The sequence below is a fragment of the Acipenser ruthenus genome, chromosome 2 (genome assembly GCF_902713425.1).
Source record: "Acipenser ruthenus chromosome 2, fAciRut3.2 maternal haplotype, whole genome shotgun sequence".
Taxonomy (NCBI): domain Eukaryota; kingdom Metazoa; phylum Chordata; class Actinopteri; order Acipenseriformes; family Acipenseridae; genus Acipenser; species Acipenser ruthenus.
The window spans coordinates 45,914,982-46,059,160 of NC_081190.1; the positions used below are offsets into that span (position 1 = coordinate 45,914,982).

At 40.8% G+C, this 144,179-nt stretch overlaps 1 protein-coding gene across 1 annotated transcript; it reads right to left on the reverse strand.

The window, feature by feature from the left end:
* Positions 1-4,379: 4,379 nt before the first annotated feature.
* Positions 4,380-109,646, reverse strand: LOC117408991 (MAM domain-containing protein 2-like). The gene is made up of 14 exons (XM_034014485.3): positions 109,453-109,646; positions 109,090-109,203; positions 86,777-87,027; positions 86,304-86,388; positions 84,540-84,677; positions 83,909-84,165; positions 83,266-83,359; positions 82,761-82,907; positions 76,742-77,007; positions 76,147-76,243; positions 39,238-39,390; positions 38,570-38,829; positions 37,562-37,646; positions 4,380-6,438 (listed from the first exon to the last, which is right to left on the reverse strand). Exons 1-14 carry the CDS (start codon positions 109,499-109,501, stop codon positions 6,374-6,376), a joined length of 2,061 nt encoding a protein of 686 aa, XP_033870376.2. The 5' UTR covers positions 109,502-109,646; the 3' UTR covers positions 4,380-6,373.
* Between the last annotated feature and the right edge of the window lie 34,533 nt (positions 109,647-144,179).

Here is a 144,179-nt window from a genome sequence, read left to right on the forward strand (position 1 = left end):
TAGTCAGTGAAACAACAATCCCGTTCTGACAAGTGTTGCTATAATTCACTTGACTCGAGTGACCGGGATCTACATACTCGCACTTCAGCCCCTCACCAAGGTCACGCCCCTCATAAAGGTGACTTCTGTCACGGTCACGTGATCTTGGTAACAGAAGTCCCAAGTTGGCTGGTGCCTTCTACTGCCGGGAGGCTGAATTACAGTCCAAACCCTTTTGACTCATCACAAGCACATAACTTAGCTAGTTTCACATGATTGGCAGTATTCGTTGACCACCTCATATTACCTTAAGTAAGATAGTCCAGGATTAGTGGTAATGCGGACTGTAAAACCAGCTGTAAGCATCCAAAGAATAATACTGCATACCACTAAGACCAAATCATTCAGGGTGAAAATTATGATATACAAATTGGTCCCTGTCTTCTTTCTTGATGCTCCTTCATTACCAGGTATGTTAGGAAAAAATGTTAGAGGGAAGAGAAATAGTAAGAGGGAAAGAACCATTATAAACGCAGGAGTATTATAATACTTGTCAAAGCTTTGACCTCATCATAGGGCAGCAGTGTGCAGTCGTGGTTAGGGCTCTGGACTCTTGACCGGAGGGTCGTGGGTTAAATCCCAGGTGTGGGACACTGCTGCTGTACCCTTAAGCAAGGTAATTTAACTAGATTGCTCCAGTAAAAACCCAACTGTATAAATGGGTAATTGTATGTAAAAAATAATGTGATATCTTGTAACAATTGTAAAATAAATAAAAGGGCAAAGCAACCCAAAATGAATCAGTGGTACATTGTTTACAAATCCACAATAAACAAAAGACTACACAATAAAAAGGAAAACATGCTTTATTTTCCCCTAGCATTTTTAATACATTCATCAGAAAAACAGTACATACGTTTCCAATTAAAAAAACCCTTTAAATGGCTGATTTACTACATTTTGTTTACAAGACCTTTAACTGTTTCAACATGCTAAAGTGTTCACTCACCTAATGTATATGAAACATTTTGCCTATTTTCTTTTGTAATAATCTACATAGAAGGAATTGAATATTCCATTCAAGTGCAGATATTGTCAGTTAATGGCAACTTTTTGGTTGTAATTTTTGGGACAGCAGATAATTGAGATCATTTTTGTTTTTTTGTTTTTTGAGAACTTGTGCTTGTACTATCCATAGCCAGCACTGCCAAGACTATGACCCAGTTTTTTCAGGTTTTTAATGGTGCTTCATATATATATTCAAGATGCATACATGTCTTAATCCTAGAAAATGTATTTCTTGGGCTTCCTTAAATGTATACAGAACATAAGCTCAATTTTATCAAAGTTTTGACTCAAAATGTAACTTTAACTTGAGGATTCTGATATCTTCCACGTATAAGTAGTTTGTGATTTTGTCACATTATTGGTGGATTTTCCTTTCACAAATTGCTAACAAGCTTTGATAAAGGGGAGGGGTCATAGTGGTGCCAATTTTATAACAAACTCAATTCCACTAAAGACATGACACACAAAGCAACTTGGAGGCAGCTTTTATTCTAGCAGCTCTTGAAGCCACACATTACATTGTATACAATACAATCCCACCTTGCTTAAAGTTCAAACAACCAAATAAACAGCTTTGATTTTACAAAACAAATCTTGAAAATGTCCTATAAAGTTAATTTCATCAAGAGAGGCCTTTTTACATTATGGTCTTTGAAGTTCAGTTTGAAAATGTAACTGAGCAGAACTGTTAAATATCTTAACAAATTAGTACAAGATACACAAAGCTCTTTTCCTTACAGATTACATTTACAGTAGTACACTGTGCATATTTTAAAGCAAAAACAGATGTTTCCTTAACCACTTTGTACTCAAATTCAGTGTACTTCATTTTCAGTTATGGGCCTCTGTTATACAAAAAGAGAGAAAAACAGAGTAGGAAGTCTATTTAGTTTTATTAAACTGAATCACAATGTAAACGGCAACATTCTCTGAAATTCATAAACAGCATCACATGATGCAAAAACAAACTATATAAAGAAGTCCTGAGTCAGCATCCCACTGAGAAATAAAATAATGAAAAGGATGCTGTGGATTTGCTTTAATATTAAGGATTTGCTTTAATATTATCCCTCAACTAGTGGAAAATGTTATGGAAACCATTACCATAAAAACAAGTGATAAATGTTAATTACACAAAGTTAGCATTCTATGAAATCTAGTAATATATGGTAAGTGCCCCACATTGCAACACTCTTTCAATAAAGTCATTGTCATTTTATAAGGGTAAACACAATTTCATGTTGTTACCATATCTTGCTGTGCTGCCTTTGTTGAAAAAGTAAAATAAATAAATCTACAATATTGCTCAAAGTGAGTGGGAAGCAAGTGACAAAACTATTTGCAAACTGGGGGAACACCATGAAAGGCAAACTAAACAAGCATGTACACTGGAATCCAGCTCCAGCTTAATCGTCAGAACTGCAGAAACTGCAAGCATAGTCAAAGCAATTCATAGTTTTGCATTATGAATGCATTATTTTGTATATTTTGCTTCTCTGGCATACATTTTTCAAAAGAATGCTTTGTTCGGAATCCAGTATGACAAAGTAATGTTTTATGAATTTTTTATTATATATATATATATATATATACACATATATATATATATATATATATATATATATATATATATATATACAGTGCCTTGCTAAAGTATTCGGCCCCCTTGAACTTTGCAACCTTTTGCCACATTTCAGGCTTCAAACATAAAGATATGAAACTGTAATTTTTTGTGAAGAATCAACAACAAGTGGGACACAATCATGAAGTGGAACGAAATTTATTGGATATTTCAAACTTTTTTAACAAATAAAAAACTGAAAAATTGGGCGTGCAAAATTATTCAGCCCCTTTACTTTCAGTGCAGCAAACTCTCTCCAGAAGTTCAGTGAGGATCTCTGAATGATCCAATGTTGACCTAAATGACTAATGATGATAAATAGAATCCACCTGTGTGTAATCAAGTCTCCGTATAAATGCACCTGCACTGTGATAGTCTCAGAGGTCCGTTTAAAGCGCAGAGAGCATCATGAAGAACAAGGAACACACCAGGCAGGTCCGAGATACTGTTGTGGAGAAGTTTAAAGCCGGATTTGGATACAAAAAGATTTCCCAAGCTTTAAACATCCCAAGGAGCACTGTGCAAGCGATAATATTGAAATGGAAGGAGTATCAGACCACTGCAAATCTACCAAGACCTGGCCGTCCCTCTAAACTTTCAGCTCATACAAGGAGAAGACTGATCAGAGATGCAGCCAAGAGGCCCATGATCACTCTGGATGAACTGCAGAGATCTACAGCTGAGGTGGGAGACTCTGTCCATAGGACAACAATCAGTCGTATACTGCACAAATCTGGCCTTTATGGAAGAGTGGCAAGAAGAAAGCCATTTCTTAAAGATATCGATAAAAAGTGTCGTTTACAGTTTGCCACAAGCCACCTGGGAGACACACCAAACATGTGGAAGAAGGTGCTCTGGTCAGATGAAACCAAAATCGAACTTTTTGGCAACAATGCAAAACGTTATGTTTGGTGTAAAAGCAACACAGCTCATCACCCTGAACACACCATCCCCACTGTCAAACATGGTGGTGGCAGCATCATGGTTTGGGCCTGCTTTTCTTCAGCAGGGACAGGGAAGATGGTTAAAATTGATGGGAAGATGGATGGAGCCAAATACAGGACCATTCTGGAAGAAAACCTGATGGAGTCTGCAAAAGACCTGAGACTGGGACGGAGATTTGTCTTCCAACAAGACAATGATCCAAAACATAAAGCAAAATCTACAATGGAATGGTTCACAAATAAACATATCCAGGTGTTAGAATGGCCAAGTCAAAGTCCAGACCTGAATCCAATCGAGAATCTGTGGAAAGAACTGAAAACTGCTGTTCACAAATGCTCTCCATCCAACCTCACTGAGCTCGAGCTGTTTTGCAAGGAGGAATGGGCAAAAATTTCAGTCTCTCGATGTGCAAAACTGATAGAGACATACCCCAAGCGACTTACAGCTATAATCGCAGCAAAAGGTGGCGCTACAAAGTATTAACTTAAGGGGGCTGAATAATTTTGCACGCCCAATTTTTCAGTTTTTTATTTTCTTAAAAAAGTTTGAAATATCCAATAAATTTCGTTCCACTTCATGATTGTGTCCCACTTGTTGTTGATTCTTCACAAAAAATTACAGCTTCATATCTTTATGTTTGAAGCCTGAAATGTGGCAAAAGGTCGCAAAGTTCAAGGGGGCCGAATACTTTCGCAAGGCACTGTATATATATATATATATATATATATATATATATATATATATATATATATATATATACAGACGTGCTCAAATTTGTTGGTACCCCTCCACAAAAAACGAAGAATGCACAATTTTCTCTGAAATAACTTGAAACCGACAAAAGTAATTGGCATCCACAATTGTTTATTCCATATTTAATAGAAATCAGACTTTGCTTTTGATTTTTTATTCAACATAATATTGTAAATAATAAAACAAATGAAAATGGCATGGACAAAAATGATGGGACCGCTAACCTAATATTTTGTTGCACAACGTTTTCTGTAGCTCTCAATGAGACTTCTGCACCTGTTAACAGGTAGTTTGGCCCACTCTTCCTGAGCAAACTGCTCCAGCTGTCTCAGGTTTGATGGGTACCTTCTCCAGACTGCAAGTTTCAGCTCTTTCCATAGATGTTCGATAGGATTCAGATCAGGACTCATAGAAGGCCACTTCAGAATAGTCCAATGTTTTGTTCTTATCCATTCTTGGGTGCTTTTAGCTGTGTGTTTTGGGTCATTATCCTGTTGGAGGACCCATGACCTGCGACTGAGACAGAGCTTTCTGACACTGGGCAGTACGTTTCGCTCCAGAATGCCTTGATAGTCTTGAGATTTCATTGTGACCTGCACAGATTCAAGGCACCCTGTGTCAGGCGCAGCAAAGCAGCCCCAAAACATAACCGAGCCTCCTCCATGTTTCACTGTAGGTATGGTGTTCTTTTCTTTGAAAGCTTCATTTTTTCATCTGTGAACATAGAGCTGATGTGACTTGCCAAAAAGTTCCAGTTTTGACTCATCTGTCCAAAGGACATTCTCCCAGAAGGATTGTGGCTTGTCAATATGCATTTTAGCAAATTCCAGTCTGGCTTTTTTATGTTTTTCTATCAAAAGTGGAGTCCTCCTGGGTCTTCTTCCATGGAGCCCACTTTCGCTCAAAAAGCGACGGATGGTGCGATCAGAAACTGACGTACCTTCACCTTGGAGTTCAGCTTGTATCTCTTTGGCAGTTATCCTTGGTTCTTTTTCTACCATTCGCACTATCCTTCTGTTCAATCTGGGGTCGATTTTCCTCTTGCGGCCGCGCCCAGGGAGGTTGGCTACAGTTCCATGGACCTTAAACTTCTTAATAATATTTACAACTGTTGTCACAGGAACATCAAGCTGCTTGGAGATGGTCTTGTAGCCTTTACCTTTACCATGCTTGTCTATTATTTTCTTTCTGATCTCCTCAGACAACTCTCTCCTTTGCTTTCTCTGGTCCATGTTCAGTGTGGTGCACACAATGATACCAAACAGCACAGTGACTACTTTTCTCCATTTAAATAGGCTGAATGACTGATTACAAGATTGGAGACATGTGTGATACTAATTAAAGAAACTAATTAGTTTGAAATATCACTATAATCCAATTATTTATTATCTTTTCTAAGGGGTACCAACAAATGTGTCCAGGCCATTTTAGAATATCTTTGTAGAATAAGCAATAATTCATCTCTTTTCACAGCTTCTTTGCTTTATTCTATGACATACCAAAGGCATGCAAGTATACATGATAAAATAGCTTTTAATTTCATCACTTTTCAGGAGGAATGAAGCATTATTTCAATGAGCTGTAAGGGTACCAACAAATTTGAGCACGTCTGTATATATTGGAAGAGGGCTTTTTTGTAACTTGTTTGCCAACTCGAGGCTTTGATTGAAAAAATAAAATAAATAAACTAAAGCAGGTAGTGGAACAGTATGTGAAATGTCATTTAATGTCAACCCATTTTTCCCCTTACACCTCCACTCTGTCATCTCAATAATTGCTCAGGTTACAACAACACCTGTAGCTGCAATAAGCTGCTTCCTCTGCTTGCCACAGTGATGTTTCTGATATTGATTATATATATATATGGTTTGAATAACATAAGCAGTCATAATAAAAGTTAAAATAATTACTGATTGTCAGTGCATGTGTTCATCCTATTAGAGTTGTATTGATGTACGTTATCCATTGTTTTTCTCTGGTCCATGACACACCAAGGCTATGTTGTTTTCAGTAATCAATATCGTTGACATTTTCAGCAAATCCAGAGTAAATAATTGATGTTTCTCCCAATTCTGTGAAATAAAAACACAATAAATGATTAATAAATATGCTCTCGGTGTCCCTGTACATACAAAAATGTGCAATATGCATCAACAAAACAATTGTGCGCCGCCCCCTGGGGTTTAGATGTGCTCATAGTACAGGCCTGCCCTTATCACATGGGTTAGATGTGCTCATAGTACAGGCCTGCCCTTATCACATGGGTTAACGATTTACTGATGAGTGCAAACTCTAACTATATCCATTTAGGTTCTTTTAGACCTTAGTGCTGCATTTAATACTGTGGATCATGCCATTTTAATTGATCATCTTAAAAGGGGTTGGTCTGACTAGAACTGTTCTAAACTGGTTTCAGCTGTATCTAGTCTGCATCAGGATTATCTACTTGTGGTGTCCCCCAGTGCTGTATTCTTGGTCCCTGTAGCAGGGCTGGGGCCATGCTCATAAGGAGGGGGCTTCTGTAATTGTATATTGTAAATACAAGTGATTGTGTAAATAAGAACAGGATTGGTTTTAATGGGGAACCTGACACTCTGTGTGTAGCAGCCTGTGAGCGCCTAATCAGCAGGTGTTATTATTATTATTATTATTATTTATTTCTTAGCAGACGCCCTTATCCAGGGCGACTTACAATCGTAAGCAAAAACATTTCAAGCGTTACAATACAAGTAATACAATAAGAGCAAGAAATACAATAACTTTTGTTCAAGTAAAGTACAAGTTTGACAAACCACAATTCAATAATACAGCAGGTAATAGTGATAGTTACATCAGGATATGATTAAATAGTGATAGTTACATCAGGATGTGATTAAATACAAAGTACTACAGGTTAAACACTTGGCAGATTACAGTATTCTGAAGTACAGGATTAAATGCAGTAAAATAGGGGCTGATAAGAGCAAAATAAAGCACATTTACATGAAGGGTGATAGTGACCCAGGATACAAACAGAGGAGTTCTACAGGTGCTCTTTGAAGAGGTGAGTCTTAAGGAGGCGCCGGAATGTGGTCAGGGACTGGGCAGTCCTGACATCTGTAGGAAGGTCATTCCACCACTGCGGAGCAAGGGTGGAGAAGGAGCGGGCTTTGGAGGCAGGGGAGCGTAGCGGTGGTAGAGCGGAGGTGTGCATGGTGCAGCAGAGTGCCAAGAATAAAATGATCCCGATTATACAGATAAGGGCTGCTGTAAGTCATAAGGGTCAGAGCGCTGCTGCTGCCGAAGCATCGGTCCGACTGTGCTGCTGAACGACTGGGTTCAGGAAACAAAAGTTTGTATAGTGTTGTGACAGAAATGATTCTTGGTGGTAAATCTCCCTCCCAACCTCTGAGGGCGCTAAGTAACGAGAACAGAGTACCCTGGACTGCTTGGCCTGACACTTCATTCCTAGGGTTAAAAGGAAGTTGGTCATTTTCAGTACATTAACTCATCAACCCAGAAGGGAAATGATGTGGCAGCCGCGGATTGGAGGAGCGGCTGCAATTGTTTACCAAGGGGTCATGAGTGACAGTATAAGTAGGGGACGAAGCGACGTAATCTGTTCCTTAGTTTTGGTTAGAGAAAAGAACCCGGAAGGATCTGTATTTTGTGTATCTGTATTGTGAGTGTTTGTTTGTTTGTCTCTAACTGTGTCTTGTTATTAGTAGACAGCTAACACGTTCTGGCGCTGTCACCAAAGGCCAGCACAAACCCGGAACAGCACTGTACTTGTATCACAAATAACTGTATTTGCACCACAAGCACTAATTCATGAACTAACGGACTTGTGTATGTGTTTTGTGTTTCGTGTGGGTGTATAATAAACGGGACTATTATTTTGGGACAAACCCGGGGATTACAATTTAAGTAATACACGCCGCTGTATTACTTAGCATCATTTATTTTTTACTGTTTGTTTTGCCGTCAGGCACTAGACATACAAACTCATTAAACAACTTTGCACCTGGATTATAATTGTCTGTTCACTGATCACCTGCACCTGCACACTGTTAACCACTTTGCCACATATGGTGTTAGTAATGGGATCATGGACCGCAACGCACTGGCAGAGCTGCTGGATGCGCTGGATAGCAGACGGGAGGCAGAGGAGAGAAGGAGAGAGGAGCGATTCACCAAGCTCATTGAGAGGGTTGGGCTGGCAATAACGCCACACCCTAAAGCAGCAATGATGGCATCGAAAGCTCGGGCGCTGAAGATGACAGTGGAGGATGACCCAGAGGCATACCTGGTCGCATTTGAGTGGCTGGCTACCACCGTGTCATGGCTGCAGGAGTTCTGGGCGAGCCAGCTGGGTCCCTGCCTGATCGGGGAGGGTCAGATAGCATACCAGGCAGGTACATTGGCTGACCCCTGCCAAGAAGACCAATCTGCAAATGGGGGAGGCAGTGGTGGTCAGTGCTGACACCCAAGCCTGCATACGGAGCCACAACCCCGACACCCTGGAGAAAGCCGTGAAACTGGCCGAGGACTTTGAAGACTCTCTGGTCTCCGCCCGGACAGGGATACTCACGGCTCCCGTCCACCGGATTGTATTGCGTTAAACTGAAAACAGTATCAAAAGGTACAGGATTAAAAAAGTTTATTTAAAATGTAGGGCCTATATAAATATGTATTGCACAAGACTTTATTCTTGCTGATCTGACTTCCCGAACGTGACGGACAGACATGCAGACAAAAGGCATGTTCTGGTGAAGGCCCTAAACGCACCCAAAATCAATTTGACCTGCACTGAATATTATTATGAATATTATTATTATTATTAGAAGAATAATTAATATTCTTAATATCTTAAAATGTAAAAAAATACATTTGGTCTCACATTTTTTATATAACAATAAAATCACTTGTACGTGTTACATAATGCACATAACGGGTGGTTCTTAATCATAAACTTTTTTTTTTTTAAAACTACTCAGTTTAAAAATACAGTGTTTGTGTTATTTTTTTATTTTTTTATTATATTATTCATTTAAAAATATAAAAAGAAAACAAAACAAATCAACGTCAGGTCAGAGCTGGTCAGGGCGCCAAAACGTCCCTTTTGTTAACAATAGCTCAGGAGAATACTTTCAGCTGTCATATCCATACGCCACGAGCTAGAGGATTGCTAAGGTATTATCAGAGCGCATTTATTAAAATATTTGTATACCCTATTACGTAAACTAAGATTTAACAAAAAAAAAAAAATTACGTCGAAATAAAGAAGGAACTACTTTCGACTTCTGATGCACTAGTCACAATCTGCCTACGCCTAATCATGCTGCCTGAAACGTGCCTGGAGGCCATTTTGTAATGTGGAGACGTTGGAAAAAACGCACATTGCTGCACAAAAAACGTGAAAGACAGAAACAGCTCCCCAAGTAAGTCAAAACTGCTCAGGACACATTATTTATTCTTTTCAAATATTTATTTAGCTTTAGGTAACTGAGTGTTTTTTTATTATTATTATTTATCATTATTATTAGTGTTATCATTTTTAGCAGGGCCTAAATAGATGTCATAGATTATAACAAGTGGCCAGAGCAGGTGTGCTTTTTGTTATTTAAAAATATAATTATAATGGGTCTTTACAGTAACGTTACTTGAGGAGATACCTTCGTGGTTTTTCGAGCAGGTGTGTGCGTTGAAATATGTGTGTTAAATACTGTAGTTCTTTCTACATGCATATTGTCTGCCATGTGTTTTTTGGAGGTTTTCGTTTGGATTTTCTTCATTGGGTCTTTACTGTATTTAATTAAGTACTCATCTGGTTTTTCGAGTAGGTGTGTTGAAATTCTTTAAACACATTGTGACAGACAGGGTGGTGTAAGAGATGAGGCCCACTGCAGAGACAGACTGCAGTTCAAACAAAATACTTTTAATAAATAAAAGACACAAAATAAACAGGCACGAGGGCCAAACAAAAGGTTTTTAAACACAAACAATAAACACAAAGTAAAACTTACAAAAATAAGGCTTCCAGGCTGAGCTTTGCCTTCACTGGACTGCAAAATTAACAAAAACAACAGCACACAAAGAAAAACCAGCAAGCAACACAAAAGACACTTGCTTCCTCAACTACCTCTCCCTAATGAGGCCTCCTTTTATGCCAGGTGTCTGGGTGATGATTGATTCAACCCCCAGTCACCTGACACAATAACCCTGGGCAGGGAGGGGAATTTAACCCCATCCCTGCCAATATTTACAAGGACAGAGCCCTGCTCTGCCACACACATGTTTAAACAAATATTTGTCTTGCCATGTGCCAGAGGGATGTGTTAATAGTATAGCAAGAGTCTAAATTTTTTTGTTTGGATTTTCTTTATTTATTCGTTTTTAGCTACAGTAAGTCCGCAATATTTCTTTCCTAGTTATACCTTTTATAAGAATCCAAATTAATGCAAAGCTTTTTTTTTTTTTTGCTGATGCAAAAATCTGAGGAAATGTTCACCTATATGTTGTATTTTGGGTTAAGTGAAAGTATTATACTTTTTTCAAATTGGCTCTGTAAGCAAATATTGCTGATAAGCAGACTGCTGGATCATACATGCATAGACTTGCCTTTTTGACATTTAACCTGTATTTTAGATGCATTGAAAGAACAGTGATGAATTTCATTTTTTAATGTTAATTTAATCTTGTTAAGTATCAAACTCATCTGAGGGCTGAATAATTACATTGTTTTCCACAAGCTAAATTTCTGAGCCTACATTGATTAACACTCCTTCACTTTTTTAAGCAATCGTTTAGATTAGTCTCCTTTGTAGTAATGTAACAGAGCGAACCAGAAATACTTCAGAAACTCACCTCTCTCCATATTGACTAAAGAAAGTGGTGCAAGGCTGTGTTACTTTTAGGATTAACCCTTTATATGCTAACTAACGTATGAGATACGTCCTAATTAATTTTTTTTTTAAATGCAGGATTGTCGTGTTTTGCACGGCATTGAGATTTCAGCACCCTTGCTCTATTTAGTCAGTATGGAGAGAGATGTGTTTTTGAAGTCTTTCTGGTTCGCTCTGTTGCTTACTACAAGGGAAACTAATCTCATGCTCACATTTTCCAAATATATTTATTTTGCAATGGAACAAGCCAAGGCATACACAATTCAAGATGTTTACATGTAAATATTGGAAGGATCCTTTCAGACCTTCAAAACCTATGTAGATCACTGTAGATTTCACAAAAGTGAAGCACATGCACCATTTACATGTGAATTCACTAAGTACAATGCATTCAAAAGTCATGTTTATAGAAATCATAAAGAGCATCCTGCTAACGCAAAGTCAAGTGATGATTTGGGATCCTTTAGGTGCAGTAGTCCTTTATGTGAAAAACAATGCAAAGACTTAAAAGACCTTCTTTCACACCTTCGAACACACATGACCAGGGGTCAAAAAGTGAACTGCCCTTTAGAGGCTGCAAAAAGAGTTTCAAAGTGAAGTCTTCTTTTAGTGCTCATATTTCTATAAATCATAGAAACAGTTCTAAAAAAATATCTGATAGATGTACTTCAGAACCTCTCGATGAGGTGTCTCCGAATGTATTGTGTGAAGACACTCCAGGTCAAAGCATCTTAGAAAGTCAGTTAGGTGAATTCACAGAAAATGTTCAACAACTGTACTTAAAAAATCTGTCTATGTTCTATATTAAATTGCAAGCAAAATATCTGGTACCATCCTCCACAGTTCAGAGGATTGTAGAAGAGATTGAAGATCTGAATACAATGGCACAGATACATTTACAACAGAAATTGGAATTTGCACTGAAAAATGACACATCATTATCAGATTTGGATGTTTCTAAGATTGTGAGCACACTTCCAAAGTTTGATTTATTTACTTCCTCCAATGCATCATCACTAAGAAGTGTACATACATGGAAACAGTTTTACAGAAAGTTCTTTAACTATGTAAAACCAGAGCCAGTCTATCTTGGTACAGATAAAAAACAGAAATCCAAGGTATTTGCAGTACATCCCTTTAAGGAGACTTTACTGTGATTGCTAAAAAATACTGATGTGTGGCAGAAATCTACATGGAAAAGTGCTTCTGAACAACTATCAAGTGAGGTTCTTTATTATTGTTCTTTATTATTATTATTATTATTATTATTATTATTATTATTATTATTATTATTATTATTATTATTATTAATTATTTCTTAGCAGACGCCCTTATCCAGGGTGACTTACAGTCGTAACCATAAATACATTTCAAGTACAAGTAATAATACAATCACAGTACAAGTAATAATACAATTAAGAGCAAATAAATACAATGACTTTGGTTCTAGCAAGTACAAGTATAACAAAATACCATTCAATAACGGAGCAGGTAACAGTGTCAGTGATTAAATACAAAATACTACAGATTAAATAACACTTGACAGATTATAGTGATATGCTGGTTCTTTATATACAGTGCCGTGAAAAAGTATTTGCCCCCTGTCTGATTTTCTGTATTTTTGCATATTTTGACACTGAATATTATCAGATCTTCAACCAAAACCTAATATTAGATAAAAGGGACCCTGAGTGAACAAATAACACAAACATTTGATACATATTTCATTCATTTATTAAAGAAAGTTATGCAACACTGTCACAAAGACGGCCGGAGTGAGTGGCGTCAGACCAGAAACAGGAACACAAACGACAGAGACTTGGAGTTTGGTGGAGCTGAGCGAATGGTTTCGCTCAGCATTTAATAAAACAGCACAGAAAATAAAAGGGTTTAACAGACAAAAACACGGGACACGGCACTACACGCCAAAATAAAAAGACAAACAAAACGGACTACACAGTAAACAGACAGACAAACGAAACACGGTGAGTGAGACAGTTATTCACTTTTATATTTACGTTCTTTCTTATTATTTAATTTCTCCTTCTCCACACTCGTTCTCCACTCACCGAACACCTAACCCTGACTGACTAAAAATGTGCCTATTTATACTGTTGTGCTGGGATTCAATTACTAATTAATTATTCACTTGAATCCCAGCACGTGAATTAATTCTGTGCAACCCCGTGCTCACATATTATATTTTAAATGCACGTGCGTGATGTGCAATCCCGTGCCTAAATACAAATATACACTTTTTAAATACACGTGAAACACAGACCCGTTTATATCCCGTGTACCAATGACTATACACCAACATTTACACACGCACGCATACACACAAATGCACACAGGGACGGGGCACATTGCCACATATACCCCCCCTTGTGCGCAGCACACATGGCCTCAACGGCCACCTCCCCCCTTAAAAACCCAGCAGTCCGGGACAAAGTCTCGGGCTGGGAAGGGAGGCTTCAGTGGGCCCATGGCTGGAAATGCTGTCAGCTCCCCTGCCGGTAGTGGCACGGCTGACAGCATGCTGGTCCCGTCCTGCAGCGAAAAAGCTGCGGGGGCAGGTGGTCCCCCGACCTCCCCCTTCTTCGTAGCCGGCAGCTCCCTCCTGTGGGGCTCCGGCCACAAGAACTCCTGCAGCGAAACTGCTGCTGGGGAAAGTGGTCTCCAGACCTCCTCCCCCTTCTTCGTGGCCGGCAGCTCCCCTTTCTGGGGCTCCGGCCACCGTACTCCCTGCGGAGGTACGGGCAGCAGAGGCAGCTCCTGCTCCTCTGCTCCGGGCGGTGGCGGAGGCAGAGGCAGCTCCAGCTCCTCTGCTCCTGGCGGTGGTGGAGGCAGAGGCAGCTCCAGCTCCTCTGCTCCTGGCGGTGGTGGAACCAGCAGGTATTCACCCTCTGCTGGTGGAGGTGGGACCAGCAGGTATTCACCCTCTGCTGGTGGAGGTGGGAGGGGCAAGCAGTCCTCCCACTGCGGTGGAGGTGGAACCAGCAGGTATTCACCCTCTGCTGGTGGAGGTGGGAGGGGAAAGCAGTCCTCCCACTGCGGTGGAGGTGGCGGAGGTAGAGGCGATGGGGCTGATGCTGGCCACTCAGAGGGAGGCTGTGGCGGTGCTGGCTCCCTCTGCTGTGGCGGCTGGGCATGTGCGCGCCGTGCTGCCTTCAGCAGCATAGCTAGAGGCTGCTGGGGGACACCAGCATCCTGCCCTTCTCCCCCCAAAAAATTTTCAGGGGGTTGAGCCTGTAACTCCTCCCCTTCTGGCTCTTGGGACGGCACCAGCAGGTATTCACCCTCTGCTGGTGGAGGTGGGACCAGCAGGCATTCTCCCTCTGCTGGCAGCTTGGGTCCTACGGCTGTGGAAGCCCCGACTTCCCTCTTTTTGGGCTGTGGACGCACCGACTCCTCCCTTTTGGGCTGTGGACGCACCGACTCCTCCCTTTTGGGCTGTGGACGCACCGACTCCTCCCTTTTGGGCTGTGGACGCACCGACTCCTCCCTTTTGGGCTGTGGACGTTCGGGCTCCCCCCACTCAGGCGTAGGACGTTCGGGCTCCTCCCACTCAGGCGTAGGACGTTCGGGCTCCTCCCACTCAGGCGTAGGACGTTCAGGCTCCTCCCACTCAGGCGTAGGACGTTCGGGCTCCTCCCACTCAGGCGTAGGACGTTCGGGCTCCTCCCGCTTGGGCTGTGGACGCTCAGGCTCCTCCCATTTGGGCTGTGGACGCTCAGGCTCCTCCCGCTCGGGCTGTGGACGCTCAGGCTCCTCCCATTTGGGCTGTGGACGCTCAGGCTCCTCCCATTTGGGCTGTGGACGCTCAGGCTCCTCCCATTTGGGCTGTGGACGCTCAGGCTCCTCCCGCTTGGGCTGTGGACGCTCAGGCTCCTCCCACTTGGGCTGTGGACGCTCAGGCTCCTCCCGCTTGGGCTGTGGACGCTCAGGCTCCTCCCCATAACTGCGGAAGGGACAGTGGGCGAACAGGTGATCCTGGTCGCAGAGGAGGCACCCCGGCGATGGCTTGTTACATCGCCGTGGATGCCTGGCCCTTAGGCGGCACTCCTCCTCCCTGTCCTTCACCTCTTTATCTGTCTCTGCCTCCCGCTTGGGCTGTGGAGGCAAAACCAGCAGGCATTCACCCTCTGCTGGTGGAGATGGGGACAGCAGGTACTCCTCTGCTGGTGGTCCTGCTACCTGGGCTGCTGTTCCGTTTATCGTTGCCTCCAGGTAGCTGAGGACCAACCCCACACCTTCCTCCCAGGTGCTTACGGTCTGTTCCCTCGCATAAGCCTCCCATCGTTCCCTATCCATAAACTCCAGGAACTGGACGACTACTGGGATAGACTGGGCCTCCAGCCCAGCATTTTCCAGCATCCAGTCCCGCACTTTGATCGCGTCTTCTGCCATTTTTCCTTTTTTTTTTTTTTTAAATCCAAGAATGCTGTTCCTGCTCTGGCCTGAGTCCTGGAGGCGCTGTAGATCCCACGCAGGACACCACGTGTCACAAAGACGGCCGGAGTGGGTGGTGTCAGACCAGAAACAGGAACACAAACGACAGAGACTTGGAGTTTGGTGGAGCTGAGCGAATGGTTTCGCTCAGCATTTAATAAAACAGCACAGAAAATAAAAGGGTTTAACAGACAAAAACACGGGACACGGCACTACACGCCAAAATAAAAAGACAAACAAAACGGACTACAGAGTAAACAGACAGACAAACGAAACACGGTGAGTGAGACAGTTATTCACTTTTATATTTACGTTCTTTCTTATTATTTAATTTCTCCTTCTCCACACTCGTTCTCCACTCACCGAACACCTAACCCTGACTGACTAAAAATGTGCCTATTTATACTGTTGTGCTGGGATTCAATTACTAATTAATTATTCACTTGAATCCCAGCACGTGAATTAATTCTGTGCAACCCCGTGCTCACATATTATATTTTAAATGCACGTGCGTGATGTGCAATCCCGTGCCTAAATACAAATATACACTTTTTAAATACACGTGAAACACAGACCCGTTTATATCCCGTGTACCAATGACTATACACCAACATTTACACATGCACGCATACACACAAATGCACACAGGGACGGGGCACATTGCCACAAACACCCAATGCCCCCGTGTGAAAAAAGTAATCGTCCCCTTAGACTCAGTAACTGGTTACACCACCTTTAGCAGCAATAGCTGCAACCAAACGCTTCCTGTAGTTATCGATTAGTCTCTCACAGCGCCGTGGAGGAATTTTGGCCCACTCCTCCATGCAGAACTGCTTCAACTTAGTGACATTTATGGGTTTTCGAGCATGAACTGCTTGTTTCAGGTCCTGCCACAACATCTCAATGGGGTTTAGTTCTGGACTTTGACTAGGCCATTCCAAAACTTTAAATTTCTTGTTCTTCAACCATTCTGATGTAGACTTGCTTGTGTGTTTCGGATCATTGTCTTGCTGCATGACCCAGCTGCGCTTCAGCTTCAGCTCACGGACGGATGGCCTGACATTCTCCTGTAGAATTCTCTGATACAGAGCAGAATTCATGGTTCCTTCAATGATGGCAAGGCATCCAGGACCTGATGCAGCAAAGCATCCCCAAACCATGACACTACCACCACCGTGCTTGAACGTTGGTATGAGGTTTTTACTGTGGAATGCAGTGTTTGGTTTTCGCCAGACATAACGGGGCCCATGTCGGCCAAAAAGTTCCACTTTTGACTCATCTGTCCAAAGAACATTGTTCCAGAACTCTTGAGGATCATCCAGGTGCTTTTTGGCAAACTTGAGGCGAGCATTCATGTTCTTCTTAGTGAGCAATGTTTTCCGCCATGAATCCCATTTTTGCCCAGTGTCTTGCTGATGGTGGAGTCATGAACACTGACCTTAGCCGAGGCGAGAGAGGCCTGCAGATCCCTGGATGTTGTTCTAGGGTTCTTTGTGACTTCCTGGATGATTTTATGCCTTGCTCTTGGAGAGATTTTGGCAGGACAGCCACTCCTGGGAAGATTCACTACTGTCCCAAACTTTCTCCATTTTATTTTATTATTTTATTTCTTAGCAGACGCCCTTATCCAGAGTGACTTACAATTGTTACAAGATATCACATTATTTTTACATACAATTACATTATTTTTTACATACAATTACCCACTTATAGATTTTTTTTTTACTGGAGCAATCTAGGTAAAGTACCTTGCTCAAGGGTACAGCAGCAGTATCCCCCACCTGGGATTGAAACCACGACCCACGACCCTCCGGTCAAGAGTCCAGAGCCCTAACCACTACTCCACACTGCTGCCCTGTGGACAATATGGCTCTTACTGTGGTCAGGTGGAGCCCCAGAGCCTTAGCAACAACTTTTTTCCGGAGGTCTTCAGGATTTTCTTTTGTTCGTGGAAAGATGTGCCTCTAGGAGCTGTGTGCTGACAACTTCACTCTGATGGTAAGGGCCAAAGTTAGTCAGATTTATATTGGGCAGGGCTGGCCCAAATCAGGCCTGGTTGTTAACCAAAGTACTCAAACAGGTGACCCTAATTATCCCTTTAATTGGGTTGAGTTAACTAGGGGGGGCAATAACTTGTTCACACCTGAAGATTGCATGTTTGATTACCTTGCACACCAAACAAATGAAAGAAGCACCAAACTTTGGTGTCATTTTTTCTCTCAGACTCCCTCTATATACTACTACAACCCACAAAAAAATCTGACCATATACAATGTGAAAAATGTGCAAAAATGCAGAAAATCAGACAGGGAGGAAATACTTTTTCGCAGCACTGCACATTAAATGCTCTTTATAAACAATCAGCATCAACTATCGAGCTAATTTTGTTCCAAGATGCCTTGGAGGTTGTGAATCCCTTAGGTCCTGCATAGAAGAAATATAAAATACTGGCTGTTTACTTGACATTTGGTAATTTTAACCTCGCCATCGCTCGAATACTGACAATATGCAGCTAGTGATGTTGTGCAATGAAATAGATTTCAAAAGGTTTGGGCAAGAAAAAGTATCCTCAAAATTAGTTTGTGACCTTTAAGATTTGGAAGTTAATGGTCTGGAAATATCTGCAGGATGTGCATAAAGGGAACATTGTTTTGTGTTGTTGGTGTCAACTTGGGATCTCGCTGTATTGGGGCATTCACTGACAACTTCAGCTGTAGTACATATTTTTTTAGGTATTGCCTTGTCAAGAGGGCAGATGTTTTTAAATGGGATCCCTGTGCTATGGGTCCGTGCACACACCAGATCTGTATCATGCAGCACTTGAAAAGATGCAGGGTACTGATATTGCAGATGTAGAAGGAATCAAATTCAACTTGGTCTTTAATGCTTTGGAGTATTTTCATGTTTCTCAGCCAGGGCTGCCTCCATAGTTAGTTTCATATGATTTGGCTCTGTATCTTAAATACTTTGTAAAGGGGAAAAATGGTTTTCTTACACTCAGCTTAATAGACGTATTGCACAGTTTAATTATCTTGGATCCGATGGAAATACAAAGCCTTGTGAAGTCAATATGAAACGTGACAGGCTTGGTGGACAAGCAGTACAGAACTGGAATCTGTTGAGACTTGTGCCTATTATAATTGGTGACAAAAGACTGGAGTATGATGATCCAGTTTGGCAGCTCACTCTTCAGCTGAAAGACATTGTGGGTTTAGTATGTGCACCAAAAATATCATTGTCACAGGTAGCTTTCCTGGAAGTAATTGTACTGGAATATCTAAAAATAAGGAAGGAGTTATTTCCTGACAAAAGTCTTAAACAAAAACATCACTACTTGAGACATTACTTTAATACTCAAGTTTGGTCCAGTTATTCGATTGTGGACTATGAGATTTGAGAGCAAGCATTCCTACTTCTAGAGATGTGTAAGGCGTTTTCAAAACTTCAAGAACATTTGCCAGAGTCTTGCTGAAAATCATCAGCTCTTTCAAGAGTATCTCAAGATGTCAACATTTTTATTTTGGGTTTATAGCCAGGAGAATGCTTCTGTTTCTGTGATGTTTTAATATATAAAAGTTAATTGTTCAAAAGATATGCCCGCAAAGACAAATCTGTAAAATGTAAAATATACTTCAGTTTTATTTCAGGGTTTTGAGATGACTACATTTATTCCCCTATGGAAATTAATAATCTCTCTCTCTCTCTCTCTCTCTCTCTCTCTCTCTCTCTCTCTCTCTCTCTATATATACATATATATATATATATATATATATATATATATATATATATATCATAACAATAAAAAATAAAATGTTTTATTAATATTTGGGCTGTTTGTTACATTTCTCTGCTGCCTTTGACACTGTCGATCACTCTATTCTACTATTCTCTCTCGCTGACCTGGGGATCTCTGGCACTGCTCTGGCCTGGTTCTCCTCCGACCTCTCCAACCGCACTTACCAGGTAACCTGCCGTGGAGCAACCTCCACACCTCGCCCTCTCTCAACAGGAGTCCCCCAAGGGTCAGTCTTGGGTCCTCTCCTGTTCTCTCTCTACACTCGCTCCCTGGGCCCCCTCATCGTATCCTATGGTTTCTCATACCATTTCTATGCTGATGATGCTCAGATTCTCCTCTCCTTCCCCACCTCTGACTCCACCATCCCCTCCCGTATCTCTACCTGTCTGTCTGCTGTCTCCTCCTGGATGCACTCGCATCACCTCAAACAACCTCTCTAAATCTGATCTCCTTTTCTTTCCCTCCTCCTCCTCCTCCTCTGCTGGCTCTACCTCCTTTACGCTCCCCTGCCTCCAGAGCCCGCTCCTTCTCCACCCTCACCCCGCAGTGATGGAATGACCTTCCTACAGATGTCAGGACTGCTCAGTCCCTAACCACCTTCCGGCGCCTCCTCAAGACTCACCTCTTCAGACAGTACCTGTAGAACTCCTCTTTTTTTCCCCCTAGACACATCACTCTTCCTTAAATGCGCTTTACCTGCTCTTATCTGACCCCTATTTTACTGTATTTAATCCTGTACTTTAGAGAACTGTAATCTGTCAAGTGTTATCTAATCTGTAGTATTTTGTATTTAATTATATCCTGATGTAACTATCACTGACACTTATCTGCTCCGTTATTGAATCGTATTTTGTCATACTTGTACTTGCTAGAACCAAAGTCATTGTATTTATCTTGCTCTTAATTGTATTATTACTTGCGCTGTGATTCTTGAAATGTATTTGTTTATGACTGTAAGTTGCCTTGGATAAGGGCGTCTGCTAAGAAATAAATAATAATAATAATAATTTTAAATGTGAGGTTTTGACTCCCCGTGGTCATTCATCTCCACTGACAGAAAGGTCTTCATTAAGCTCCTCTTCATCATGCAGTACACCAAACAGAAGTGCAGCTTTGAGGGACTGTTCCTTTACCTTTGATGCTAATTGGGCAGAGAAGTTTGAGATACCTTGGCAAAAACTGCCCACTGATGTAATGCACGGCTTGGAGACAGAAGAAAGACTGCAAGCAAAACAACGCTGTGAAATGATATGAAAAGTCATCAGTGAAGTAATGTCATGCTGCAAGATGCCTTTGAAAAAGCACCTTCTACAGATAGCCAGACAAATGGTTAACAAATACCCCAGATCACTGAAGGATGTAATTGAAGGGGCAATTGTTAGAAGTGGGTATGATTCACTGCTAAAGCAGCTGCAGGCAAGAGCAGAAAATATGAAACGTACCAGTCTCTCTGTTAGGAAAAGGCAGAAACCAGTCCAGTGGAAGTGACACGGATGAAGTTCCACCAATAAAAAATGCCTCTGTTCAAGACACTTACGGGTGTGTAAACTGGTGTCCTGATCAGCTGCCACCAGCTCAAACAATGGAAAGCCAAAAGAAACAACAAGAGGAAATGAAGAAGATGTTCACTGAGAGGAATTGGGATTCACAGAGTATATCTCAGAAACTGCTGGCTACTTATTCCCTGAGAAGGGATATCATACAATGCATGCCAACTGAAACCCTTAAGAGAGAATGGCTGTTTCTATTTGAGATGACAGGCATGCTGCTCACTTCAAGGAACTTACAGGGATACATTTGGAAGACACCCTGACAAAGGGAAGAGAGTTCTTGCCTACATGAGAAGTATTGGTAGTGGGAAAAATAAAAAGGTGATTGAAATAAATGTGTTATTGAAAAATGCTGAAAAAGCAGTGAAAAGCAAATTGCCAGAAGTTCCAGGGACAATATTGCTTATGCTTGCATACTTTCATGAAGACGATGGGCTGATTTTCCTTCAGGCCAACGACACTTGTTTAGCAGATAAAATACCTGCATCCAGGCTTCCGGTCTTGCCCGGCATTATTTTTGTGGTGAGTGATTAAAATGCTGCATTATCTTAGTTGTGTCCTATACATGAGCTTCTCAGAAATAATATCACAATGAGCAGTTTCTGAAATGTCATTCATTTATCTGATTCATCATATGCAAATTTAAAGCCTTTTCAATTTTCAGATATTTTAAAAACAGATTTACTTAAAAGAAAATAAATCTTCAGAATGTTCAACAGTATTTGTTGTTACTATAGTATATCATAAGCATATGTGCTGTTCAAAAACAGTTTTCTTTAACTGATAAACATGACCAATTATATACATTCTTATTCTTATAATTTCAGGAGAATCTCTGTTGACAGCGACGCACTTCATGCTGAGCATTGACGAGACTATTGTGAAGGAAAACATTGCTACATTCCAGGAAGTTTCCGCTATGATGTTTGCATCCTACTACATCTTAAACATTCAGTACCCTGTAGAACTGGGATCAACACTGGAATTCATACAGAGGCAAGCTGCAAAACAATTTCAGTATTTGATATGCATTTTGTATTTTGTTGGCATTTTCATTGTAACAAGAGATTTTATACTGCTAACACGAACACGATTTCTTGAAAGCATATGAGGATAAAAAGTGAACTTCTAGAAACCAAAAATATCAGTTTTGATCAGAAATAATTTGTGCATAAATATAAGGTTTGCCCTTTGTGTATATTGTCCATCTTTTAATTATTAATAATTTACAGTTTTCGTGAATAGTTAATATTACAGGAAGGACAAAACTGTAGCTTAACCTTCAGTAATCAGACTTTTTTAATTCTTTCAGGTGCTTTGTAAACATAAATCTGGACAGAGGAACAAAGGCTGAACGACTGAAGTCAAAGAAGCAGTATGCTGTCAACCCAAGAGTACTCAGCTTGATTTCTGCAACTGCAGACTTTGAGTGGAGAAGCCCATATTACTGTACTTATGTGGCTTTCAGTAGTATTGGCAATCTATATCTAAGACAAAGTTATGCACTAATTTGTTTAAACTAAAGTATTGGAAATAATGAAACTGAGGAAAAAGTGGGTATATAATGCAAATTATACACAATTAATTAATATATTTTGTGTAAAAATGAAATGTTACTGGGGGATTCCGAGTGGCTCATCCGGTAAAGGCTCTCTGCGTGGAGTGCAGGATGCGCCCTATAGCTTGAAGGTCGCTAGTTCGAGTCCAGGCTATTCCACTGCCGACCGTGGACGGGACTTCCCAGGTGGTGGCGTACAATTGGCTGAGTGCCGCCCAGGTGGGGGAGGGCTTAGGTCGGCCAGGGTGTCCTCGGCTCACAGCGTACCAGCGACCCCTGTGGCTGGCCGGGTGCTTGCGGGCCTGTAAGCTGTCCAGAGCTGCATGGCCCTACGACACTGTAGCTCTGGGTTGGCTGCAGAGCGAAAACAAGTGGTCGGCTGACGGTACACGTTTCAGAGGACAGCGTGCGCTCGTCTTCGCCTCTCCCGAGTCAGCCTAAGCCCTAAATACAATTGGGCATTTCAAATTGGGAGAAAATACGGGGTAAAATGAATTGGTGACTAATACATTTTAAAAATAAATTTTACTAAAACAGTATTATGTTTAAATGGTAGAATGGGATTGGTTGTCAAGCAACCAATCAAAAAGTGCCACACTAGCTCAAGGCCTATATACGTATAGGCAGTGATACCATTTCAGAGTTTTAAGTGTGTGGTGAACAACCTGACAAGCAATCACAGTGTAACACGTCAAAATAATACTGTATTGGATATCATTTTATTTTTACACTAAATATATTACTAAAGCAATGTTTGGTTTGTTTTCTTTTTTTGTGTGCATATGTTTCATGATTTAGCTGTGGTAGAATGCTGTAGATTCCTGAAACGTCAGAGGGTTGTAAAAGCCTATGGGAAGTCATGTGCAGAGCTGATTTGTCACCTGCTATTGCAGCCGCATTGGAGTTTTCATTATTTAAGATTTAAGCCTGGATCAAATCAAAACTTTGATCCACCCGCAAATCGCAAATTACAAACCCAGTATTGATGGTTCTGGGGTAGAAGAAATAACCCTCTGACAAGCAAAAAAGTCGCCATCAAGTCTGTAGTTTGTGATTAGCAGGTTTTTCAAAGTTTTGATTTGATCCAAGCCTTTAATTTTAGTTAAGTTTTCGTAATTTACTATTTTCAATTGAAGTAGGTCAACAGTTAATTTCTGTCAGTGTTCAGGGTGATTTGTATTGTAAGTCTGTTTTTGGTTATATATAGTTTGCAGACTTTGTTCTTTGGCAGTCAAGGCATGCAAACACAGAGGAAGCAGGGCACTCCTCTGGATCAGGACGGGGTTGTTTCAATAGACTGTGCTGGGGAGTGGAGAGCAACAGACAGAGAGAGAGCACCATTCTTCCACAGCCCTGCCAACTTCCATCAGGTTATGTGGAGCAGGATGTAGTACAATTGGGGATTGCTTCATTTATATGTATTTATTTTTTACCACCCGTTTATAACCTGCCTGTCAATATAAAGCTTATAAAACACTTGGTCAATTGTTTTAATCTGTATTTAAATTGTCTGGGTATAGTTGTTTGGTTTATTTTTTACATTTAAATATATTGTCCCTGAATGGTTGATTTCTGAAAGGATGACTTTTTAAAGATCTTTGAAATAGTGGTACATCATGTAGTCCCCTGATACACATGACCAAATGTCTGATTTATTTTATGAGTAAAAGAAGGCTCTTAAGTGAGTTTTTTTTCTCTAAAATAAAGAATTTTGGTTAAACAATGTTCAGTGAGTTCAGTGAGTGTTAGTAATGTTGTATATGTATATGTGTGTGTGCATATATATATATATATATATATATATATATATATATATATATATATATATATATATATATATATATATATATATAATGCTGCTCGGTCATTATCCGAAAGTTGTTAATAAGCGAAAAGCTACATAGATATTGGATAGGATTGGTTCCTGTAAAATGCTAATAACCAAAAGCTGTCTATCAGGGTTGCTAAGAAGTGGCATCTACTGTATTGTGTGTATATATAATAAAGAATTTCACTGTATATCTAGGGGGTAAAGTGTTTTTCTTTATGAGTTTAAAGCATTGAACTCCAGACATTACCAGTAATTTAAAAAACAAAAACTGTTATTTTATGTGGATAGACCATTTATTTTAAAGTATGTCTAATTACAGTAAAAAAAAACACACACACACGAAATACATAATATAACTGTAATTTTATGGAGATTAACCATTATTTTAAAGTATTTATTTGTACAGTGACAGTAAAAAAAACCACTAAAAATACATTTCAAAATATTTATTTTATGTGGATTAAACATTAATGTAAAAGTATTTCTTTGTGGAATGATGGTGAAAAGCCCTTGAAATACATAATAAAACAATTATTTTAATGGGATTACCCATTATTTAAAAGTATTTATTTGTAGAATGACAGTAGAAAACACTAAAAATACAGACTAGCACAGTTATTGTATGGTAAATCCCAGTAAAATTTGAATGTGAATTGCTGTAAATTTAACAGAAGAGACCATAAATTAGTTTACGGTTCTAAACCTAATTTTACTGTAAAATAACAATGACATTTTTTACAGTGTGGATGCGTGCTGTAGTGCTCGTGGTGGGTGATACAAGTTTATGCGTGACAAAAGCATAGGCGTCGTGTTTGTATAATATTCAGTGATGCCCAGCAAGGTCGGAGTCCCGCCCCCTATACTTGCAGTCCAATAAAAAAATAAAATAAATAATGTATGGATGGATTGGAAACAGTAAAACGTTTAACAGTTTCTCTATATTGCATAAAACCACTGCCGTAAAAAAAAACTTATTGTGGCTGTATTTAACTATCTATTATATATTATTGCTTTCGTATGACATACTGAGTACATTGTCCTATAAAATGGTATATTAGAGGATAAATGTTATGTATTGACTGAGATGGACGCCGCCATACACTTGAAAAGCAACAACTTTATTCCGGAAATGACACGCTGAACTTGCAACTCGCACACAGGCAAAACTACGGCAACCTTTTAGTGCCAAATTACTAGAACACATGTTCTAAGTAGGCGTCTACTAATTAACATAGCTATCTCGATACAATACATTATCCCCCATATATATATATATATATATACACTGCAACAAGAATATAATATTAGCACTCAATAACACTGGCGCTAAGACATGTATAACATTAACAAAAACATGGAAATGTCCATCTCAATCAGGACAATTACTCTTCAGTCCACATTTCCGTCTTTAGGCTGGATCATAACGGTGAGGTGGTTTAATCACTCTGTGAGAGCGACACAACACAGTCAGGTCATTGGAACAATTGTCCGTCACACTGGGTACAGAGCTGTCCGGAACACTGGCCAGGGACGAGTTGGACTTTACCCCGGCATTCCTTTCTGCAGGTGCATCGTCATCTGAAGTAGCAGGTGCATCCAAGTTGGATGTGCAAGCAGAAACTCGAGGTCTCAGCTGATCCCCATGTCTGTGGTATGTGTTTGCACTGTCCCGGGCTTTGATTTTATAAGACACTGGTTGAGTTTGCTCACATACATTTCCTGGAATCCATCTTGGACCGTCTCCTGTGGTGTTTCTCAGGTACATAATGTCATCCACTTCAAAAGATCTGTCCATGGTGTTTTGGTCATGGTAAAACTTTTGCATGTATTGCTTCTTGCGTACTGCCGACGCTGTGTTAGGCTTAATGAAGTCATGCCTGGTACGAACATGCCTTTTCAAGAACAAATCCGCAGGAGATTGCTCTGTGGTGCAATTAGGAGTGGTGCGATACTGCAACAAGAACAATGAAATCCTGTCTTCTATATCTAGAGGAGTAGCTTTAAGTTTTTTCATGCCTGACTTGAAAGTTTGAACAAATCGCTCAGCAAGCCCGTTCGAAGCAGGGTGTCCTGGTGCACTGGAAGAATGTAGAATCCCATTCTGTTTTACAAACTGTTGGAATTCAAGTGACGTGAACTGGGTACCGTTGTCTGTCACAATCTGTTCAGGCAGTCCATAAGATGCAAACAACCTCCGAAGTCTGGCTATGGTAGCTTGAGAAGTTATTGCTGACATTCTGAACACGCTTCCAGCATTCACCAGGGAATTCCCACGGATGCAATGATACTTGGAGTGGTGCCTTCTGTTCAACTTGACACGTTTCACACTCTTTACAGATTCGCTCCACGTCTTCAATGTTTGGCCACCACACATATTTACGTGCGAGTGCCTTCAGCTTCACAATCCATGGATGACCTGTGTGTAACTCAGTTAACACTGATCTCTGTAGTTTCCTGGGCACAATGACTCTTGTCCCCAACAAAATACAGCCTCTCTCAGCAGAGAGCTCAAGTTTTCGTTTGAAAAAAGCTTTGAAGTCTTCTTCCATGTGGTTAGGCCATCCTTCCATCACGAACTGATGAACTTTAGAAAGCGGCCGGTCAGAACGTGTTGCACGACCAATTTGGTCAGCATTTAGTGGTACTTCCAGGAAATGCTTGTGTAGGATTGCATTAATGTGGTCTGAAATGGCTTCAGTGCCTGCATCACAAATCTCTGGTAAAGGAACACGTGACAGCCCATCAGCATTACTGTGACTGTCAGATGAGCGATATTCAATGCTGTAGTCATAAGTTGACAGAATAATGGCCCACTGCTGAATGCGAGCTGCGGCCATTGTTGGAAGGCTCTTGTGTTCTCCGAACAAGGTAAGCAAAGGCTTGTGATCCGTGATCCTGTCGTCCCCACAGATACTGGTGGAATTTTTTAATCCGAAAACCAGAGCCAAGGCTTCTTTTTCAATTTGAGCATAATTATTTTCTGCTGGAGCTCAAGTCTGTGAAGCATAAGCAATTGGACGGTCTTCACCAGAAGGCATGGTGTGTTGAATTACTGCTCCGATGCCATATGCTGATGCATCACAAGCTAAAGTCAGTGGCAGGCTCGAATCATAATGAACCAGGATCTGGTCACATGTCAACAGTTCTTTGCATTTGTTAAAAGCCTCTTTCTCAGCCTTTTTCCACTGCCAGGCAGTCTTCTCTTTCAGCAATTTGTAGAAAGGAGCCAACACGGTGCTTTGGTTAGTAATTTACCAGGCCTAGGAATGCCCGAAGACATTAGTTGGTGCTGGTGCATTTTTAATGGCTAGCACTTTTTCCACAGATGGATTAATTCCCTTGCTGTCCAGCACATAGCCAAGATATTCAATCTGGCTCTTTCCAAAATCGCATTTGGACTTCTTCACCTGGAGTCCACTCTGCTGGAAATGCTGAAGCACCCCTTGCAGATTTGCTAGATGCTCTTCTTCAGTTCGTCCAGTAACCAGGAGGTCATCTAGGTAAAACACTGTTTCAGTGTTTGCTGCTTGGTTCACAGTAAGCTTGTAGTCCCCACACAAGCGAATTGACTTGTCCTTCTTTACCACAGGTACCACTGGTGCTGCCCAGTAACTGTGCTTTACTGGTGTAATAATGTTTTCCTTCTCTAATCTGTCAAGTTCCTTGTCTACTTCTGCTTTCATTGCAAACGGCAGTGGGCGGCTTTTGCAGAATTTTGGTGGAACACCAGTATAGTTGCCTTCATGCCACGCTGTGTGCCTAAGTCATCTTTAAACAAGTCAGGATATAATTCCAGTACTTCCTCGATGGTCTTTGGCTCATTCATTGTCCATTGACTCACCTGTTTAATCTGTTTCCAATTTAAGGTAAGTTTTTGCAGCCAGTTCCTTCCACACAACGCTGGGCCCGCCCCCTCTACTACTACTAAAGGAAGGTGATCTTCCTGCTCTTCATAGCACACTGCAGTGGTGAACTGTCCCAATACTGGCATTGATTCATCCATATATGTCTTCAGTCTGACATTTGCTTTCTCAAGGGGCACATGTGTAAACACAGCTTCATACAGGTCCTGTGATATTATGGAGACTGCAGCACCAGTATCTATTTCCATCTCTACCTCTCTCTCTGCCATGCTGAAAATAGCTTTAAATGCATGCTTATCCCCAGCACATGACAGAGAAAACATCGGAAGGTCACCCACTTCAGCCTAATCATACTTGGTGTGTTTACTTGGTCGCTGCTTTCCTGTATTCCGCGGTTGTTTCTTTGATCGGCACGCCTTTTTAATGTGTCCGATCTTGCCGCAATTGTGACATTTCGCATTCTTAAAATAGCAATCATGCGGGCTGTGACCCTTACTGTCAAAACGATGGCAGCGTCCCGCTCTGGTCTGGAATGAGGGTTTGGCTTTCACTTTGTGAACTGCTCCCGTGGCGTGTCTATCTTGTGTGTCTTTCGCTGCTGTTTCCATGCTCAAAGTGATCTCAAACGCCTTTGCAAAAGTTAACTTGTCCTCTAACAACAATCTCCGCTTCATCCAAGGTTGCCCCAAACTCACAATTTACTGAACACTGTTTTAACTCTGCTGCATACTGAGCCACTGATTCACTCGCTTTCTGATTGCAGTGTTGAAAACAAAAACGCTCGGCAATAAGCAGCGGCTTTGGCTCGAAATGCTTTTGAAGGACTGTAACAATTGAAATTCTCATTGAAAGTTTATCTTTCGGTTTCAGTGGCTGAACTAAATTTCTCAACAACCCATATGTAGAAGCCCCTATTATGCTGAGTAAAGTAGCTACTTGCTTCTCGTGACACGTTGAACTCGCAGCTCGTACAGATGCTAAACTACGGCAACCTTTTAGTGCCAAATTACTAGAACACATATTCTAAGTAGGCGTTTACTAATTAACATAGCTATCTTGATACACTACAATAAACAACAAAGATCTACTGAATACAGTAACAACCAAGTGCTGATGGATCCATAACCCACAAAAGCAAATACTTCCTAAAATTACATTTTAAAAAAAGTAGCTCCTACTATTGTGATGTTCTAATTGTTTCCAGGTAAACTGACAAAGTTCTCTGTGTTGCTGCTCTGGCCACCCAAACACTGCGTTTAACTTTAAATGATTAAACCAGCATTTCATTTCAAGAGCAAGGAGTGTAAACAATACCTCAAAGTCGTTTTAAAGCAACAACACAGACAGAAACAAAATAAATGATATGGTACATAATAGGGCTGTCAGTTAGGCCTCAAAATAGCAATTGATTAATTGGGCACACATGTAAATATCGATGATTGTACAGCCACATACATTTTCGCTCCACCCCTCTCCCCGCGACATTATTATTTAATATCATTGCAATTAAGTAAAAGCTTGAGCACAACAATTGAATGCAAGTGGATATTACGCCTTGGTAGCGTCAGGAGAAAAACAAAAACAAAACCACAACATTCGCAACAAGCCTAACAAGTTTAATATACTACAAGGGTGTTTACTAATATATATATTTAGCAATCTATATAAACTCGTGTCTAGTTTATAAGGATTACATTCTAAAGTACTGTAATCTAAATCAACTAGATACGAGTTTATAAAAAAACGTCTTTTTTTATTCAGTGAGCTGCAGCATCACGCACTGCATCTTGTTAATACTGTACCACCTAATCTTCACTATCTGTGAAACACACAATGCGGAAATCCCAGCCTAAAACATCATCATCATCATCATCATCATCATCATCATAATAATAATAACTAGAGTTGCTAGCAACTATAAAGGCTTCCAAGCACTTATCGTGAAATTTAAGGGCATTGGTTGTTCAAGATGAAACGTTATCATCACAACTGTACTAATTGTGTCCTCTACATCCTTGTCAAATTTTGTGCGTTTTGGTGCAGCCGATAAGAAGTTATAGGCAGTTTTATAGCCAGTTGAGTATGTTGATGATGTCATGCATCATGTTTGACCTTTAGGAGAGGTCAGAGGTCACGAGCGATGACATTTTTTCATAGACTGCATATGACTTCCTATATGTCTGCAATAATAACTATGGCCCTATCGCCATTCTGTGAGGAGTTAAAATTTCAACGTAAATTCCAATATGGCCGCCACGCTGTGTGAGCAATCTGTTTCAATCTTCAGCAGTTATTACTTTGCAATGGTCTGTGCAATTGTGGTGACATTGAAGAGCATAAGTGCAATGGTATTCTTGTTATGGTTTGCAAAAGTTTTTTTTACAATTATCAATATGACAGCCAAACCATGTGACCAAAATGTGTCATTTTCATATCACCAGTACTTCACGTGAGTCTCTATGATCATATAAAGTTTCATGACTGTAGTGTATTGCACGTTGGATTCATGCACGAATGTATGAAAATAGAGCCGTCATGATGGCTGCCACACCATGTGACCAAAGGACGCCAAATTGACCATGGCACAACATCCCATAGTCCTCTACATCCGTGTCAAATTTCGTGCGTTTTGGTGTAGCCGATAAGAAGTTATAGGCAGTTTTATAGCCAGTTGCGTATGTTGATGATGTCATGCATCACGTTTGACCTTTAGGAGAGGTCAGAGGTCGCGGGCGATGATATTTTTTCATAGAGCACAAATGACTTCCTATACGTGTTCCATTATAACTATGACCCTGTGTGGCAATGTGCCCCGCCCCTGTGTGCATTTGTGTGTTATATGTTGTATGTTGCGTGCGTGTGTTAATGTTGGTGTATAGTCATTGGTACACGGGATATAAACGGGTCTGTGTTTCACGTGTGATTTAAAAAGGTAGATTTGTATTTAGGCACGAGGAGGGCACAAATCACTTCACGTGCTGGTTAAATGTAATATGTGAGCACGGGGTTGCACAGAATTAATTCACGTGCTGGGATTCAAGTGAATAATTAATTAGTAATTGAATCCCAGCACAACAGTATATATAGAGACACGTAGCATTCACTCAGGGTTGGGTGTTCGAGAGTGGAGAACGGGTGAGAGAGAAGGAGAAATAAAAGTTTAAAATAACAATTGCTACAGCGTGCTGGAAGTGCCAGCACGGTACTTGTTTAACGTTCGTCCACTTGTTTTGTATGTTAGTGCGTTTTGTTTACCTGTTTATTTTGGCTCCAGTGCCGTGTCCTGTGTTTTTGTCTGTTCCAACCTTTTTTTTTCTGTTCTGTTATTGAATGCTGAGCGCGGTCACGCGGTCATGTAAATTCCAATATGGCCGCCAAACCATGTGACCAAAATGTGTCATTTTCATATCACCAGTACTTCACGTGAGTCTCTATGGTCATATAAAAAGTTTCATAACTGTAGTATATTGCACCTTAGATTTATGCACGAATGTATGAAAATAGAGCCGTTGTGAAACGGTTATTTGTGCGCCGCGGCCATGTTTTGTAACGAAAAAGTGTGGATTTTACAAACGGTAGAAAGGACCTGGTCATGAACATGCATACCAATTTAGGTGTCGATTGACTTTGCGGTTTAAGACAAGAAGATTGTTGAATATTTGGCGCCAATCCAGCGTAGCGGGCAAAGTAATTGTTCAATCAACCTCGATTGAACATATGTTTTTTATAGGCCATTGCTGCACTATCTGCTGCCATCGTCATAGTTCCACCTTAAGTTGTTTTTAACGCCAAGAGTTTTGAAAAATTCCCCAAATTTCCACGAGATCCAATATGGCGGTCGAACCATGTGACTTTTTCATTTGGGACACCAGTTTGGTTGTCCAGCCATAGGCATCTTCTTACGTATGCGTTTTCATAACTCTGCGATGTTGTTTCGGGAATAATAATAATAATAATAATAATAATAATAATAATAATAATAATAATAATTACAAATATATTGATTTACTTACCACAACATGCACACCCGATGTAGGTCAAGCTAATCGTTACTCCAAAATTGTGTTTAACATCCCTGATCGTTTATTAGGCTTCCAAGCCAAAGGGACTATGGGATGTTGTGCCGTGGTCAATATGCGGCCTTTGGTCACATGGTGTGGCAGCCATCTTAGATTTAATGACAATTTCGGGGAATTTTCAAAAGTATTCTCATATTTGTGCCAAAATTTACACAGTTAGCACAGTTGTGATGATAACGTTTCATCTATAATAACCAATGCGCTTAAATTTCACGATAACTGCTTGGAAGCCTTTATAGTTGCTAGCAACTCTAGTTTATTTATGTATTTATTTGATTAACGTTATTGAATATTGTCAAATATTCATTATATACCAATTCATTATGAAACTCCAAAGAAGCGCAAACTATATACAGTAAGTTTGATTTTCAATGTGTACAATTTATTTACAGGCTGTTTGCCATGAATACAAAGCCTGTCACCCTGCTCTGGATTCAAGGCGGTGTTCTGACAATCTGAGCTACCCGTTCAGGATGAGCTACCCGGTAGCTCAGATTGTCAGACTAGTCTGAAAAACTGCGCTGCCCCTCAAAATGAGCTACCATGACTGAAAAATATTACATAGCTATAATAATGAGCTACCCTCTGCTTTAAAACACACACAGCATTTTTAACCCTTTATACCCAACCAACAGATACTATAAATCAGGTGATGCTTTGCGATGCGTCTGTGAGTTAAAGACCGTGGATCAGAGGGGGTGTACTATCTCATGGGGTGCACTTTTTCATGCTACACTGGTTTTGGATCACCCATACATGCTTTCCTATCTGTAGTTAATAGCAATATTGACTGTATTTGATACCTGTACAAAGTTATAAGTTAATATATTATAACTTACCAAAAATGCTAGTATTGAAGAGGGAGGAAGTAAAAAAAAAAATCATGGCGCATGCACGCTTTGTGTAGGTAGCTCATCCTGAGTGGCAGCTCAATTTGTCAGAACAGCGGCCCGCTTTTTATTTTGTTTTTGTTTGTTTACATCGAATACACAGAGGGACGTACTTACAAAGCATTTTCAAATCTGATTCGCTGGTAGGATGGGACCAGCAAATCAGATGCTAGTTAACACGAGCAGTAAAAGAAGAGCACGCCCACTGCTTGTCTTGCACAAATACTGGGTGCGTTCACAGAGATCATTCTGTGTAGATTCTGTGCCAATGTTCCCATCAAAATGTATGTAAAATATAAGCAAACATTGGTGGAGCGGGGCTCACATTCCTGAATATATTCGTGGAGCATGGGCACCACAAGCCCATATAACTCGCCGCCTATGGACAAAAGTGTAGTGCTGTTCCGGGTTTTGTGCTGGTCCTTGGCGACAGCTCTGGAATGTGTTAACCATCTAATAATAACAAACAATTAAAGACAAACAAACAAAACACTCACAATACGTTTTATCACTGGGTCTCTCACGGGTCCTTTCAGGTTCAAATCACAAACCAAAGCGAAGGAACAGATTGCGTCTCTCCGTCCCCTTTTATGCCGTCACATATGACCCCTTGGTAAACAAGTGCAGCTGCCCCTTCAATCTGCAACTGCCACATCGTTTCCCTTCCGGGTCGATGAGTTAATGCACCAGAGTTCCGCTCCATTTCTAGCTTCCCTTGAACCCTGGGAAAGAACTGTCAGGCCAGCCTGTCCAAGGTACTCTGTTCTCACTGCTTAGCACCCTCACAGGTCGGGCGGGAGATTTACTACAAAGAATCATTGTATTTCTGTCACAGGCATACTTTCTGTTTAAACCTACATGTGCTTTCAGATACTGTGGTATGAAAGGCGCTATATAAATAAATACATTGAAATTGAAAATTAATTTTAAAAAGTTTAAATCAAGTGTAATACATTGACCTCCTGATTGACATCACTTAATACAATAAAATCTCACAAAAAGAGGTCTTCTAGACAGAAGAGTTGGATTTAGAGTGCCAAATGATTTTATCCATGTTTTCTCACCACAATTTACAATATCCAATTGTGTTCCCTCACCGCAGCACCTCCCTACAACAGCGAGGCAGAACTGAAGGTCAGTGTGTGTTCTCCAATCCCCCCACCAAGCCATTCGCCTCTTTACGCTCAAGAGCATGATAAAGGCTCAATGGGTTCAGTAGGGGACACTGAGCCTTGGTGAATTGACTCAGTCCCTGCCAATTTTGCCTCTCTTCAACTCAATATTGCATTGAACAAATACCATAGCTTCTTTCAACTTAAATGTACTGTGCTCTGAATAATAGTATGACATTACTAAACAAAGAGCAATGTCTTCCACAACATGTTGGCCGCAGAGATTTAATAGCTTGGCTCCCAAGCAGTCAGGGTTCTCATATTCTCACAGAGTGAGGTGGTCTTGCTTAATCAGCAACAGCTGGCATTGTTCTGCAGCACGACTCATAAACAGCTGCATTCAAGTCTGCTGTTAAAAGTATTTTCATGCTGTAAAATGACAGATCATCTTTCTATATTGGTCTGTTAAATCAGTCCAAAGTCTTGGAGCTTTTTTTAGGTACAGGTAAAAGCTGAATGTGTTGAACAGGTCAGAATCCTTTTATTGTGACAGCACAATGGAAAGAAGGAAGTTGCAGACAAATGTAATGGCACCCTATACTTAATATAAGATCATTTAAGAAAACACTTTAAATAAAGCATTAAATGAACATTAGCCACTAAATTAGTATGATAAAGACAAACATACATCATTTCTAGTAGTTTAACAAACAATCTTCATGTAAAAAAAAAAAAAGTAATTTCAAACCGTTGTTTATGACAAAAGTATTGGCACCCTTACATTAAAAGTCTGTAAAATGTTTTACAACTAATTTAAATATATTAATGATTGAAAACCTATTACACAGTAATTCATTTGCATTATAAAAGTCAATACCTAGAAAAGTGGTAATTCTCCATTGAAGAAAAAACGTTGGCAACAAAGAAGATGATGGTTAAGACAAAGGAGTTGGATTCACGTTTGAAAAAGGAAATGGCTACAGAACAGTATCGAAGAAATATGGAATACCAAAATCCACAATCAGAGCAATAATCAAGAAATACCACAAAAATTCAACTGAAAAACTTGAAAGAAATCCAAAGAAAATTATTCATCCAGCAGGTAGGAGAATCTTCCGGTCAGCTAAAAAAAATCCAGGATTAACAGCCAAGGACTTAAAGAAATATTTAGAGGCATCAGGTATAGCTGTACAAAGGCACGTGAACACAGAAGAGTTGTGTGCACGTAGACCACACTGAAAACCACTTTTAAAGACAATTCATAAAACATACCAAGAGTCTAAAGCATTCAACAACATTCTCTGGTCTGATGAGACTCAAATATAACTTTCCCCAAAAAAGGGACCATAGTATGTTTGGAGATAAAAAAAAAAAAAAATGGGGAAAGCCCTCAAAGAAGAAAACATATGGAGGTGATTTTATCATGATATGGGATGTTTTAGCAATTCAGGGACTGGAGACATTCATGTGATTAAAGATTGAATGAATGCCGCTATGTATTAAAACATTCCACAAAGTACAAAGATACCATCTCCTATTAGGCTGATTGGCAACTTCTAATACGGCTGTGACAGGGTGATGTGAAGTGCGGCCTCCCGACAGGGAAGACCAATGAGACCAATCTCTGTACACTTATCGAGATGGAGCTGACAATATGTTTAAAGTCAGGTTGCGGCGGCCATCTTGATAAGGGCAGCAACACAGGTGCTCTGGGTTTTCTCCTGATCAAGTCCATGGCTAAGCAATTAACCAATTAGTTAATGAATGGCTGAGAATGGAGGTGGAGCCTGGAGTATATAAGGAGCTGTGAAAGCTGTAGAGGTTAGTCGTGTACAGAAAAGCCAGGTAGCAAAATGAGGCCCCAGAGACGCTGTCTTTTGAACTTGATAAAAATATCAGTTTTTCTCCTGTGATCAAGAGGACTGAAAGAACTAGGGAGACGCAATGTACTTTCAAAACACCAAAACACATCTCAATAATGCAAAATTCAGTATGACACCATACTTAATACTTTTAGAGGTGTCGTGAGTCAGCATTCATATGCAGCAGCTGAAGATTCAATTACTTCTGGACTGGCTGGAAAATGAACAACCCCGAAGTCTGTGCGAAGTGAAGTATAGAAATATTTTGGTTTTGAGGTGGCTGATAATGGTAGTAAAAGAATATAGCAAGACCTGTTTTTTCTCCATGGATATTGTGAAGCAAAGCACCACTAAGTTAAAGTAAGTTATTGCTTTTCATATGTAAATATCTGTGAAAGTCTATATATGTTTCATATTGCAAGTGTGTTATTATATTTGTGTTTTGATAGACTTCGATATTATCTATATTGAAATACGTGCACAATATCAATATACAATTTTCATACTGTTGCCCGTCCCTACAAAGAACACACCGGCCAGGAGACGGATGGGAGTTAGTGGAGAACGAAACAGTGAATGGCTTCAAGGACTGAGGAAGAAAACTTGCACAGCTGTCAGCTCGTTTTGGTAAAAAACTACCTTTTTGTTTTGTGGTTTTGCACCGTTTGATTTATTTGTGTTTTAAATTCACTCTCCAGGAGGAGAGTAAATTCGTATAAATAAATAAAACGTCCATGAGTGAAACAATACCTGGACTGTTGTTTTCTCTGTCTCTCAGCATCTCCACCCCTGTGCCACTTACAACGACATTGACCCAAAACATAGCCTACAGCTAAGTCAACTGGAGTTCTTGAAGAAAACAAAGATAAGTTCTGGAATGGCCTTCATAATCACTAGATCTCAATTCAATAGAAATGCTTTGGACTGATCTGAAAAAAGATGTAGCCAGGCATTGTGTATCAAATCTGTCTGAGCTGAAGGAAATATGTAAGACAGAATGGACCCAGATTTCACCAACAAGATGTAACATACTGGTTAAGAATGATCATAAACGTCTGAAAGCTGTAATAAAAGCAAAAGGAGGACACAAAAAACACTAAAGCAGGGGTGCCAATACTTTTGTCACAAACAAAATACTTCAAATGAAATGTTTGTTTTTTGACTATTTGTTCAATTAATTGTGTATTTTGCTTTTTGTTATATTAAAATGTGTTTAAAGCTTACTAAATGCTTATCCTTAATCTTTACCTTGAATTGTGGTATAATAAGCATAGGTAAGTAGAATCTCTTCATAAAATAAGTATTCAAAAATGATTACCTTTACATGGTCCTTTTTTAAATAAAACGTCATCTATCGCAATATCACTTCTTATTGAGTTTCCACGGACACCTTCAAAGACAATCTGCAGCAGAAGTGACAAAAAGGATAACCATGTGATGCTCTATCATTATTTATTCTTTCTTTCTAAAACAAAAACATCCAAAGACATGAAACTCTTCTCACTCACTAACCCATGACATCAACTTTAGATAATGTGCATCTTAAGTATTGAAAGATCCCTGGCAGAATAATTTGAACACCATACTTTGAATTTTTTTATGTGTGTGTTTTTTGTGGCTGATGCAACAGTACAGGGCTAGAAAATGACAATTTGCACTGCTTAGTATTAGTTGCTGCTCTGCCATCGTCTTTCCGAGCCCATCAATGTATATCTTTGGTCAGATGTCCCGGAGAACATCCTTCAACTTGGTGGTCTACTGCGACAGAATTGCCTGTTAAGATGATTCCATAAGTGTTTTTTGGGAGTATTCCAGCTTGGCTGTGAGACAGGTTTGTCGGCAGGAGATCCTGACCGCATTTCTCCTTCTATTGATGAACACATACCCAGTCTGCCATCACACAAAAGTGCTGATACATTAAAGTCACAGAATAGCTAAAACAACTTGTATAGTCTCCATCAAACCCTTAAATAAATAGTATTGGATAGATCATCTGAACAGGCAGAAAGTTCAAGTATCTTCAGGTCCAAAAGGACAGTGATAAAGATTCAGGTTCAACCCAATATTAACCAGTGTGTAAGTTGCTATTTTCTAGCTCTGCACCTGCAGGCTAAATAAAAATATGCATTTGAACAAAGGAATACATTGCAAATGTAGCATATTTAAGTTATTTTAAATCAATACAAATCAATACGAAGCATTTCTGCCACTCGTGATCCCCGATTACACAACACTAATTTCCTTTGATAAAGATATTTTAAAAACAATTACGTCTTGAGTACAGAAAGAGATCTTAACTTGCTGATACCTATTCTAGGTTACTGACCTGATGGTTCCTATCACATTCGTACTCCACCAAGCCTTTGAGCCAAGAGATACTCTGCTCTCCTCTGCGTCTCCAGAGCAACACCTCGTCTCTCTGTCCTTCTTTCTTTAAATAGATGCTCAGCAGGCCAGTCCCAGAACCATACATGTTATAGTAAAACACCAGGCACTGCTGATGCAAGAAGCCTCGTAGCTTATTCGAGAGTAAGCGAGCATTATGTCCAGAGATCATAGGGGAAGCCTCAATGTACATGTAGTACCCTAAAATTGGTAAAAAAAATAAATAAATAAATCTGCATTAGGTGATGAATTAACAGCTCATTACCTTTAATGGCAAAGCAATGGCACCAATAGTAATGCAACGATTCTGTACTTGAGGAAATGGGTACAGTAGTGTTATATTTTGACATGTCAATGGTATTACAATGGTTCAACATATACACATACCATGAGACTAGAACAGTACCAGTTTGCCACCATATTAGACGGTGCACAATATTTGTTCCAAATCCATTGTGTTGGGATTTCTGGTAATGTTGTGGTTTGGTAATGGTTCTGGTTCGGTCTGGTAATAATATACCAATAATAGTATTTTTTAAACTTTTTGAGGTATAGTTGCAATTACTTCAGTTATTCTTAAAATAAGGTAATCTGTAAAGATTGACTCACCTACCCCTGTTGTATGATCTCCTTTGGGTCCGGTATAGGATGTTGGGGTCTGACCTCTTTTTCGTATCCAGTTACTATCGTCTTTCTCATCCTGTGTGTAGCCACAGATATCCACTTCAAAGTCACATTCACCGGGAGGGCAGGGAAACCCATCTGTAAAAGGATAAGATAACCTGTGATACAAAGTTATGAAACAGCCCTGTTCTTCATCTCTGTAGAATGGTTTTTCCGTGTCATCTTCTGCTTCAAAGGATATTTGATTCTCGAAGACTTAGTACAAAGTAATATTACTAAATATATCTTCTAAATTTGATGAACGTGTATGTCATTGTGACAGGATAGCCAGGTGTCTAAGGTGGCCAGCAGGTAAGAAGGAGACTCAGAGCTGAACAATTGAAAAAATGTACTTTTCAAATGGAAAATAAACAAAAAACACAAAATAGAAAGGTTAAACAAAACAAGTCATGAACACAAAATGAAACAGAAAATCCCTCACCTAAGTCTGGCTGTATCACGGTGAGTTTCTTAAATATATACAGAGCAGCGTTTCTCTCTCTCTCTCTCTCTCTCTCTCTCTCTCTCTCTGGATTTTGGGATTGTGGGAGGGGCCTGTGAGCAAGGAGCAGTGAACTGTGCGAGTGGTGAGCTGTATCAGTAACTTTAAAATAGTAATATAATAAATATATAAATAAATAAATTTTTTCTGTATAAGTTTGTTTTAATATCTGCAAACTTTTTAGTCAGCTTGTGCATTCTGGGATGAGCTCCCACTCGGGTGGAACAGAGGGGCTGACTCTGAGACATGGATTCAGGTGTATACCTGACCCCAATGTCTCCTTGGAAGATGTGTTGTTGGTGGTGGGAAAGTCAGTCAGGTTTGGAAATATTAAATCTGCCTCACGAATGAACAAAGCAATAGTTGTTTTCCTTCTACTCGGAGAAAGGATCCTTGAGGAGGTCCAGAAGCATTTAAACTAGAAAGGAAGGGGGGAGAAAACAAAAAAACCAGAAGGGAGACCACATCAAAACAAGGGCAACAACTCAGGTAAGACAACTATTAAATGTATTTATCTTAATGCTAGAAGTCTCAGAAACAAAATGTTAGAACTTGAAGCTACTGCACTAACAAGTAACTACGATGTGATAGATGTTACAGAAACTTGGTTGTCTGAGAGTGATGGAGACGAATATAATATTAGTGGGTACACACTGTATAGGAAAGACAGGCAGGACAGAAGAGGCGGAGGGGTAGTGCTATACATAAGAAATAGTCTTGAAGCCCAGGTGTTAAATGCAGAATCAATATGGGTCAGAATAATGGACAAAAATTTAAAGGGCATAATAATAGGAGCATGCTATAGACTGCCAAATTCAGACGCTGAGCAAAATAATCTGTTATACAATGACATTCGAAATGCGTGTAGAAAAGGAGAAGCCATACTAATGGGGGATTTCAACTTCCCCTGTATAAAATGGGAGAACCCGGTGGGGAGCACGACGGACAAAATTGAAATGGTGGAAATGACAAATGACTGCTTCCTAATGCAATTTGTCAAGGCACCGACTAGAGGGGAGGCATGCCTTGATTTAGTCTTTTCAAATAATGAAGACAGAATAACTAAAACAGAGGTCAGAGAGCCATTGGCAAACTCAGACCACAACATGGTCTCATTTGAGGTATTTTTAAAAACCCCAAAAGTAATGACTAAAGCTAAGGTTTACAATTAATTAAATGTTCTGATTTAGCTAGTTTTACCATGCTCAGTACTGAATGATGGTTTACTGTGCTGGTAACTCCTTGTCACATTCTAAAAAATGCCAGAACATTACTACAGTACAGCCAAGAGATGTGTGGCAGGCGGGAGCATTTTCATTCGGAGCACATCCCTCTCTGCCATTTTAGGTCCATATCTGACAGCTAAATTAAGTCTGAGGTATCTGGAGATGCCAGCCTCATTGAGGAGTAAAGTTCGAAACAGTTCATTTCAGTTTAGAGTGTCAAAGTGAATATTCTTCAGTGTTTAAAAGGAGTTCCTGTGGTAGCCTTGGACAAAAACAGGAGGGAGGCAGGGATACAATAGAACTTGAAGCTACCGACAAGGCATGCCTTCATTTAGTCTTTTCAAATAATGAAGACAGAATAACTAAAACAGAGGTCAGAAAAGCAAACTATGAAGGTATGAAACAGAGACTAACAGAAGTAGATGGGAGTAAAATAGAGAAAACATCCACAGAAAAAGGATGGCTGTTTTTTAAAAATGTAGTACTAGAGGCGCAAAACAATTACATCCCAAAAGTAGACAAATCTAAATCTAAAACAAAATGGCCAAAATGGTTTAATAGATCAATTTAAAAAAATATTCAGCGAAAAAAGACACTTTACGGAGCATTTAAAAGGGACCAAAAACAAAGTACACAGAAAGAGTACTTGGAACTGGAAACACAAGTCAAAAAGGAAGTTAGAAAGGCCAAGAGAGAGATAGAAATCAATAATGCTAAGGGGGCTAAAATCAATTCCAAAATGTTTTTCCAGTATTATAACAGCAAGAGAACATTCAAAGAGGAGGTTAAATATCTAAGAGACACAAATGGCAAAATCATAGATGAAGAAAAAAAAATAGCAAATATATTAAATGATTACTTTTAACAGGATTTTACAAAGGAGGACACGGACAACATGCCCCACATGTCGACCTGTTCCTATCCAATTTTAAATAACTTTAGCATAACAGAGGCAGAAGTGTTAAAGGGACTAGGAGCTCTTAAAATAAACAAATCCCCTGGGCCGGATGAGATCCTCCCAATAGTACTCAAAGACATGAAAGAAGTTATTTACAAACCGCTAACCAAGATCATGCAACAGTCTCTTGACACAGGGGTTGTACCGACAGACTGGAAAATAGCAAACGTAATACCGATCCACAAAAAGGGAGACAAAACCGAACCAGGTAACTACAGACCAATAAGCCTGACTTCTATTATATGTAAACTTATGGAAACTATAATAAGATCCAAAATGGAAAATTACCTATATGGTAACAATATCCTGGGAGACAGTCAGCATGGTTTTAGGAAAGGGAGATTGTGTCCAACTAACCTGCTTGACTTTTTTGAGGATGCAACATTGACAATGGATAATTGCAAAGCATACAACATGGTTTATTTAGATTTCCAGAAAGCTTTTGACAAAGTCCCGCATAAAAGATTAATTCTCAAACTGAACGCAGTAGGGATTCAAGGAAATGCATGCACATGGATTAGGGAGTGATTAACATGTAGAAAACAGAAAGTACTGATTAGAGGAGAAACCTCAAAATGGAGCGAGGTAACCAGTGGTGTACCACAGGGATCAGTATTTGGTCCTCTGCTATTCCTAATCTACATTAATGATTTAGATTCTGGTATAGTAAGCAAACTTGTTAAATTTGCAGACGACACAAAAATAGGAGGAGTGGCAAACACTGTTGCAGCAGCAAAGGTCATTCAAAATGATCTAGACAGCATTCAGAACTGGGCAGACACATGGCAAATGAAATTTAATAGAGAAAAGTGGAAAGTATTGCATGCAGGCAATACAAATGTGCATTATAAATATCATATGGGAGATACTGAAATTGAAGAAGGGAACTATGAAAAAGACCTAGGAGTTTGTGTTGACTCAGAAATGTCTTCATCTAGACAATGTGGGGAAGCTATAAAAAAGGCCAACAAGATGCTTGGATATATTGAGAAGTGTTGAATTTAAATCAAGGGAAGTAATGTTAAAACTTTACAACGCATTAGTAAGACCTCACCTAGAATATTGTGTTCAGTTCTGGTCACCTCGTTACAAAAAGAATATTGCTGCTCTAGAAAGAGTGCAAAGAAGAGCAACCAGAATTATCCCGGGTTTAAAAGGCATGTCATATGCAGACAGGCTAAAAGAATTGAATCTATTCAGTCTTGAACAAAGAAGACTACACGGCGATCTGATTCAAACATTCAAAATCCTAAAAAGTATAGACAATGTCGACCCAGGGGACTTTTTTGACCTGAAAAAAGAAACAAGGACCAGGGGTCACAAATGGAGATTAGATAAGGGGCATTCAGAACAGAAAATAGGAGGCACTTTTTTACACAGAGAATTGTGAGGGTCTGGAACCAACTCCCCAATAATGTTGTTGAAGCTGACAACCTGGGATCATTCAAGAAGCTGCTTGATGAGATTCTGGGATCAATAAGCTACTAACAACCAAACGAGCAAGATGGGCTGAATGGCCTCCTCTCGTTTGTAAACTTTCTTATGTTCTTATGTTCTTATGAGTCAAGAAAACCTGGTCAATACAATTGTGGAAGAACGGTTCGTTATAAATGGTTCATTAATTTCAGTCATGCCCCTATCTACACCTTTGACTAAAGTTATTCTTTCCCGTTTATTGATAATGCTGTAGTTGAAAGAGAGCTCTCTCGATAAAGCAAAATAATGTCACCTTTTAAACAAATTCCACTCGGTTGCAAGGCACCAGAAATTAAACATGTAATGTCTTTCAGAAGGAAGGTTGTTGTGCTTTTGAATGACCCTGATCTTGTTTTAAAAGTTGCATGGCATTTTAACATTGAAGGCGGGGAGGGGGGGGGGGGGGGGTGACTGTGTTTTAAGCCATGGCTCAAATGTCAATGCAGGGATGGCTGTTTTATTTTCCCCAGGTTTTAAGTTAGAAATCTTAGCAATAGACAAAATTGTTCAAGGAAGACTCTTAAAAGTATTGGTAAAATATGGTGGCTTTTTAATTCATTTTATAAATATTTATGCTTCTAATGTTGGGGGAGAGTGAATTTTATTTTTTAAAAAGCTGAGTCAGGTGCTGGGGCAATGTGACACTGGTCATGTCCTCATACTGGGAGGGGAATTTAACTGCAGTAGGAATTTTAACAATGATATAAAGCACAAGGAGCCCAATCCCCAATCTGTATTAAACACTTTTGACCCGGTTGACATCTGAAGGAATTTCCATGCCAGCAGCAAACAATACACATGGATTAAAGTCAATCAAAATCAGCTGTCAGTGGCATGGTTGGATTGGTTTTACACACCAAAGCATCATAAATAAGTTCATTAGATGCAGTATCTCACCCAACTCTATTTCCAATCATCACTTTGTATCTGCTACTATCTCTTTACCCACCAAAACACATTCAAAATCATACTGGCACTTTAACATAATACTACTGGAAGACAAACAATTCACCGATTATTTTAAATTATTTTGGGAGAATTGGAGAAAAGAAAAAAAGAATTATGCCAGTTTGAGACAGTGGTGGAATATAGTGGGGGACAGGGGGTGATGCCGGGACACCAGAATCACCATCAAGCCCTCTTAAGGTGTTGTTGGCTAGTCGAGGAAACACAGAGGATGGAAGGTTCCCACTTGAATACCCCAGAGATGTACCCTACTTAGTTTAATCCAGACGGTTGTCATGCAGATGCGCTGGGAGACCGCACTGTATTTGATCCCCAGAGCCAGCATCGCAGCCGTTATGTGTGCTGATGCGCTGGGGAGGCAAAATAAGCTGATCCCTGGAGCCAGCATTCCAAGGCGCTGGCAAATCGGATCAGTGGTGCATAAGGATCAATGCTTGTTTATTAGACGGCTAACACGTACCGAGAGCCGTCGCTTAAGTCCAGCACCAACCCGGACAACACTTCACAACTGTACATGAATAAATTGTATTTCACAACTTGCACATTAGCACTCACTCTGGACTTGTGACTTTGTGTGTGTTATACTTTTATTATTATTTCGGGACTGTAAATCCTTCGTTTGGAACAGTGCAATATACATTGCTGTGTATTGCCTGGGATTATTCTTTGCACATCACCTCTGCACCTGCGCTCTGCAAACCACTTTGCCACACATGGTCAAACATTTTGAACCTCAGTTGACTCAGATACAGGTTGACCTGACTGAGGTTGAGGTTGAGGATTGATCTGAGGCCGCCATCCCGCTTGGGCACCTACAAGTACCTGGAGTAGAACACTTCCATCAAGTGGAGGGGTTGTACCATGCAAATAGCTCGCTTTTGTAGCAGAGCTGTCACCTCCCAAGACAGTACTGCAGTGTCTCGTGGGTCTGTGACTAATGTAGTAGTGCCCTGAAAGGGAGGGGGACCGTGTTTGAATTGGAGAGAATAGCTGGTCTGTACAGTAGAAAGCACCCAGATGTCCGTGGTGCACTGACTCCAATACTCCAGGTGGTTCCCTGAAAAGGAAATCTGGGCCTGTGGCAGCAAGGCCCTAGGGCTTAGCCTGATTGTGGCTTAGCCTGAGGTCTTTGCCTCTGCGGCTAGCGGCGGAATTTGTTAAAGCTGCCACGGTGCACAGCCGCGGGCCGATTATGAAAACCCCCTCTGGCTGTAGCAGCAGTCTTTGAGGCTGCTGGGGCCTTGGGCGCCAGTTTGCAACTGGTTTGTGCACCTGAGGTGGCCACTTGGGAAGCAGATGCATCAGTTCCTTTGTGGACTCCCATGCACGGTGAGAGCACTGCAGCATCTCATCCACCGCAGGTCTAAAGGTAAGCCCCGGAGTAATGGGGGCATCTAACAGCGGTGCTTTATCCCCATCACACACTAGTGACTGGGAAAGCCAAAGCTGTCTTCTTGCAGCTACCAAAGCAGCAAGATTCCTGCTCACAGCCTGTCCGTTCAGTTTGGAGATATGGAGCTGGTTTTTATTCACCAAGCGCAGCTTCTCTAGCTGCTGTGGTGAGGGTCTGAGACTCTCAGAGACAGCCTTCAATAAACAGGTCTGGTAGGCTACTAATATACTATTATAGTTACCCAGGTAGCGTCCTTGGTCAAGAGTGCTAGTTTAGGCGCCTGCACCAGTGAGGCAATTGCAGCATCTACAGGAGGAAAGATAGCCAAACCCAGTTTTTCTGCATCATGCAGGCTGTATAATGAGCTCATCAACCGGGAAACAGCCAGAGCTGTAGCAGGGTGATCCCATCATGATCGGACTTCCAAATGTCCCATCCAGAGGTCAGGGCACTTGCAATTTTGCAATGGCCCTTTTAATTAATGACAACAGCTCGGCCGACAGGAATACATTAACTGGTAATGGATGTCAGATTCTACCTCAGATTCTAGAGGGGAACTCTGGGCCGCTAGCGTCATCAGAGGCGGCAATGGACAGCATATCCTCATGGTGCCAGTCTGTACTTAAAGTCCTGTGTCGTTCTAAGGGAACAGGGAGGGCAGGTGGAGCAGTGTGCTCATGCAGCAGCTCAGCAAGCACTGTGCCCTGATGGGAAACAGCTGCCCAGAGTTTCTCCATTTGCTCGGAGTCAGCCGATCTCTTAGAATGGTGACTCTTCTTCTTCCGCAGAAGGAGAAGGGTGTGTAGAGATAAAATGAAGAAGACCGTAAGAACGGCTTCTTAAATGGGCTTTTGCCTAAGGCACCTTTCCTATTCTCCCCTGGCACAGAGCCATCTGGGCAGGATGCAGCCACATCTTTAGCAGGCGATGAGGGACAGCCCTGCCCAAGAGGAATGTACATCTCTTCAGAGCTGAGAGACACACGCTTTTCTAGCATGCACTTAGAAAACGTCACACAAAACTTGCAGAAGCTGCGGTCTTGCATGCTGTGGCCCCAGGCAGGAAGAGCACCTGCCGTGCTTATCCTCCACTGGGAGACTGGCCTTGCATATGTCACAGGAACCTGGCATGATGCAAAAGCAACACAATGAAAACTTGTTGCCTCAGTCTACCCAATCACCACTGCACAATAATGTACCAGTGCAGTACTGCCACAGGCTGCTCAGTAGCAACACCACTGTACATAATGTAAAAGGGCGGAAGCAGTGTACAGTAAACTGAACCAGTAAAAACTAAACAGCCTCGGTGCTGCGGTACCCTTGGTACGGTACACGCGCGGTGACTTACAACTGGTTGGTGCGGTATCCTTGGCACGGCACCCTTGGTACGGTACACATTCGGTGACTTGCACCGGGTCAGTATGGTACCCTTGGTACACCTTCGGTACAGTACACGTGCGGTTATTTGCACCAAGCCCAGCAGCTGTGTGGTTTTACACACACAAGAGAAAAATCTCACAGTAAAACAGTAATCATAATATTATAATTCAAACAATAATAAACCTGTACACAAAACTAAGTTTTATTTTAACTCGTCAACACAGACCTGCTGAGCCTAGCAGCTGTGCTCATTTTACTGTCAGGGTTTTCCCCGGGAATTCTGTACAGCCGGACGGTAGAACATTATAGCCAGGAGCACTTTTAACGGAAAATAAACTTGCCTTACCTTAAATATATAATACGACAAAGAATTTGAATAATGTGTTGTCTTTCATTGACTATATCTGGTTGCTCTTTTATATGTTCTTCATTTTCTTCTTTATTACTGTTTTTTATTATGGTAAATTACCAGGCTTTTTTAGGCGCTCTGCGATTTGACTGGGGAAAGATAACATAGGTTTATTGGAGTTCACAAAAAAAAAACTTAACCTTTTCACTTCCTTCTTAGCTTAATTGTTGAGCTTATTGCTTCATTTAAATAGTTTTCTTTACGTTATTTTTCGGGCCATTTTGTTAATGCATGTCTATTTTTGTTTTTCGCTGTTCTACATTTTTTGAGTGCAACTGTTCATTTTAACCATTTTTTTTCACAACAGTACTCGCACACGTTTGGTCACCATCATAACTGTTGTATAAAACCGGAGTGTAATAATCCAGCAACTCTGCACTTAAGCATTTGTATATCAGCTGTATTTTTGCTTTGAAAATAATCGGTTATTTTTTTAGTCATTTTAACGTTTCAGCCTCTTGAAGTGCTTAACACAGAAAACCCGCCCCTTCAACTGTCTGATTGGTTTAATGTTGTGTCAAGATGTAACACAGCTGTCATGTGGTTCCAAGATTTTTTTTTTTCACTCAGCAATGCACAAGTGATCTCGTCTGCTAGAAGTGCAATCAATCCTTATTGTTAAAGGCACAGTAGCATCTGCAAGACGGGGTTTTTTCAGCCGGGTGGGGAGAACTCTGTCTGTGCAGACAGGAAAACACACAAAAGAAAACATTTTCTCACAAGAAACAGTAATAAACCATTACAGTTCAGAACATAATAATATAGGGTTGGGACAATAATCGAAAATATCGATAATCACAATATTTTTTGCAGCAATAATTTTATCACGTTGATAAATTATTATCGGTAATCATAATTAGCATTCGTGACCCAATTAAGCACAGAGCGGCTCTGCATTGAGCAGTAAGCAGCACTGAACTGTCTGCATGAGGCGTAAAACATGATCTGTGTGTGCACTGCGTACATTGGAAAGTTAAGCACTGATTTTAAACAATATGCTTAAGATTTTAAATTTATGTCATGGTTTCATTTTGATAATAAGTTGTACACTGGTAAAGCATGAAATATTGTTGTTTATAAAATTAAAAAAAAAAAAAAAAAACGTTGGCTCACTGTAAAATTACTGTAGAAAAGTAACAGTTAAGTGACTTGCTCAGGGTCACACAGTGAGTCAGTCAGTGGCAGAGGTGGGATTTGAACTGGTGACCATCTGGTTACAAGCCCTGGACTTTAACCACTGGACCACACTGCCTTTTTTGTCAGTTTTGTTGCCCAGCAGGCAGCTTTTCGCAGAATGCAAAAAAATGAAATATTTCAGTAAAAAAGTGGTTGTGAAAGTTATCTAACAGTTACTTTTAATGAACTTCATTCCTGACTTGTCTGTACTCATATAATAGCCACACACACACACATTGCTGTTACACTACCCACACAAAATCATGATACAAAAATATCTGTTTAAGACTATTTTCAAGCACTGTCTTAACCGTCGAAATTGCAACCAAGGTCATTGCAATAAGGGATCTGTTGGTCGGTATACCGTTTTTTCAGTTTACCGCAGTTAGGTACATTACAGTATTGATACCGTTCCTGTTATGCTACACTGCAAGTATGGTAATTACGGCTGACAATGGTTAATGCTATGTTGGTGTTCCTATGAACAACGTGAAGGAAAAGACAATTTTCATATTAACACCGTTTTAAATTTTCAATGTCATGTACAAAACATGTCTCTACCGCTCAGCTTTCTCACCTTGCCTTACACTTGCATTCTGTACTATTTGCTTCAAAGGAAAACACATTAACACTTTTATTGTACTTGAAACTGTGCTTTATTTTCTAATGTTTACATTCTAAATTATTTTTTTATTTTTTTATTACTACAGACTACAGGGGTTGCTGGTGCGCGGTGAGCCGAGGACACCCTGGCCAACCTACCCCTCCCTCCCTCAATTGGCCGAGCACCGCCCCCTGGAAGCTCCGGTCCTCTGTCGGCAAAGGAATAGCCTGGATTCGAACTCGCGACATCAAGACTATAGGGAACATCCTGCACTCCACCTGGAGCACCTTTACTGGATGCGCCACTCAGGAGCCACATTCTAAACTTTTTAAGGAAACAATAAACCCAGCAGGTTTCGTACTATATAATTTTTTCTCTATCACGTGATCTTCTGGATCCCAGCCTATTGGGTAGTGTAGTGGTCCCATTGTAACTGCCCTTTTCGTGAAGAGCATAACCAACCATAAATGAGTTGCAACAACCTCCGTCCTGATGAACCTTTATCAAAGTTCAACAAAAAAAATAACTACATTTCCAGAGGGTACAGTAACTGAATTGGTTTTCTCAACATCGTTTTTGAAGACAGACGCAAAGAACAGGAACTAATGCATCTGTCTCATCCGCAGAACAATTCTTCGGAGTTTCCACATCTGTTTTGGCAATTTCTCTTCGATGATCAGCACTAAATCACCCACCTTCATTTGTGTTGTTTGCTCTGTCTGGGTGCTGTGGTGAGCTGACTGCAGTTCCTGTAAGTATTCCTTTCACCATCTGTTCTAGAAACTATTCATCAGTCCCTGTCAATATTTCCATCTTTTGGTTATTTGCTCTTGTTTGACACTTGTGTTTTCTGACTGTGAGTATGTCTGTGGTGGCAATGATGTAAGTCTTTGTCCTATGAGAAAGTTGGCTGGCGTCAGCACTTGTGGCTCTTCGCTATCGTTATGAAAAAAAGTTTTTTGTGCAATAGTTTCTGCATTTTCTGACACATCTGTTTCTAAACAATGTTGTGGCCACTCGTCTTCTAGTAAAGCCAACCACAACGGACCTTTCAATCATAATATATTTTCCTTCAAATTGGCGATTCCTTGCCCTCTCGTAGGGATCTCCGCTGGATTTTCCTTTCCGCTACAATGCGTCCAGTTTTCAGGCTCTGTCAGGCTCTGTATTTCCATTGCTCTGTTTGCTACGAACAGCTTCCATTGTTTTGCATTGTTTATTATCCAGTGTAGAGTGATCATTGACTCTGTCCACATGAGGAGTTGTGTTTTCTCCATTTGCAGCTGTGTAATCAAGTAATGTCCCAGCCTCGTTCCGATCAAAGCACCTAGTAATTCAAGCCTTGGCAGCGTCTTCAGTGACGCTTCTCTTGTCTTAGATGCAACTAAACTAGTAGCAAATTTTCCTTCTGCGTCTTCACTGTATGCAATGGCACAGTACGCCTTTTCACTTGCATCACTGAAAACATACAACTGTCTTATTTTACTACCTCCAGCCCTTACTCCTCTGGACGAAGATGTCAGTAACATCATTACAGAATTGCTCTCTCTTGGCCTGAAGTTTTAAAAGTCTCTCCTTTTCAATGGAAATCAGCGCCAAGGATGAGAGTCACCCATGATTGGTCCAATTCCGAGCGTGTGTTTTGATCTGTTTAATTCAAATACAAACTTCAGAGTGAGTCTCTTCATACTGTTTCAAGTGGTGTCTGATCGTTACTGCTAACGGAACAAACTCGATGATGCTCCGAATAGAACCCTGGTCATTCTCATTATGTGCAGATCTGCTTCTTCGTTCTGTTTGGGAACCTCATTCATCCAGAGAAATCTCACTGCATCTCTATCTCTCTCTGCAAGTGAATTTTGTAGGAATGTTTTCGTTATGTCAGCCATAAATGCAACCTTGTGCCGCCAGAATTTGATTAGGATACTTAGCAGATCTGTGTTTAAGTTGGGAACGGTTAGTAAGGAATCATTTAACGAAGGGCTCCTTTCTTCATGTGACGATACATCAAATACTACCCTCAGTTTAGTGGTAGTTTCGTCTTCTCTGACGACTGCATGGTGTGGTAAATAATAAATTATGTTATGTGCGTTCTTGTTTGTATGGCTTGTTGTTGCTACTTCTTCTACTATACCTTGTTCGATATATTCCTGGATGATGTCATTATATCGGTGGTAAAGCATTATGTCTGTTCTGAATCTTTTCATCAGCTGATCGAATCGCTTCTTTGCTATGCTTTAACTGGATGGTAGCTCCGGCTGTTCATTTCGCCATGGTAATCGTGGCATATCTGCCACTGTATTTTACCGATTGTTCAAATGCTTGCAAGGCATCATCATCTGCCTTTGATTTCGCGTCTCGGTCTGAAGTGATTGCTAGGGATTATAGTTCCCAGAATGAACGTAATTGTTCTGAAATCACGCTGATATGCATTATTCCAACATCTGTAGCGCTGGGCACAATGTTTAAAACAGACACTGGACCTTGAATCAACCATCCAAAAATGCTCTCAAGTGCTACAAGAGTGCCCTCTAGCTGTTCTATTCTGCCTGACACAATTTCTCAGTAATAATCTCCTTCTATTAAAAGTCCTAGCTCCGAGTTTGCTGTATCTCCTACTGGCGTGTCAGCTAGTTGTAATCCTTCAGCTTCCAATTCTCTTTGCAATCCTTCACCAGCCACCTTCATCAATGCCGTGCACACTTGTGGCATCTCCAAAGCTTCTAATGTACTGATCGTTCCGGGTGGTTTTGAGTCAAACCTTTACTGTTTTATATCTGGTTCTCCTTGGCGCGTCTATCCCGAATGTATGTAAATTAAGCGTTTCTTCTCCTACAATCGGCAGCTTCAGTGACTGGGAAATACCTTCATGAATGAAACTTCGCTGGCTGCCTCCCTCTAATAAACATCAAACTAATTGTCGGTTTTCTGACCCTTCCACCCAAGCTGTTGTTGTCTGTAGCAATACTGATTTTTGCTTCGTGCTGCTTGGTGACACGGATGAAATAACAGTGTAGTTTGAGGTTTCTTGCGAATCGGCAGACTGTCTCGTAGTGTCTTTTCCCACATACATTGCCTTGCATAAGTATTCACCCCTTGGACTTTTCCACATTTTGCAGTGTTACAACTTGGAATTAAAATGGATTAAATTAGGATTTTTTATCACTGATCTAGACAAAATAGTCCATGTCGAAGTGGGGAAAAAAATCTACATATTTTTCAAAATTATTTACAAATAAAAAACTGAAACGTCTTGATTGCATAAGTATTCACCCCCTTTGCTGTGACACCCCTAAATAAGCTCTGGTGCAACCAATTGCCTTCAGAAGTCACATAATTAGTTGAATGGAGTCCACCTGTGTGCAATTAAAGTGTCACATGATCTCAGATTAAATACAACTGTTTCTGGAAGGCCCCAGAGTTTGTTAGAGAGCATATCTAAACAAACAGCATCATGAAGACCAAGGAGCTATCAAAACAAGTCCGGGATAAAGCTCTGGAGAAGCACCAATCAGGGTTGGGTTATAAAAAAATATCCCAAACTTTGAACATACCCCAGAGCACCGTTAAATCCATTATTAAAAAATGGAAAGAATATGGCACAATCGCGACTCTGCCTAGAGAAGGCCGTCCACCAAAACTCAGTGACCAGGTAAGGAGGGCATTAGTCAGAGAAGCAGCCAAGAGGCCAATGGTGACTGAAGGAGCTGGAGAGATCCACAGCTGAGATGGGAGAAACCGTCCATGGGACAACTATAACCCGGATGCTCCACAAAGCTGGGCTTTATGGAAGAGTGACGAGAAGAAAGCTATTGCTGAAAAAAACCCATATCAAATCCTGTTTGGATTTTGCCAAAAGGCATGTGGGAGACACAGCAAACATGTGGAAAAAGGTTCTCTGGTCTGATGAGATCAAAATTGAACTTTTTCGCCTCAGCACAAAATGCTATGTGTGGTGCAAATCCAACACTGCTCATCACCCTGAGAACACCATCCCCACGGTGAAGCATGGTGGTGGCAGCATCATGTTATGGGGATGCTTTTCATCGGCAGGGACTGGGAAACTAGTCAGGATTGAGGGCAAGATGGATGGAGCCAAATACAGGGAAATTCTAGAGGAAAACCTGTTTCAGTCTGCAAGAGACCTGGGACTGGGGCGGAGGTTCACCTTGCAGCAATGACCCTAAACACACAGCCAAAGCTACACTGGAGTGGTTTAAAAACAAGAACCTGAATGTCTTAGAATGGCCCAGTTAAAGCCCAGACCTCATTCCGATTGAGAATCTGTGGCAAGACTTGAAAATTGCTGTTCACCAATGGTCCCCCATCCAACTTGACAGAGCTTGAGCAATTTTGCCAAGAAGAATGGGCAAAAACTGCATGATCCAGATGTGAAAAGCTGGTAGAGACTTACCCAAAAAGACTCACAGCTGTAATTGCTGCCAAAGGTGCTTCTACCAAGTATTGACTCGGGGGTGAATACTTATGCAACCAACAAATGTCTTTTTTTTTGTTTAATTAACTTTTGTGTCACAATAAAAAATATTTTGCACCTTCAAAGTGTTAAGTATGTTGTGTAAATCAAATGGTAAAAAATCCCAATTAAATCCATTTTAATCCCAGGTTGTAACACTAAAAAATGTGGAAAAGTCCAAGAGGGGTGAATACTTATGCAAGGCACTGTACTTCACATGCTACTCCTTTCGTTCTACAGAATTTCAATTTGTCTTCATCCCAAACACACAAAGCATCTACAATGTCGGCAGCAACTGTTGGGAGATGTTGCATGCTTGCCTTTTAACAAATGACAGCACTCTGTTTTACTAAGGAAGTGAGTACCACTATTTTTAGGCTTTTATAGTGCTCTGAAATATTAAGTGTATTTAATGTTTAAACAGGTCCGTGAAATGTCCATGAAATCCTAATTATGATCCTAATCTTAATTGGATGACTTGACCATGGGCATGTGATTGAATCCATTTTTTCCCCACTGCGTTCGGTACTTGCAGTGACAGGCTCGTCAACAACACCAGCAATCATGTCACTTCAGCAGTAAAACCGGACGCACAGGCGCACGCACCAAGAAAAACACATGATGCATACTGCATCATATGACTGCAGGTTAACGTGATCGGATAGCCACATAGATGCAATGCAAACAACTCACTCAACAACACACCCTAAACCAGTAGAGTATGCTGATGCACCGCAAGACAGTACAGCAGCCACATATACAAAATTTCCTAACGAGAAAATAAATAATTCACATTTTACCCCTGGGTTTTCAACGTTTACTTTAAAAATCGGGACAAATGGTATCCCGACAAAGCCCCTAATATGAGGATGATCCCGATTTTATCGGAACGTCTAGTCACCCTAGGTGGTGGGAATACAAAGGGTCTTGTGCAGGGCTACTTGTTTTAAAACATTTTCAGTATTTTAAGTTACTTGTAATAAAATATAATGGAAAAGTAAAGTTATGAATCTGGTCAAAACGAGTCATTTATGCATGTACACGTACACGTACAATATGTACACTTGCATGACAAGTTTCATTCATGATTTTTCCTGGCAAGCAAGTGTTGTCAGCACTTGGCTGTGATTGGTTAATCCACGGACAGTACTGCGCGGCAGCCAGAAAAAAATCGCTCTGGATTCGATTTGAGCGGTACCGCTCAGCGTCACCGCGGGACTAGAGGTATTGTGCCGCGCTGATCTGTCCAACACCATATTAAAGCAATGGCAGCGATACAGGGGGCAAAATGCCTCACGTGCTGCACCACACCGTGCCTGTCTGTCCTGGGCTTAAGGTAGCCATTTTATAATCCAACTCCTCCTTTGATGCTGTCCCGTGTTCCTATATGTAAAATATCCAGTAGGTGGTGCTATACTCCTTTTTAGGTATAAGGTTAAGACACAACACCCACACACAATAAAGTATTAATTAACCATTTTATTCCACTGATTGGTGTTAGGTACTGTGAAAGGGTGGCTTTGCAGGAATGATGTCGGACCAGAAACAGACATCAAAACAAACAGGTAATGGCAGGGCAAAACTGAAACACTACGACATTCAGCTCTCAGCTCTTTTATTAAATACTAAACAACAGATTTTAAACAAAACACTTACAAAACAAAAGGGCAAGTTAGCCAAACAAATGAACAAACAAACAATAAAGATAACAAACAAGTAGTCGTGCTGGTTTGAAGCCACACGAATAGCAATTGTTTACTTTCTAAATTACCTCCTAACACCTCACTCGTTCTCCACTCTCGAACACTCTTCCTCGAACAAGCAAAGCTGTCTGCTTTTATATTCTGGCTGAGGGGTTAACTAGCCAGTAATTATATTATTACCCCTCAGCCATAGTCTGCACGAGTTTAGTAAGGATGCGTGACTGTCAGCTAGTTAAATAATCAGTAGCTGATCAGTCACGCATCCTCACGAGGTTTTTAAAATATAAACAATACAAAATAACCTGGCGGACAGCGCCTTGCTCATCCTTGCCAGACAATAAATAACACGGCTTTTCATCATCATATATATTTACAGAAATCATAATACAAATAATATTTATAATAATAAACAGCACACATAAATATTTATATACCTAGGGGTGAGACACTCCGCCACAGGTACCAAATGCTATTTGAATGCTGCATTAAGCACTATTGCCATTATTTTGAGATATGCGCATGTGTCAGTGGTTCATTGCATTTTGTCTGTGTGATTACTTATGCTATTATTAATGTATTTTTAAAATGTGAACTTTCGGTATTACAAATGAGATGTACTTTTAAAACATCAAAACACATCTCAAAATAATAGTTAAAGTAAGCTATTGCTTTTCATATGTAAATATCTGTTAATGTCTGTATATGTATATATGTTTGATATTGCAATTGTGTTATTATATTTTTCTGTGTTTTCCAAGACTTAAATATTATCGATATCGAAATATGTGCACAATATCGATATACCATTTTCATATCATTGCCCACCCCTCAGGGGTGTCATTTGGGGGGGGGGGGGGTTGGGGCAACAGGGGCAGTTCACCAGGGGGGGCCCCAAATGGCAGTTTCTGTGAAAAGTTAAAAGGCTTAAAGGAAAGTGTTCATGGTTCAGGACACAGAAAGTGCAGCGACTAGCCTGACAATGTAACGCTGTTGAATGAAACACTCACTTTTTTTCTTGCCAAAAGCTGCAATGCTACTATTTTTTTTAATTGTTCTGCCTAAAAAAATGCCATAGCAACAGCCTCTCCCAAGTTATTGCAATAATTTGCATTTGTTGAAATTCAAAATTAATGATAGCAGCTGTTGTGTGTGTTGCGTTACAAAAAGCAAAAGAGAAAAGTACGTTTCACTAATAATTCTGTTCAAGTGTCTATGATGTGTTTTGGGAACTTGTCAGTAAAAGTGCTTAACTTATAAGATCTATCACATCACAGCAACTAAGCAAATAGCAAAATAATTAGCCAGGGTCGGCATCAGCACCCTGACAACCCAGGCACGCGCCCGGGGCCCGACGCAAGAGGTGAGCCCACACACATACAGAAATTAAATTGGAAATATGAGTAAATGTACTATTTCTGTGCCAGCTGTAGCATCAGATTGGGTCATAATAGCATTCTGTGTATGAAATTAACTGAAATGAAATATACAGAGGGGGGTCCATTCTCTGTGTCTACTTGGCTTCTTGTCACAAATTCCCCTACTGACAAAGAATGCTTTTAAAAAGAGTTGCAAACTAAAATACTGCACAAGTGGTCTACCTTAATAAATCCTGTGGAGCTGGTGGTGTCTTTCAAAATGTAAAACCAGACGGTTTTGAATGCCTTGACACCCCACCTCGGAAAGAGAACAGCCAAAGGGAAAACACTCCACGTGGACTCGGGCCCCGCCCCAAATAAACAAACTATCCAATCAGCGTGACTTTCAATTGGGAGCTCCCGAGACGAAACCCAAGGCTCTTGACACACAAACAAGTCTCTGAACTTTGACAATCTGAAGACCCAGCCTGCGGCCGGCTTGAACAGAGATACCATTTTCGGAAAATCTGATACGAGATAACTACTGTAGTGTTTGCCTTGGTGTGGGAGTCCGCTGCGTAAGACGTCTACAGACATAAAAGTACTTGTAATCAAATCTCTAACTTAACCCCGATTGATCACCAGATAATGAGTTGGATGAACATTTGAAGTCGACAGAGATTGAATTATATTCAGTCTTGTATTAGCTAGCAGTGCCAGAATCTGCACATTTTGTGGAGTATTTTCTGTTTCAGTGGAATACCTAAATAGTTAATGACTCTTGTTTTTGCAAAGACATTTCTTTAGTCCCCAAGTAAGGAGACACAAAAGCAAAGAAGGCAGACCCCGGCACCTGGACTTTCTCTGCCAACAGGAAAGCCTTTAAGCACCTGTTTTGTTTAAGACATGGATCAGCTGGAGGACGAGTGAAAGTCTGTTAAATATTCAACACGTAGTGTTTTATCCTCTTATGAACTTGAGAATAAGCCAACCATAAAGTAAAATTAACATTTTGTTTGAGGTAGAATGTAAGAAAAGTATTATTGCTTTCAATTCATGCTTTGAGTTAATGAACACTACAGTAATTGTTTGTTGTATGTGATTTATACAAAGTGGCAATTATCATTCTGAGTTTAAAGCTAGAATCCAAATTTAGCTGTCTTGATAATAGATAATTCTCGATAGTTTGCCTGGACGCAAAGAGCATCTTTATCTCGCAAGAGTGAGAATTGCCTTCTGAACCAAAACTATACATATGAGACTGATTTAACGATGCTTGGATTATAAATATTAACCAAAGTAAATATCTGTATTACTAACAATGCCCCTGTTAAGATTAACCTTCATCTTAAATAGCTGTCAGGAATGCAGTTATAACCTTAAGGGAATCTCCCATAGATTGTTGTTGTTTATATTTTCTTTTCTGTACTGTTTAGTTTAGTTAATTCTGCCTTTCTGTATTACTTTAGTTTTGTTGTTGCACCTTATAATTTTTCCTTTATTTAGTTTTATTTCCTTTATATTCACTAGAAGCATTGTCCAGTCTGATTATTTCAATATTTGTGGGTCCTACAAGACTTTGAATTCAAATATATGATTACAACTTAAACTACTCCAAACACAAATATACTTTGCACACTACACAACTATCCTACTCAAGCAGCCTTTAGGACTAGAAATGTTTCATTTTCAAAACTAAACTGTATGCGTGCAGCGCAGTGAAACTTTTCAGATCTCCCCTTTTTTCTTTTCTCTTTTCCTGCTGTTCTCTTAGTCACGCCTCTTCTCACTCCCTATTTGCCGTCCGTTCTCCCCAGGGCTTTATAAAGCCTAAAGCTATTGACTGATCTCAACACATATTATACAAATGTGCCAATTAAAGACATCCTATAATTGGCACGTTTACTTTCCAACAATCAAGACAAGCGTTTTGTCAAGCCTCATTATCATAATGTCTATTATTATCATAACGCCGGAATGCCTATGTGACAGAAATACAAAGATTCTTGGTAAGCAGCGAGAACAGAGTTCCTTGGACAAGCTGGTCTGACAGTTCTTTCCCAAGGGTTCAAAGGAAGTCGGCCAGCTAGAAAGGGGGTGAAACTCCGTTGCAAGAATGCATTGACCCGGAAGGGAAACGACGTGGCAGCCGCAGATTGGAGAGGCGGTTGCACTCGTTTACCAAGGGGTCATGTGTGACGGCATAAAAGGGGGCGGAGAATCGCAATCTGTTCCTTCGTGTTGGAAGAGAAGGACTGTGAAAGACCCCAGAGAACGTAGCAGTTTCGTGAGTGTTTTGTTTGGTTTGTTCTGTCTGTTAGTAATTGTCTTGTTTGTGAATCACCAGACGGCTAACACGTTTCCAGAGCTGTCGCCTTGGGCCAGCACAAAGCCGGAACAACAGGACTGGTGACCGTGTTTGTATTATTGTGGGGCGGATATTATTGTTTATTATTTGGGACTGCAATCCTAGTTGTTATTTACCCCGTGCAGTACACATTGGTGTGTATTGCCAGAGGATTATTGTTTGTTCGCCAGACCTGGAAAAAAAATAAAAATCCTTTCCAAACCGGATTATAATCTCTGTCTGTTTCATTCACGCACTGCATCACTCCTGCACCTGTTTCCACTCAGCCACAGCCTATTATAATTATACGATTTTAAACCATGAAAAATGAAACCTGACGAACCTCTGGAACCTCCAAATAAAAATAAACTCAAATCTGTATGTCAAAAACGGAAGGAAAAGACAAAAAAAACTGCTGTAAGTACACTGTCAAATTTTCTATGTAAATTAAAAAAAAAAATTACTTCTTTTAATTGTGTACTATGTAAGCTACAGTAAAAAAGAAAATGCGCTAAAATCATGTAGTTTAAATTCAAAATTGTACAGTAATGTGTAAAATGCAGCAGCATGACTTATTGTGTGTTACTGGTATGCTAAAGTAAAAAGAAAGTGCGCTACAGATATTCATTTGATTTGCGTATAGGCCTACTGTACAAATTTATTAAATTAAACAAACAAACAAACAAAAAAAACCATTAAATCAGACAACTCATGTCTCCATACATGTCTGGTTTAGCAAGATACTACTGATTTTAATTTGGGGGGGGGGGGGGAGGGCCCAATGGAGGTCCATTGCCCTGGGCCCACAAAAACCCGCCACCGGCCCTAGTAATAGCCAGTGCCATTTTAACTCATTAAGAAGTTACTGAGTCAAAGAGGGGAACGAAATGCTAAACTCACACCAGCGGTAGTTTGTATTCTCTTTTTGAGCTGGTACAGCTCTAAAAGGATACTTGCTATTACTTATACTTACATACAGTACACCCTCGCTATAACGCCCTTCATTATAACAAACCTTTGGCTTTAACGAACCTGGCCCTTGGACCCCAAATAAACAAATATAAAAACATTAATTTAAACACACACTGCCAACATCCCCATCTGTACGCACAGGATGCCACCTCTGCAGTTTTGTCTTAATAAATACACACTGTGTAACTACGCCTCTGACACGAAAATCATTTTATGTTGCAACAAAGCTGGAAACTATATTGATCGTTTGGAAAAAAGAGTAACACGGGCATACCTCTGTCGTGAATATAGGTTGTCAAAAAGCACTTTTCTGGCTTGATTAAAGAAAGAACAACAACAACAACTCAAGGCTCTGATAAACTTTTCATGTCAAACTTTTCATGTCGGGTTGATTTGAAATAAAAGCTTCAATTCAGGATTTTTGCTTTTTGTACTGCATTTTAATTATTTAACAAATAGGATAAAGGCAGAATACTGCATACATGAGACAGACAGGTACATGTAATTCTACTTTTATTCACAATCTCATCTCATTAACTTACTCCGACAGTGTATCGTTCATTTTGATTATCCTTTTGCTATAACGAACCCCTCGATATAACGAACAAAAGGCTTGGACCCCAGCAGGTTCGTTATAGCAATGGTGTACTGTATTACTAAAAATCATCAAGGAAGTTTTACATTTGATTAAAACCTATGTGTTTTAAATTTGATTAAAACCTATTTACGAACTTCCAATCCTCGTCTGAGTGATCTGCTTGTAATGGCAACTGCAAATCACTGGCTAAATATAGATTTTTATGTCCTGGTTGATATCTTCGCAAAAGTGAAGCCTAGACGATATCCACTGCTTCACTAGGTTTATTTATGCAATGCCCACCCCCCATTTTGTGAAGTGACGCCCCTGATATATATATATATATATATATATATATATATATATATATATATATATATATATATATATATATATATACAGTGCCTTGCGAAAGTATTCGGCCCCCTTGAACTTTGCGACATTTTGCCACATTTCAGGCTTCAAACATAAAGATATGAAACTGTAATTTTTTGTGAAGAATCAACAACAAGTGGGACACAATCATGAAGTGGAACGAAATTTATTGGATATTTCAAACTTTTTTAACAAATAAAAAACTGAAAAATTGGGCGTGCAAAATTATTCAGCCCCTTTACTTTCAGTGCAGCAAACTCTCTCCAGAAGTTCAGTGAGGATCTCTGAATGATCCAATGTTGACCTAAATGACTAATGATGATAAATAGAATCCACCTGTGTGTAATCAAGTCTCCGTATAAATGCACCTGCACTGTGATAGTCTCAGAGGTCTGTTTAAAGCGCAGAGAGCATCATGAAGAACAAGGAACACACCAGGCAGGTCCGAGATACTGTTGTGGAGAAGTTTAAAGCCGGATTTGGATACAAAAAGATTTCCCAAGCTTTAAACATCCCAAGGAGCACTGTGCAAGCGATAATATTGAAATGGAAGGAGTATCAGACCACTGCAAATCTACCAAGACCTGGCCGTCCCTCTAAACTTTCAGCTCATACAAGGAGAAGACTGATCAGAGATGCAGCCAAGAGGCCCATGATCACTCTGGATGAACTGCAGAGATCTACAGCTGAGGTGGGAGACTCTGTCCATAGGACAACAATCAGTCGTATACTGCACAAATCTGGCCTTTATGGAAGAGTGGCAAGAAGAAAGCCATTTCTTAAAGATATCCATAAAAAGTGTTGTTTACAGTTTGCCACAAGCCACCTGGGAGACACACCAAACATGTGGAAGAAGGTGCTCTGGTCAGATGAAACCAAAATCGAACTTTTTGGCAACAATGCAAAACGTTATGTTTGGCGTAAAAGCAACACAGCTCATCACCCTGAACACACCATCCCCACTGTCAAACATGGTGGTGGCAGCATCATGGTTTGGGCCTGCTTTTCTTCAGCAGGGACAGGGAAGATGGTTAAAATTGATGGGAAGATGGATGGAGCCAAATACAGGACCATTCTGGAAGAAAACCTGATGGAGTCTGCAAAAGACCTGAGACTGGGACGGAGATTTGTCTTCCAACAAGACAATGATCCAAAACATAAAGCAAAATCTACAATGGAATGGTTCACAAATAAACATATCCAGGTGTTAGAATGGCCAAGTCAAAGTCCAGACCTGAATCCAATCGAGAATCTGTGGAAAGAACTGAAAACTGCTGTTCACAAATGCTCTCCATCCAACCTCACTGAGCTCGAGCTGTTTTGCAAGGAGGAATGGGCAAAAATGTCAGTCTCTCGATGTGCAAAACTGATAGAGACATACCCCAAGCGACTTACAGCTGTAATCGCAGCAAAAGGTGGCGCTACAAAGTATTAACTTAAGGGGGCTGAATAATTTTGCACGCCCAATTTTTCAGTTTTTTATTTGTTAAAAAAGTTTGAAATATCCAATAAATTTCGTTCCACTTCATGATTGTGTCCCACTTGTTGTTGATTCTTCACAAAAAATTACAGTTTCATATCTTTATGTTTGAAGCCTGAAATGTGGCAAAAGGTCGCAAAGTTCAAGGGGGCCGAATACTTTCGCAAGGCACTGTATATACACTACCAGTCAAAAGATTTAGAACACCCCCATTTTTCAAGTTTTTATTGAAATCTAAGCAGTTCAAGTCCAGTGAATAACCTGAAATGGTACAAAGGTAAGCGGTAAACTGGCAGAGGTTAAAAAAAAAAGTTTAGGTTACCAAAAACTGAAAAATAATGTACATTTCAGAGTTATACAAAAAGGCCTTTTTCAGGGAACAAGTAATGGGTTAACAACTTACAGCTGTTCTGCAGCAATGGAAGTAAATTAAGCCTTGAAAGTTGATGCTAACAATTCCTACAGGTGTCCCAACTTTTGTTGATTACTTACAAACCTCTGTCTGTATAAAAGCAGTGTTGGAACAGACTGTGTTACTACACCTTCTTAAGCATTATTTGGACAGTATTGTACTGCAGGAAGTAGTATATTGCTCTCATAATGGCGAGAAAAAGGCAATTAACAAAGGAAGACAGACAGACCATTATAACCCTTAAAAGTGTAGGTCTTTCCTTTAGAGAAATTGCAAAGAAAGCCAAGGTGTCAGTGAGTACAGTTTCCTACACCATCAAAAGGCACTTGGAAACTGGAGGAAACTCTGACAGGAAGAGGTCTGGCAGACCCAAAGCCACAACAGAATCAGAAGACAAGTTTCTGAGAGTCAACAGCTTGCGTGATAGGCGGCTCACAGGACAACATCTTCAAGCACAGCTTAACACTGGTCGAAGTAAGCAAGTCTCAGTTTCAACTGTGAAGAGAAGACTTCGAGCTGCAGGTTTGACAGGTCAAGTGGCAGTAAGAAAGCCATTGCTAAGATGGCAAAATAAGAAAAAGAGGCTTGCCTGGGCCATGAAGCACCGCCAGTGGACTACTGAAGACTGGAAGAAGGTCTTATGGACCGATGAATCAAAATTTGAAATCTTCAGTTCATCACGCAGTGTTTTTGTACGCCATCGAGTAGGCGAAAGGATGGTTCCTCGGTGTGTGACACCAACTGTCAAACATGGAGGAGGAAGCGTGATGGTCTGGTGCTCTTTTGCTGGATCCAGAGTCGGCGACTTGCACAGAGTGAGTGGCACCCTGAACCAAAACTGCTACCACAGCATTTTGCAGTGCCATGCAATACCCTCTGGTATACGCCTAGTTGGTCAGGGGTTCATCCTACAGCAAGATAATGACCCAAAACATACCTCCAGGCTATGTCAGAACTACCTTAGATGAAAAGAACAAGACGGTAGGTTTCAAATCATGGAATGGCAGGCACAGTCTCCAGACTTAAACCCCATCGAGCTGGTTTGGGATGAACTGGACAGAAGGGTGAAAGAAAAGCAACCTACAAGTGCAACACATTTGTGGGAACTTCTGCAACAGTGTTGGGAAGAACTTTCCGAACAATATTTGATTTCCATTGTAGAAAGAATGCCATGAGTGTGTTCGGCTGTTATATCTGCAAAAGGTGGCTACTTTGATGAGTCCAAAATTTAGATTAAATTTTGTTAAACAAAACGATTCCATGATTTCTTTTTTATCTCCAATTGTTTATTTGTTCTATGTTTTAATTTCAGAGTACATTGAGACATTAAACTGCGTAAATTTCAATAAAAACTGGAAAAATGGAGGTGTTCTAAAACTTTTGACCGGTAGTGTGTGTGTATATATATATATATATATATATATATATATATATATATATATATATATATATATAATATATATATTACAATAAATAGATGTCTACAATTATTTATTTCAACAGTTGTTTTGCAAAACTCCAATCTTCATCTTCAAACATGAAATGGAATTGACTTGGGAAGAGTGCTCCTGTCAAGGAAGTCATGTGCAGAGATCTGTGATTTTAGTGGAACTGAAATGAAGAAAAAAAATAGTAAAACATATAATAGGGAAAGACCTTAAATTTAGTGTGCTTGTTGACGAATGTACAACAGTTAGTCATCAATCAGTGTTAATTGTATGTGTTAGATGTGCATTTAATGAGAAACCAGCTACAGTATTTTTTGATTTGGTAGACTTAGAAAACACTATTTCCAATGTAATTACACAAGAGCTTCTAAAATGTCTCCTTCACTATTTTCCTGATGAGTTCTTAAAAAGGAGCTGAATATCTTTACTACCGACAGAGCATCCACAATGATAGACTCTGTCTCTGGAGTTGCAACACAACTAAGAAGAGCAGAATTGTACCCAGATCTTGTGGTGTGGCACTGCTGTAATCTCATAGAGTAGAATTGCATTTCTGGGCAGAAGACTTGGCAATCATCTTCTTGACAATTGGCAGAGTTCTTGGCATCCAGTGATCACACTGTCAAAGCTGTTTGGCTTCTTTATCCTGCCTTGCATGCTCACTTCAATGCAGCTACAGCAGACCAAAGCGGAGACAGCAAAGAAAATACCAAATACAGAGGTCTTCTTGAGCGACTGACTGCAACAGCATTTGTAAAAAAAACTTAGGATTGATGAGAGATGCCTTAAGTGATTTGGCTGAACTGTCACAAACTCCAGGATGACTCCATCACGCTCCCTGAGGCTCAGACAGCGTCACAAGATCAAAGTTTTTGAAGCACGGGGCAGTGGAAGAGAAGCAGAATTCACAAGATTCACTTCTGAAGCAGTAAAGAAATTGGAATTTCAGGGTGTTTTAAAATTAGTAATCTCACTAAAGAGCAGACTAATGACAACATCACTTCATCATCTCATGTTTCATCAACGCCACTTGGAAAAGTTTCTAAATATGAGAAGCTGCTTGCAGCTTGCAAGACTGTATACCCCCGATACTGGCCAGATGACCAGGGCAGCAGTGTGGAGTAGTGGTTAGGGCTCTGGACTCTTGACCAGAGGGTTGTGGGTTCAATCCCCAGGTGGGGGACACTGCTGCTGTACCCTTGAGCAAGGTACTTTACCTAGATTGCTCCAGTAAAAACCCAACTGTATAAATGGGTAATTGTATGTAAAAATAATGTGATATCTGTATAATGTGAAATCTTGTAACAATTGTAAGTCGCCCTGGATAAGGGCGTCTGCTAAGAAATAAATAATAATAATAATAATAATAATAATAATGACCTTGACATTCTGTACGGTGAAAGTGAGGTGATCTCACTATGCAGGAGATTTTATCTTCCAGAAAAACAGTTTGATGGAGGATTTAGAGAGTACATGGACAATGGAGGAAAGAAGGTCCCAGCAGACATGATAGGGCTCATCAAAACACTAGAGACTGTAGCAGTTTCCACAGCTGAGTGTGAGAGAGGCTTCAGCTCAATGAATAACATTCTCATACCAATTAGGAACTCTCTTAATATCCCAAGAGTGAGTCATCTTCTCTTCCTGATTCGTAATGGTCCACAATTAACTCAGTTTCAGCCACTGAGTTATGTCAGAGCTTGGTTGTTACAGGGAAAAAGGAATGCAGAACACAAAGCATGCAAGGAGAGGAAGCATAAAGAGGAACTCGACACCAAGGGTATATGGTCTCTCCTTTAATGCGACAGACAGGACAATTTGAACTGACTGGCAAGTGTACAGTTCTATAACACACACTGCCTGGCACCTTGTTACATTTGTTTTAATTATTAATTTATATGTTTTAAATGTTAAAAAGAACAACTTGGGATTCAATTCACGCCTTCAAACGAGACTGCAATCTGAAAATGGTATTTTAGACTGCCTTGTTTAACAAGTGAAAAATGTTAAGCAATTTGATCAGCTGTATTTGTATAAAGAAAACTATGATTTTTTTTCTGTAATATTTCTATATTAAAGTAGAAATTTTAAACAAAATTATTATTTAAAATTTTTCTTAACTGACATATTTACTACGTTGCCTTTAAACTTTTCATTGCTTTGTACTAAAGGGACATTATAAAGTAGCTCTGAATCTTCTCTTATAGCACTTCACAAACCTTAAATTAGGGTGTCTCGACCTCTAGCATTTTCACTTCACTTGCCAATAAATATCCACCTAGGGTTCCCCTAGTGATTTTTTCCCAATTCCAACACTGACTATATCCATTAAAATGTTAATATATCAAATTTACTACACTGTTAGCATTTTGAATGTTCACACTCATGAACAAAAACTAATAAATTATATTACTATAAAAGTGTAATGAATATAAAAAAAGTTTTTTGCCCGCCCCTTATTATTAGCCAAGGATCTGGGGACGGTTAATGGTTGTTTTTTCACTGAACTGCTCTATATTCCAGTACAGGGAGAACAGGGGAACAACGTGAGGTTTCTCTTGTCTTTCTAACTCAAACAGACCTTACTTTAAAGTAAGACCTTACTTTACGCCAGTGAATTAACTACAAAACAGTGGATGCCAAATAGCAGTTCAAGTTAAACGTTGTTTTGTTCCCGAAATATAGTACATAAAGTTGACATGCATTTCAGAGGTCACTTTTACGCAGAATTCTGTGTTACATACCCAGGACATTTTAATAAAATAACAGCAGTGCATTTCTAAAACACAGATGTAAAAGACAACAGATCCCCTTTTCATCCCTATCTAATCATTTTGTTTATTTTACGATGTAACTGATTTAGCTATCTCTGATCACAAGGCTGTGCTTTTCGAAACACAGCTGCCTGGTCACCGTGTGAACTCTAAATGATATGTGACCTAAACGATCTGTTGATCCAGTCCATTTTACACAGGCTGTTTTAGGTTCATTGTTTTACTTGTATTGTATTATTTGTATTGTAACACTTGAAATGTATTTGATTACGATTGTAAGTCACCCTGGATAAGGGCGTCTGCTAAGAAATAAATAATAATAATAATAATTGTTAAAAGACACTAGTTGTTTAACTCTGGATGATTTGCTGAATAACTATAATTCAATATTGTCCGACATTCTAAATGTTTTAGCTCCTGTTAAAACACGCTTGGTATCGTTTGTGCGTTCTTCTCCTTGGTTTACCGCTGAGTTGCATTCCATGAAGGCAGCAGGCAGACGTTTAGAACATAAATGGAGAGAAACTGGACTTGTAGTTCATTTTCAGATCTGGAAGGGACATCACGTTAGCATACAGAGATGCCCTTTCACTTGAAAAATCTAAGTACTATTCCACACTGATTGAAAATAATCACTCTAATTCTCGTTACCTTTTTTTGTGTAGTAAACAAGTTGCTTTACTCCAGTCTAATTTGCTTCCTTATTTTGAACCATCTTCTGAACACTGCAAAATGTTTTTGCAGTTTTTTCAGAGTAAGGTTACCAATATAAGATATACAATTTCTAGCTCTCCAACTGCTGCTCCTTCACAAATAACTGCCCCTGCCTTTATGGGAGCTCAAATGGTGAGTTTCAGGGAGGTTTTATTATGGAAGTCACTAAATGCGTTTTGGATATATGACAAGTATTGATGCAACTGAACCTATTATAACAAAAATTATAAATTATTCTCTCCGAAATGGAGTGGTTCCTGCACTCTTAAAACAAGCAGTACTTGTTGAATAACTATAGGCCTATTTCCAATCTGCCTTTTCTGTCCAAGATCTTAGAGTGTGTGGTGGTTTCTCATCTGCAGGAACATTTGGTTTTAAATAATGTCTTGGAGCCATTTCAGTCCGACTTCCGCCAACATCATAGTACAGAAACTGCGCTTATTGGAGTGGTAAATGACCTGTTAATGGCTACTGACTCTGGTTGCTTATCCATTCTTGTTTTGTTGGATCTCAGTGCAGCTTTTGATCCAGCTGACCACATTATTTTACTTAAAAGGTTAGAGGAAACTGTTGGTATTTCTGGAATCGCCTTGGACTGGTGTAGATCATATCTTTTAAACAGATGTCACTCTTTCACTTGGTACTTTTGTTTCTGATCCTGAGGTCATTGTTTCAGGTGTTCCACAGGGTTCTGTCTTGGGTCCCTTACTTTTTAACATGCTAATATGCTTCCTTTAGGCCAGGTCATTCAACACCATTGTGTCAAATATCATTTTTATGCAGATGACACACAAATTTATATTTATTTAACAAACTCTGATACAGCAGTTTCTGTCTTTTCACATTGTATTGCTGATATAAAATGTTGGATGCATTAAATTCTGATAAAACAGGAGCTTTTTTGTTATAATCTGGGAAACAATTGAGTAAAGTCCCCACACTGTTTTTTGATGGAATTACTATTAAAGCTAGTTTTACTATTAGAAATGTGGGTGTTGTTTTGGACCCTTCTCTAACCTTTGAAGCTCATGTGCGCAGTGTTACTAAGACTGCTTTTTTCCACCTTCGTAATATCGCTCGTCTGCGTCCTTTTTTGCCACTAGTTGATGCCTAGATTAGATTACTGTAACACATTGTTGTGTGGCCTTCCAAATAGTACTCTAAGAAGGCTCCAATATGTTCAAAATGCTGCTGCTCGTGTTCTAACTAGATCAGAATCCCATGACCACATGACACCTGTTCTCTCTAAACTCCATTGGCTGCCTATAAAGTTTAGAATAGATTTTAAAATTGCTCTTTTAACTTATAAAGCCTTACATGGCGTGGCACCTGCATACGCCCCCTCCCGAAATGTACGTTCTTCAGAGGCTGGTTTGTTGGTTGTTCTGAAATCTATGCTGCACACTCAAGGGGATAGGACTTGCAGTGTCTATGCTCCCAAACTTTGGAATTCCCTCCCAAATATTGTAAGACATTCAGACACTTTAGTAATTTTTAAAACTCGTCTTAAGACGTGTGTTTTTTTTTTCCTCTGTGAAGTGCCCTGTGATACTTGTTATGAAGGGCGCTATATAAATGAAATGTTGTTGTTGTTGAAGTAGTTTTATGCAATGCAACGTGTAAAAATGGTTCCACTGCTCCCTGCATCCTCTTTTTTTGGGGGGGGGGGTTTTAAAAAAAAAAGCAGAGGTCTCAGTATCCCATGTAGCACTGCGCACGTCCCTGGTATTAGAGGAACTCAGTAGTCTGTATCAGAGCATCTTACCTGTTGACGCTCAGCCAAAACACATGGTCAAAAATCATGGTTTTAAGTCCATGGATGAGGCCTGCAGGGTTTTTATTGAGAACTATTCGGACATCTTTCCTGCTTTCGCTGTCAGAACAGAGTGCAGACCAGCAAACTAGGGTGACCATACGTCCCCGTTTTCCGGGAACAGTCCCTGGATTAGGTATTGTATCCCCGGCCAAACATTGCCCCCGGAACGGTCCCCGGTTCACGAAACTCATCCCCAAATAAACTTACTTTTAATTTCTTGCAGCTTAATATGTTTCTAATGCCTAACTGCATTAGAGAGAAATATCCACAATGTTTCTATTATTAATACGATTAGCTAGCCCAAATAACAGATGGTACTAGGCTGCAGCACTATTTTAGTTGCCATAGCTACAACTCTGACTGAATGGCATATGACGTAGCATACACGCAAGACTCGAGAAGCGGTGTGAAAATTGCGTCAAAAAAGAGTAAATGCTGCTTCAACAACCAGCTTCAAAAGGATTTCCCATATTTACGACCAACCAGGAAAGAAACGGCTGTATTATGTTCAGTATGCCAGGCAGTGTTTTCCATTTCAAGTGGAGGCAGGACATCTATAAAAGAACACAAAGGTACCGCTAAACAAAAAGCTGCTTTTACAGCACCGTCTAGTTTAAGTTCAGTTACCGATTTTTTTCGTAATGTTGAGCCAACACAGAGTGAGTATGACCTTGCTTTGCAAAAAGGAATATATGCATACCATACCGTTAGACATAATCACAGTTTCAGCTCAAAGGACTGTACTTCCAATTTAAATAAGAAATTCAGCAACCCAAAATTCTCGTGTGTTCGGACAAAGTGTGAAGCAATATTACAAATATATTTGCTCCATGGGCAAACGATGAACTAATTGATGACCTGAAAGATGTTGAATATGTGTCCCTGTCTGTTGATGCATCGAATCACGGACATGTAAAATTGCTTCCTGTCTTGGTTCGTTATTTCAAGGCTTATGACGGCAGTTCGTGTGTGCAAACTAAACTTGTGGATTTCGTCAAACTTAAAGGAGAGACGTCAGAGCTTATTGCAGCTGAGATCATAAATGTTATGAATAAGTATGGAATCAAAAATAAGGTTGCGGCACTCTCAGCAGATAACACAATCATAAACTTTGCAGGCTGACGCAGACATGGAAGGGAAAACTTGCACACCAAAGTAAAGACGAGCTTGAAAAGGGAAGTGATAGGCCTTGGGTGTCCTGCTCACATTGCTCACACGTGCAAAACTGTGCCCAAAATGCAAAGGATGTAATCCCGGTGGACGTTGAGAACATTCTGATTAAGATTTTTGGATATTTTCATATATTCACTGTTTGTGTGGAAAGACTAAAAAGTTTTTGTGAGTACGTGGGACAAATACCAAAATATACAGTAATGTTAGATGGTTGTCGATGTTACTTGCTTTAGAGAGGATCCTTCAACTTTATGAGTCATTTTTCTTGTCAGAAGAAAGGTGCCCAGTAGGTCTTTGCAAAATATTTGAAGATCCATGCACCAAACTCTGGCTTGCTTTCATCCATGCAAACATGACACTTTTTCATGACACAATAAAATCACTTGAGGGAGATGATCGCTGTGCAGTAGAGTCAGTCGATATCTTAAACAATCTCGAAAAGAAGCTGGTTACATGGTATGTAAAAGTCTTTGTTCCTGTTTTAGTGAGAAGACTACTCAGAAACCTAGAAGAAGTAGGGTTTGTGACACGTCAGTGCTATCTTAATGTGTCAAGATTTTTCTTCGATACAGTCATACAATACATACACGCATGGGGAAAGCATACAGATGATCTGAGAGATGTCTGCTTTTAAAGAAAGTTCCATTAAGATCCGAGATTGAAACAGCAGTCGAGTTACTGCCGAAGAAATGTCCGAATGTGACAATTAACGAGGATGTACTATTTGATGAAGTAACTCTGTTAAATGAGTTTGTGACAGGGAAACTGTGCGAATGGATTGACACAACTACAACGATCATAATATGTGGAAGATGGGATGAAGTACTGAAGCATTTCAGGGAATCCTCAATTCCACACGGAAATATAAAGCAACTGGTGTAGAACTGATCTTGTGCCTGCCTGGCAGCAATGCTTCAGTTGAGAGGGTGTTTTCTGTCATGAATGACCTGTGGACAGCAGAAAAATCCAAATACAAGGTTGAAACTGTGAAAGCCATTGTCACTGTCAAGACAAACTTCACTTTGCCCTGTCTCGAGTTCTTCAACAAATGAGCAAGAACATTAACATTCTGAAACAAATACACTCATCAGAGAAATACAACTTTTTTATATAAAAAGCTTTTGTATACAAACTGTATAACATGGGCAGCAGTGTGGAGTAGTGGTTAGGGCTCTGGACTCTTGACCAGAGGGTCGTGGGTTCAATCCCAGGTGGGGGACACTGCTGCTGTACCCTTGAGCAAGGTATTTTACCTAGATTGCTCCAGTAAAAACCCAACTGTATAAGTGGGTAATTGTATGTGAAAATAAGGTAATATCTTGATACAATTGTAAGTCGCCCTGGATAAGGGCGTCTGCAACTCCACTACTCCGCTCACTCCACTGGCTCCCGATCACCGCTCGCATCCAGTTCAAGACTCTTGTACTAGCCTACAGATGCCTTGACCAGACTGCACCCAGCTACCTCCAGACCCTCATCTCTCCCTACACCCCCACTCGACCTCTCCGCTCCGCCTGCACTAGAAGACTAGCTCTACCTCCGCTACGCTCCCCTGGCTCCAGAGCCCGCTCCTTCTCCACCCTTGCTCCGCAGTGGTGGAATGACCTTCCCACAGATGTCAGGACTGCCCAGTCCCTGACCACATTCCGGTGCCACCTTAAGACTCACCTCTTCTGACAGCACCTGTAGAACTTCTCTGTTTTTCCCCTGGGACACTTATCACCCTTCCTTAAATGCGCTTTATTTGCTCTAATCTGCCCCCTATTTTACTGCATTTAATCCTGTACTTCAGAGTACTGTAATCTGCCAAGTGTTTAATCTGTAGTATTTTGCATTTAATCATATCCTGATGTAACTATCACTGACACTGTTATCTGCTGTATTATTGAATTGTATTTTGTCACACTTGTACTTGCTTGAACCAAAGTCATTGTATTTATCTTGCTCTTAATTGTATTATTACTTGTACTGTGATACTTGAAATGTATTTGCTTACGATTGTAAGTCGTCCTGGATAAGGGCGTCTGCTAAGAAATAAATAATAATAATAATAATAATAATAATAATAATAATAATAATAATAATAATAATAGTATAAAACCATTTTGTAGTTTGTAGTTTTATAATGCGCCAGTATGTGGAGAATGTTATTTTATGCTGTTATTGCATGTATATCCACAGATATTATCGTTGACTGCATAGCTGATGATGGTTGATGGGGGGGTTAATCCGAGGCAGATTCCATTAGCAGAAGCAACAAAGTCGTCATGCCGGTTATTGCTTGTTTTGTTGCACTTATCCATTTTGTATGTAACCCTGGGCCTACAGTAGTAACTTTTTAGTTTTGGCTTGAAGGCAGCAGGGCAGTAGGCTCTGTTATTGCCTGTTATGTGGAGTTTGTGGAGTTTTTGAAACATTTTGCAATTATTGTGCATAGTTTGTGTTTGTTTCTGTAGGTTGTTTTGTATTTGTAGATTATAACTGTTGAAATATAAATTGCTCGCTACACCGCAACTTACATTTCAGTGTTGGCTACTGTACATGTATATATGACTCATTTTGATCAGATCCATAACTTTATATTTCCTTTATATTTTATTACAAGTAACTTAAAATATTGTTCAGAAAATTAAACCAACTTGAAATACATTATACGCTCAATGCAAACAACACTACTCTCTGGCAACGCACAATATGAAAAGTAAAATAATGTACTGTATATAACAGCCAGCATAAACTAAGTTATTGTACGTTATTTTTATAAATTTTATTACAAGTAACTTATTACAATTAACCCAAAATAATGTACAAGTTCTGAAAAATAAAACAACTTGAAATATGTTATGCACTCAAAACAAACAACTCTTTTCTCTGGCAATGCACAACATAAAAAGTAATATAATGTAAAATAATGTACAGTATATAACAGCTGGTATAAACTAAGTTATTGTAATACAGTACAGTAACAGGTGTGCACAGTACCTTACTATAGATCGTGTGAGAACAACAGAGCAAAAAAAAAATTTGAAGGAAGTATGCACAGTATTTGGCTGATTGAGCTGATAAACAACTGTAAAAAAAGGTCATAAGACTGACAACCATTTGCCTCCATGAAGGCTCATAATGTGTTGAGGCTCGAGAGTTTTACAGATTTACTGTGTCTTTCTTGTTGACTTTTCCTGCTTTCATGCCACTGCTATGCGCTCCACGTCACTGCTATTTCTGAAACACTCAAACATTCTTTTTTTTTTGCTTCTTTCTTTTTTTTTTTAAATACTCAAACATTGTTTGCATTATGCAATTATCTGAATTAAAATGCAATGTACAATGGACTTTGGGACTGCGCAGCTTTATGCAATTAAGCGAATTATGCATTTAGCCAATATGCATTTAACCGCGCCATACAATCATAGAAAATTATGCACTAAAAAACAGTTCCATATACACCTATATATTCCCTTCGATGACACAGAGAGGTTGGCTGAGGGTGTGTCGTGTGGCTCTCTCTCTGTGGTCTGGAGGCGGGTCGGGGGGTGGGGGGGAGAGTCGAACAATAAAAATGACTTTCTGCTATTACTTCGGTCTTGCCCATGTAGGATACAATTCAGTGGGGGCCCTGTTCGGAAACCTGGAGTAAAAACAAAGGAACGCCAGTGTCTGGAGCGAGATAAAGGGGCAAGCAAGCACGGCTAAGGAAGACGGCCGCAACAAAACTATTTACGGATCGCGTACCCAGGAACCCGAAACGCTGGACCAGGCGGTCGAGTTGGTGGTAAGATACAGAGCCGCAGAACCAATGGCCACCAGGCTGCCAGGAACACCCGGTACTCTAGCATCACCCCAGCGAGTTTCCCAAGGGAGGGCGAAGGGACTGGAGGAAGGGAACCAGGTATTTGGACAGGCGTGGCAGCGGGAGCTCCTGGCCCAGGAGCCGGGCTACCCTCGGGCTGCTGCGGTGTTGGACCAGGATCTTGTGCGGCCACCCTACCGTCGAGCCCCATGGATGGCTTGAGTGTTCAGATGCTCTGGGACGGCTCTTTGACCAAGCAGCTGTGGTTAATGGTCGAGTGGTTGCGCCCAGACGTACCACCACGTACCCTCGCATTGAAATTGATCAGGATCTCTTGTTTCGGGTTGATAAATTACCCCAGACTGGGGAAGTGCGTCACCAGTTGCTCATTCCTAAATCTTTTAGGGAGGATTTATTGCAGTTGGCTCACGCTATTCCCGTCTGGTCATTTGGGACGGGACAAAACCAAAGTGAGGCTTGTGACACGGTTCTTTTAGCTGGGGCTGGATGGTGATGTGCGGTGTTTTTTGCTTACACTGCAGGGAATGCCAAAAAGCCAGCCCTAGAGCCGCCCCATGAATCCCACTGGTGCTGTTGCCACTAGTGGAAGCTCTGTTTGAGCATATTGGGGTGGATATAGTAGGACCGCTAGAGAGGGGTGCGACGGGATACATGCACCTATTGGTCATTCTGGATTACGCTACGCATTATCCAGAGGCCACCCAACTCCGCTCTGTGTCTGCTAGATCTGTCACCAGCAAGCTAGTGAAGGTTTCTCCTGGGTAGGTATCCCCAAAGAAATGCTGACCGACCAAGGTACCAACTCATCAGTTGCGTCTTAAGTTAAAATACTTGTCAAGGGGAAAATGTTGTAGGTGCAATGCTATTTGTTAAAAACGCGATTTACAGAGACTACAGTGTGCGAACTGTGCATCAGCTGCAGAGTCACTTACAACAACGTCTCACCCGAAAGACGGAGAACAAGGAGGTTACATGGCTTGCCAGGATTTGAATCAGGGACCTCCCTGGTTACAAGCCCTTTCCTTTAACCATAGCTTTATATACATAGCTTCAAGGTCCATCTCTAGGTCAAAAATGATGTACATTCTAGTAGCCCTTTAACCTCTGAACTACTATCCACCCAATGCCCATATTGTATCACATTTTGTGCATTAAATTCCTTCCTTATCATTGTATCATACTTTCATATTACAGTACTTGCTTTAAAGTTGCATTTATGAGCTTGCATATCTTATTGAGCCTAGCTTCGTCTTGCATTTGTATTATTCATTTTATTGGCATCCTGAATTAGAAGCTGAATTAAAAATGTAAGTTCAAACAAGGATTCTTTCATACCAGCATATATCCGGCAGTCCCCAAGACTCACTGTGATATCATCCAGTGCTACCAATCCACAGTCCCAGAAATGTGTACAAATGCTGACAAAAACAACCTAAAAAAGAGCCAAAACTTAAAGTTATTGTACAGTAAGCATAATTATTGAGACAGAAGGTACCTTTCCTGGCAATGTATGTGTTAAGCCTGTTTTTTTTTTCTTTTGTCATATTTAATGCAAAATATTGTAAAGAAAGTAAGAAGTTAAAATGTTAGTTATCCATAATGTTTGCCTTGTTTTGAAACGTTTTTCATTATTTATCTCTGAATAATATCTGCACACTTTCAAAGGGCACTTGTGGAATTCAGCTTTGGTCAATCTATTGCACCTCTACATGCAATGTGAGCATTATAGATACATCTGAATCATAACTAAACTTGGTTACAATGTATAAAATAATAAATGTTTTGGAGATTTTATTGTAGAAATGGTTCAGAAATGGTTCAGCTCCCCTCTATACACAATGAATGTGTCCTCAAACTTTCCTCATTTCGAAACCTCAGTCCAATAGACTTCAGCACAAAACAGTGTTACACTGTTACTGTAGGGTGTTACCTTTGTGGGCATGGGTTTTTGGTAACTGATTTCAACCTGAATCCAGGAGCCCGTTGGACTTTCAGAGACTGTCCAGACCTTCTCTTGGGCCACATTGTTCTCATCATAGATATAAACAGCCAGCGTGTTGTCTGTTTTAATGAACCCATGTAGGGCATAGTAAAATCTCAGACAGTACTTCAGTGTCCCTGGCAGGTAAGGACCATACAGGCGCCCAACGTAGCCTGGCCTGGATATAAGCCTGGTGTTAGCCAACAAGAATGAACCTGCAAAACATCAGAACAATTCAAATTATTCATACAGCATGTTTGTACAGTTAATCTGTACAGAAAAAAATAACTTTAACGGGTTTATTTTGCTTATGGATCTACATATGCAAATATGCATTTTTTAATTCATTTGGTTTGAACTTTATTAGTAATATTCAGATTTTTTTTTTTTAATGAAATGGTCTATACATACTACTCAACTTTTGCTACTGATCAAGATTTTCAACTAAGAGAAGTTTCATACTGTGCCATTTATTGAAAGGCTAAGTTTGTTAACATACAGTTGAACCTGTGAAAAATTACTCATTACAAGAAGGTGGTTCACAAAGTATTTAATTAGAGTCAATAATTTTTCATGAGTCATGTTAAAAATTGCACTTGCTGAAGAAGGACAAATTGTCCAAAGCATTTTTTATGGATCAATGAATAAAACTGAAATTGCATGTAAATTAAAGTAACGGTAAATGTTAAAGGGTACCTGTAGTGGTAGAGCATATAGAATCATTTCAGTAGAAAACATGTGGCTGTATAACTTTTGACACAATTTAAAGTCCCTGCTCGACCAGTTCACGGTATATAGGCAGTAAAACAACATTAAGCTTCTATGCATTGGATCTCTCATGTGGCGCACAGGATATGACTTTGGGTCGTTGATTTCTCTATTTCAGAACACTGCTAGTCTATTATTATGGATGAAAAAATTCAAATAGAAGGGTACTTATATGAACCGTTGAGGTCTGACTTTGTCAGGCAGCGATAGTGAATATTCAGACGAGGATAACCAGCCTAATCTGAGAAAACTGAACCAAGAAGGCTCCAAATACCATGCACATTTAAAGTAAAATCACACTAGATGTGTACTTCAAGGTACATAGCCTACACAGAACAAAGCACTCTGTATTGTAACTGGTCGTGACAGATTTATTATTATTATTATTATTATTATTATTATTATTATCATTAGTAGCCATTTACAGCCCTATATATTCTATAAGAACTCCCAGAGTTTAGAGCCTTTATGTAGGCTAGGGAGAGAGAAACAGGTAGTTTCAACCTAAAAATATAGTAATTGTAATCGGTAAAAAAATGACAAAAACCACTTGTTTCAGTACAACAGATACTAACGCGCAATAATATCACTCCAGCCAGAGTAAACTTGGTTGCTTTTCTGCAGGAGAATCCACCTCTAACCAACACATCATCAGCAAGCACATAAAGGCTCTGTGTGTTATTCTCTCATGTCGCTTCTTTTGTTTCGGCCTCCTCCACCCCAGCCACCACCTCGCAGCGTGCCTTGTCCTTCTCTTTTTTCTATAATTCACAAGTGTTCTACTTTTTCAAGATTTTGTAAACAGCTACAACTGACAATAAATAAAGTACATCTTGTAATACTAGTATCTCTGGCTTCTGGTGACCAGTATTGCCCTTCGGTCTCATCATTTATCTTGCCCACTTTGATGTAGCAGTGTGGAGTAGTAGGGCTCTGGACTCTTGACAAGAGGGTCGTGGGTTCAATCCCAGGTGGGGACACTGCTGCTGTACCCTTGAGCAAGGTACTTTACCTAGATTGCTCCAGTAAAAACCCAACTGTATTAATGGATAATATATAAAAATAATGTGATAGTATGTAAAAATAATGTGATATCTTGTAACAATTGTCGTCCTGGATAAGGGTGTCTGCTAATAATGTAGTTTATCCCTTTGTTTATTCCTTTATTGTTAATGAGTTATATACAATGACCTAATTTTTGATGATTTTGTCGTGCTAAACCAGAGGTGGGCAAACTACAGCCTGCGGGCGAAATCCGGCCCGTGAGAGCTTTTCATCCGACCCGCGAGCTTCCTTGTGTTTTAACAATAAAAGTACTAGATTACTATAAATAGTACAAATATAAAAATCCATTAAATCAATCCATGTTATTGATTGACTTGGGTTAGAAATAACTAATTTACTAGGCTAATTCACGACCGACACAGACAGAGATTGCATTGCCAAAACAAAGCGCTTTGCAACGTCTCACGTGGGTCGCAGTATGTGTATGACGTTTATTCATCTTTGCTAGAGTGCGTGCAAGCTTGCGAAACAGTCGTTTGAATTGCAGCAGCTAGGTGTTTGTTTTTATGCTTTGTGAAGAAAAATGAGCACTTCAAAGAAAAGAAAAGTGGACAGTGAGTGTCGAGTTTTCAAAAAAGAGTGGACTGAGAAATATTTTTTCACAGACGTCGACTCGAAGGCTGCCTGATTTGTCAAGAGAGCATCGCTGTATTCAAGGAGTACAATTTGAATCACCATTTTACAGCGAAACATCCTAATTATGGCAGCAACTTAACAACAGAAGAAAAGTCAAGAAAAGCTCAGAAACTCACTTCTAATTTAAAATCTCAGCAAAACATTTTTGTGCGACAAGCTGCAGTTCAGGAAGCCACTACGAAGGCAAGTTATGTTTTGCCATTCAAGATAGCTAAATAAAACAAGCCGTTTGCTGAAGGGGTGTTTTTGAAACAAAGCATGGTCGATGTTGCTGGCATGGTGTGTCCTGAATACAAAAATAAGTTTGAGAACATTAGTTTGTCACGAAGAACTGTTGCTCGCCGTATTGAAGTAATTGATGAAGACTTGGCCTCTGAGTTGAACAGGAAAGCACATTGCTTCACGCTGTTTTCGTTAGCTCTCAATGATAGTACTGACATAAAGGACACAGCGCAGCTCTTGATTTTTGTGAGAGGAATTAACAACAAATTTGAAATCACAGAGGAATTTGTATCTATGGAATCAATGAACGTCTGAAGCTCCCCTGGAGTAAACTCGCAAACGTGACCACAGATGGATCGCTAAATTTAACTTGGAAAAACGTAGGACTTTTAAAAAGAATTGAGGACAAAGTAAAAGATGCAGACTCTGAGAAAGAATTTTTCTGCACTGTATCATACATCAGGAGGCACTCTGCAAAAATGTTCTGGACATAGATCATGTTGTTCGCACAGCAGTGAAAATAGAGAACTACATTAGAGCAAGGGGGCTTAATCATCGGCAATTCATTTCCCTTCTTGAGGACACTGATGCTGAACACCAGGACTTACTTTATCATACGAATGTCCACTGGCTCAGTTTAGGAAAGGTGTTGCAGCGAGTGTGGGAGCTTAGAGATGAAATTAGCATTTACTTGGAAATGCAGGAGAAAGAAAACGATTTTCCTGAATTAAGGAATTCAAACTGGGTGTGCGACCTCGCTTTTGGTGTGGATATCATGGCACATTTAAATGAACTTAATGTGAAGCTGCAGGGCAAGGATGTGTTTGTTCATGAATTGTATTCCAATGTGAAAGCTTTCAAAGTCAAGCTCATTTTGTTTTCAAAACAAATGAAGAGCAAACTGTTCGCTCACTTTCCAACACTTAAACGTTTGGAAGTGTCGTCGGAGCAGACAGACAGGTACAGCAACATTCTGAGTGACCTGCATGGAGAATTTTCTCGTCGATTCTCTGACTTTGAGAAGATCGAGAAGACACTGGAGCTGGTGTCATGTCCACTTTCATTTGACTACGAGAAAGAACCAGAAGAATTACAACTGGAGCTCATCGAACTCCAGTGCGACTCCACTGTGAAGGAAAAGTACCATTCACAAACACTGGACAAGTTTCATGCCTCTTTGAATGAAACAAAGTTCCTAAATATCCGCAACGTAGCCCAGAAAATTATCGTGTTGTTCGCCTCCACCTATGTGTGCGAACAAACATTTTCACTACTGAATTTCAACAAATCTTGCTACAGATCCCAGTTAACTGACCAGCATCTCAGCTCTGTTTTGCGGATTTCAACAACAAGGACAGCACCGGACTTTGATGCTATCGTAAAGAAGGGCGACCAACTGCATTGTTCACATTAACAGCAAAGAGAGTGAAAAAAAGGGGGTATGTTTTGTTTCCTTTTTTCTTGTAATGCATTTTTATGATGATATATCTATAATAATAATAAAGTTGTATGTTTCCCCCAACATCTACCTTTATTTTAATACCTGTTCTTCAGAGTTAAATCAATTAACAACAACATTGCTTTGTGGTTTACTTTTAAGCTAAAATGGTTTGAATATGTTTGGTCATTGCCACAGTTTAATAAAGAAACACTGATGGTTCAAAAAAGCTCATTATAGCAATAAACAGGAAAACTACCAAACGTATGTAGTGTAGTACACTGAGAATTGTGAGCGATGCACATAATTTGTGTTCAGACAGGGGCAACATAATTGAGCACGTAAAATCAAAAGACAAATCAATGATGCAATTTTATGATGATTTTACCACAAAATTGTTTTGTGTCTGTTTGAACATGATTGGTTCGTTTGTTAAGTATACATTTATATGGCCCGCCATACAATTTCCATACCCTGATGTGGCCCGTTTGCCCACCCCTGTGCTAAACGATGATGCCAGCCTTTGCTGTGTGACATTTCTTCTTGTTGTGGCCAAATATTGTTGGCATCGCATCAGGTTTTAGCCTCATACCCCAGATGCTCTGCCTGCATGTTCCTTTCATAGCATTCAAGTTCAAACGGTCCTCACACACAAAATAATTTCAGCCGAATGGAAAGGTTTTCAGTTTATGCCTGTAACAGGGGAGATCTGAACTGACTATGTGGCACATGCGTATTACTGCAGGTAGAGGGCAGCAGTCTCATGGGATCCGCCTGTCAGTCATGGCGATGACACGGAGAGGTGGGGAAGAGGGTGTGTGTGCTTTCCCTCTCTCTGAGTGGCTGAGAGGCGGGCCTTGGGGGGGATTGCTCGGCCCTTAAGAACTGCGCTTGGTTGTGCACTCGGGTGGCCGTATTTGGGAACACACAGTGACACTGACAGAAGATGTCAGTTTTAAAACAAAACGAGGCAAACCTGGCTGGAGAAAACAGCCGGCCTTAAAATAATTTAAAGAGAAAATAAATAACAGAAATCATCACGTACCCGAGGGGACGTGTTTAGTTGTACGGGGAACTCCGGCCATCCCATTGTATATGGTAACTGACCGTAGGACGGAGGCCCGTTCTGACCGGCTTAGCGGCAGTGGGGGCACTGCGTAAGCAGCACTTTTGTTTGTAGTTTTATTACTGTGTTTTATTTTCCCTTTTTCTTTCGCCTTTGGTGTTCATTATTATTTACGAGCACTTGCTCTGCCTATGTACCTGTATTGGTAAACACCGTGGTTCTGGTTACTGTTGTCAGTATCCAGTCCACGGACAACAGGGCCATCTACTAATCAAAATAAATCAGTGCGCCTGAGCGGCGTTACAAATAAAGTACTGTCTCCTTGTGTCAGTGAATTGCCCACCATCCTTCCACAATGCCTCATTCCCAAATGATGTAGTCATTTTTTTTTTTTTTGCTTGATTTCACTTTCTGAATTAATAGGCTTTGACACACAAAATAACTTTTTTCGTCTTATTTTTATGCTTATTATTCAAGCACCCGAAAGCTCTTGGTTTTCACCGCTGTATCCCATAAACCAATGGTCGCAACTTTTGGCCTATCAGGGAAATCAACGACTTGACGTCACATTGCTGCCTGAAAGGCTTTTCAATATGTCAGCTCCCTCAAGTGTTACTTGCCCCAGAAAGTGGACAAAGAAATTGAAAACATTGCTAAACGTGCGACTTGTTGACCAAATCAGTGAAGCAAAAAGCATTTATTGGATATGCAGAGCACAAAGGGCTTTGTTATTTTGGGGTTAAGGTATTGGGATGCCTATACTCTTTGCTCACCTGATCCTGTTGTATGATCTCCTACTCTGTAAACATTAGGCTTCACTGAAACCCTGTTCCACACAGACCCTTCTGTTTGCTCCTGATAGTATCGACAAAAATCTTCTTCAAAATCACAGTTTGCCACAGACGGATCAAAGAAAGGTTCTGTGGAAAACAATAAAACTGGTGGTATACTTTGAAGCATATGTCAAATCTATATAATACATATTTTTTTATTTAAATTCAAAATAAATGTGTATGACAGCCTGGTACACAAAAAAATCTAATTTGCTTGACATCCTTTTGAAAAAAAAAGCTTTCAATATTACAGTTTTCTATGTTGGTGGATATTTATATAACATTGGCTTCATCTGCTTTTTAATGTTGTCAAACACATTTCTAACATTTGAACACTTTTTACGCCCAAACAAAACAACTTGTGTACTCAAAATCTAAACTACAAAGCAAAATTAAACACACTTTTTGATACACACTCATTATTATGACACAAGATTCCTCCCACCTGTCTCAGTACTGCAGAATTCTGGGGAGAATGAAATGTCATCAATCGCAACATAGCCTCCCTTAGCACTGTTGAAAGCAACTTCAAAGACAACCTTGAAAGGCAAATAAAGAAGTGACACTGCAGGTACCTGTCCTTACATCTAGGATAAAGTACAGTAGATGGAACTATGCAGCAGTTGTCTAGGATTAATGTGCCTTGGGAAACCAAATGCTATTTCCAATCTTGCAATCTTTATCTCTGGGACTATTACTGTACATGACCTAAAGAGACAGCTGCAGTACTCATTCATTTTTCAAACAAATACGCTTTGTAAGTAAACACAACTCTAACCATAGTTATGTTCAGTGTTCCCCATTTATAACACTGTAGTACTGGTAGTGTAATTATAGGGCAAATGGGAGCCATGACCATAACCCATTAAACCCGTGCTGCAGTTATTTAAATCCAGCACGCATTTCATTATGATATCTTGGTTTGGATTGGTCAATTTGGATTAGTAAAAGTGTACTGTATTAACAATATTGCCATACAGTACGGTTAACAAATATGTCCCTTAAATTGTCACCAACTGATATTTGTTTTCATTCTTTTAAATAAATGATAACTGTTGTCCTCAATTCCCACAAGTTCCTAAACCTACCGCCAAAGGATGAGGGGCTTTTATATCCACTTTTACTAACTTCCAGATAAACTTTGCATATATGTCAGGTTTCCAGATTTCCTCGTAATGGCCCATTCTGTCTCTGGTAAACACTGAGAAAACGTTGCCTTTTGCTTGGTCACGCTGGTAGTAGAATGACAGACATCCTGATATCATAGTTGTTGTCATTGGAGATGTGAGCTGAGCTACCTCCTGAAAGTGTTTGGCATAGACAGGATCCACATACATGTAGTGACCTTGGAAAAGAAAAACAACAATAGCTCATGGAATGTAGCCAGACATTACAAAACAAAATATACTTTAAATTTCTAAACTCCAGTTTGGCAGTTGCCACTTTAACCATACAAGAAATTTGAAGCATTTGTGACCAAGGGTGGGGCAACCTTTTATTTCATGGTAACAGTTGAGCTCCCGATCATAATCACTTATCACAATATATAACTGAGATAGGATGAAGACCCTTCACCTGCACAATGTACATATGAATGTGTGTAAAGTGCAATAAGCAGTTTCATAATTGATTCAGAATAAAGTCACTGCTAGAAAATAAATACTTCTCACTCATTACTTAGTATTAATACCATGCCTGTGAAATGCATAGAGTCCATACCTCGCTCATTGTTCATTGTGTGATCATCAGGGAGATTTGACTGGCCACCTCGGATAGTACTTCCACCTACGTACCAGTTTACATTGGGATTCCAGTAATTCATATATCCACATAGATGATGCTCTTCAAAGTTACACTCTGCAAAGGGCACAGTTTATGAATAATAAGTGTTATTACTTTGAGGTCAGAAGAAAACAAAATGTACACACTACCAATAACATCACATAGCGAGTAGATAAGTGAGAGAGCCATTGATTGGACAGATTAATAACAACTGACTAACATTTTATAAATACAGGCTAACTTTACTATAACGAATCCTTCTTATAACGAACACCCGTTTTTAACGATCCCAACATCAAGAAACGTTTTTTTTCAATGCAAATTAGCCCTATTAGAACGATCACGTACAGGATCGACCCGGATACAACAATCTCAGTACTAATTCAAAGATAGCGCTAATTCAAAGATGACCTATTGTAGTATGAATCATGCATGATGAATGCAATCGTTGCCTGTCCGTCATCTTCACACAAACTGCAACCAGGCACCAGGCGTGAGGAGCAATCCACGCTGGAGGGACATGTAATTACTGTATTCAGCATGTAAATGTACATTCTTTCATTTTTCATTTCTTTACTGTTTTCTTTTAAACATACCTGTAGCAGGGCGATTGCCCTGCACATGAGAAATTAGTGTTGGTGTAATTTATATGTGGAAACGGGTTTGTTTTGTGTGCTTTTTGGAGTTGTTATGTTTGATCAAATGATTGTTTACTGACGGGCGCTCGATTGAGACTTGCTGCCTGTCTTCTGTATGTGTCCTCTGTGCGTTACCATCGATGGTAGCGTCACATGACCCGTTTGTTTACTTTCTGTTTTGTGTTTAATAAAATCCTGCGCGCCTGTGCCGGTGTTTCAACTCCAACTCCGATGTCTCTCTGTCTTGCAATGCGGTTACCCACACATGTGACACGAGTACCTTGTAACAATACCGTTAAATGTTGATCAATGTAAAGGAATCTTCGTAAAAGTACTATATATTGAAGTTCAACTCAAATTTGCCGTTTTGTCATTATTCTGATACAGAAAAATGCCAAACCCTATTATAGTGAACACCCTGATATAACGAACATTTCTCCAGGTCCCATGGGGGTTCGTTATAGTGAAGTTAGCCTTAGTTACAAAGACTCCCATGAGTCTTTAGATGTAGAGGTTTGTGGTTGTTTCTTATCCTGAAAGAAATACATTTTGCAAGTAGATCCAGTTGGGACCAAACCATGATCAGATTAGAATGTTATTGTTTGGAATACTGGGCAAAATCTGTACTATTCTAAAAATGCCTTTTCTAGGCTTTCTTTTATGTTTTTACTTATATTTCTTCAAAAATGAAAAATAACACTTTGAGGGAAAATTCAAAGAGAACTGTGAATATTTTTGGTAACTTTAATCATAGATCCTTACACTAAAATGCAATTTGTAGTACTTTTTGTGAAAGGAAAATAAACCTTTTAATGTTACAAAACTATGACCCTTCTGAGCAGTTTGTTGCATGTTTTGTAACAGTTTTATTTTACTTTCACAAGAAATGGTGCAAATTGCAGACAGGCGTAAACACCCACAATAAACCGTCTTTGCACTGTGTTATTATAATATTTGTAACAGACTACTAAAGTGTATTACTGTATCCCTGAAAGTTAATGAATACAGTGCAGACAGAAGAAACCTTCAAATCTATTTTTTATCCATATGAAAGCCAGCTTACCTACACAGTATCCTGGGACAACGTGTATTTCAAAGATTGCAACACTTTGGTCTGGTTTTTGCCCAGGTGAAGCCACAAAAATAATCTAATAAAGTAAAAGCAATAAATCACTGAAACAGTTATCAAGGTACTCAAGCACAGTACAAGTTAAACTTAAAGTCCCCTTGCTTTTTCAAGGCTGGCCCGTACAGAAGATCCATATATTTGTAACATATGGAAATATACAGTATATTATTTATGTCCATATATTTTTTACATTAAATATACATTATTTACATTATATAATAAAACATATATGTAATATTTAATACAAACTATATATATCATTATATATAAAGCTACACTGAATAATACTTTACTATAGCTGGTCAGCCGGAGCTTGCAATATAGCTTACAAATGCTTTGACTTTTCACAAGGAAGACCCTGTGTAGTTGTGTTTGTAGCAACCTTCTGTTTCTCTTCCCATCAGTACCTTGTATCTGTTAGTTGTGTTTCTCAGGTCTACACTTGCAATGAGCCAGTTGTCCGAGGGATCCTGGGCTGACCACAAACGGTAGTCGAAGCTCTCTCCCTCTGGCCTGACATACATTTGTAAAGAACCAGAGCCAGTAATCTGATACACCAGCCTGATGCAGCTCCACTCCAGCAGCTCCAGGTCAGGACTAATCAGCACAGCTTTCTGACCTGCTCCTCCAAAGGCTGAATCAGCAGTAATGTAACGCCCTGCAAACAAGAGACAAAACTGACATCAAACAGCTATCACTATTGTTTTTTTTTGTAACCAACTGTAACAGGGGGGGATCTGGACTGACTATCTGACACATGCGTGGGACTGCAGGTAGAGGGCAGCAGTCTCGTAGGGTCCGCCTGTCGGTCATGGCGATGACACAGAGAGGTGGGGAAGAGGGTGTGTGTGCTTTCCCATTCTCTGAGTGGCTGAGAGGCGGGCCTTGGGAGATTGCTCGGCCCATAAGAACTGTGCTTGGTTGTGCATTCAGGTGGCCGTGTTTGGGAACACACAGTGACACTGACAGAAGACGTCAGTTTTCAAACAAGAGCGAGGCAAGCCTGGCTGGGGAAAACAGCCTGCCTTAAAATAATTTAAGGAGAAAAAAATAAAAGAAATAATCATGTAACCAGGGAGCAGAATGAATCCCCAGCAGTTCACCAGCTTAATGGATCTCCTGAGGGAAACCCTTACTACCGTGGTGCAGGGGAGTGCAAGAACTGCGAGGCCAGACCCATGGCTACAGCCCACGAAAATGACGGCAGTGGATTGGCCAGAAGCATACCTGGAGGTATTTGAGGTGATGGCGATCTCTGCCGGGTGGGCCCGAGAGCAATGGGCTAGCAGTGGGCTAGCTGACGGGGGGAGGCGGAGGCAAGGACCCTGGATCCGGCGGCAATGTTGGAGTACCCCACGCTGAAAGCTGCCATCCTCAACCACGTGGGTGCGACTCCAGAGGGCTACCGCCACAAATTCAGGGAGGAGAGCTTCTCGGCGGAGGAACACCCCAGGGCCATTGTGCATCGCTTGCAGGATTATGCCCGGGGATGTTTGAACCCAGGAGCTACCACCACTGCCAGGCTGCTGGACCTTGTCGTGATTGAGCGGTACCTGCAGTGCTTGGCTCCTGGATGTGGCAATCCAACTGGCAGCAGAACCAACACCCGCTAAGCTGCCTGGGAACCGTGCTACTCCATCATCACCCCCTCTACTGGCCCCAGGGAGGGTGAAGTGACTGGGGGGAGGGACAGCCAGGTCTTTGGACAGAGTGTGGCGGTGGGAGCTCCCGGCCTGAGATCTGGGGCGGAGTCGGGTCACCCACGGGCTGCTGCGGTGTTGGACCGGAGTCTCGCGCAGTCACCCTACTGTCATGCCCCTTTGATGGCTCCTGTGTTTTCACCTCCAGCTGAAGCTTCTTGGCGAGAAACCAGTTCACTGATGTGTGGAAAAAGCTGGGAGGTGAACCACATCGACTGGGTTTGCCCCGCTATGGGATGTGACCTCATCTGACCAGGTAAGACTGTTCCATTACATCAGACACTCCAGCAGACAGGTTTTGTGATTCCTGTGTCAGTGGATGATACACAAACCCAGGCTCTCTTAGATTCAGGGTGTAGTCAGTCCCTGATACAAGAGAGCTTAATCTCACCGGGGCATAAACAAATAACGGGACAGGTGCATATAAAATGTATTCATAGGGATGTGCGCACTTATCCCAAAATGTATGTGAATCTGAAAATTGGCCAGCAGGTGACGCGAGTGCAATTGGGTTTGTGTCCTCGATTGCTGGTGCCTGTGGTTCTGGGACGGGACTGCGAGCAGTTTAAGGATTGGTTGGCTGCTGTGACGGCCCCGTCTTCCTTATTGGCTAAGAAAGAGGAAGTAATTGGCGAGATCTTTCCCTTTCATGACCCGGACTGCTATTGCCATAGATTTAGACCCTGCAAAACTAAACGGGAACACCGGGCCGCTAAGAATGAGGGCTGGCAATGGAGGGAGTCCGAGAGGTTTCAGGTGGGGGCGGTTGGTGAAGAGTCTGGAGGGGAGGCCGTAGAGTCAGCGCAGGGGTCTGGCTCGGCTGCCTCCGCTCAGGATTGACCTGATCCCGAGTTGGAAGCCATGGGAGCTGATTTATTAGCTCGTTCCTGTGACTTCCGACTCGAGCAAGGGCGTGACGACATGCTGAGCAGGCTCTTTGACCAAGCATCTGTGGTTAATGGTCGGGTGGTCGAAAAATTGCCCCAAACCGGGGAAGTGCATCACCAGTTGTTCAATCCTCAGCCCTTTAAGGAGGATCTGTTGTAGCTTGCTCACACTATTCCCCTGTCCTGTCATTTGGGAAGGGACAAGACTAAAGCGAGGCTCGTGACAGGGTTCTATTGGCTGGGGCTGGATGGTGATGTCAGGCATTTTTTAGAACGATGTGGGGAATGTCAGATAGCCCTAGAGCCGTCCCCCGAGCACCACTGGTGCCATTGACCCTAGTGGAAACTCCTTTGAGCGTATTGAAATAGATATAGTGGGACCGCTAGAAAGGAGTGCAGTAGGATACACACACCTATTGGTCATTTTGGATTATGCTACGTGTTATTCCCCTCCGATCTGCGTCTGCTAAATCTGTTGGCAACGAGCTTGTGAAGGTTTTCTCCCGGGTGGGGATCCCCAAGGAAATTCTGACCGACCAAGGCACCAACTTTATGTTCCGGCTAGTCCGCGGAACATGTAAACTTTTGGGGATTAAGACCATTAAGACCTTGGTTTTTCACCCCCACCCCTGATGGTCTTGTGGAGCGTTTTAATAAGACCCTCAAAAACATGTTGCGCAGATTTATTAACAGTGATGTGCACTACTGGGACCAGCTGATTCCTCCCCTTCTCTTTGCTATCAGAGAGGTACCTCAGGCTTCTATGGGGTTTTCACCATTTGAGCTGCTGTGTGTGCTCGATCTGGTCAGAGAGATGTGGGAGGAGCAGCAGGACAATTCGACTAATGCTGTCCGGTATGTGTTGGACCTGCGCAAACGTCTTGAGTCTGTGGGAAAATGGGCGCATGACAATTTGCAACAGGCTCAGCACAGACAGGAGACCCAATATAACAGGGGGGCCCATTTGCGCACGTTTCAGCCAGGGGATAAGGTGCTTCTATTGTTACCCAGTTTTGAGTCCAAACTTCTGGCGAAGTGGCAAGGACCGTTTGAGGTTACACGCCGGGTTGGGACGGTGGATTATGAGATCTGCCAGCCAGAACAATGGAGAGAAAAGCACATTTTTATCATGTAAGTCTGTTGAAAACCTGGTTACAGCAGGAGGCTTTGTTAGTGGTGCAAGCAGATTACGTCACAGACCTGGGACCTGATCTTTCTGTTTTGGCGAAAAAGGGGTCGGTACAGATTGCAGATAATCTGACACCAATACAGAAATGTCAGGCTCGGACACTGGTGGCAGAGTTTCCTGACGTGTTTTTTCCCACCATCATATTGAGATTGAGCCGGCGGCGCCAGTTCGTCAGAGGCCGTACCGCATACCTGAGCACAAAAGGCAGGTAATTAAGGCGGAGATTGAAGAGATGCTCAGACTGGGTGTAATAGAGGAGTCCCAAAGTGACTGGAACAGTCTGATTGTTTTAGTAGATAAGCCGGATGGGTCAACTTAATTTTGCATTGATTTCAGGCGAGTTAATGAAAAATCGAAGTTTGACGCTTATCCCATGCCCCGGGTAGATGAGTTGCTGGAGCGTCTTGGCACGACTCATTTTCTGACGACACTGGATTTAACGAAGGGGTATTGGCTGATACCCCTGACCCCAGAAACCAGAGAGAGGACTACATTTTCGACTTCCTTTGGGTTGTACCAATTTAGGACCATGCCCTTTGGGTTGCACGAAGCACCAGCCACTTTCCAGCGGATGATGGATCGCATTTTGCAGCCCCATCAGCAGTACATAGATGACGTGGTTATCCACAGTGAGGACTGGCCGAGTCATCTGTGTAAAGTAGCGGCGGTGCTGGAATCCTTGCGGGAGGCTGGGCTCACTGCTAACCCAAATAAATGTGCCATTGGGAAGAGTGAGTCGGAGTATTTGGGGTATCGAGTAGGGGGTGGCCAGATCAGATCGCTGATTGCTAAGGTGAAAGCCTTGGCTGACTGGCCGGTCCCTACGACCAAAACCCAGGTGCGCTCTTTCTTGGGACTAGCGGGCTATTATAGGAAGTTCATCCCTATTGTTCTTGTAAAGATTTTTATTAGGCCTCCTAGCCAAAAGCTGGGAAAGCCTATTGTTTTTGTTAGGATTATTATTATTATTATTATTATTATTATGCTTCCAGGCCCATAGGGCTGGGACGCCTATTATTATTGCTGGGATTATTCTTATTCTTATTTTTCTTTCTGCCAGAGTTGCTCGAAAACTCACCAGATTCGGTAGGTTGGTTGAAGCTTTTGGGAAGATGGAAAATACTAAAGAACTTATGTCGCAGGTCACCTGGTTTGGCCGCCATATTGGATTGAAAAGTTGAAAGTTGGTATAGTTGTTGAGAGATAGTCCAAGATTAACTAGTGTTCGTAAGAAGCTGATAGGTTGTGTGGCATGGCGGCCATGCTGCATGACGTCAAAATCGCATGGTACAGACGTCATAATCACAAACTACAAAGATCTTCTTCTGATTCATACAGGTCCTTCTGGGTTCAATTCTTTTAACCAACACGAAGGACCAGATTACGTCGCTTCGTCCCCTATTTATACCGTCACTTATGACCCCTTGGTAAATGATTGCAGCCGCTCCTCCAATCTGCAGCTGCCACATAATTTCCCTTCCAGGTCAATGAGTTAATGTACCGAAGCTCCGTCCCTTTTCTAAATGACCGACCTCCTTTTAACCCTCGGAACGAAGTGTCAGGCCAAGCAGTCCAGAGTACTCTGTTCCCGTTACTTAGCGCCCTCACAGGTCGGGAAGAAGATTTACCACCAAGAATCATTGTCTTTCTTTCACAGGAACACATATAGTAACCCAGGTATCCTCTCCTAAAGGTCAAATGTAACACGTGGTGTCATCGTGGGATTAATATTACATACTTTAAATGCACGTGAAGTGATTTGTGCCATCCTCGTGCCTAAATACAAATCTACATTTTTAAATCACACGTGAAACACAGACCCGTTTATATCCCGTGTACCAATGACTATACACCAACATTAACACACGCAACATACAACACATAACACACAAATGCACACAGGGGCGGGGCACATTGCCACAATGCACTATTTGCTAAAGCATTTGGTACTGGTACTGGCATTCTGCACTATTACCTAAAGTGTTTAGTACTGGTACTGGTACTGGCATTTTGCACTGTTTACTTAAAATGTTGGTACTGGTACTGTTACTGGCATTCTGCACTATTTGCTAAAGTATTTGGTACTGGTACTGTTACTGGTACTGGTCCTGCATATCAACTCTAGTTTTGTTTTTTTTCCCGCCAAAACTTGCTTGAAAACTCACCAGATGAGGTAGGTTGGTTGATGCTTATGGGAAGATGGAAAATTCTAATGAACATATGTCATAAGTCACATGGTTTGGCCGCCATTTTGGATTGAAAAAAACATTTTGGCTAAAAAACACTTATTGCAGAGTGCTAAAAGTGTGTATAGTTGTTGAGGGATAATGCAAGATTAGCTGGTGTTTGTAAGAAGCTGATATGTTGTGTGGTATGGTGGAAGATGTCAAAATCGCACGGTACAGGCGTCATAATCACCGACTACAAAGATCTTCTTCTCCCAAACCGCTAGTCTGATTGAAACAAACCCAATGGCACATATGATCGTAGTGTGGTTGTCTTTAAAGGGTGTTAAAGGGAAGTTGCTACAATAAATAAAACATGGCAGCCACGTTGGATGACATCATCAACATACAAAACCGGCTTAAACCGGCTTTAAAAGTAATTTTATTCACAGTAAAACAGGTTTAAAAGGCATTGCATACCAAAAGGACACTCAGTACTGCATCTTCAACCCTGCCCCACTCCTTGTTCCGTGTATTTATCACATATCTCTTCATAGTAGTGCATACTGATAAATCATCTCCTGATCACTCCTTATAGAGTGCAGATAGGGTTATGGTTACTATGGAACACATATAGCAGACCTGCTAACCTCTATGCATTTTGCGTATCCGCGACGCATTTTGAGTTGGTAATACGCGGGTACGCTTTTATCAGAGATGATACGCAATAATACATAATCCATATTTCGCTCATCGTCTATGATGTTGCCTGTAGTTAGAGAAAGTGTTGCATCTAACGTCAGGGCCGACTTTAGGGCAAGGCAAGCAAGATAGATTAACCAATCAGGTTTTGAGTTTAGTTACATGATAGAATAACCAATCAGCTTTTGAGTTTAGTTGACGATCCAACCTCCGTTAAAAAAAAAAAAAAAAGTTATCGTGGGTTGACTGACAGAAATTCCTACCACCCAGTTTCTTTGTATAATCACTGCCATTCTACTGTAGCCTATCAGGCTTTGTTGAGCTGACTCGCTTGTGTTTCAACTGCCAGTTTCGGACACACTGGAGGGAGTGTGAAGTACTGTGACTTGTGAGGAAATTATTTATTTCAAACTGGCTACGGTACCTTTGTTTTTTAATTAATGCATTAGTTACGCATTCTTTTTGTCTGGGGAAAAAAATCCACTTGCATTTAAAAAAAAAAAAGTGCTTGGTTTAGATAACTGCATCGCATGAAAAGAAAATAGAGCTGAATGAGGATTTTATGAGAATGCGAGGGATCAAGTACAAACGTTTATTATAATAATATAGTACAATATTTAAGTTTAATATTCTGTTTTTGGCTCGTTGTCCCGTTTTTCACAAACGCCTGTGTTACCATACAGGGATGTCATTAAAATTTGATTTTATAAAAATGAGCACAGCATTACATTGTTAGTGTGGGTTAAGGTACGTAAGGCTTCTGTTTACTTTGCAAGTAGCGTACAATTACATTGTAGATAAATGCCGTTTCATTGTGCTTTAAACAAGTCATAAACGGCTGGTTTGTGATTTTATATTGAAGTTCAGTAAGGTCATTAATGTAGCATTATGGATTTTGTTAACGGTAAAATATTTTGTTATGTAAGGACTGGGAATCACCTACCCGCATAAGTGTAATCCCGTTTTAACTGTATAGATAAATATTTATGAAAAAAAACGGCCATACATGTAAGCGTGTTAAAGTGGGAATTAATACTACGACTATAATAATAACATAATATCAGAACTACCAGTATATGCTTACTGATATATTAACCTTTTATGAAGCGCTCACTACAAACGAATGGGTCCAGTCTTTTTTCGTTTTTTTTTATTCTCTTTTAATCGCAGAAATCCATTTTACCCTCCTGTCTGGATCAGCAGGAATCCTGTAGAAGGAAACTTTATATTTCTGTCCAGAACAAAAGAATCGGGCATTACTATAATGTTACCACGCTATGCATTTTGGTCATCTTCCCCAGTAATGCTGACTGTGAAAGAGTGTTCAGCTTGGTGACCAAAAACAAAACCCAACACAGAGCCAGCCTGAGCACAGATATTCTGTTCACTGGTAACACACAAAGTCATGATGTCGGCGAAGCAGCAAGTGTGTCACTCACAAACCTTTAGTGACACCTTGCTCAGGAAAGCCAAGTCAGCCACCTATGAAGCTAAACATTCAAGATCTGAAAGTGCAGTTTGAACTGTTGGATTCCTTTCTGTTCCAAACAACTCACTTTGTGGATAGCTATTACATTTGGTGCTGACTCAGTGACTACGTACAAGTTTTTTTTTCCTTTTTTGAAAGTGCTTTGTTTCTCTGTTTTAGAAGCTTACACATTTCAATTTGTTATGTTTTTACAGTAAATAAAATACAAACTTTTCTGTACTTGAAATAATTTTCAGTTGGTATAAATTAAAAAGGTTTAATCTATACTAAGGTAAACGCAATTAAATTTAAACTAGTCTCATTATTTTTTTTTACTGAAAAATTCATACTCAAAACTCACCAGAGTGTAGCATTTAGCTGTTTTATACCCTAAAACAATTAGAACATAAGAACATAAGAAAGTTTACAAACGAGAGGAGGCCATTCAGCCCATCTTGCTCGTTTCGTTGTTAGTAGCTTATTGATCCCAGAATCTCATCAAGCAGCTTCTTGAATGATCCCAGGTTGTCAGCTTCAACAACATTATTGGGGAGTTGGTTCCAGACCCTCACAATTCTCTGTGTAAAAAAGTGCCTCCTATTTTATTATTATTATTATTTGTTTATTTAGCAGACGCCTTTATCCAAGGCGACTTACAGAGACCAGGGTGTGTGAACTATGCATCAGCTGCAGAGTCACTTACAACTACGTCTCACCCGAAAGACGGAGCACAAGGAGGTTAAGTGACTTGCTCAGGGTCACACAATGAGTCAGTGGCTGAGGTGGGATTTGAACCGGGGACCTCCTGGTTACAAGCCCTTTTCTTTAACCACTGGACCACACAGCCTCCTATATTTTGTGTTCTAAAGCCCCTTTATCTAATCTCCATTTGTGACCCCTGGTCCTTGTTTCTTTTTTCAGGTCAAAAAAGTCCCCTGGGTCGACATTGTCTATACCTTTTAGGATTTTGAATGTTTGACTCGGATCACTGTGTAGTGTTCTTTGTTCAAGACTGAATAGATTTAATTATTTTAGCCTGTCTGCATACGACATGCCTTTTAAACCCGGGATAATTCTGGTTGCTCTTCTTTGCACTCTTTCTAGAGCAGCAATATCCTTTTTGTAACGAGGTGACCAGAACTGAACACAATATTCTAGGTGAGGTCTTACTAATGCATTGTAGAGTTTTAACATTACTTCCCTTGATTTAAATTCAACACTTCTCACAATATATCCAAGCAATTTGTTGGCCTTTTTTATAGCTTCCCCACATTGTCTAGATGAAGACATTTCTGAGTCAACATAAACTCCTAGGTCTTTTTCATAGATTCCTTCTTCAATTTCAGTATCTCCCATATGATATTTATAATGCACATTTTTATTGCCTGCATGCAATACTTTACACTTTTCTCTATTAAATTTCATTTGCCATGTGTCTGCCCAGTTCTGAATGCTGTCTAGATCATTTTTGAATGACCTTTGCTACCGCAACAGTGTTTGCCACTCCTACTATTTTTGTGTCGTCTGCAAATTTAAGAAGTTTGCTTACTATACCAGAATCTAAATCATTAATGTAGATTAGGAATAGCAGAGGACCTAATACTGATCCCTGTGGTACACCACTGGTTACCTCGCTCCATTTTGAGGTTTCTCTTCTAATCAGTACTTTCTGTTTTCTACATGTTAACCACTCCCTAATCCATGTGCATGCATTTCATTGAATCCCTACTGCGTTCAGTTTGAGAATTAATCTTTTATGCAGGACTTTGTCAAAAGCTTTCTAGAAATGTAAATAAACCATGTCGTATGCTTTGCAATTATCCATTGTCGATGTTGCATCCTCAAAAAAATCAAGCATGTTAGTTAGACATGATCTCCCTTTCCTAAAACCATGCTGACGGTCTCCCAGGATATTGTTCCCATATAGGTAATTTTCCATTTTGGATCTTATTATAGTTTCCATAAGTTTACATGTAATAGAAGTCAGGCTTATTGGTCTGTAGTTATCTGGTTCGGTTTTGTCTCCCTTTTTGTAGATCGGTATTACGTTTGCAATTTTCCAGTCTGTCGGTACAACCCCTGTGTCAAGAGACTGTTGCATGATCTTGGTTAGCAGTTTGTAATTAACTTCTCTCATTTCTTACCTCCCGAGATGTCCGCTACTCAAGTGCTACTCAAAAAAAAAATGTCAAGTTTGGCAGGTCTGATATAGTAACCCATGTATGATCTATCATAAATGCACTATGTGCTAAACGTTTTGGTACTGGTACTGGTACTGATACTGGCATTCAGCCCTATTTGCTAAAGTGTTTGGTACTGGTACTGGAAGCCGTAAAGAAGCTGGCAACTCTAGTTATTATTATTATTATTATTATTATTATTATTATTATTATTATTATTATTATTATTATTATTCCTCCCCAAAGTTGCTCAAAAACTCATGAAAATTGGTAGTTTGGTAGATGCCTATGGGACAGTGAACCAGGAACAAAAACAAATGTCATAGGTCAAATAGTTTGGCAGCCATATTGGATTTTGCAGAGATTGTTAAAACATCTACGTATTGAAAATAACTTATTTCAGAGTTCTGAAACTTGCTATACATGTTGAGGGATTGTGACAGAGATCGAATGATTCTTGGTGTTAGATCGCCCTCTCGACCTGTGAGGGCACTGTGTAAAAGGAACAGAGTACCCTTAACTAAATAGCACGACAATTTATTCCTTAGGGTAGGTGGAAGTCGGTCATTTAGGAAAGGGGCGGAGCTACGGTATCCAAACTCAATGACCCAGATGGTAAACGGCATAGCGTCTGAGGATTGGAGGAGCGGGTGCGCTACTAAAGATCCGGAGCTGTCGTTATACAGCCAGCATCAAACCCGAACAACAACACTTTCCCTTTGTTCACAGAGAACTGTCTTTGCACCACGAGCACTAATATCACTCACTGTTAACTGTGTTTGTGTTTCATGTGGGTGTAATAGAACTTGGACTTTTTGTTATTGGTTTCGGGTCAAACCCGAGGATTAGAAACAAAGTGATACACGCCATTGTATCACTTCAATCATTTCATTATTTACAGGTGTTCACCATAAGGCTCTGGACATTGTATAATAAATCAATAAATACCCTTGCACCTGGAAATCATTGTCTGTCTGTATTTTGTATCCGCTCTGCACTGCAAACACCACTTTGCCATATGGATAGTGTAAGTCTGCGAGAGCGGGGGCGGAAGATGACTCAACGTTGGACAACACGGTTAACGACTTAGGAACGGAAACTGATATGAGTATGTAGAGTACTTCACAAAAGACTAGTTCAAGATCTGCAGTTAACAAAGACATGGAACTCCAGGTTTGTGTCTGCGGCTGGAGCAAGGCGACAACGGTCAGTGGTTTGAAGATTCATCAGGGGAGAATGAAATGCTTGAGGGAGAAGGGACAAGGGCCTCGCATTGATCAGTACTTCTTACGAAGTCAGTCAAGTCAGTCGAATGAAATCCAGCGACAGGAAGCAAACCACAGTTCGCAGGATATCAGCACCCCTGTCATAGATGATCCTTGTGAACCCGGTCAGACAAACCAGCATAAGAGAGAAAAGAACCTCAACGGGCACAAGCCTGGAGTTAAATGGCAAAGAGCTTGTGAGAAAACTGCATGGGACACAGTAAACACAGATCTCTGTGTTGCATTGGAAAGATTAAGTGGAACAGTTGAAAAGAAGCTGGATAAATTTGGCGACATCATCTACGCATATGGAAGTGAGAGGTTTGGAGTTGAAAAAAGGAAGGAAAAAGTACAAACTATTCCTGGAAAGTCTAGACGGCAGCAGGAGATTGAACGCTTAGTTAGAGAAAGGAGACAGCTGAGGAACCAATGGAGAAGAGCAGAACAAAGTCAGAAGGAGGGACTCAATCTCTTACAAAGGGTCATAAAAGATAAGCTTGCAACATTGCGCAGAGCTGAGCGCCTACAGAAACGCTACAAAAAGAAGGAGCGTGCGAGAGCTAACTTTTATAAAGACCCATTCAAATTTGTAAAGAAGTTATTCACCAGTGAGAAGAATGGCACACTAAAAGCATCTAAGGTTGAGCTGGAGAGATATTTGGAGGAAACACATACAGATTCAAAAAGGCAGGAGCCTATGTCAATTCCGTCAGACATCCCACCTATCAATCCACCAGAATACCAAATGGAGGACTGTGCACCTAAGTGGAAAGAAATAGAGCAAGCTGTGAAAAAAGCAAGGGCTTCATCATCTCCAGGGCCTAATGGAGTTCCGTACAGAGTGTACAAGAGTGCTTCAGGAGTTCTACGAATTCTGTGGAAATTGATGAAAGTGGCATGGGAAAAACAGGTTGTACCAAGAGCATGGCGCCGAGCAGGTGGAGTCTTTATACCTAAAGAAAAAGATTCTACAAGCATCAGTCAGTTTCATCCCATTTCCCTATTAAACGTAGAAGGCAAGATTTTCTTCAGCATTATTGCTCAGAGATTGTCAGCTTACCTATTAAAGAACTGCTTCATTGACACTTCAATACAAAAAGCGGGCATTCCAGGTTTCCCCAGGTTGCTTAGAACACATCAATGTGATCTGGCAACAAATTCAATCAGCTAAAAAGGAGAGGAAGGAGCTCCATGTGACATTCCTGGATTTGGCTAATGCATATGGTTCAGTGCCACATGAACATGGCAGCAGTGTGGAGTAGTGGTTAGGGCTCTGGACTCTTGACCGGAGGGTTGTGGGTTCAATCCCAGGTGGGGACACTGCTGCTGTACCCTTGAGCAAGGTACTTTACCTAGATTGCTCCAGTAAAAACCCAACTGTATAAATGGGGAATTGTATGTAAAAATAATGTGATATCTGTATAATGTGAAATAATGTATAATGTGATATCTTGTAACAATTGTAAGTCGCCCTGGATAAGGGCGTCTGCTAAGAAATAAATAATAATAATAATAATAATAATAACTACTTTGGGCAGCATTTGATTTTTTCAGTGTACCAATGACAATAACAAATTTAGTGAAAGCCTATTTTGGAGATTTGCAATTCAGTTTTTCAACTTCAGAATTCAGCACTAAATGGCAATGCCTAGAGGTTGGAATAATGGCAGGATGTACCATTTCTCCACTGGCTTTTACCATGGCAATGGAAGTAATTATTAGGGCATCAAAATGGGTAGTAGGAGGAGAGCGCTTGGCTTCTGGAATGCGACTACCACCAATTCGAGCATACATGGATGACATGACAACCATGACTACAACAGTAGCCTGCACTAATCGATTATTGGGCAAATTAACCAATAACATTGAATGGGCACGAATGCAATTCAAGCCCACTAAATCAAGGAGCATCTCTATAAGTAAAGGCAAAGTAGTAGATAAAACATTCTTCATTAATGGTGAGGCAATACCAACAGTGTCTGAGAAGCCAGTGAAGAGTCTTGGGAGATGGTACGACGGGGATCTAAAGGACACAGTTCGTGTGGGAGAAGTTAGACAACAAGCAGTGGAAGGGTTGAAGAGCATAGACAGCTGCGCTCTACCAGGTAAACTAAAACTCTGGTGCTTTCAGTTTGGTCTACTGCCGAGGTTGCTGTGGCCACTGACTGTGTACGAGGTTTCTTTGACAACAGTAGAGAAGCTGGAAGCTTTAATCAGTTCATACATCAGGAAATGGTTGGGAGTTCCACGCTGCCTCAGCAGAGTGGGACTTTATGGTAAAGGAATACTGCAGCTACCAGTCTCTGCTCTAACCGAGGAGTTTAAGTGCGCCAAGGTCAGACTGGAAATGACATTAGTAGAGTCACGCGATAAATGCGTAAGGGAGGCAGCACCTGTGTTGAAAACTGGAAGAAAGTGGGCGGCAAAGAAAGCTGTGGAAGATGCAAAGGCTGCCCTTCGAATTGGTGATATCATGGGGCAAGTTCAGCATGGAAGAGGGGGTCTTGGTTTCAGTTCAGCTCCTCCTACATGGCACAAGGCAGCCCCAGCTCAAAGGAGGAAGCTGGTAGTCAACGAGGTGCAAAAGCAGGAGGAGAGGATGAGGTGTATAAAGGCCATTTCCCAGGCCAAGCAGGGAGAATGGATGAGATGGGAGAGTGTGGAACAACGCAAGATTGGCTGGCAAGACCTATGGTCAATGGAACAGAGCAGGATCAGTTTCCTCATCAGGTCAATATATGATGTTCTCCCATCACCACAGAACCTTAATCTATGGGTAGGAGAAGATCTGTGGTGTCCTTTGTGTTCATCGCCAGCTACATTAAGACACATTTTGATAGGATGTAAGGTGGGTCTTAGCAGAGGACGGTTCACTTGGCGTCATGATCATGTGTTGTGATGTCTGGCTTTAGCATTGGAAGACAAACGCAGCATGACCAACATGTTGACACCAATTCCAGCAATATATGACACACAAAGAACAACATTCCTCCGTCCAGGGGAGCAACCACCAAGAAATGGTATTAAAACCAAAACTCATCTAAGACAACTGGAAGCTGCTAGAGACTAGAAAATGCTGGCAAGATGTTGGACAATGGCTTATTTTCCCACCAGAGATTGCCACCACTAACCTTCGACCTGATATTGTCTTGTGGTCTGGATCAGCACGCCTTGTTCACCGGTTAACAGTTAACAGTGCCATGGAAGGATGCTGTGGATGAGGCGTATGAAAGGAAGAAACTTCGGCACGCTCAACTATCTGCTGAAGCGGAACAGTGAGGATGGAGAGTCCAGGTTTACCCAGTGGAGGTGGGTTGTCGAAGATTCGCGGCACACTCCACAACCCAGTTTCTCAGAGACATCGAATTCAGTTGTCAAGAGTTGCGTCGCATAGTGAAGAACTTATCTGAAGCAGCAGAGAGGAGCAGCAACTGGCTGTGGTTGAGATGGAAAGATGCTGGCTGGGGATCTCAAGCACAATAGAAAGAAAGAAACGCTGATGTACAGGTAAGTAAGCTGGGCTGAGTTGAGTGGGGGACGGAGGGGGGTGATGCTGGGACGCCAGAATCACCGTCGAGCCCTCTTGAGGTGTCGTGGGCTAGTCGCCGAAACACTGAGGATGGAAGGTGCCCACTTGAAAACCCCAGAGATGTACCCTACTTAGCTCAATCCAGACGGTTGTCATGCACTGTGGTTGATCCCCGGAGTCAGCATCGCAGCCGTTGTGTGTGCTGATGCGCCAGGGAGGCAAAATAAGCTGATCCGTGGAGCCAGCATTACACTTCAGCCATTAACACCAGACAGAAGGATATCTACATCATCATATGGAAGGAAACGTAAATGGATGGAGACACATATGGATCACATTAGTTTACTGTAAAGCTACGTCTTAGTTGGTGCTTATCTTGGCGAGAGCCGAGTTCAAATCAGCATGAAGTTTTAACGTCTACTCTCGTGTAATGGAAATCATAAGAAGCTGATTGGTTCTGTGGTTTGACGGCCATGTTGCATAACGTCATAAAAATACTGTACAAACCATATTATGATTAACAAACAAATCTTCTTCTTGGAAACCACTTGTCCGATTGAACTCTCTGGTGCTAGACTTTCAAAACAGATTAGCACCAATATATATATGTGTGTCTGCTGGTTTTTCCATGAACTAGATGCGTTACATTGGGAGGTCGAAGCTTCTCTTTGTGTGCTCCATCTCTTTGGAACTCACTGCCACTATTTGTGAGAAGCAGAATTGGAAATTGAAGTTCTATACCAGGAGTTAAATTCAATTCAGGAGTTTAAGGTGTTTACACAAATTCATCTATATTGTGTATTTGTACATTCATGTTTAAACTAAAGCATTGCAAACTGTTGAATAAATATAACCATAGCACATTTAGTAATTCTTCACAGTCGACACTATATATCTCACAATAAGAGGATGCCCTGATGTATGTTAGTATAATTAAGAACATACAGTGTTTCACAAGCATAGGATAATGTGCAGTGGGGGTGGGGGTAATTAAAAACAATAAAGTGTATTGTTTTGCTTGTATTGATGAATCCCTGTTCATTTATATATAGAGAAGTACTAATAAAGGAATACACATTTTTCTTTTGAACTGCAGGGCTAAGAGAGTAACTATTGGCATGTTGCTATAGGAAATGAATTGGGTTCAAGGTGGGTCAGATTACAGGCATTCCAGAAGGAGGACCTCATAGAATGGCTGCTCGACCTCTCAGTTATTAGGCGGGGGCAGCCAGCTGAGTAGCAATGGTGGGTGGGTGGGGGGTTAGAGAAAACTGGGAACAAGTGAAAATTAGGTCTTACAAGTATTGTGGTCATTGTGAGTAGTAAAAAGGAAAACAGCAAGCCAATATCAGCCCAATTATCAACTGAGCCTAACTTTGAATCAATTCAAACATCACATTTTTAATGCATTGTATGTTCAATAATTCTTTAAAGGACTGGCAAGGTTAGGCAACTATATTTGGAAGAATGTGAAGCATAGTTCCCCATTTATGTGACACAATCAAAACATTTTACCTACAACCAATTGCTTCAAAGTAAAAAAAAGAACAAATTGCCTCAATGTTGCCTCGCATTTCATGAAAATATGTTTCGAGCAATATGCTGTAGGTACTTGAATAAATGTACAGTTGTGGTATATTTTTTGCAAGAGTGTATATTGTTAAACATAAATTGACCCCTGTTTGAAGGTAAGCCTGTACAAATCCTGAATTGTACTGTGGTTATTGCCACTTCGGGCATTAAAAAATGTCACAAAAGATTCCTTTGGGTTGGTGATGATACCTGCCCTCTCGGGCTAAAATGCATGGCAATGCTTCACAATGTCCTAACATTGCCCTAGGTAGGTAGGGGGATACTATGGCCTGGGAAGTATTCAGAGTATGATTGTAGCCAATGTGTCAAGCTTAATGAGACAACTGTAAACAATACAGACAGCACATAAAGTTATTAAGAACAGAAAATGACTGAAAAGCAATCCCTTAATGCACAGTTCAACAGTTTTTAAAATGTAAGCCAACTGTGGTGTTACTACAGAAACCAAACAAAAAATAGTACCTCAACCCTAGGAATGTTTTTTTTTTTTTTTAGTAGATGGATAGGCTATAAAAAGCATACTGTGTTAAATAAACAAGGTCATCATAAAAGGTAAGATACAGTGGTCAGTGTACCATTGGCACGTAAAAACAGCTGTTTACTCTGAAGTGAGGTTTAATATTAACAGCAGTTTAAAAATATTTCATAATTAACTGTTACTCTTTGGTTTAACTCCAATTTTTTTTTTTTTTTGGAAGGTTGTCTGAAACTGTACTGTTTTTGGACTCATGCCTTCTAGTTCACTCCAGATTACAAAGAATCTAGTCTGCCAAAACTTGAGTGTCAGATGAATACAGATGTAATTCTTTATAATTATAATCTACCAATAACCTCCAACACTGCAATCCTGGACCAGGGCTCCAAACACTTAACAATCATAATTATTAAATGCATCAGTGCAAGGATATGTTATCTCAAGTTATCTTGTATTATTAAGTACAGTGAAATGCCAACCCTGGATGACAGACAACACGTGTACTGTGTTGTGTGCTTCTGAGACATGAACCAATAATAATCCACAATGAAAAGTTTTAAATATCCATAAAAAAATTTTGGATTCTGTAGTCAAACATGGGGTTTCCATGCGGGGCTATTTACACGTGAAATAGCGATGGGCGTGCACGTTTGGGAGAATTATTCGTGTAAATCTGGTTTGTGACCGGAAAAAACGGCCAAAGAGAGGTATTGGGTAAATCTCATTTACTCATGTAAATGACAAAAAAGGGGAAAATCCACACCCAGTTTCACATGGAAACCCGCATTTCACGAGTAAATGTGAATGAGCATGTTTATCCTTGTGACATCACTATAAATATTACAAGGGAGCAGGCCATTTGTTACTTTGGATTCCAAGACGGCAGGAAGTAAGTGGCTGATGGGCGGTTTTATGGTTAGCAGTGGTGTAGTTCACCTTAATGATAATGTGGGAGGCTTTTTTTATTATTATTTTTTTTGTTGTGTCTGGCCTGTCATGTTGTATATCACTTGCGGGTTTACAGTTCTGTATAAAACCACTTACCATGAACTGCATTATATGCCCTTGTTATAGTATTAAAGCAGCTGTTTGAGAATGCCCTTGCTGTAAAAACTATGCTAAAGTTAACCCTTTGCAGTCCATTTATTAAGTGCGTGTCAGGCGCGTCAGGTTCAATTTATTTTCACACGCGCAGTTAATTTTAGACGCACTGTTTAAAAGTTTTTTTTTTCACAGTCAAATGGGTTTAAAAGGCCCTGCATATCAACAAAGCACTCACTAGGCATCTCCAGCCCCGCCCCACCCTTTCGTTCGCTATTGCTTTCACATATGCTAAGAAATAAATAATAATATGCACTCGTATTACCTCAAACTCAACTCTCTAAATCTGACCTCCTTTTCTTTCCCTTCTCCTCCCCCTCCTCTGATCTCTCTATCTCTGTTCCTCTGGAATCTACCACACTCTCTCCCTCTTCCTCCGCTAAGAACCTCGGAGTCACCCTGGACTCCTGCCTCTCTTACTCCCAGCACATCTCCACTCTGGCACGCACTTACCGATTCTTCCTGAGCAACATACGAAGAATCCGACCCTTCCTCACCAACTACGCCACCCAGCTCCTGGTCCAGGCCTTGGTGCTCTCCCGCCTAGACTACTGCAACTCCCTCCTGGCTGGCCTCCCTGCATCTGCCACCCGTCCGCTCCAGCTCATCCAGAACTCCGCTGCCCGCCTGGTGTTCTCTCTGCCTCGCTTCTCCCACGCAACTCCACTACTCCGCTCACTCCACTGGCTACCGATCACCGCTCGCATCCAGTTCAAGACTCTTGTACTAACCTACAGATGCCTTGACCAGACTGCACCCAGCTACCTCCAGACCCTCATCTCTCCCTACACCCCCACTCGACCTCTCCGCTCCGCCTGCACTAGAAGACTGGCTCTACCTCCTCTACGCTCCCCTGCCTCCAGAGCCCGCTCCTTCTCCACCCTCACTCCGCAGTGGTGGACCTTCCTACAGATGTCAGGACTGCCCAGTCCCTGACCACATTCCGGCGCCTCCTTAAGACTCACCTCTTCAGACAGCACCTGTAGAACTCCTCTGTTTTTCCCCTGGGACACTATCACCCTTCCTTAAATCCGCTTTATTTGCTCTTATCTGCCCCCTATTTTACTGCATTTAATCCTGTACTTCAGAGTACTGTAATCTGCCAAGTGTTTAATCTCTAGTATTTTGTATTTAATCATATCGTGATGTAACTATCACTGTCACTGTTATCTGCTGTATTATTGAATTGTATTTTGTCACACTTGTACTTACTTGAACCAAAGTCATTGTATTTATCTTGCTCTTATTGTATTACTTGTACTGTAACACTTGAAATGTATTTGCTTACGATTGTAAATCGCCCTGGATAAGGGCGTCTGCTAAGAAATAAATAATAATAATAATAATAATAATAATAATAGTCGTACATACCGATCAATCATCTCCTGATCACTGGTTTTATCAACAAACTCCTCAATAATGCAATCCAAGTCATTATTTTATTACTATAACATCTCAAAAAAGCTCTGCAAATGTCTGTGATAGTCTCTGTGCGCTGATACAGTATCAGACAGCTTGTTTCCTTATGACCGCCCATATGGGATGCCAGGGGCAGGTATGACTATTCATGAGATACACCTTTTTATTTATTAATTTTTTTTTTTCGGCTTGTCTCGGCTCCTGTCGCTCCCTCTCAGCCATTGAATGGTTTTCTCGGCTTTTTCCAGAGAAAAAACGACTAGAAACCCGTTTTTTGCGTTTTTTTGATGTTGTCGGACAGGGTCCGACAATGGACCGGATAGGAATAATTGCAATGTTGGACCAGGTCCGACAATGGACCGCAAAGGGTTAAACATGAAGAGCAAGTGAGATGCTTACTAAATGTCTGTAACTGGATTCCCTTGCTTTTGATCCCAGCTATGTCCAAAGACAACGCGTGTTCGCCCCACTCAAAATCACTGGAGCGAGGAGGGAAGCCCGGGCATTAATAACTATAGTTAGTGACTTGGATGTGTTAAGCCAGCTCTATCGCCTGAAACAGCGTAACAAGCATGTGTACTAACAAGTGGTTGATGCCCTCTCAGAAAGAGGAATAGAGCGCACAGTCCCACAAGCTAGGGACAAATTAAAAAAATTGAAACAGTCCTACCTACAGGAACAAGCAAGGAGGTCCCGTTCAGGAAAAACAGGACGGTCCCGCAGAGCAATTCTTTTTGTAAATACAGCGATGAACAGTGGTTTTATGCACCCCAAACTACTGTGTACTCAGTTGAGGATGTCAGCCTAGACAAAGCAATCGCCACTCTTTTTTTCCACTGGCACAGGAGGCCGTACGTAATTCCTTTTTGGCTGCATATCTTCCTTTACCAGCTCCACTATAATGCTGAATGTTGCCCTGGTGACGTGAAAGGACTCTATCCACTGCAGATCTGAAAGAGTGATGCAGCACAACCTCTTCCCACCAGCAAGATGGACGAGTATGTGTCCAAATCGTCCTTTTGCTAGCCATTGGCATTAGATAACAAGATATAAGGATTTGCTGGTAGAGGATGGAAAACACCCACTGTTCTCAATCCAGACAGCCTTGGGAGCATATACGTGGAAGATGTCTGGCCCAGAGCTTTAGAATCCTACGTCTTCGCCGGTTTTCAGACAGGGTGATCTACAATACCTGTGTTGGTCAGTTTTATTTTATACCTCTCAGTTAATTTTAAATAAATGAGTTGTAAGATAAATTAGTTGAAACTGATTCAATACTAATGACATGCCACCCTGCCAATGACATTTAAAAAACAATTTGGGCAAGTAAAACACATTATTAACCAACCAGGCATGAGGTATTTTGCTTTATTACAGCAGCTTAGATTCACTTGTGTACCAGTTCCCTGCACATGGAAACCACTAGTAATTTCACTAGTAATCTTCAAAAACAGCACTACTTTAGGCATAGCTAATTTACAGATCAACCCCCACCTTTCCCCTTCATTTGCATGACGTCGGGTGAAAAGCCCGGTTTACTCAAGTAAAATAAACTGAGCAAATGGAAACCCAAAAAAGCATTTTACACAAGACATTTTTCTCGTGCAAATGTCTCGAGCTAAAAAAAAACAACACACATGGAAACTCCACCAAAGACTGAGGGCACTCCACTAAATAGCTATCATTTCTAAAGGAAAGCTTTGTTGTTAAAAAAGTAAAAATTGCATGGTTAGTAAGACTTCCCTTTTACATTGTGTAGCACATTACATTTGCTGTATGAGTTTCTAAACAGCCATGAAAGGACAAGCACAATGCACAAGTACAATCATTTATATAATACAGTGCTCCCTCGTTAAAAGGCAGCCCTACCCTGATGAATGAATGGGGCAGCAGTGTGGAGTAGTGGTTAGGGCTCTGGACTCCTGACCGGCGGGTTGTGGGTTCAATCCTAGGTGGGAGACGCTGCTGCTGTACCCTTGAGCAAGGTACTTTACCTAGATTGCTCCAATAAAAACCCAACTGTATAAATGGGTAATTGTATGTAAAAAAAAAAATAATGTAATTGTATGTAAAAATAATGTGATATCTTGTAACAATTGTAAGTCGCCCTGGATAAGGGCGTCTGCTAAGAAATAAATAATAATAATAATATTGAATCAGAGTTTGGGTTGGCTTCCTTTTGACCCATAATGACATTCTATTAACAGTGGTGAAACTATGGCTACTGACTACTTTTACCTTAGCACTGTATATTTAAAATAGTTGTTATCTTATAAGACCAAATTGAAAATATCAGCTCTACAGAAGTTTCCAGCAAAAAACAATTTTTGTATTCTTGTCAATGTAATTGATGCGTGCATATGTGGATCTCATATAAACATTGGGGCAAGATTTCAAGGGCAGGGGGTGGGGGCATTTAAACCTTTAGATAAAACTACCTGTGAGTAATGTAAACAAACTGCACATAATGCAAAACACGTACTTGCACCAACAGCTTCAAATGTGTAAGTGGTCATCATTGTATGGATAATGCACTGCAGCTTTAAGCCATAAAAAAAGAGACAAATTCCATTATTCACTACTGACTGCATTTACAAAACATGGCTGCTGCTGCTAAAAAAAGAACTTCAAAGAGATCTATGACATGTGGAAAATATAAGCCAGGAAATTATAAGATATATATTTTAGAGTAAAAGGAAGGAATTTTGTACAGGACATGATGTTGAACTCTTAAAAGGCTTCTTTTCATTGGCTCAGTATGTTTGTGGAAATGGGAGAAAGCACTTAAATAAAACAGCAATTCATTATTGACATTGGTGCACCCTGTGTATGTGGCAGAGACTTATGTCAGTTTCAGACTACAATACCTAGTGCAGCAACAGAGAAATGACCACAGAGCCTAAACAAACCAAAAAAATTATGAACGTGAAATCTCAGTTTTTCCGCATTAAAATTCACATCCTGTAAAAGCTAAAACAAAACAGCCTTTCAAAATGTAAAAATTGAAAACACTAAAACTGCAATTTTGTTACTAAACACATTCCTACCTTCTTTATTAAGAACCCATTTCAAGTATTCAGGATCTGAATTATATCCACAAGTGTCTTGTTCAAATCTGCATGATCCTTGAAGCAGCTGCTGTGCCCTGACTGACTGCAGATCTGGAGAAAAGACCAGAGAAAATTGAAGTGTTAACACAAAAACACATACTGTATGAAGCACAGCAGAAAATGCTTCCCAAGCCATAGTGTTTGTGTAATTTTATTTCCAAACTTTTTATAAAAGAGCAAACATATTAATTTCCCCCTGTAGCTGCTATGCATTTTATTTATTTGCTAGAACAAATTAGAAATGTTCCATACAGTACTAAGACTAACCATAGAGTTTCCATATATAGAATGGAAACTTACCATGTAAAACAAACAAATATAAAAGAAGCTGAACTATAAAAGAAAGCATTGCTGAACTGTCCAAAAATAGTGAAGGCAATGTTTAAATCCAGTGAGTTGTTCTTTGCAGCATCAAACGTGGAATAAATAACACAAAACATGCACACTGTCCTAGCAAGTTTGCTGCTGATTGATATTCTGGACCGGAGCTGAAGAACAAGTTATTGCATTGACATGGTTTAATCTCAGCTGTTGGGCTAGTCAGTTCCAAGGGGGAGGGAAGATCTTGTAATACATTCCAGATTTCCAAGGATACACCTCCATAGACAGTATAAATTTATCAGCCTGTAAGTTTTTTTTTTATTCACTTTTGGAGGGGAAAAGACATCCACTTAAAAACAACCACACATTAACATAAATTACACAGACTTTTGAGCTGTGGTTGACCTAAATATTTACTGTATTACTTTGTATTACCGCCTCCTTTGAATAAGTGCTGCCCTTGAATAAGCACCACACTCGGATATCAGATTTGTAGTAGACGCCGCCCTCAAATAAACGACGCTCTCAATAATGAAACATGGAAATTATTTTCCCTGTCTGATCTGTAGGCGCAGCAGCTTTCAGTTTAAAAGCTAAGTTGTAGGACTTCTTCACCATCCTGATTAAGTTGTATCTGCAGAAATAAACTTCAATATATTCCTCCCTCAAATACCGCAAAAACTGCAATAAAAAATGGCACCTTTCGAAAACCGTAGTACTTCTAATTACCGCCATCCTTGAATAAGTGCCACAGCTGTTTTTAGCAATTTAAAATAAACGCTGCAGTGTTAATTCAAAGTAATATTATTATTATTATTTGTTTATTAGACTTACAGAGACTAGGGTGTGTGAACTATGTATCAGCTGCAGAGTCACTTACAATTACGTCTCACCCGAAAGACAGAGCACAAGGAGGTTAAGTGACTTGCTCAGGATCACACAATGAGTTAGTGGCTGAGGTGGGATTTGAACCAGGGACTGCCTGGTTACAAGCTTGTTTCTTTAACCACTGGACCACACAGCCTCTTGCTTTCCATTGTTTTTCTAGAAAACAAATCAGCACATTACTTGTCTGTATGTGTAATTGCCAATATTTATATATAACCACCCAGGTCTGTTATGGAATGGGACTACTCATCAGAAGGGATATACAGTATCCCCTTCCTGGCCAAGATAAGAGAGATCTTATAAAATACTGCAGAATGTTAATAGGAGACTTGCTGTTCCCTTTTTTCATTACAAACAGAACATATAAACACAGGGGGTTTGCAAGATAAATTAAACCAAGTGGGTCTTATTTACAAAACAAAAGTTCATGAGACCTTTTCTTTAACTCTTTTAGATGGTTATTAGTTGACCCTAATTTTTCAAAGGACTGAGAATGTTTTTAAAATGTTTTTAACAACAAACGTCCTTAAAAAATAATTTCTTATAAAAAATTCCTTAATGTTTTGTGAACGTGGCCCAGTGTTACAAAATAAATTAGCCTACATTCCTTTTTAGTTTGTTTGTTTTTTTTAATAACAAAACTGTAAAGCTTTATTTGAATTGGACAATATGTAGCATTTACAAACTACAGGTTGTGGACAAAAAAATGGAAACACCAATGTAAAGTCACTTAATAGGGCATTGGGGCACTATGGTATCCCGCTCTGTGGAGTTCTCGACGGACCATTTTTGATGAAACTGGCTGCTCGCGCCCCAGCTTGAAATTTGCAGTCAGTTGATCTGCATTTGCTCGCCTGTTTCGCCTTGCACTTTGAATTAATGCACGGATATCACGATCCTGGAGTATGCGCTTCCGCCCACTGTTGCCCTTTGCTGATGATGTCTTTCCCTTGAAGTTCCATGCCGACATCACCTTAGACACCGTTGCTCGTGAAACATCAGCAAGTTGAGCTGTCTTGGTCACTGAAGCTCCTGCCAAACGCGCCCCAACAATCACCCCTCTTTCAAAGTCACTGAGGTCTCCTCTTGCAGCCATGCTGGCCATAATTATAGGCAACCAGGCCTGTCCAGCATTTTTATACATGACGCTAAGCATGCTGGAATGTTATTTGCTTAATTAACGCATGAGCCACACCTGTGTGGAAGCCCTTGCTTTCAATATACTTGGTGTCCCTCATTTACCCAGGTGTTTCCATTTTTTTGTCCACACCTGTATGTGCATAATCCGTAATAATCACTTGGAGAACTGACATAACATGCATGTAAGGATGCACAACATGTTGTCATGCCATTTGTTACAAACCAGTCTACTTTAACAAAACAGCCAATTGTAACTGGAAATTCAGCATTTCAAGAGCATGTCATTATTATTATTATTATTATTCATTTCCTAACAGTGGAGTGAGCGGAGCAGTGGAGTTGCATGGGAGAAGCGAGGCAGAGAGAACACCAGGCGAGCAGCGGAGTTCTGGATGAGCTGGAGCGGACGGGTGGCGGACGCAGGGAGGCCAGCCAGGAGGGAGTTGCAGTAGTCTAGGCGGGAGAGTACCAGGGCCTGGACCAGGAGCTGGGTGGTGTAGTTGGTGAGGAAGGGTCGGATTCTTCGTATGTTGCTCAGGAAGAATCGGCAAGTGCGTGCCAGAGTGGAGATGTGCTGGGAATAAGAGAGGCAGGGGTCCAGGGTGACTCCGACGTTCTTAGCTGAGGAGGGAGAGAGTGTGGTAGATGGAGAGATCAGAGGAGGGGGAGGAGGGATAGAACAGGAGGTCAGATTTAGAGAGGTTGAGTTTGAGGTGATATGAGTGCATCCAGGAGGAGATAGCAGACAGACAGGTAGAGATACAGGAAGGGATGGTGGAGACAGGAAGGGATGGTGGAGACAGTGGTGGGGAAGGAGAGGAAAATCTGAGCATCATCAGCATAGAAATGGTATGAGAAACCATAGGATGTGATGAGGGGGCCCAGGGAGCGGGTGTAGAGAGAGAACAGGAGAGGACCCAAGACTGACCCTTGGGGGACTCCTGTTGAGAAAGGGCGAGGTGTGGAGGTTGCACCACGCCAGGTTACCTGGTAAGTGCGGTTAGAGAGGTAAGAGGAGAACCAGGCCAGAGCAGTGCCAGAGATTCCCAGGTCAACGAGAGAGGATAGTAGAATAGAGTGATCGACAGTGTCAAAGGCAGCAGAGAGGTCGAGGAGAATTAGGACAGAGGAGAGAGAGGCAGCTCGGGCAGACTTTAGTGAGTTAGTGACAGACAGGAGGGCGGTTACAGTGGAGTGAGCAGAGCAGAAGCCAGATTGGAGAGGGTCGAGCAGAGAGTGGTTGGACAGGAAAGCAGAGAGCTGGCGGTGTACAGCCCGCTCGAGGGTTTTGGAGAGGAAGGGTAGGAGGTAGACAGGACAGTAGCTCTGGAGGGAGGTGGGGTTGAGGGTAGGTTTTTTGTGGAGGGGAGTGATGGAGGCTTGTTTGAAGGCAGAGGGAAAGAGACCAGAAAGGAGAGAGGTGTTGAGAAGGGAAGAGATGAAGGGAAGTAGAGCAGGAGCAGCAGCTTGAAAGATGTGAGTGGGGAGGGGGTCCAGGGCACACGTGGTGGGTTTGTGACCCTGGAGCAGGGAGGAGAGGTCAGAGTCTGAGAGGGGAGAGAAGGTGGAGAAGGAGGGTGAGTTAGTAGGGGATGCAGTGGGTGTAGGGGTTGGAGCAGGAGGGAGTGCAGGGGAGGGAGTGGTGTTAAAGAGTTTGAGTTTGTCATGACTCGTAGCCAATAATCATTCTGCTGTAATTACTGAGATATTTTATTATAGAATTTTGTAGCATTATAGTAAGAAGAAAAAATGAATACTGCATGTTATGTCAGTTTTCAAAGTGATTATAAAGGATTATGCATAGCCGTTATGTAGCTTTTATGAAGATTATAATTATACGTAGGGCTTCCTGTTTTCGGCATTTAAAAAAAAAATCAGCATGCACTTATTTTCAGGACCATGAAACAAGTAAAATTTAGTTAAAACAAACTTCCTACCCATGTTCCACAATACAAACTGGTAAAAATCTGTATACACAAACAACTTGAACAGTAATGTAATATTAACAGTACTAACATCAATAAAACAAAACACGTATTATTCGCAGCATGTGACAGTAGTAGAAGTCATTTATTCACCTGAAACTAAAGCTAGGCCAAATGAAGAATCATGGAAAACAAATGCAGACTGCACCGCCAGTTTGTCAGTGCCCTGAAATGAACTTTGTACATCCAACTTAAAAAAAGAAACGTCCAACTCAAAAACATCAAAACTCATTTTTTACCAACACAGTTTTAAAATGAATAAAGTCTGCTTTGATTGTAGTAAATGCAGACATATTTTTCCAAGCTGGCAGCAGACATTGAGGATTAAGGAGTGTGTGTGTGTGTGTGTGTGTGTGTGTGTGTGTGTGTGTGTGTGTGTGTGTGCATGTGTGTGTAACAACAACAAAACAAACACAAACTGACACGGGAAGACTTCTCTCGATCACATTCTTTCTCAGCAGGGGATGTTGGGAAAAACAATTCGCCAGGTATTTTTACTGAAAACCAGAACCCCTAACCCCTAAATACTGTATGGTCTTCAATTCAAATGAAGCATTTACAATAATTTGTTGATGTGTGTTGATACAATACATTGTGTAATGAACCCCTATGTGAAACTGTACTGTGCCTACAGTTATTCAGTAGTTAAAACCACTCCCCATTTGCGAGTGTATCTCCTCCCCAGCATTGACCGAGCAAGAGACAGGGAAGGGGCAAAATTGTAAGGGTTTGGCAGAGGCATAGGCGTAATTTACACATTGCAAGGGTACTAAAATGTCGCAATTGCAAGGGTACTAAGACGACCACCAACCAATACTTTTGGGATATACCTGCCACAGGTCAGGTATTTACTGAGCATTTTATGTCAGAGCTGCCGATAGGCCCCTCCGGGGAGTGGTGTCCTCGGTCCCGCCTCCCGTGGGAACAAACAGTCACTCCACGGAGCTCACTTCCTCTTTTGCATCGAACCCACGGAAGCGACCGATGCGACCTCGCAAGGTTTGGTGGTCGTCTTCTCTTTCAGGGAACCAGGGTTACATCCATAACCTAATGTTCCCTTTCAATTCGAAGACGACCACCAACCAATACCTTTGGAAAAAGTATACCAAAGCGAGGGAGCGTGAGTGGAGACAGCAGATGAGGGACGTCGAACTACAGCAAAGCTAGAGTTTGTGGTGCAAGCGTGCAACCTCAAGGACACTTGTGCCTTAAGTCGGTAGAACCTGGTAAAAGTATGCGGAGTAGCCCAACTAGCTGTTGTACATACAGTGCCTTGCGAAAGTATTCGGCCCCCTTGAACTTTGCGACCTTTTGCCACATTTCAGGCTTCAAACATAAAGATATGAAACTGTAATTTTTTGTGAAGAATCAACAACAAGTGGGACACAATCATGAAGTGGAACTAAATTTATTGGATATTTCAAACTTTTTTAACAAATAAAAAACTGAAAAATTGGGCGTGCAAAATTATTCAGCCCCTTTACTTTCAGTGCAGCAAACTCTCTCCAGAAGTTCAGTGAGGATCTCTGAATGATCCAATGTTGACCTAAATGACTAATGATGATAAATAGAATCCACCTGTGTGTAATCAAGTCTCCGTATAAATGCACCTGCACTGTGATAGTCTCAGAGGTCCGTTTAAAGCGCAGAGAGCATCATGAAGAACAAGGAACACACCAGGCAGGTCCGAGATACTGTTGTGGAGAAGTTTAAAGCCGGATTTGGATACAAAAAGATTTCCCAAGCTTTAAACATCCCAAGGAGCACTGTGCAAGCGATAATATTGAAATGGAAGGAGTATCAGACCACTGCAAATCTACCAAGACCTGGCCGTCCCTCTAAACTTTCAGCTCATACAAGGAGAAGACTGATCAGAGATGCAGCCAAGAGGCCCATGATCACTCTGGATGAACTGCAGAGATCTACAGCTGAGGTGGGAGACTCTGTCCATAGGACAACAATCAGTCGTATACTGCACAAATCTGGCCTTTATGGAAGAGTGGCAAGAAGAAAGCCATTTCTTAAAGATATCCATAAAAAGTGTCGTTTACAGTTTGCCACAAGCCACCTGGGAGACACACCAAACATGTGGAAGAAGGTGCTCTGGTCAGATGAAACCAAAATCGAACTTTTTGGCAACAATGCAAAACGTTATGTTTGGCGTAAAAGCAACACAGCTCATCACCCTGAACACACCATCCCCACTGTCAAACATGGTGGTGGCAGCATCATGGTTTGGGCCTGCTTTTCTTCAGCAGGGACAGGGAAGATGGTTAAAATTGATGGGAAGATGGATGGAGCCAAATACAGGACCATTCTGGAAGAAAACCTGATGGAGTCTGCAAAAGACCTGAGACTGGGACGGAGATTTGTCTTCCAACAAGACAATGATCCAAAACATAAAGCAAAATCAACAATGGAATGGTTCACAAATAAACATATCCAGGTGTTAGAATGACCTAGTCAAAGTCCAGACCTGAATCCAATCGAGAATCTGTGGAAAGAACTGAGAACTGCTGTTCACAAATGCTCTCCATCCAACCTCACTGAGCTCGAGCTGTTTTGCAAGGAGGAATGGGCAAAAATTTCAGTCTCTCGATGTGCAAAACTGATAGAGACATACCCCAAGCGACTTACAGCTGTAATCGCTGCAAAAGGTGGCGCTACAAAGTATTAACTTAAGGGGGCTGAATAATTTTGCACGCCCAATTTTTCAGTTTTTTATTTGTTAAAAAAGTTTGAAATATCCAATAAATTTCGTTCCACTTCATGATTGTGTCCCACTTGTTGTTGATTCTTCACAAAAAATTACAGTTTCATATCTTTATGTTTGAAGCCTGAAATGTGGCAAAAGGTCGCAAAGTTCAAGGGGGCCGAATACTTTCGCAAGGCACTGTATATCAGTCAATGAGTCGAAACTGTGTATAGCAGCATATAGCAGTCGAAACTGTGTCCACAATCCAGTGAGACAGCCACTGCTTCGAGAGGGCTTGACCCAGGGTACTTACATCATGACAGACGAAGAGCTGGTCAGCCTGACGCAGAACTCTCGTTCTGTTAACATAACATCTCAATGCCCGAACCGGGCAGAGTGAGTTTAGTCTCCAATCCTCCTTCGAACAGAGGGGGATGGAAAGCCTCTAGTTCCACTGACTGATTTAAGTGGAAAGCCATAACCACCTTCGTGTCAGAATTCTGAGAGTTCAGATTTTATACGTACTCTTTTTATTTGCTCTGCACACACTCTTAAACTCAGGGGAGACGTTTAGGAGGACAGAGATGTTAACAACTCCTAGTGGTTCATGTTCGTGCACTTGACCCGCAACATGTCCAGATGACTTTTAACAATCAAGAAATTCACACAGACTCATGTATTTGAAGTTTTACGAATCAGAGTATAATTTGTACTCATTCGGTTTATTAACTGCTAAATATTGGATTGAGTAGTTAGAGTCTACGTCGAATCCCAGCTGACAGACAATCTGGGCAGTCCAGTGTCTTAACAGATATTAGCATTAACACTTCAATACAATTATATGTATTTGCAAGGCCCGCGGGCCAGCCAAGAACACATCGCCTAAAGCACCCACTGCTATATCTCAGCACATTCAACAGAATACTCTCGTAATTCTAAAACATAGTGTAAATCCCTTATAGCAATGCATACATGTGAGATAAAAAATAATTGAATAAATGCTTACCCTTCAATACAAAGAAGTGCACTGTAAACAAAAGAACAGAACTGTCTTCAAGAAGCAGATGAAACTGAGTTCGATCAGCTTAAATGTGTAAGTCTGCAGAAAATGGACCACTTTACCCTGCCAATGTGAGAGGTATGATTGTGGTACTCCATTGTGATTTATCTAGGAGTTTTATAGGATTTTCTCCTCATTGGAATACGTGAGAAGCCTCAATTAAATCCAAACATTAATCTGTTTAGACAGTTCTTAACTTTTTGGCAAATAACAATTTTCAAAAAAATTCCGGCAACTTTTCAGAATTAAGTGGAGTCATGTACCAATAAATTTAAGATTTTATATTTGTCCAACACAGGACCATGATCTCATCCTCTGTTTTCTCGACCCCCTCCTTTATCTGAAAAGGGGTTGAGAAAAAAATACAAAAAATACTACTGTTATATGTGCATGCAAACACTATTTCTTATATGTGTATATATGAGAGATGTTTTTAATATGTGACATCATCTCTAATTGATTATGTTTTGTTAAATTAAAAGTATGTGTTTCTCCTAGCCTCATATTGTGTTTCAATATATATTTTAATGAGTCAGTTTTGACTCCATATACGTCTAACAAAGTATTTGACAAAAGATTGCCTCATACAATGGTCAGTTCAATTTAGTTTCATTAAGTTTAAGTGGTAATAATGTCACAGGGTGACTTAATGTCTACAATTTATTTTTTTGTTTAGCACTTTTACTATAGGTATTTTAAAGCACCTCATAGGATTACTGTATTAGTTTTATATTAAAGGAAATGAAAGTTTAGGAACCATCTGATTGCGAATAACAACCACGTCTATAATATATAAATGTTTGGGAGACTTTCACGATATGATTGAACGTTGTTAAATGTTTTGCAGCTGCCAGAGGTACACACAGTAAGACTGCACGAGTTATTTGAGTGAGTTGCTTTGAGCACGTTTTATAAAATGTTACATTGGTTTGGTATTTTAAGTTTGATTTTGCTTTACTTGGAGTGAATTGTATGTATTGTATTTTTATTATTATGATAGTATGTACACGTTTTTCATTATATTAAATTTGGTCTTACCTTGTGTCTTGGTACACTAGCTGCACCTGTTCCTGGAGCGGTTGATCAGGATCCAGTGGTGGCTATTGTGACTTGGTGGCCTGAAATTCATTTCTTTTGTATACTTTTGCACCCTAGCAAAGTAGTGGGTATTTTTATTATTTTCTTTTGATTATTATTATTATTTATTTCTTAGCAGACGCCCTTATCCAGGGCGACTTACAATCACAAGCAAATACAAATACATTCAAGTGTTGATACTTTGTGCACTAGTAAATTAGTGTGTGTCTTGTTTTTTTCTTTTTACTCTTGGTAACCCCTGGTACTATAGAAATTGTATTATCGTATTTTAATGATTTTATAAGGATAAATAAACATTGTTTATTGTGAAATTGTCATGGTCGGTCTGTTCTGAGTTCCAATTGGTTATATTTACGAACCTGTGTTGTTTTTAGTGTTGCTAGGGTCCTAGTGCCCTGTATATTTAGTCACTAGGTGGCGTAGTTGGCTACTGCTTGAATTTAAATCCCAAGTGTCCTGTGACAATAATAGTCTTGTATTTATCAGGCTCTGACCTTTATCTAATTCTAAGAGTTACCTGTACAAGCAGATTTCCACACACCCTTGTTTTTTCAAGGCTAATGTCTTTCATTAATGTAAAACACCATTGTAAGCACTTTTTCAAATATATGGCCTACTTTTAGTCTTTTATGCTATAATTTTTGCATGTTGTTTCCAAGAGATATTTCTTATCTGTATTAGACCATTAATTCTATAAATATTAAATTCCAAACCCATAAACTTGCAGCCTCAAGTTATGGACAATCAAGGATTACCAGGGTTAATTTGTGTCTAATTTCTATTTCCTTGACCATTATAACCTTCAGACAGTGTCAGTTAGTACTGAACTTTCGTCTTCAACCATATTCAAATATTATTGGTATAACAGTTTAACTATAAATGGCATTATAAGATGTACTTTTAATTAATTTACTTCAGTTTAACAGTTGCTCCTAGAATTTGTAATATTATTTTATTTCATTGGTAATTCTTTCTAAGATTTGAATGGATGGTCCAGTTATTTATATCTAAATACAGGCCAGTATTAATACATTAAACTTCTATAGTACTATAATGACTGAACTAAGTCTGACCCTGTCCTCTGTTCACACAAAATCCTGCCAAAACAGGTTTTTCTTAAGACCTCGGCTGTTGCCAATTTCAGTGTTAATTAATATGTTTCAAAAAGTCCCTCTCTATGCTGCTTTCTCACACATATATCTAGAAAATAATACTCCCCTTTGAATCTTGTCCTTGGAAACATAAATTTATAGATAGGAATAGTGTCTGTTTTTTCAGCCGAAATTGTACCTTTTTTTATGAAGCGTCATGCTTTCTGAAGATAAAGATATAAAACAAATCCAGAAGACATGCAAGCAGTAAATCGTTATTCTACATTTTTTCTTTAAACTCCCTCTCCTAACTTCAAAGCTACCTAACCATGTTCATTAAAACCTTTTAAATCATGTTTTTATTTATTTATCTAACCAACACTAAATCACAAGCTTTCATCTTAATGTTTTAAACAACGGATGAACTGACCTATTTCATGGAGCAAGGGAGCCATCTACTGGCAATGCAAGGGTACTCTCTCTTTATCCTTTTTGTGTTTTCTCTTTAACCCCTTGCGGTCCTATGTCGGACCTGGTCCGACATCATCAAAAAGACTGGTTTCTAGTAGTTTTTCTCCGGAAAAAGCTGAGAAAACCATTCAATGGCCGAGTGGGGAGCGTCAGGAGCCAAGACAAGCCGAAAAAAAAGGCGTATCTCATGAATAGTCATACTTGCCCCTGGCATCAGATAATGGCGGCCATAAGGAAACAAGCTGGCTGTGACCGCATCAGTGCTCAGAGAATATCACAGACATTTGCAGAGCTTTTTTCAGATGTTATAGTAATAAAATAATGACTTGGATCGCATTATTGAGGCGTTTGGTGATAAAACGAGTGATCAGGATATGATTGATTGATTGATCGGTATGTACCACTATTATTATTATTATTATTACTATTATTTATTTCTTAGCATATGTGAAAGCTATAGCGAACGAAAGAGTGGGGCGGGGCTGGAGATGCCTAGTGAGTGCTTTGTTGATATGCAGGGCCTTTTAAACCCGTTTGACTGTGGGAAAAAAAATACTTTTATACTTAATAAATGGACTGCAAAGGGTTAAAGACCCCTAACCCTTTATTTTTCATATCAGAAAGTCTATATTATTCAAACAACCATAAAAACACATATCATTTCATCAATACATTTCATATTTGAAATCGTCTAGTACATGTCCAGCATATCAGCACGTTTCCAGCAGGATTCAAATTCTGTGCCAGGTTCAGCTCGAGTTGGTTCTGCAAACACCACAACAGGTCCCTTGATCCAAAGCTTTGCATCACAGGTGTGGGTTGCCATGGTCTTGACTTCATACCTACAAGATACTTGGACACGTTTAGCTGAGATACCTTCTACACATTCCAACTTGCCTAGATGTGCCCATTTCACATAGTGACCGCCTGCACAGTTCATGCATTCAATCCTTTTAACATCCTGTGGGTCTATATTAAGATGAGAGAAAGAAAATCCTTCAGAATCATTACATTCAAACAAGATCCGACAGTGTCTAGCTAAATGACTGCAAGCTGCACAAGGTTTGGGCCCAATCCCTGGTGATTTACCTCTGTACCTATTACATGCACACATGACAAGAGGGTTACTTTTCATTTCACGAGTCAGGGTTAGCTATGCACCTTGTACAATAGTTCTGGATCTGTACATATTGTTTCTATACATTTCATTTTGTTCACACAGGGTCACTTTGCGAGGTGTGCCCTCCATCCAGAATACTGAAGGAGGCCAAAACTCACTGTTGTTCATATTTTCAGGCACCCAGTTGCTGTTTTGCTTTACATCATCAGTTGGCAGACTTAACACAACTGAATCTGAATCAATTGATGAACCGTGAACCTTAGCTACTGAAATCCGCCACGCAAAGAGGTCCAATATTTTACTGCACAGAATAACTGGTTCAGAGTCAGCTGCGACAGGAGGAAAGCAGGGATTGTACGTAACGATACCCTGTTTCCATCGTCCCAAACACGCATACAGGAGCTGTGCACCGACAGAGCCTGTAGCTCACTGACTCGCTTTGCGGAGGTGATGACTAACAAAAAGGCTGTCTTCATAGAGAGATACTTCAACTCTATGGAATGCATAGGCTCAAACGGGGCCATAGTGAGAGCCTCCAGTACCACATCTAGGCTCCACTCGGGGAGGGAGTCCTTTCTAGGAGGACGTAACTCCCGAGCACCCTTGAGAAAATGGGTTACCTGGACATGGGTGCCTGGGGACACTGAGTCCACGGGGATATGGCATGCAGATATGGCTGCCAAGTACACTTTCAGCATAGAGGGGATTTACCTGCCTCTAGCAGTTCTTGCAGGAATTGTAAAATGACCGCTGTAGGGCAAGAGATAGTGTCATGACCATTGGTCAGACACCAGTCTTGAAAATACCTCCATTTGTAGGCGTACAACGACCTTGTTGAGAAGGCCCTAGCGTTCTGTGGTGTACTAATGACTGCTATGGGGTCAGACCCATAGTTGGAGTCTGCCTTGTTCTGGATGCCAGAGAGTGCCTCTCGCCTGACTGAGGAGATCCAGGCATAGCGGGATCTCCCAGGGTTGGCCTTGCAGTAGCTGGCAAAGGGTCGAAAACCAGATTCTCCTGGGCCATCTGGGGGCCACCAGGAGAACTATCACCTTCTTTCTCCTGATCTTCTATAAGAAGGCCAGGAGCAACGGTATTGGCGGGAATGCGCACAAAAGCATCCTGGGCCACTCATGGGCTAGGGCGTTGACGCCTAGTGGACCACCCAGCGGTGGAGGGAGAACCATAGGGGGTAGTGAGTCATCTCTGCCGTGGCAAAGAGATTGACCCTGGCCTTCCCGAAACATTCCCATATGCTCTCTACCACCTGAGGGTGGAGTCATCATTCTGACGGGTGGAGACCCTCCCTTGTGAGGAGGTCTGCCCAATTCGCCACTCTGGGAAGATGAACAGCCCGGAGGGATAACAGGTTCCGTTGTGCACAGGTTAACAATTTGAAGGCTATGTGATGCAACCCCGGGGACCAAAGTCCTCCCTGGCGGTTAACATGTTGTCTGTCCAGACAATGATATGTTTCCCTTGGAGCACCAGAAGTAAATGCTGGCGAACAAGGTGAAACACTTGCAGTTCCAGCGCATTTCTATGCAGGGATGTCCAACAGCCTGTCCAAGACCTGCAGACTCCTCGGCCTGCCCAGACTGCACCCCAACCTAACCAGTCATCCAGGTAATTCAACACCCTGATCCCTTACAGACGCAAGGGGGCTAGGATGGCATCCACGGACTTTGAAAACGTGCGGGGGGCTAAGGAGTAGCCGAATGGCAGCACAGAAAACTCAAAGACACTTCCCTGAAAAGTGAAGCGGAGATATTTCCTGTGTGCAGGTTGAATAGGGACGTGAAAATACACGTCCTTTAACCCTTTGCGGTCCATTTATTCAGCGCCTGTCAGGCGCGTCAGGTCCAATTTATTTTCACACACGCTGTTTATTTTACACGCACTGTTTAAAAGTAATTTTATTCATAGTAAAACAGGTTTAAAATGCACTAGATGTCAACAGGACACTCAGTACTGTATCTCCAGCCCTGCCACATCCCATTGTTCACTGTATTTTTCACATATCTCTTCATAGTAGTGCATACTGATAAATCATCTCCTGACCACTCATTATATCACCAAACTCTTCAATAATGCTATCCAAGTCATTATTTTATTACTATAACATCTCAAAAAGCTTGGCAAATGTCCCTGATATTCTTTTAGCGCTGGATGCGGAAGCAGCTATCTTCTTTGTTTATGTCCATGTAATGTCTGTGTTGAAGGGACTATGCGCCTCCTTTTTTCCGGCCTCTCTCGGCCATTGAAAGCTTTTCTCGTCTTTTTCCGGAGAAAAAACGACTAGAGACCTGTGCTTGACGTCTTTTTGAAAGGAAAGGAAAAATTGTAATGTCAGACCTGGTCCGACATAGGACCGCAAAGGCTTAAGTCCACAGTAGTGAACCAGTCGCCCGGCCGGACAGACTGGAGGATGTGACGGTGTGTGACCATTTGGAACCTCCTCTCCCTCAAGAACCCATTGTCTCAGGTCTAGGATGGAGCGAAAGCCGCCATCCTTCTTTGTCACCAAAAAATACCTTGAGTAGAACCCCTCGTCTTGGGAGGTGGGTTCCATGAGGCAGATGGCGGATGTTTGAGAAGTAATGAAGCTACTTCTCATTTGAGGGCCGAGACCTGGAGAAGGTTGCTCATGAATGTAACCATGATCCCGCGAAAGGGAGGAGGACCTGCGCACATAACCAGAGTGTACGGGGGCGAGCACCCAGTTGTCTGAGGTGCAAGTGCGCCAATACAGTAGCTGGTGTTGTGTGAAAGGTTGGGTCTGAGGCCGCAAGCCCTCGGGCTCTACTGGGGCTGCTGACGCTGATGTGGAGCCCATTGTGGAGGCTGCCTGGGGCAGCATTGGAACTGCCTCTGAGATCGCTGTTGTGCTTGGATCCCACATCTGGCGTCCCCCCGTCGTTGCGGGTGGGCCTGGCTGTTAGATCCCACGGAAGCCTGAAGGAGATGCCTCAGGTCGTTAACCCGGGGTAGTGCATAGCATACACCCAGGTGAATACACAGCCTCAAGTGATTGCGGTTAGGCACAGGGGAGCAGGGTTTGTGGGTTTTTCAACCCACATTGAACAGCGACCATCTGCTGACATTGTCTCGGCACTGTCTGCAAGCACTATCCTGGTGGACACAGCCTGCTCACCTACGCTTAGGCGTAGTGCTGGGCAGTGTTACCAGGAGAGAGGTTGTCACCACAGATGCTTCCAGCCTCGGCAGGGGCACCATGTGGAATGTCACATTTCCAAGGGCAGACTAGGCGTGTTACATGCCCAGGCACCGGACGCAGAGGAGGTGCTTGTCCTCTGAAGGAAGCTTTGCTCTGCAGGACATGCAAGCCATGCTTGATGTCTGTATGGCCCCAAGGGTGTTGTAAACACCGGAGGGCGTTAACCAGTGGAACACTGGGGTATAATAGTGCCAAAGCAGTGAGGGCACGAAGCTGACCAAATATTGAAGCACTCAGGCACCAAGCGTGCAGAAGCAACGAGGACACTGAGTGCAGGTAGGCTCTAAGTCACCAAGGAGCCAAAGCACCAAGGGAGAGAGGGTACCGAGGCTCTGAGACTCCGAAAGGCGCCGAAGCACTGAAGAACCTGGGGCACTGAGTGCAAGTGGTTATTGACATGCTGGGGCAAATCACCAGGCATGCCAAAGCACCAAGGGCACCGAGGCTGATGCACTAAGGGCACTGAAGCACCGAAGGGCGAGGGCACCAGGGGCACCGAGGGCACCGAGGCATAGAGCGTCTCAGCACCGAGGGTGCCGAGGGTGCAGTCACACAAACCGGGGTAGCGCGTAGCATACGCCCAGGTGGATATACAGCCTCAAGTGATTGCGGTTAGGCACAGGAGAGCATGGTTTGTGGGTTTTTCAACCCACATTGAACAGCGACCATCTGCTGACATTGTCTCGGCACTGTCTGCAAACACTGTCCTGGTGGACAGAGCCTGCTCACCTACATTTAGGCGTAGCGCTGGGCAGTGTTACCAGGAGAGAGGCTGTCACCACAGATGCGTCCAGCCTCGGCTGTGGAATGGCAGGGGAGTGCAAGGAGTATGGAGACCTCCGTGGCAGGGTTTCCATATAATTATTCTGGAACTGCAGGCAGTGTTTCTAGCCTTGCAGAATTGATTTCACAGGAGGTGCAGGGCAGGGACAAAATTGACAGGGGAAACAGAGTCATCGCAACCGCCCCCCGCCCATGGTTTTTCCGTTTTATTTTGACGTTGCATTATGCACATATTATGGATACAAAAAATTAACAGAGCTAAGTTACTTTGTTAATAAATTAGACACAAACATTGTTTAATTTTGATTTATGTATTTTGCACTTTGCGAATTATACAAATATAAAACATTACTCACAGATTACTTGTACACAAAATCCATTCTGCGCTCTTTCTTCACAAAGTTGTCGATCACGTCGTAGAATTTGTCTTTCGACTTCAGCTGCAGAAGAAGTTCACTTTCAATAGAAAGAGTCGCCAAGGATGTCAGTCGATCTTGTCCAGTTGTGTTTCTGGAATAACTCTTGATCCATTTGAGGGCAGAAAAAGATCTTTCTACTGAAGCCACAGAAACGGGAATGGTCAGTATCAGGCAGGTCAGGGCATACAATTCTGGCATGCTGTCTTTGAGTCCATTGGTATGGAGAAATTGAAGTAGATCGCCGGGATGCTTTCCCTGGAAATCCGTCATTGAATACATGACAATCAGTTTGTTTTGCGCATCAAAATGCTCCCCATATGTTTGCTGTACATTTAAAAGGGCTATTTCAGGGAAATTCTTCTTGTAAGCACCAAACCTTTGTGGGTCGAGCAGTGAGAGAAAGGGTAACCTCTCGTAATCTTTGAAACGGACGGCTAACTGATCTTGAATATTGTCCATGATTTCAAAGTACAGCCGCTTGTAACAAGATTTCATATCTTCACCGCCATTTAGCCACAGTCTTTTAGAGGAGGGCCTGACATCAGTGACAGTTTTCTCATATACACGATCGAAATTCTCCTTCTCTGAGCAATTCTGCTAATCTGTTCAGACAGAAAATTACATCGAAGCATTTTTTTTGCAGTATTTGGAAAAGCACATCAGAGAATGTAAAAACTGCATTAAATGCCTCCAGCAGGAAACAGAACTCAAAATTGTGCAGGTGTGAAATAAATCCACTGGCAGAACGTACAGCATCACTGTCAAACTTTCCTGGATTCTCCAAAATGTGCTCAAAAAGCTCATTCAACTCCTGCTTTTTTTCATACACTGTACACTGATTCTGGTATAGTAAGCAAACTTGTTAAATTTGCAGCAGCAAAGGTCATTCAAAATGATCTAGACAGCATTCAGAACTGGGCAGACACATGGCAAATTACATTTAATAGAGAAAAGTGTATTGCATGCAGGCAATAAAAATGTGCATTATAAATATCATATGGGAGATACTGAAATAGAAGAAGGGAACTATGAAAAAGACCTAGGAGTTTATGTTGACTCAGAAATGTCTTCATCTAGACAATGTGGGGAAGCTATAAAAAAAAGGAAAACAAGATGCTCAGATATATTGTGAGAAGTGTTTAATTTAAATCAAGGGAAGTGATGTTAAAACTTTACAATGCATTAGTAAGACCTCACCTAGGATATTGTGTTCAGTTCTGGTCACCTTGTCACAAAAAGGATATTGCTGCTCTAGAAAGAGTGCAAAGAAGAGCAACCAGAATTATCCCGGGTTTAAAAGGTATGCCGTATGCAGACAGGCTAAAATAACTGAATCTATTCAGTTTTGAACAAAGACTACGCGGCGATCTGATTCAAACATTTAAAATCCTAAAAGGTATAGACAATGTCGACCCAGGGGACTTCTTTGACCTAAAAAAAGAAACAAGGACCAGGGTTCACAAATGGAGATTAGATAAAGGGGCATTCAGAACAGAAAATAGGAGGCACTTTTTTACACAGAGAATTGTGAGGGTCTAGAACCAACTCCCAGTAATGTTTTTGAAGCTGACACCCTGGGATCCTTCAAGAAGCTGCTTGATGAGATTCTGGGATCAATAAGCTACTAAAAACCAAACGAGCAAGATGGGCTGAATGGCCTCCTCTCGTTTGTAAACTTTCTTATGTTCTTATGTTCTTACACACTAGCCGAGAAGAGAAATTCCAGCGTGTAGGTGCCACCCGTGGCAGTCGTCTTTGGCAGATTTTGTCAAGTAATTGTGTGCGCTTTGGGGATCTTGAAAAAAAATGTTGCCAATCCTCCAAGATTGCTAAAAAATATCTTGCACTGACTGATTTTTGAAGCGCTTTGGGACAACACTACATTCAGTGCATGAATAAAAAGTGCTTGTGGTATAGATCATTTCACACATGCTTGCACACCATTAAGCTCAGATGCCATAACTGAAGCCCCATCGTAGCACTGTGCAACTAACTTGTTGGTATAGTCAAATTCCTCCAGTAAACGAAGCACTAAATCTGAGATGTCAGATGCACATTTATTTTCTGTCACGTTCACAAAATTCAGAAAACGTTCTTTTGGGCCAAGGTCAGTCACATACCTGAAAACACAAGACAGCTGAGCTGTGTTTCCAATGTCAGTTGTTTCATCAATCATTACAGCTACGTACTTGGCTTCCTTTACTTCTGCTCTTATTTAATCTTGCACAACCTTAGACACCGCAGAGATAATGTCGTTTTGTATCTTGTTAGAAGTACCCGTGAATACTGTGGCTGCTGACAAGTGATTACTTAACAAACTATCATAGTCAGAAATCAAAGAAAATAATTCCACATGATTACCTCTATTTGAGGAATGTGTGCCTTCATTGTGCCCTCTGAATGCCAATTCTTGCTTGCCAAGGTAGACAACAGAATCGATCAAGCGTTTAAGAACCTCACGATTTTTCACGTTGTGATGTATTGTGTCCCTACGTATCTGTTCATCCAGTTGAACATCAATCCGGCTTTGCCCAAAGGTTTTGAGTGTCACAGTGGCTCGTATATGACTTTGGGAACGTTCGTGTTTTTGAGCTGACTTCGTTAGACATCCCAGATTGCTGTAGCCAGTACTGTTCCAAAACGCCTTTTCTGTACTGAACAAAAGACAGTTTGAGCAGTACAATTTTTTTAAGTGGCGGCTACCTGTAAGCCACTGATACCTTTCATAATTTGAATGCTGAAAGTGCCAAGTATATCCTTTCCCTTTCTGTGTCAGCTTGGGGATCTGTGGTGTATTTCTCCCTTTTTTAACAATCTCCAATTTTTCAGAATAAGTTCTCCTTGAAAAAGGATTCGTAAACAAATCGACTATGATGTCTCCGTTGTCAGATGACATTTTTTTTTTAAAAGTAAAATAAATAATTAATAATAATTCAATATGTTGTAAAGGTATTTGTAGGCCTATTTTCAATATCGCGCCAAATGGTTACCATAGAATATTCCTGTTTGCGGACAGCAGCTGTCAGAGCTTTGACTTTCCCATTTCCCATATATATATATATATATATATATATATATATATATATCGTTAATAAAAGCATTTAAAAAAAAATTGACTAATGGTTTACTTGGCACTGTCTGGTCAGCAGAGAATACCCTGAAGGTCCTGACGGCACGCCACTGATGAAGGGAAATCCCCCTCTACATTAAAGGTCTCTTTGGCAGTCATTTCGGCTTGTCATATTAAAATTGATTCATTTCCTGTCAGGCCATTTTTAAAGGGTGCTCGCGGTTTTGGCCGCCTATGAAAGACATTGTCCCTCGTTGAAGGCTTAATGTAGTGCTGGAAGCGCTTATGAAGCCTCCCTTTGAGCCCTTGCATTCAGCGGAGCTGAAATAAAAACAAAAACATCTCAGCATTCCACATGAACCAGATGGCGGAGCTTGAGGCTTTTCATCTGTCTCCTTTCCAGTCTGATAGAGAGCGGCAGCTCCATACACTTTGCCCGGTGCGGACACTAGCGTATTATGTGGACCAGACCAAAACATTTTATTATCTGTTATGGGGCTGTCCCATGGGAAAGCTCTGTATAAACAGAGGCTATCAAGATGGATTACAGATACGGTTCAGACTGCATATGATCGAGCCAAATTGCTCCGTCCAGAGAAGCTCACCGCCCATTCTACCAGGGCCTTGGCAACTTCGTGGGCTTTATCCCTGGGCACAACTGTCAGAGACATTTGCGATGCAGCGGTGTGGGCTACACCCCACACTTTTACGCGGTTCTATCAGCTGAATGTCATGGATCCACAAAACCCTGGTTTTGGAACAAGAGTGCTAAGGGCAGCCTCGAGACCCTTACAGCATAAAATTAGAGGTCAGTTCCCCTCAATTTTTTAACCCTGTTACTTGTCCTGGGTTCCTCATAATAATGCACAAGGTGGCCTTGGCCAAGCCTTGTAGCTTTTCACTTGGTCTGCAATATTCCTTGCGACAGCTTTGGTATGTCTACCCATGAGGTAATAGTTACATTTTGTACTTGAAAGGGAACGTTAGGTTATTTTCATAACCCTGGTTCCCTGAAATAGAAATGTAACCATTAACCTCCAAGGTCGCTGTGTCTTTTGCAGCAGTTTTGAGGGGAAATTATGACATTTTGAGTGACTGCAGTCTCTTTCATGCCCTTGGGGGCGGGCACGACTGTGTCACAGGCACTACGTGCAGCTTTGGAATATCGATTCAGGTTAGACGGTATTAAAGGATTAATACCCATGAGGTAATGGTTACATTTCTATTTCAGGGAACCAGGGTTATGATAGTAACCTAACAATTTGCTATATATAACTTCAGATGTACCTCTCATGGAAGAAATACCCATCACCGACACCACACAAGTGTCTACTGTCACCTCGCAGCACAGCAAAATACTAAGCAATTAATCGCTTGTCTTTCCTTCAGAAATAGGCTTGCTGAAAGACTTTGCCAGAAGTGAACCTGAAATAACAGACCAAGCAGATTTCGGTTTACAGGTTGATCACCAACCCCCATCTCACTTGGAGAAAAACACAAAACAAACTGATGTGATTTGCCTTACATCAGATCCTGCAAACACCATGTTTGCTAGTGAAATCAAAGCACTTTAATTGAAGAAAATGAAGGCAGTAGTCTTGCACTTCAGGCTGTTTCCCAAACAGCAGAAGTAAAGCACCTACCTTGGAAATCGGAATCTGTAGTGTTAAGCGCTACTTCCAAGACAAGCACTTGCTGACATGATCTGAAAGGTTAAATCTAAAGGAAGAACAAAATGAATGGTGTGTTTTTCAACATTTCCAAAGTACAGAAAGAAAAACTAACAAATAAACATTCAGCAAAACATCCCAGAGTATGCACAGCAACAAATATGTCTGGGTAAAGGCACCATTAGCTCTAACATGGCAAGTTGAAGCTATTATTACGAATGGGAAATAGTTAAACTCTGATATCTCTTCATCTCTTTTTCTCTGTCTCTCCCCCCTCTCCCTGCTCCTCCTACCCCCACTGCCACCTCTCGCTGTAACCTCCGATCTCTCTCCCCCTCTGTCCTTGCCACCACTGCTCTCTCTCACCTCCCTCCTATCGACTCCTTTTCACAACTCTCCGTAGACTCTGCTACCTCCACCCTCTTCTCCTCACTCCTCTATCTCCCCTGATGACTTTGCCTCCTTCTTCTCTTCTAAAATCTCAGATATCCGCAAACTCTTTAACACCTCTCCCTCCCCCGCACCCTCTCCTGCTCCAACCCCTACACCCACTACATCCCCTACTAACTCGCCCTCCTTCTCCACCTTCTTGCCCCTCTCAGACTCTGACCTCTCCTCCCTGCTCCAGGGTCACAAACCCACCACGTGTGCCTTGGACCCCCTCCCCACTCACCTCTTTCAAACTGCTGCTCCTGCTCTACTCCCCTTCATCTCCTCCCTCCTCAACACCTCTCTACTTTCTGGTATCTTTCCCTCTGCCTTCAAAAAAGCCTCCATCACTCCCCTCCTCAAAAGACCTACCCTCGACCCCACCTCCCTCCAGAGCTACCGTCCTGTCTCCCTCCTACCCTTCCTCTCAAAAAACCTCGAGTGGACTGTACACCACCAGCTCTCTGCTTTCCTGTCCAACCACTCTCTGCTTGACCCTCTCCAATCTGGCTTCCGCTCTGCTCACTCCACTGAAACCGCCCTCCTGTCTGTCACCAACTCACTTAAGTGTGCCCGAGCTGCCTCTCTCTCCTCTGTCCTAATTCTCCTCGACCTCTCTGCTGCCTTTGACACTGTTGATCACTCTATTCTACTATCATCTCTCGCTGACCTGGGGATCTCTGGCACTGCTCTGGCCTGGTTCTCCTCCCACCTCTCCAACCGCACTTACCAGGTAACCTGGCGTGGAGCAACCTCCACACCTCACCCTCTCTTAACAGGAGTCCCCCAAGGGTCAGTCTTGGGTCCTCTCCTATTCTCTTTCTACACCCGCTCCCTGGGCCCCCTCATCGCATCCTATGGTTTCTCATACCATTTCTATGCTGATGATGCTCAGATTTTCCTCTCCTTCCCCACCTCTGACTCCACCATCTCCTCCCGTATCTCTACCTGTCTGTCTGCTATTTCCTCCTGGATGCACTCGCATCACCTCAAACTCAACCTCTCTAAATCTGACCTCCTTTTCTTTCCCTCCTCCTCCTCCCCCTCCTCTGATCTCTCTATCTCTGTTCCTCTGGAATCTACCACACTCTCTCCCTCTTCCTCCGCTAAGAACCTCGGAGTCACCCTGGACCCCTGCCTCTCTTATTCCCAGCACATCTCCACTCTGGCACGCACTTTCCGATTCTTCCTGAGCAACATCCGAAGAATCTGACCCTTCCTCACCAACTACGCCACTCAGCTCCTGGTCCAGGCCTTGGTACTCTCCCGCCTAGACTACTGCAACTCCCTCCTGGCTGGCCTCCCTGCGTCCGCCACCCGTCCGCTCCAGCTCATCCAGAACTCCGCTGCCCGCCTAGTGTTCTCTCTGCCTCGCTTCTCCCACGCATCTCCACTACTCCGTTCACTCCACTGGCTCCCGATCACTGCTCGCATCCAGTTCAAAACTCTTGTACTAGCCTACAGATGCCTTGACCAGACTGCACCCAGCTACCTCCAGACCCTCATCTCTCCCTACACCCCCACTCGACCTCTCCGCTCCGCCTGCACTAGAAGACTGGTTCTACCTCCTCTACGCGCCCCTGCCTCCAGAGCCCGCTCCTTCTCCACCCTCACTCGGCAGTGGTGGAATGACCTTCCTACAGATGTCAGGACTGCCCAGTCCCTGACCACATTCCGGCGCCTCCTTAAGACTCACCTCTTCAAACAGCACCTGTAGAACTCCTCTGTTTGTATCCTGGGACACTATCACCCTTCATGTAAATGTGCTTTATTTTGCTCTTATCTGCCCCCTATTTTACTGCATTTAATCCTGTACTTCAGAATACTGTAATCTGCCAAGTGTTTAACCTGTAGTATTTTGTATTTAATCATATCCTGATGTAACTATCACTATTATCTGCTGTATTATTGAATTGTGGTTTGTCACACTTGTACTTTGCTTGAACAAAAGTTATTGTTTTTCTTGCTCTTATTGTATTACTTGTATTGTAACACTTAATGTATTTGCTTACGATTGTAAGTCGCCCTGGATAAGGGTGTCTGCTAAGAAATAAATAATAATAATAATAATAATAATAATAATAATAATAATAATAATAATAAATAATATAATTCATGCTTCACAACGGATTCTAAAATGTCAGTATCCCAACATTCAAGGCCTTCAGCATCCACGCTTATCACTGTGTAGTAGAGGTCTTCACGGGTCCAAATAAATCAAACCGACCCGACCTGACCTGAACTAAAACAACTGTTATTAGACCCGGCCCGACCCGAACCAGAAGAACGAGTGTTCTAAATACACAATGACATGAAGTACAATCTCGTGAATGCGTGATTTTATTACAAACAACAAAAGTGCAAACAATGTTGAGAGGTAATATTTGGGTTTTGTAAAACACATAAGAACAGGCTACTAAAACATACTATTTAAGAAAACAACTATATACAATCCATAAAAGTGCAAATGCAATTTAAGTTCAACATGACATTTGTGTTTTGTAAAACACATAACAAGAATAGGCTATTTAAATAAACTATTTAAGAAAACAACTATATACAATCCACAAAAGTGCAAATGCAATTAAAGTTAAATATTAAACATTAAAGTAACTTTTGTAACACAATATACACCTACTAAAGTACGGCAATGGATGATGTTCCTAAAGATGTGTGGCGATTCTCCAGTGTACGAGCAGCAATGCTAAAAGCTGCGTCTCAAGCAGGACTTGGTGCTGAACACACAGAATCTTTATGCCAGCCAGGGGCAATTGTTTTTCATGTGTTCTCCAAAATGACAGAATATCTCTGTCATCACTCAGGGCAACTTTCTGTTCTAAGTATGTCGAGACTTCGTCTGCTACCTGTTCTCCCACATCCACATCTTCCCACAGACTAAATTCAAGCTGTGGTGCACAGCCTGAGTCTGTTCGATCTGCTCTTGGATTGGAATCTACTGCTGGGACATCACCTTCCTGTGTTCTGTTGCGATCAGTCCTGGTTTCTGCTGCTACATTAAGCTTTGCCACCTCATCCCTAGCTCTTCGATAGATCTCTTCCCTCATTTGGTTGTTAAACATCCGTAGTTGTTTGAACTTTGGCCACAGCAGTACTGCCAGCATAGCGTGATGTCCAAGAGCAATTCAGTCTGCAGTTAGTGATTTGCAGCGTTTTTTCAGGATCTCCAGCACTCTTATGTCCAATGGAGAAGGCTGGCAATGAGTTAACAGAGTCGTCTTCCACAGAGCAGAGGTTCATTTCTTCACCTGCATGTTTAAATGGTTTGAGAAAGCGAACAAGTAGCTGAAGCAGGTCCTTACTGATGTTGCTTATTCTGTGCATTTCGCCGTGGCTCAGGAGAAGCATTTGAACATCTTCAATGATTCCAGCACTGATTCCACCATCTCAAACTTTGTATTCTACCGAGTTTCACATTCTTGTTTCAGCGAGCGCTTCAAGTTCACTTGCAATCTTGAATGTTTGAAATAGGTAGCCAATGCCTTGCGTTGCTTAAGGCAATTTGTCAAGGGCTGCAATTTTTCTTCTTCTTCTGTTTCTTTGCTCTTTTTGAATGTGTGCTTCAGAATTGTAATAAGCACATGTGCAATACAGCTCAAATGTGACCATTGGCCTAAAGCTGCTTGAACATTGGCTGCCTGGTCACTGACAAAACACAAGATTGTCGATTTCTTCAGATGACAATCCAAAGTCTGATAACTGCTTTACCATTTCCAATTTTATGTTTGGGTCAGGTCAGGTATGGCTTGCATGCACGAGACACGTGAAGGAGTTGCAGGTCTCGCAGTATTTATATTAGATCAGTCAGAAAATTCTGAGGAATGGATGTGTTTATGAAGAAAACAAAACTTGAAAAAAACAAATACCAGGAAGAAAAGCTCTCAGAAAAATCCAAGTCTGCAGTGTGGGGAACATTTGTTGTCATTGTGGACAAAGGAAGGAAAACAGTGCAGCTAAATGTAACGATTGCGGAACCCTGCTGCGATACGATTCAGTTAAAACTGGAAATTCGAGTCTTCTGAAACATAAAAAGGGATGCACTAAAGCAACGACACCAACCCAGGCACATATTACATCATTTGTTGTCAGATCAGGTACAGTGCCTACAAATATAAGGACACATTAAAAGACAAATGCCTTAAAATCTGTGCAAGAGACCTGACAACCTTTTCGAATGTAGACCCGTGAAGACCTGTACTGTGTAGTTCAGGCTCTCCACCTAGATTTTCTACAATTTCTGTACGTTTTGTTCAAGTGTTACATCTTTCAAAGAGATCCCACTGGGTTTGTGTTGGAAACCAGCTTATGTAATGGCAAAGTGCATGATGAGACTGTGTCTGCTGTGTCATCAATGTTTAGACATAAATAATGATCCTCCTCAAATAATCAGTTTCATTTGCTACCAGTTGATCAGCAACACAATGGATCTGACTGTGGAGTAGCAGCAATTGTTTTTGCAAGTTTACTTTGTCAGGAAAAAGATCCTGGAAATGGAAGACTTCACTGGGATGTAACACGCAGAGGGAAAGCCAGATAATATTCCTATCACTGAAGTCAGAAATACAGAAGATGTGCTTGTTTTTGATGTGTCACTGGTAGCAACCCTGAGAGTGTCAAATATAAATGTACCCAGTGTAAATAATAAATCCTGTGTGGCGTCTCAAAGACATTTCTGATTCCTGTGTAATCAGTGAGATACCCACACACCCTCTCACAACCTGTAAAAAGCATTCTGTGTAGTCGTAAAATACATTTGTAAGTTCGTAAAAAATAAATTTGTATCAAAATGTACGAGTACAACTCAAAAATACAAGTACAACTCAAAACTATGATGTGGTGAGGGGCCCGTCCTGGTATAATAAATTCCTGGAGTCGTGCAGTTGAAGTTCAAACTCACAGGTACTTAATTATTTCCACAAATACAAGAAAGCAAAACAAAGAAACAAAATAACCAAAAAAAACCTAACTCCGTTTCGGAGTGCTATCGATACTGCTTCCTTTTCCCTCTCTAAAGTCAGGGCAGCTAATCCGTTTCCCTGACACAAAACTCATAATCAAACAAATATGTTTGACCTGTATTAGAGTGTAGTGCTTGTCACCCCTACACCGGACCACCTTCGGTCAGGCCTTCCTCCACACCCTTGACCCAATCTTGATCTTATTTTTCTCTATCTGTTCTTTTTTCTTTTCTTTTTGTTTTCTTTTCTTTGCTTCCAAAGCTCTCCTACACAACCCACACAAGGCTATCAGTCAGAGCCTTTTTATCCAGGTGTTAGTAATTGGTTTACCAATTACCATCATGTCATCATTACTTTAATTATTCAATCCCACCCCACTGCTCTTTCTCGGTGAGAACCAGAGACCTCTATTGGTCAGAATCTAAGATTACAGGGAATAATGCCCTTGTCATTCTCAGACTGACATTGATTTTGTAGCAGTTTACCACATATGGGTACAAATGGTATGCGAGGGCTCCCGAGTGGCGCATCCAGTAAAGGCTCTCCGCGCGGAGTGCAGGATGTGCCCTATAGCCTGGAGATCGCAAGTTTGAATCCAGGATATGTCACAGCCGACCATGATCGGGAGTTCCTAGGGGGCAGCGCACAATTGGCCTTAGGTCGGCAGGGGAATCCACGGCTCACCGCACATCAGCGACCCCTGTGGCCGATAGGGCGCCTGTGGTTCTGCAGTGGAGCCGCCAGATCTGTGTTGTCCTCCAGCACGATAGGTCTGGTGGCATCGATGTGTATCCACAGTGCGAAAAATGATGGCTTGGCAGGAGCACGTTTCGGAGGACGTGTGCTCCACCCGCCGTTTTCCTAGTCGGCGGGGGGGGGGGGGGTTGCGAACGGTGAGCCCAAGATACAGATAATAATTGGGCATACTAAATTGGGGAGAAAACTGGGGTAAAAAAATTGACGACGACTAAATAAAATTAAAAAAAAAGAAATTGTATGCATAGCTCAGGCAGCCATAGCCAAATGCCGATGCGATCGATTAGTATTTAAACGCATGTGCTGGTTGCCGCTCTTGGAGTCTAGTGTAGAGAGAGCTGTATTTCAGTTGTACTCTGCACATTTTCAGCTGGACATGTACTGTCCAACCGTATATTTTATTATAATGTATATTAATAGTTTATTTTTATATCTGTTCTTTTCAATTTCCTCTGTGCATTCAACACGTTTTACTCAAATATGTGTCTTACAAAGGAAAACCAATAAGTAAAATTATGCCAGCTAAACAAACATCACTATCGTGAATATTGCATTTGAACTGGTGCATTGAGCAGACTGACATGTTTTTTGTAAAATGCTAATTATTATTATTATTATTATTATTATTATTATTATTTTATTTTTATTTTTTATTATTATTATTATTATTTACCATGAGATGTCCAACAAAGAGGAACAGCACTCATTTGACAGTTATCCTACCTATAACTTTCAATCGTTTGCCAGCATGAAGATGGAATTGATTGTTAATTCTTATTGGCACTGTGGCAGGGGCAGTAGAAAGCCCTGCACATATGAAAGGGGGCAGGGCAAAGCCCTGCTGAAAAATGTGTTGTTTTAAAACGAGTGAATGCATTATGATTTCTAATGTATTGTAAATACTGTATGGTTTTGGTTAGTTAAACGGAGGAGTTATGGTATGATTTAATGTATAGTGTTTAGTTAAAAACACTCCGTTTTGTTTTGTTATTGTATGGCAGCATCGATGGGGTTAAAAGCCTGTGCAGAATGTGACCATCTCCGGATTGATTAATTGGGTGGTAATCCCGAGATGGTCACATGTATAAAAGCCTGCAGCTCTCTGCATTCGGGGTGGTTGTTCGAGAGGAGCGAACGAGAGCGAGAGAGAGAGACAGAACAAAATGGAAGTAAAAAGGATCAGTGAAGGCAACTGCCCAGCCTGACCATAGGTCTGTTTTGTTTAGTGTTCGTGATTTAGTTTTTGTTTAAATATTTATTTTTGCTCTGTGAGCAGTTGTTTTTGTGAAACCTTTTTATTTAATTTTTTGTTTGGTAATAGAAATTGTGCCGCAGTGCGCTTTTCCACCCGAGTACCTGCCTGTGTGTTTTCAGTTCCTGCTTCTGGCCTGATGTCCCTACCACTCAACCCCAATTATCCCTGATTGCGTTATAAGTAGAATAACCTGTCAAACGAGTGCTGTTCCTGTTTGTTGGACGTCTCACGGCACATACCTAGTATATGTGAATTGTAACCTGTACTCTATGAATGCCATTACATAAGTGACATGAGAGAGGTGCTACCAGGAATCACGACCCTAGATCATCAGAAGCAAGACATTCTAACCTAATGCCTGGGACATGACATCTGCTCCCTTAGATTCTTGGGTATTGAATCGGTTATGAATCCAAGGAGGGGTTGTGATCGTTATAAAATACTGTTACAAAAAGAAGCAGAATGGATACATAGGCTTCACACTGAATCTCCAGGAGGTTTAAATGAGGAACTTTCATTGGTTCCATTTCTGTAATTGTATTGATGCAAACTAATTAATTGGGCGGTACAGATCATCAACCCATGCAGAGACAGAAGCGGTCACTTTTTTTAATAAGTGCTAATGGTTTGTTGTACGGTTGGTACATCATTTTAATATATACCAATGAACTACGATTATTTTTGCTTCGCATTGTGATACTAGCCCGAAACACACCCGCCAGCTAATAGTACATAGTGATTTAAGCTTTTGACCGTGTTTTGCTTTAGTTTTTAAAATTGAATTTAGTTAATTAAATTATGATTAAAATCGGACATAGATAGATCATTTCAGAAACATGGTGTTATTTAGAAGAAAACCTCAGTAAACATCGACCCTAAATAAATAAACAAATACCTGGCAGTCCCAGATTTTCAGATATCAAAATCCAGATGTTGTCTGGACGTTCACTATCTTTATATTTTTCATTTTCAGGATCATACAATTCTGGGTATTTACCCACTTCATCGATCAATTTCTCCATATTTTCTCTGCTCTGCTACATGTCAGAGGATGGGGGAGATGAACTGACGCTGCTTGCTTCTGTGTTCTCATTGGTTGATACAACGTGGCAACTGATAAGTTTGCTTCAGGAGCGAAAAAAAATTTCTGTGTGAATGACCCTTATAAGTGTAAAAATACAAACATGGATCAAGTAAATGAACAGTATGATGAACTTAGGAGAGAATTACAGGAAGGTAAATTATTGTATAAATGTAATTTATGTGTTTAAAGTTCTAGGTTTCATATTTGTTGCATATTTGATAAATGATGAGGGTTATGTCAAATCCTCTTTTTTCCATTTGCAGAAGATTGCCAAAGTTCAACGTTTTTTCAATCTCTCACTGATGCTGAGATTTTGATCCATGCATTTGTAACCTCTAGGCTTCACTACTGTAACTCCCTATTTGCAGGCCTTCCATCCAAAGCAATTGATAGATTAGAAATAGTTCAGAACGCAGCTGCCAGAATCTTGACTGGTACGAAAAGGTACCACCACATTGCACCAGTCCCTGCTAAACTTCACTGGCTTCCTATCAAGTATCGAATCTATTTTAAACTACTTCTCCTGACTTATCGCTCGCTCAATGGAACGGTGCTGCTTACCTCACTGAATTACTTTACCAGCTGGTTCGCACCCTTAGATCCTCCCAGGCTGGCCTGCTGGTTGTTCCTGATGTGAAACGAGTTGGTCTCAGTGGTCGTTCCTTGAGCCACCTGGCTCCTGTGCTGTGGAATGACCTACCCGTTGACATCAGGAACTGCCAGTCAGTTGATAGGTTTAAAAAAGGTCTTAAGACTTATCTGATCGGTCTCGAATTTAGTTAAGGCCCTTAGAAGCTTTCATAGCCAAATCTGTTTTTTGTGTTTATGTCCTGATTTTATGATTGGTTTGTTTATTTTTCTTTTAGATATTGTATTTTTTTTTTAACTGTGTAAAGCACCTTGAGACGTGCAGGTCTACACATGATAAGGTGCTATATATAAATCTATAAATATAAGTTGTTGTTTTTGATGTCATATGCTGAGAAGATTTGACTTGTAATTTAAATCCAAACAAATTCAAATAATTAAATTGCACATCATAACTTAACATATTTTTAAAACGCTTAAAATATACATATTAAATACAACTAAAAAACAGTAAAAATGCATCGACTAATCAGCAGCTAAACTGTATTGTTAGCAAATAGTTTACATTTTCATATTTTTTTAAAATTATACAATCATCTTTTTCTTTAATAACGTTTTAATACCTTCTTACAGCCCATGTAGCTGGGGATTGCATGAAATGATTGTATATGAAATAATAAAATATGTTACAAACAAGTATAACTAACAGTTGCATCCTTTGTATATCTAATTAAAAGATCCAAAGACATTATCATTCAAAACAATAAATTGTTGGCAAAATGTTGTCATGAGTGATGAGTGTGACAAATAGCTATATTATTGAGTCGCTTCTGAGTCATGGAATTACGAAGCCATGACTTTAATCTTCAAAGCGCGCTGAAGCTCCATTCAGATTTTAGCCTGGATCCAGGATTGGATCCCTTTAGTATAACCGGCCCCTGAGGCAGCGAGCGAGTTGGCATGCCATAATGCAGATTTAATGAGAGGGATGAGAATTGCCCTTGAAATATATTTCTAGAAATGTTGAGGTTTCCCCACAATTGAAATACTTAAGATAAATACAGTTTTGATATTAAAATGATGCTAGTACTTTATTGGTATAAGTGTGTTTTTAAAAAGTATTTTCAGCTTCCATCCACTTAAAATATGCAGATGTAGCTTGAACCTCAAACTGCAGTGTAGCGAAGATAATGTAAATGCCACCAAGCTCCAGGCAATGAGTTTCAAACTTTAAACACATGCTGTTTACAGGTAAGAACTCAACTTTAACTATGCTGAATTAAATAATGTTCATAATGGTAATTGTTTTTCTATTAATTAAAAAATGTTTAGCAAAATGTGAGCAAGAATCAGTTTTTGGAACACTGATAAATAGAGATGTGAGAGTCTGTGCGATGTATTTAAACACACAAAATAATTCAGAATCAGTAGTATATTGTGATTAATTTGGTATACTAATTGTATAAAAAGTTCTTGGTAATTTATTTACTTTTTTATTGATGTATATATTTATTTGCATAAGGCACACAGATAATCTTGCTGTTTTAAGTTTACTGTTTCAATTTAAAAGAAGAAATTACACTGTAAGTAGACAGAAACCTCAGTGTGATAACATTAGTAAATAACACGAGCTCTGGTGAATTACAAACTTAAACCATTTTCCTGTGTTTTGGATACAGCAACGTAGTGCATCCTCCTCTATCTTTGTCCATCCGTTTGCCATTTTCCCAACATTACTGTGATCTCAGGCTGCATACAAATTTGTCAGCCGGGGTCTTTAACACTAGAACGACTGTGCGGTCAATTTGATCGTTTGCTGTTTTTAAAATTGAATTTACTCCACCTGTCTGGCAGATACAGGGTTGTACGTTTATGATGTATCTTAAAGTTGAGTCGGATCCTTTATTACAGCTTTGCTAGGCATGTGGGGAGACTCATTGTAGAGAGGGTTTAAAGGAATAGCTACATATTTTGATTATTTGATTTCTTACCTGTTTAATATCCCATTATGTGTGTTTTGCATACTTCTTTATTGATGTTTCTTTGACCATTATTTACCAGGCTTACCAATTAACTAATGTCCTTCTTCAACCACAGGAGCTGCTTCTGAGATATTTTTAGAAATGACCACTTGGGGTTTGCAACTGTGTACCCTCTGCAATTATGTCAGTTGTCAGTTAGTAAATGTTAAAATATTTACAAAATCATTGTTCCAGAGGGTATATAAAATGCACATCCTTGGTGGTCATTTTTCAAACCACATCACTTTCTGTTTTCCTTACCTTTGAATTATGGTTCCACTGTCTGTCTTTGAACTAAGTATGGAAATATGACTCCTGCATAGCTGTTTCATCCATTCCAGGTTTTACTATGAGCTTGATTAGCCCCAGTGTATAGTGTAGGTAACACGCTCATGTGTGTCTTGTTAATCATAGTAAAACCAGGAGTGAATCAAACTGCTATATAGTCCGAGTCTTATTTCCATCCTTGAAATAGACTATAACAACATTAGAGTAGTATCAAGCATAGACCATTTCATGTGAAGGACAGTTAAGACAATAAGTCCATTAATATAAAAAGACAAGAATAATTAACATAGTGCCAGTATTATGTATCAACTAATTTATGCAGCCTTGTCGTACCCCTGCCTAACTTCACAGAACAGTATTTTAGTTGCATTCACACAAGACCGCACTATGAAGAAATATGCCTGTCAACATATTTTTAGCTTAACAATATATTGTTTGAAACTGTGTGTTTACTACAACAACATACTGTATAAAACCCAAGGCACTCTAACACAGTATATGCTTTAAAGTGGGAACATTGACAAAACCGACAGACTATTAGACTATGCTATTCATATAGTTCAAAAATGTATTTTGAAACTCAGCAGATGCTTCAAAAGTCTTTGGTACCTTACTGTATTTAGTGTTGGTGCGAATGAACTCCAGAAAGAAGACATTCTGAAGACTAATAGTATATCAGCTTTTACAGTGGCTCCGTCAAGGTCCAAGATCAAAGGGGGCCAGGAGAAGATAGATTGAGAGTTGTGGATGTGCATAAAATAGATACCTTTTACATCTAGCAAATTCAAAAAATCACTCCATTTATTATTCGTACTGATGCTGAAAATGCCACTAGTTCATTGCCAATCTTCTTACTAGACAGACTAAATAATAATACATTCAATTATTGCTCTGCTTCCGGGAACTTCGCCTAAGGGTTAGTTTTGGTCTAAGAAATAGTTTTGACACAATGATGGAAACATGGGATAATTCCAAGGTGATAAAAACATGACACATTTTAATTGGCCCCAAAATAAATTCACAAACAAATCAATCAATAAATAGTTTTGGTAAAACAATACATGTCTTACACTACACTATAAGTGCAATCGCTTGTTGCCCTGTCAGGATTGAGTCATGCTAAATTATTATTTATTTTATTTATTTTATTTTATCATTATATTACATTTTTTGCCAGGTGCCAGGGTCATGCAATTTGTCACCCGGTGAGATTTTCTTTTTTTTTTTTGGGTGGGGGGATTGAGGGTCAGGATTGCAGTGGATCGCCCCGTCTCAACCAGGGAAACCGTAGACTCTGTCTAATAAAAATACAGTTTATTAAAAAAACAGTCCCATCTCCTTGCCAATTACATGACTCCTATGGTGTATTTGTGCAAAATTGAAAATTGAAAAAAGCATGAATGTCCATTGAACAGTCTCAATAAAATTACTACCTAAATGGTTTGCATTTTAAGTATAAAAATGTACTTGGCTAGAGTACAGTTTGAAAAAGGAGAAGGCTTTCTGCTTCTACTGCCATCTCTTCCTGTGCCAGGCACTGTCAGCAACCGTTACTGTCTCACTTTCCAATGGAGGAAAATGAGACAGGAAAAATGCACTTGGTGGCAAGGATCGTGGTTTGAAAGACCATGAAATTTCCAAGACACATATGACAGTCATCAGGGCTCATCATGATTATATGAAAACAAACCAGTGAACTGCCAGCTTAGTGATGCAAACAAACAGCTTCTTGACAGCAAAAGAAAAAGAGGTGAACAGAACAGAACAGTTGTGACCCGTCTCTTTAACATCGTTCGCTTTTTAGGCAGGTTGTCACTACCTTTCCGTGGACACAATGAAGGTGAAGCCTCCACAAACAAAGGAGTTTTCAAAGCTAGTGCATTTTCTAGCAGAAAGTGGTGATGAAGTTCTAAAAGGACACCTAGATACAGCTGCAAAGAATGCCACATATCTGAGCCCTCAGATCCAAAATGAGATGATAAGTACAGTGGGAAAAGTGATCAAGGCAGAAATTGTAAAAGTTAAGGAAGCCCATTTTTTTCTGTTCTCATGAATGAGACTACAGATGTCTCAAAAAAGAACAGCAATATATGTTTGGTATGTGTCTGTGACGGGTTGCCCCCTCCCCCCCCCCCCCCCCTTGTGTGAATTTTATTTATGTATTGTTGTTGTTGTTGTGTGTGTGGACGGACAAAAGCTGTCCAACAATATTAATTATTATTATAGAGAATGGCGAAAAGCCGGTCTCATAAAGCGTAGCTGGCGTGGATGGGGTTAAATCCCCATCCCTATAAAGCCCTTTGGAATGTGGCTGGAGCCTTAATAAGGTAATTGTTATTGAGTAATTAAGGCTCTAGCCACAGTATGAAAGACCCACTTCGGCTCAGGCGAGGAGACGAGAGTTGTGAGGAGAATTAAAAAGATTACGAACGAATGCTACCCGCCAGCGAACAAGGTACTCATCGAATACACTTACAGTTTTGTGTTTGATTTACATTGGCCCGTGTGCCCTTTTGTCCATTGTGTTTTGTTTAAATCTTTGTTTTATTATTTAATAAAGATCTGTCTGCGGCCGTTTTAG

Bases quoted from the DNA above. Each gene is read 5' to 3' on its own strand.
- LOC117408991 (XM_034014485.3), bottom strand. From the start codon at position 109,501: ATGCTTTCTTTTATAGTTCAGCTTCTTTTATATTTGTTTGTTTTACAT. The intron at 86,389-86,776 runs GTACTGATGGGA...TTACTTTATTAG, and splicing joins ACACAACTAACAGATACAAG to ATTATTTTTGTGGCTTCACC. The intron at 83,360-83,908 runs GTAGGTTTAGGA...TTGCCTTTCAAG, and splicing joins AAGCCCCTCATCCTTTGGCG to GTTGTCTTTGAAGTTGCTTT.